Here is a 107,647-nt window from a genome sequence, read left to right on the forward strand (position 1 = left end):
TACAAATTGTCATACAAAGTAATTAAACATAAATCAATTAAAAATCCAAATATAAACATACTGAAATTGAAAATAACATACTAATTTGCATACAACTCTAAAGTAAACGGGGTGAAAGTAGTTGATTAGCAATTTGCTCACGCAAAGCAGCTATGTATTCTACAACTTCTGAACCTCATTCTATGCCTTGTGTGTTTTCGCCCTCAATTCCTTCACCTTGCACATCAGGATTAACCATAATATTCTCTTCAAAATTTGCAAATAATTCATCTTACATATTGTATCTCCGTATAAAATTATGGACCACGACACAAGCAATTGCTATGTCTCCTTGTATCGGAAAGTTGATAAGGAGTCATTTGTTATAAGAATGGAAATCTCACCTTCAATACATCATAAGCACGCTTAATAACATTTCTAAGTTGTGCATGAACCCGCGAACGTTGGGATATGTGGCTAAGATTGGGAATCTCTTCTTTAGTTAAATCCCGCCGTCTTCGAAAACCGGCTAACCAATACCTAGTACCGCGGTACGAAGCCATGAACCCGTGAGTGTTGGTATATGCGGCGTCACAAAGGTAATATTTATCTGTATGCGAGTGACATTTATTATATAAATAATATAGATAATAAAACTTATATAAAAATAATATAGGAAATTGTGATTTTGATATGACATTTATCTGTATGCGAGTGGAACTATATACTATATTTACTAAGCCCACCGCCCCTTCCCTTATACCTTACCTTTCAAAGCGGGTATAAGAATGGGAAGTCGGGATATCGGGATATCCCAAAATCCGAAAGTCGGATTGACTGCAACTTCTTTCAAAACTCTTGAATCATGTGCTATGCTCTCCCATCCAGCCCATACAAAGGTGAATATCATATCAAAATCACAATTTCCTAATACATTTTGATGACATTCACCTTTTCCTCTTCCCTTATACTGCATTTGTTGATCAACGGACACAACTACATGTACAAGAGTTACATCTAGTGCACATATTGCTCCAGAAAATATGGCTTTTAACCGTCTAGGGTGTTCTGAGACATGTCTTGTTGGATTAGGAGTTGTTGGCATTATAATTTCTTTTGCAAAACACATCATTACAGTTAGGACCTCGTGAAAACATTGATGAATGATTTGTGTGGAGTGATTAAATCTTCCTTTAACCGCTCGAAACTGTTTATTATGTCCTATAACATGTAAAAACATAGCCATCTTCTCTTCAATGCTTAATGTCCTACTAGTTTGCAACCAACTTCTTTGCGTAAAGTGGTTGCATAATAATACAAATGCCTATTGTGTAAGATGCATCATATTGTAACATTGAATAGGGCATCAATGTATCAAATCTTGCGTATACGCATACCCGCTCGAATCGTTATCTCTTATTCTACGAATTTTGTCTAGGCTTGGCCGGTTTAACCTCAACCAATACAACATAAGTAAAAGAAAAGCTAAAGCTTCACCATTAGAAATCATACTTGACCTGTAAAAAACAATTACATATAACATGTCAAATGTAAAATAAATAACAACCAAAAATTTTATCCAATAACAAAAGTCATGCACCAAAAATTATCCAATAACAAAAGTCATGCATATAAATGTCATCAAACGTAACATAACAAAAGTCATACAATAAGTCATCAAACCTAGCATCCAAAAGTCATGCAACAAAGAATTAGTAAAAATCATCAAACGTAACATCTAAATGGTCACCAAAGGTAACCAAACTTCATTCTTGCACTCCTCACCCACGAGTCACACATAGTAGGCGTAAGTCGTAACCAAACTTTCCTAACATCGACACTTTCAACAAATAGCGAAAGAGCGGTATTGTGTTTTTCATCTTCTTCTCCCCATTCTATTTTTGCCATTTTATCCATACATGCATCTATGTCCTTATCCATTTTACTTATTTGATTTTGTTCCACCAACGTTTTAGTGCCCTTACGTTTCTCTTGTTTCCACTTACTCCATTATTTTTCGAATGTCCGAAGGATTCTTCACTTGCAGCTACATGTTGGGTTGAGTCGGGGAGGGGGGGGGGGGGCGTTTGGGTGCATTGAACCTCATCATAGTCATGCTCAATATATTCAGGAGTAAGACGAGGAAGCGTAGAAGATGCCCCCCCCCCCAAACTATCAAAGCCGGTAGAGGTGAACCTTCAAATAATTGGGTGTACAGATCAAGGAAAATAAGGGGAACATTTTTCAAAGCTCCAACAAACTTGTTCATCTGTTTAAAAAGATTTGAGAAATAATTTCTAATAACCCATCAATTTCATTAGGAGTGACAAATCGGACCATCGTGTTATGTTTTTGTCTGACACGACACGATACGATAAAATTTTATGTAACATGAACACGACACAATACGTTGTCGTGTTTTTTTAACTAACACGAAAACGAACCAATTAAAAAACGACAAACACGACACGACATGACAAAGATAATATAATATAACAATTAGTTTATTAAATTAATATTTAATCATACATAACACGACAAACACGACAAATAAATGTTAAATCGTGTCAACTTCGTGTCGAATTTTGAACACGAACATGACACGACATAATATCGTGTTTTTTACACTTGACATGAACACAAATTGTTTCGTCTCAATTTCATTTTGTATCGTTTATTTTTGTCGTGTTGCCACCCCTAAACCTCATTATACTCTCACAAATAGATAATTACTAATATAAAGAATAGATCAAGTTAGAGCATCTCCAACCCACTCCCATTTTTTATTTTCCCCCCATTTTTTTTTCATTCTTCTCCGACCCTCCACCATTTATTCACCAATTTTGGGGGATATGAATAGTATTACACAAATTATGGTGTTATATTATTCATTTATTCCAAAATGAGAATGAACTTTGCGTTGTCGTTTTAGTCCACTTGTTTATATATTTTAGTTTAGTTTTACCTACTAATTATAATTTAAATGTAATATTTAATACTTATAATTTTTTTTTATATATTAAGTTATATTAATTATTTATAAATGTTAAAACTTGTTCATCAAATTCATTTAAAAAGTTAAATACATATTGAAATTTTAAAAAACGATAATGTATTTTACAAAATCTTATAAGTGTGTTATAAATATAATCTTATTTATTTAATATTTTTGTAATGAAAACCAAATTAGTAGAAATGGTGTGTTTGACAATTTATGTAAGTTGGAAGAATGAAATATAATTTTTGGGATAAAAAAATAGAGTAGGGCTGGATTATCCCATTTTTACTCCATTTTTTAGGGAAACAATGGAAGTGAGTTGAAGATGGTCTTAGTAAACTATATCAAAATACATATGCAATGCTAAATTTTAATAAACAATTACTAATATAAAGAATAGATCAAGTTATAAACTATATCATGCAATGCTAAATTAAGAGAAAATTCATCAAATGGCCAAAAGAAGGGGTGTGTTTGTAGCAAATGACCATGAAAACACAAAATTATTAAATGACCATGACTTCCGCAAAGAGGGGCTCTCCGAAAGTCCTTACGTTTTGAGAAATGGAAAAATCACTATGAGAAATCGGACACATGGAGAAAAAGACAAAAAAAGTGCTTTTACACAGTTCCACAGAGAGGGCTCTGCGGAAATGAGTACATTTATGCGGAACACATGTACACCTCTGAGAAAATGGTAGCTGAAAGCATTAATTTTTTTTCGACATTTTCCCATAGGTGTACATGCGTTCCACGGAGGCGTATTCATTTCCGCAGAGCCCTCTCTGCGGAACTGTGAAAAACATTTTTTTTTGTCTTTTTCCTCACATGTCTGATTCCTAAGAGCAATTTTCCCATTCCTCAAAGCGTAAGGACTTCCGCAGAGCCCCTATCAGCGGATGTCGTGGTCATTTAATAAAATTGTGTTTTTCATGGTCATTTGTTACAAACACCCCATCAATTTGATAAATTTTCTCCTAAATTAATTCCTAATGGTTCAGTTTGAACCTTTAACATGTCAATGTCGATATATCTAATAATTATAAAAGTCATAAGTCTCAATTATTATTTTTTATATATACACGAGACTTTTTTTTATGGATCAATGTGGCAAGAATGGAACCTCTTATTGGCCCAAAGATCACACAAAAATATGACTGAGGTCTGAGGGCATGAATTGTTATTAATGAGACTTGACAAGGATAATACCGTAATTAAATAACTCCTCTATACCTAAATCTAATAATAGTAAACCAAAAAAAGATGGAGGCTGGCTAGGGCATCACAATATGGAATCCACGGCTGATCCCAAACCCTCACCCGCACAACCGTCAGATCACTTCATCCAACGGCTCTGAAAAAACCCTAATCTCATACCTTCTTTACTCCACTTATAAAAACTCTCTTTGCAGCACACTCCTTCCATTCTTCATTTTCCTCCATCTATCGAGAGAGCTAGTCTGCAAGATAATTCATTAAGGTCAGACCGATTCTTCTGTTTTCTTTCCCTTAAATCTAGTAGATATCGTCTGTATGCTTCTTTGTTTGTTTAGATCTGTTTTGACTCTGATCAGTTAGACCTGGTTCGTTGTCCGATGAGCTTTTTTTCTTTACATGTTTTTGCTCTTAATTATGTGTATACGTTCATGTATTTTAGAAACAAACTCTTTGTTGATTGATTCGCTTGGATCTTGTATTTAAGTTCGAGTTTTCGATTGAGTTAACGCAACTGGTTTTGATTTTACTACAAAACTACTTGAATTTATTAACAAATCCTTTAGTATCTTTTAATTACCGATGAATTTTGTAATCTTTTGATGAATCCTCGTAGATTTATTTTACTTTCCATGTTTTATCTTATTATGGTCTTGAGCTACTCGATTTGAAAAGAATTATAACAGATCTGTGATGTTTAAAGCAGCTAAACATCAAATTTTACTTTCTTTTCTAACCGATGAAGTTGAAATCGTATTTCGATCTTCTTATTACTGTTTTTTGAGTAAATCGTTTTATTTATCTTCAACATAAGTAATTATAGGCTGTTGTTATTCCAATTCATGTTAATAAACGTTTATTGTCACAACTCTATTCGATTTTGTTGTCTGATGAAACATATACAAATTTGTCCATTAAACTCAACTAGTTAGAAACGTTTAATGGTTTAGTCAAATCGATGCGTTGTTTTCCTTGTGTGTTCTTTCTGCTATCTGCTTCTGTTGAATTTCTAATATCGTTTTGAGTTTTCATTAACAGTTTGTTTTGTTGCATCAGGATGGGTAAGGAAAAGATTCATATCAGCATTGTCGTCATCGGACATGTCGACTCCGGAAAGTCTACAACCACTGGTCACTTGATCTACAAGCTTGGAGGAATCGACAAGCGTGTGATCGAGAGGTTCGAGAAGGAAGCTGCTGAGATGAACAAACGTTCTTTCAAATACGCATGGGTGCTCGACAAGCTTAAGGCCGAGCGTGAACGTGGTATCACCATCGATATTGCCCTCTGGAAGTTTGAGACCACCAAGTACTACTGCACAGTCATCGATGCCCCCGGACATCGTGATTTCATCAAGAACATGATTACTGGTACTTCCCAGGCCGATTGCGCCGTTCTCATCATCGACTCCACCACTGGAGGTTTCGAAGCTGGTATTTCCAAGGATGGCCAGACCCGTGAGCACGCTCTTCTCGCTTTCACTCTTGGTGTGAAGCAAATGATTTGCTGCTGTAACAAGGTAAAATGATATATGAACAATTCTCGGTTCTTTTATTGTTTTCCCAAATTGTTTTGTTGATGATACTAACTTGTATGATATTTTTGTAGATGGATGCTACCACCCCAAAATACTCAAAGGGTAGGTACGAGGAAATCGTGAAGGAAGTGTCTTCATACTTGAAGAAGGTCGGATACAACCCAGACAAAATCCCATTCGTCCCAATCTCTGGATTCGAAGGTGACAACATGATTGAGAGGTCAACCAACCTTGACTGGTACAAGGGACCAACCCTTCTTGACGCTCTTGACCAGATCAACGAGCCAAAGAGACCCACAGACAAGCCCCTTCGTCTACCTCTTCAGGATGTTTACAAGATCGGTGGTATTGGAACTGTGCCAGTGGGACGTGTTGAGACAGGTATCATCAAGCCTGGTATGGTTGTGACCTTCGGACCAACAGGGTTGACCACTGAAGTTAAGTCTGTTGAGATGCATCATGAAGCTTTGACCGAAGCTCTTCCTGGTGACAATGTTGGGTTCAATGTTAAGAATGTTGCTGTGAAGGATATCAAGCGTGGGTATGTTGCCTCTAACTCCAAGGATGATCCTGCTAAGGGTGCTGCCAGTTTCACTTCTCAGGTTATCATCATGAACCACCCTGGTCAGATCGGAAATGGTTATGCTCCAGTGTTGGATTGCCACACTTCTCACATTGCTGTTAAGTTCCAAGAGCTGTTGACCAAGATTGACAGACGATCTGGAAAGGAGCTTGAGAAGGAGCCCAAGTTTTTGAAGAATGGTGATGCAGGTATGGTTAAGATGATGCCGACCAAGCCTATGGTGGTGGAGACGTTCGCAGAGTACCCACCTCTTGGGAGGTTTGCTGTGAGGGACATGCGTCAGACTGTTGCTGTTGGTGTGATCAAGAGCGTTGACAAGAAGGACCCGACTGGAGCTAAGGTGACCAAGGCCGCAGCCAAGAAGGGTGTCAAGTGATATGATAGGTGTTGTGTTTTGGTGATCGAGTCTTTTTATTTTCTGTCTGTTTGGATTACTAGTTTTGGACAATCTTATATTTTGTTGAAGAGTTTTTGGTATTGGATCTGGGAAGTTTCGTTATGTTGGAAACTTTCCCAGATTTGAAGACTTTTGTTGTGGTTTAAATCTATAGTGGTCTATGGCATGAGTTGGTTTTAAAAAACATTTAAATCTATTTTCAAAATTTTATCATCTCCTGGATATTTTAATCTTGTTTATTCGTTTGTTACTGTTTGATATTCTGTTTAGAATCTGTTATCTTCTAGAAGGTCTAAGGTTGCCTTTCAAATATTTCATCAAGAAAACAAAAGAATGTGATTGTATATGGGGAAGAGGGAAAGGGATTTTACAATTGCAGCTACGCAGCCTAAATTTTTTGTAGCAAGCGAATACACCCTCCAAGAGGATTAGTCGAAAGTTGATGATGGCGTTATATAGATGAGAATTGATGACTGGATGAGCGGTGTTGGTATCCAGCTGTTAAAAGTGATATTCTCAATTCCATTTAAAAAACCAACAAAGAAGCAAAGTGGGAAGCATTTTCTGTTCTATAATTAAAGTAACATGAATACATAAAACATAAATATAAAATTAAAAATATCAACAATAATCTAACTAATTACAACATATTCATTAAGAAAATAATAATGAATGTGTTATTTTTTTGCTATTTTATCTTATACTATTTTGGTTTTATGTTATTTTCAAAATTTGTTGCTACAATGTATGTGCAAAAGTGATTATGTTGGTAAACTTTTAAGTTGTTAATACATAGGCAAAAGTGCTTATGTTGAGAAAACATCCTAAGTCGTTACACACAACTCACATGTGAAGTTTTTAGCCAAGGACGCAAAGGTTGGTCGAAACCAAATTGGACAATAGATTCCACAGTCAATTAGGTTCTAGGGCATGTTTTCTAAAGCTATACGGAATGTTCCGTGACATGCTCCGTAAGATGAGGTGGCACCCTCATCTTAACCGTGAGCACCATTTCCTATGGCCATTGAGTGTATAGCTGTGTTAGTCGACTTACTCACCATTACAAAGGAGAGAGATGATATTTTGGGTGATGTGGAATGGTATTGGTTGGAGTATGCATAAGTGGGTTTGACTTGAGGGCAGTATCAGTCTCCCAAGATAAGATCATCATAAAAGGCAAAGATTTCCAATCAACTCATTGTTTGTGTTGATACTAGGTTAATATGACATTTAAACACTTGTATTGTATACAGTATGCATGTGGGGTTGCAACCCCAAGATGATACTTGGAATGTGAGATATTAAAGTAACTAATCACCATCTCATTGATACAAAGTACAAACGACGTACACTTAACAAAGACATATGTGATAAACGTGGCCATGCACTTTAATTTGTATTATATATGTCAAGTTCAGTTGTGGAAGAATTTCAATATTTTATTTTAAGGATTTTATGATATAAGGTGAAAGGTATACATGATTTACTTAACAATTTGTTTGATAAATGAAAATCTCAGGTACCATAACGATTCAATTAACTTAAAGTAAATCGACAAATCGATTTATATTATGTGATATAAATTTTGTTATAATCAAATGATATATTTTTGATAACTTTTTTAAACTACACATGATTGAAAATTTATATTCATTTGATCTATTTATATTAAAATTTAATTTGAAGCAAAACATACAAACTTATCTTGTGCACCTTTGCAGTTACTTACTTAATACAAAATATTTGAAAATGACATACTTGTTTGGTCAATCAAACCATTTAATCAAAATTTACAATACAATATATAAACAACTACGTATCTATTATAGCATTTAATATAGGTAGTATCATTAACGAGAGAAACACCTTTAAATAAAGTTAACCTAATTTTTTTTATAAATACTCTTGTCACCTGGGTAGGAATGTGAAAATAAATGTAGAAGTATATTCTCATAATGATAATAATTATTATTATATTAAGGTCCTATTTAATAGATATTTTTTAAGTCTAAAAAGATCTTTCTGGCTGAATGAGGTCATATCAATTTTTCTCTCACATCTCTATTCCATTTTTCCTAACCCACAACACATGAAAATCCTATATTTGCCAATCCACTGCTACATCACTATTTTTAATAATTGAATATATATATATATATATATATATATATATATATATATGAATTGAAAATGATGAGTTTCTTATTAAATCAGAATGAGGTTATCTCAATCTCAATTTCCCTATAACTAAGGAATTTTGATTATTGTTATTTTTTTAAAGAGTAAATTACACGGATGGTCCCTGTGGTTAGGGGTTACTTTCACGTTTGGTCCATATAAAGTTTTTTTTAACTCGGACCATCCTCAAAACTTAAATTTGTTACCCACACAGTCCCTAAATTAACTTTCCGTCTATTTTGCCGTTAAACCATGGTGAAAAGACAAATCTATCATGACTTTTATATTTAATATACATTTATTCTTGAAAATGAAACCTATCCCACCACAAAATATACCCCCATAGGCCCACACTCCATAACCTACAATCGATCAATCTTGGCGTCGTTACGTCGTATCCCCCTCTCAGCAACTCCCTTCCGCCTACTGTTACCGGCCGCCAGAGACACCAACCAAACTCTCCGTAACTGGCCAAATCATCATCACCAAAACCCACTCCCACTGTCCTATCCCCAATATCGTCACCAAAATTACGAATTTTATATTATAAAACATTATCCACAACAATATTATAAACCATAGTGAAAACAAAGTATATCAAATAACATCCAAAAACATCAGTCATGTAAAATGCGGAACAATGTGGTGTGTGCAATGAAGTCATCCCGAGCTCTTCATAAGCACAAAGTTTAGTGAGTTCCCCACAATACCACATACCATACATATTAAACATATAATGGGTCCCGCCCGTCATCGGGCCCCGCTCGGAACAGATATGTCAGTCATCAGGCCCCGCCCGGTATACATACAAACACATAAACACATGCAAGAATCACAAAGATAAATAGCATACAATATAATCATCAGGCCCCGCTCGACATCAAACCCCGCTCGATAAACATATCAGAAAACATACATGAAAAGTAACACAAACAACTAGCATTTTAATCATAATAAACCATGGACTGACATTGGTGCTTTCAACCCGCCAAACACAGTGAGGAAACTCACCTCAAGCTGCTGAATCTCTCAGATAAAGTCTCGGACTGTTGATCCGGAAGGAAATTCTCGCGCTAACACCATCAAATAATATCCAGTTAATGATTGGTCCACAATCCATGATTGGAACCCTGGTCCGATGTCCAACCCTTAGGGTAAAAGTCCATTTTACCCTTTCCTCACTTGGCCCAAAATCCAAGGCCCAATCCAATAGCACCAAAAGCCCAATATCACCCAACTTCTTAATTGGGCCCAAAACCCATCATGGGCCTACTTACAAGAAGGCCCAAAACCTAAGTAGCATCCAAAGCTCCAAATGGGCCCAAGCACAATAAGTCCAAAAGTCAGAAAACTAGTGGCCCAAAAGCCCAAAACAGCGTCTCACGTCGTGATCAGTCCTTGGTCACGTCGTGAGACGTGTCCGTTTCGATTCCGGGATTCACTTCTGACTCAGACGACTTAGCGGGGACGACGACTCATGCTCACGTCGTGAGACCTTATGTCTCACGTCGTGAGGACGGTCTGAAGCAAAACTAACGTTCCAATGATCTTAATCAGTTCAGACCTCAATTTCGACTCCTATAGAGGCTTAAAGGGACCCTAATGCTCCATAAAAATGCTTGCTTTATAGAATTGCATGCACTATGCATGTCCCTTCACCATTTTAGGTTAAAAAGTACAAATGTGGCCTCAAGTTCTCATGCAAGCTCTATTACTCCACCAAATCCCAGATCTGAATGATATAAGACTCAAAATACCATTTGAATCCATAAAGTTGTTAACTTTATGAATCTATGATACATGAAATATATACTAGTTTTAATCCAACTAATCCAGACAAAAACTAACACACGATAGGCAGTGTACCTAATCGAATAGCAGTTTAGTGCAGTTAAGTAAGGTATAGAACACATGGAACAGTAATGATAATTAAAATTACTACTAATTTTAACTAATTTAAACAATGATTAAAAGGGGGGGGGGGGTTTCGCTAGTTTTACAAGATTAGAAACTTAAATAATCACTCAAACACTTAGAAAGGAATCAATTAACAACTAATTAAGGAACATAAGACGATTTGAATCAAGAATATTGAAGAGACTTCCGTTTAGATACGATTCACTTACTCTTATGGTTGATTTCGTGGAAAGTGCAATGGATTAATATATCATCAATTACCGATTTATAATGTGATTAGATTAATGTTCACTAAACTAATCCTTTAGCAAATAAGATAATTCAAACAGTGATCAATTGATTAAACTAACAAGTTGACTAGTATTAAGTTCGAATCATGCAATACTTGTAATGGTGATTAATTCAATTGGTTGATTAAATTAATTTCATATATGGTTGGTCATCATATATAACTTACACATCAATTTACTTATTTTTCTTATTATTCCTAGGTTTTGTTCAAAACACTAGTCTTACAATCTTGATGGTCACAAAACTATTAGATTCAAGCAATCAAGAAAGATATTAATACAATCTCAATTAACTTAGTAATTAATAGAAAAATAACTATCATTAACATATACGATTCAAGCAATCAAGAAAGATATTCATACAATCTCAATTAACTTATAATTAACTATCATTAACATATAAGGTTCTTTTAACAAGCTAACATGATAAATAATCAAATCAACATATTCCAAAACCACAAAATCAACACATAGTTTTAAGATCCTCTACTCTAAACGAATGTAGGATTTTTAGCCCATGACTTCAGCGAATACAAGCATAGAAATGGAATTCACTCTTGCAAACATGATGAAAACAAAGGAATTAAGTAAAGTAGAGATGATTTGCCTTACATCTCTTCAACATCAAGCTTCTATTCGAATTCTACAATCCACAACTCTTAAGGGATGTCTATAGCCTCCAAAAGTCGATAAAAAACTTCCATCATAAGTTAGGGTTGATGAACTTAACGATCTATAAATAGATTATGAAAAACAGCAAAACACGGCGTGGTTAATCACCAACACGCTATGTTCTTCATTAAAAACGCGTATCCGACAAGGAAAGAATCCATCGTGAATCTACAAAACACCACACCGTGTTTGATGCTAACACGTCGTGTTCTTCTTAAATGTCTTCTTCTTCTTGAAAATCCAAGATCCTAGCTTCCATTCACCAATTCCGCTTCCTTTTCTTTCCGAGCATGTCTTAGCTGCTGCAAAATAAATTTTCAACCAATTAAGTACCTTTTGTTCAATAATTGACACAAATGCAACATAAAATATTAATACAATGCATGAATTATATGACTAAATATGCACATATCAATCTACTGCACTCCAATCAAGCCAAAACATAAGAAAACGGGCCAAAAACCTAGATCTAGCCATGAAATGAAATAAAGATTGAGTCTTGACACTTACAATGGTCCAAACAAGACAATAGGTGATGAAGATGGCGATCCCAAACAACTTCCTTCACAATGATGCTTCTTCTTCTCTCATTTTCCTTCTTTTCCACAAGCAAAATACCAAATATCTCAAGGGGAATCGAAATATAAGGTTTCTAGAAGATTAGAGGGTGAGAGAGGCTGAGGATGGGTAACCGTAGCCTCTCATTCCCTTTAATACCCGAAAATTAGGGTTTGTGGTCTTTAAGTTGCGCTCACGTTGTGAGACCTTATGTCTCACGTCGTGAGATTCCAAAACACGGGTAAACAGATCGGGCCCCGCCCATCATACATATAACATATAACATATATCAAGTAAACATATACACATGCAATAATCACTAAGATACATGACATACAAAATGGTCATAGGGCCCTGCGCGGTAAACATTAAAGCACATAACACATGCAAGAGTCACGCAGACAGCTAGCATACTAACATAGCATAATCGTGGGCCGACATTGGTGCCTTCGATACGCTAAACCCAATGAGGAAACTCACATCGCACTTCTGAATCAAACAGATAATCCTTGGTTGCTGGTTCGACAAATTTCCGAGCTATCAATATCAAATAAAATCTAATTAACATTTGGGTTCCAATCATAACCATAAATCCATACTTGGTGTAAAAAGATCATTTTACCCCTAACCTAGATTGATCCAGGACTAAGGCCCAATCTCACAATTTAAAAGGCCCAAAAGTCAAATAATCCACTAAGGCCCAAGTATGGCCCAATTTCCAATTGGGCCCAATCCCTTAATATGGGCCTTAACCCAAGGCCCAATAATGTTCCTGGCCCAAAACTCCCAACCTTCTAAGCCCAAAACATGGCCCAAACTCAAAACCCAAAATCGCAAAGCCACCTGACTGAGTACGCGGGGGGGTACTCAGCTTGTACGCTAAGCGTACTTGTAACGCCTGGTTCCTAGTATGCATTAGATTTTATTATGTATTCATTTTGGAAGGGCTACTCGACGAATTGGTGGCCCTAACTCGTCGAGTAGAAGGCAGAGTAGAAGCGGGTTTTAAGTGAGTGTAACGCCCGCAGATTCGGGCTACTCAATTTAGAGATGATAAGCGTCAAAAAATGACTTTTTAATAGAGGATTATTTATATAACGAGTTATAACGAAGAAGTTATGACCTGTCGAAGTTTCGCGACAAAACCGGCACGACACCGGGAATCGTAAAAAGTGAGTTTATGATAGACTACTTTTTAGCCTTAGTTTTATAAAAGAAATTTGTAGAGTACGTCTCCACCTTCGCGTGGATATAAAGAACGTCGAAAACGGAGCTCGTATGCAAAAGTTTTGGCCTTCCGAAGATGCAGCTGTCTAAGGGCATGACACGTGGCAGAAACCCTAGCCGCCTTAAGTCACGACGTGAACCTATCATGTTCAGGACGTGAATGGGCCCAGAACAGCCTATAAATAGCGATCAAGATCCTTTCATTCCTTACACCTTCTACTTTCTTTCTCTCTCGTTTGCTGAAGCCGTTTCCGCTTCCCGAGCCCGACGATCACGAAGCGCTGACCGTTTCTAGTTAGATTCTATCAACTCATGCTGCTAAGGTGAGTGCATATTAGTTTCATCTTACACATAGATATGAAGTATCTTATATAAATTACGTGTTATGTGTGCATATCATCTGTATACTTGCTATCTATGATGGATGAACAATTTTATACATGTTTTAATTGATTTAAATTGTATATGTATTTTATATCTACAAATATGTTGGGTAAAACATGGGTAGATGAATTAGATGATGTGTGATGAAATAAAAATTGATGAGAGGTATCGATGTTTAAGATGATCTAGTCATCTAGCAGAGAATAGACATAGTTATTTGTTATTAATCCGGGAGTATGGACTAGGTATTTTTGAACTATGTGTTCATCCGATAAGTATCATGTACAAAATTTTTCTTTTTGTCACTATTGTGTGTCGGGGTACGGGAGCGTACAAGAGTACTTTATTAGTATTTTCCCTATACTTTTTATTTTGAAGAGCTTTGGAGTCTTCGTTTCTTTTATGAAGTGATCGGACGAGCTTCATGTGTCAGCGTTTCCGGTCACGATATTCAGACCACTGCTAGGCAAAGTTTGATGCTGGATAGGGCGAGTCTGGGGGTAAAATACCTCACGATATTCAGACCACTGCTAGGCAAAGTTCGATGCTGGATAGGGTGAGTATGGGGGTAAAATACCTCACGATATTCGGACCACGACTAGGCATTGTTATCTAGATAACTACCCCTGACTTAATTGTCTTGTGGTTCTTTCTTTTACGAACGAAGGTTCGTGGTGAAACTTATTCCATTCCCCTCATTTGATGTCTTTATCGATCCTCGTTTGCTGCTAGGGAATTTCCGAAGCAGTCTCGTCAGTTTGTTGTTCATATCGATCCTTTAGGCTAGATCTTGTAAGATCATTGTATAGGATCAGTACGTGGGGATCGACGTTCGTTAGTGCTTGTAGTATAAACCTCGGGCAGCGATGGACTTCGTGCCTATTCCTTAGGATAATCCTTAGGAATGAAGGATAGATGATTCTTAGGGTAGATACATAGAAGGGTAGTTTAGTAATTTTGTAAATCCTTAGGATAATCCTTAGGCGGTTTGATATTGTAAATACAAAGAAGGGTAGTTTAGTAATTTTGTAAATATAAGTTGTAACCACTTGTTTTCTTGTACATATGTTGTAGACGGTTATCATATTCAAGTAATGAGAGTTTTACTTTCTTCTTCTCTCTCTAAACGTAAAATGGTATCAGAGCATATGCTTCTGATTCAAGCCTCGTTCATCTGAATTTCGATTCAGGCTTCATTCATCTTCTAAATCAGTTCCGATTTGAAGATTCTTTTTTAATCTCTTAAAAAAAATCAAGCATGTTGACTTCAAGTGCAAGCAATTCAACTCCGTCTGCAACAGTTTTGTCTCCAATTGACGATCGATTGCATCCATATTATCTTCATCATTCAGATAATCCAGGTTACGTTCTTGTATCTCAGCCTCTTACGGGAGATAATTACTCTTCGTGGTGTAAAGCAATGTTGATTGCATTGTCTGTAAAGAACAAAACTGGTTTTATCAATGGATCTCTGCCTAAACCTTCTATATCAGATTCTCTCATGTATAATTCATGGATGCGTAACAACAATCTGGTGATATCTTGGATTTTAAATTCTGAATCCAAGGAAATCTCTGCAAGTATCATGTTTGCAGATACAAGTTTTGAAATCTGGAATGATTTAAAAGAACGTTTTGAACAATCCAATGGACCTCGTATATTTCAGATTCGTAAGGAATTAGTCAATCTAATTCAAAATCAAGACTCCATTGGAGTGTATTTCATGAAATTGAAGTCCTTATGGGAAGAATTGTCAAATTTCCGACCACATTGTTCAAATTTCCGACCATCTTAATGCCGCTAATCATCTTTTACGATACTTAAAAACTACTCCAGGCCAAGGAGTTTTTTTTTCCAAAAACATCTTCCTTTAGATTGAAGGCATTTTGTGATTCCGACTGGGCTAAATGTTCGGATACCAAGCGATCTACAACTGGATTTTGTAATTTTTTTGGGTAATTCACTCATATCTTGGAGATCTAAAAGGCAACCAACAGTGTCCAGATCATCTGCAGAAGCAGAGTACAGGGCAATGGCTTCAGCATGTTGTGAATTAGTTTGGTTAAAACGACCTCTTATGGATTTTTGTATTAGTCACTCTATGTCAACATTAATGTTTTGTGATAATGAATCGACAGTCAAAATTGCTTCCAATCCAACCTTTCATGAGCGTACAAAACATATTGACATAGATTGTCATTTCATACGAGAAAAAATAGAGGACAACTCAGTCAAACTCATGCCTGTGCGTTCTGATTCACAGCTGGCTGATATGTTTACTAAACCACTACCAACTTCAAAGTTGATACCTTTCATGTCCAAGCTTTCTCTCAAGAACATATATTCTTCAGATAAAGCTTGAGGGGGAATATTAGGCAGTTTGATATTGTAAATACATAAAAGGGTAGTTTAGTAATTTTGTAAATATAAGTTGTAACCACTTGTTTTCTTGTACATAGGGATGTGTGTTTGGACCGAATACCTGGACCGAAACCGAAACCCGGACCGGACCGACCCGAATTAGGACCGAATAAGTTATTTGGGTCGGTTCTTGGGTATCTATTTTTGCCCAATTCGGGTTTCGGGTTATTCGGTCCGGGTTACCCGAATAAATGTTTAATCGGGTCAAAAAGACCGACCCAGAAAGTGAATAGTCACTTGAATCGAATAACCCCAAATAAACCGAAATCACCCGGATAACCCAAATAAACCGAAATGACCCGAATAACCCAAATAAACCGAAATGACCTGAATAACCCAGATAAGGAAATTCTATATCTAGTTCAAGAAAAAAAATATTAAATTAATATTTTTTTTCTTGAACTGGATATAGAATTTCTTTATTTGGGTTATTCGGGTCATTTCGGTTTATTTGGGTTATTCGGTTCTAAAGCATAGTGTAAATGTTTATTTGGGTTATTTCGGTCGTTTTGAGTTAATAACCGAACCGAAACCCGTATTACCCGAACCGAACCGGCCCCGTATTAGTATATTCGGTCCGGATTTTGGTTCCCACTTTTCATCCAATTCGGATTTCCGATTATTTGGTTCGGGTCAGTTCGGCCCGAAGCACATCCGTACTTGTACATATCATACATACTTATAAAGCTAACATTTTTCCTTGAACCTCATGCATTTGAAACCCCTATAAAATTTTGCAAACACCTCATGCATTTGAAACCTTCTATTTTAATGAATACCACTCAAAAGTCTCTTAATAATGATTAACAATTCAAAGGTTTTATAACTTATATAATATATTTAATAAACAATTAATGGATACTCTACTAAAAAAATGTCAATCTTTTTCAATAGACACAAAAATACAAATCACATACAAAATTTATAAAAAAAACAAGTTTAAAGTTTTTTGTGTTGATTTGAGGGTTTTGAAAATTTTTTCATGCCATGTTATTATGTTGAATTTTTTTAATTTGTAAGTTTGTTATATACTAATTCTTTTTTGTATTTTCTTGATTTAAGTATTTTTTTTAAAGAATATCATTGTATGTTGTGGTTGAAATTTTAATATAAATTAGATTAGATTCATGTTATCGATCATATGTTATGGAAGGTGATATATATATATATATATATATATATATATATATATATATATATATATATATATATATATATATATATATATATATAATATTTAATTAACTGTTGTATACATGTTTGTATGTTCATGTTGCTTCAAAACAATAATTAATTAAAAATCATGGATATGTCATATTATCCATATTATCCATGTAAGCTTTTTTTAAAATGCAAATTGTCTATCTTATCACTTTATATTTTAGTATATGTTTAACATTTTAATTATAATAATCAGTGTTTTTTAAAAGTTTCTTTCACTTATTAATAATAACAAGTGGTTTTAAAATTAATAAGCAATAATTATAAATAATAAAATCAAATTACATGGATATGTCATATTATCCATGCAAGTCTCTTTTGAAATGCAAATTGTCTATCTTATCACTTTATTATTTAGTGTATGTTTCACATTTTAATAATAATATTAAGTGTTTTTTAAAAGTCTTCTTTAACTTATTATTAATAATAAGTGGTTTAAAATTAATAAATAACAATTTTAAATGATAATAACATCAAATTATAAATTACATTTAGTTATAAATAAATTGCATTTTAAATGAACATCATTATTGAAATTAGAAAATGATCGCATAAGTAAAAATATAATTAATCAATAATAATAATTGTTAAAAATAATACTAAATAGATAATTATATTTAATTCTATTAATGAAGAATATTGGTTGATGTCAATGAATATTATTGTTCAAAATAATTGAGATTTATATATATATATATATATATATATATATATATATATATATATATATATATATATATCAAAATATTATCTCAAAGTTAATATCAATAACATAACCATTTTAAACATATATATTTTCAATATTTTAACAATATATTTTTAATCTTCGCTGAGAAACGCGCGGAATATATTTTTAATCTTCGCTGAGAAACGCGCGGGAATTGGTCTAGTGTTGTAGACTGTTACGATACTATGAGAGTTTTTCTTTCTTCTTTCACTCTCTAAACGTAAAACCGTTCGCACCTGTAGCAATAACTTGTAGTACTGTACAATACACATTCAATCCCTGTTGTCGGCCCCTCCCATCCGTGCCGCCCCATACCACCACGGCACCACCCCTTCCTCCGTGGCCTCCGTCCCTCGTTTCCGCCGAATACCGTCGTGAAGGAACCCCCCTCGGCGCTCGCCTTCAGCTCGTCAACCCTTGTAATCTGGTTCATTGCTATTTATATTCTAGATACAATGAGTATCGCATTGAAATCCCTACGATGTTTGAAGCAAATCTGCATCAATGTCAAAGCTCCCCAGAACTCTAATTATTTAATCAGCAGATACGTATTAGCTACCCTTTTTTCATCAACATCATACTGGCAGAGAGTCAACAGAAGAAATTTAGCTGCGTCAAAGCTAACCCTAGACGAATTCCAATTTCGTCGAGCCGTTTCACAGCTTCTGCCTCGATTCAAACCTGAAGACCTCCATAACTTAATAAATCTACAAGAAGATCCATTGGTATGTTTGGAGTTGTTCAATTGGGCGTCTCAACAACCTAGATTTACACACGATGTATCCACATTCCATGTTACGATTAAGAAGCTCGGCGCTGCAAAAATGTACGATGAAATGGATCTAATCGTCAACGAGGCGTTGGCGATTCCTTCTTTTGGTTCTGAAGCTCTTTACAACACGATGATATACTTCTTCACAGAAGCAAGGAAGTTGAGTAGAGCTGTTAACGTGTATAAACACATGAGAAGCCTGAAGAAATTGGATTGTAAACCTTCGATCAGAACGTATAATCTTCTATTCACTTCGTTTTTGAGCAGGAGAAGCAATACTTACATAAATCACATGTATATGGATACCATGAGCATGTTGTTCAAGCAGATGGTTGATGATGGGATCGATCCTGACATCTTTGCTTTGAATTCCATGATCAAAGGGTACGTTCTCTCCCTTCATGTCAATGACGCGCTTAGATTATACCATCAGATGGGCGTGGTTTATGATTGTGTACCGAATTCGTTTACTTTTGATTACTTGATCCATGGTTTATGTTCTCAAGGAAGAACATGTAATGCTAGGAAGATTTGTGATGAGATGAAGGCAAAGGGTTTTGTTCCAAGCAGTAAATCGTATAACTCACTTGTGAGTTCGTTTGCACTTGAGGGAGAAATCGATGAATCTGTGAGTTACTTGTGGGAGATGATTGGAAACGAAAGGTTGGGTGATTACATTACGTATAGGACTGTGGTTGATGAGTTATGCAGACAACAGAGGTGTGGAGATGCTGTAAATTTGCTTAAGGAATTGCAGGAGAAAAGGTTGGTGGATCGGTCTGCTTACAGGAAGCTTGAATATGAACTTCAAGTCAATTATAGAAACTTGTATGATGGCAATGGGCCATAAAGATTATGTAGGAATCATGCCAAACCCATGAAGCGCTAAAATTACAGGTTTGTCCTCTTCTAGCTTAAAGCTACTTTGACATTACCATGTTGACTCTTGATTGAAGAAACTTGAGAATGGCTGAGATTATCAGTATCCCAGAACATTTTGAATTCAGCATTAACCATTTGTTGGTGAGGGAGAAGATAAATTGGTATAATCAAAATTGCAAATGCAAGTATGTAACGGAATTCCTTGTTTGGGTTGATGGGTACATCTTAAAATGTGATTAAATAGGGTATGATTTTGGTGCAGTAGGTTGTGTCGATGCCATTGCTAAAAGAGATGGTAGAGTGAGAAGAATAAATAATGAAAAGCTTGGAGAAGCCCATTTTGATCAAAGAACAGATTGTGTTGAAGCTTAAGCTCTTAACTAATTCATGTTGATGTGCGAGAATGCAAAAAAGCTGCTTATAAAAATTAATGTCTCTGGTTGGAGTACAAATTAGTGTCTATGAACTACAAGAGAGTAGTAACCAAGATTAAAGAGGTTCTTCAATAACCATTATTTTCCATCTTTCGATGAGATCATCTACAAACTTAACAACGTAACACTGACACAAAATACCAAAATATTTCAGGCAGTTTTAATTTTAGAATAGGATGATTAAGGGACCGCCTATATCAGTGTACTAGTTTATGTACAGGAGACAGTGACACGTGTTTTTACAGTCTCCCAAGTGTTTTCCACTACCTGTTAGCTTACGGGTTTTTTGTAGTTAACAGTTCATTACATAGTATGATGTAGCTTTTATAAAGAATCAATAATATATACTTTAAGGTTTGTGTTCATAACATATAGATACGAAGTGTAATGAAGAAGTCAAAATCTCAATTTTAACCATGTTTAATGTGGTGTTTTGACATAATAGGAAGAATGACCAAAAATATTTCAGATCGATAGAAAAAGAACCAACTCTACAAAAGCTACGAAAAATAGCTTCTTGAAATGCACACGTTGTTGAAGGATATGTAGTTGATGTTGAAAGGAGATGAACAGAAACAGTAGTTTGGAGTTGGAAAAACAAAAATTTACAATTTTTATCTTACATAAGAATGGTTTTCACATTGTGCATTATAATATTTGATTTACAATTGCTATCTTAAATAAGAATGGTTTTCACATTATGGATTATAATATTTGTTTTATTTGTGAAAAATAGATATACAAAGATCTATCGGTTTATATACTTTTTCTCCGGATTCTATCTTGAGCAACCAATCATAATTAAAATTTCCTGGCTCCCATACCATATATGATCTATCATCCACAACTTGAAATTGGTAAACAAAGAGGTGATCTAATTCGCATAACAGAAAACTATTGCCCCATCACAAAACTCTGCTTGCAAGGTCTACAATGACAACAGTACAAAAAAAAAAAAAAAAAAAATTGGGGGGGAAAGAAAATGCATAATAGTTCATTCCCAAAAAAGTTTCTATCAGAATAAAATATTAGCTGCGTGATCGCCAATAATGTTGTACAACTATAAAATAATGTCATGAAACTAGTGTATGTCTGCTCGGATAATTTTCAGATAGACCTCCTGTTTCATATATTGGCACAAATATAAAAAAATAAAAATAAAAGATATAAAAAAGTTTAATACAAAAGGTATCTGGAAATAATAATAATACCTGAAACTGAAAGTGTAAGGTAGATCATAAATCTTTATCGTCCTCTAGCTGTGCATTCAGTGTTGCTTTTTCTGTCTCTTCTAAAACAAATGTTTTCATCGACTCAACATCCTTTGCACCTAAACATTTCATTTGTGTTCATCACATCACATAGTACATACACAACCAAATTTCTGATAATCAACACTTAATTCACAATCAGGTTGATAATAGTTTACCAAAGGAGGATCCAAACTCTAGTTATTACCTCATGTGAGTGATTTTAAGGTAAATATTGTTGTGTATGTCACAAGTTGAGTGGTAGGAGTAAATGTAACTTCATTTCATGCATGGTATTATATATGATAATACAGTGGGAGTCTTATGCATATATTTTATTAGTAATCTTATAATCTAGGCACATAACAAAATGTGACATGCGTTTTTACTTTTTACAAACAACAAAAGACTGGTTGTGTTTGACAGACTAGCTGAAAAGCTACCTGATAAAGTAATAATGTTTGGTAGAAAACTAGCTGATAAGTTGCATGAAAAATGTAAAATAACAGAAAAAGACATTTAGATATATAATAAAAAACGAACGTTATATTGTAAGAAACATTATTAAAATAAATAACAAATTTCATTTTTCCGCGAACTGAAAATAAGGATGGTTTCCGGGAACAGCACTAATCTTATTTTGGTTGTGGGGCCCATTTGTTTTTATTTTTGATGATTGCAAATTTACAATGGTGTCAAAACCATTTCTAGATGTTTAGGTAAATAAGTTTAGAAACACAATGATTTGATACATAATTTTTAAAATTACAATACTCTTGTACAAAACTACATCTCCATATAAGACGCATGCCAAGAGTAAAAAAATAACAAAATGAATTTTCACCAAGTATATTCCTTCTTTTTTATTTTGAGAAGAACGCAACAAGTAGCTGAAATATAATGTAATACAACTGTTGGTTAAATTGCTATAAATCTAAAATACTATTAATAAAATAAAATATATATTTTCGTTATTATTTAGAAATATACTAATGGTGTATGTAGAAAACTTGTAAAAAAAGCCCCATGAGCTTATCAACAAACTATATCAAATGGCTTTTTAAATAGCTAAGCTTATATGCTCACATAATATAGTTGTTAAAGAAAAAGTATGTTATAAACAATTCTTAATAGAACATACTTCATGATCCACTAATGAATACCCCTCTATGAAGGTTTCTACACTTCACCTTTCTTTTATAGGCTTACTTTACTCATCTTTAAACCTTTGCACCATCTAAAATAGATGATAACATAGCATACAACCCTTTAGATTACAATTTCAACCTTTGAAGGTCATGGTTTGAAGAAGGTTCTTATTCACAGAATTAACTCGATTCATTGTTTCATTGTCTTATTTTGCTAATTAAATTGAAGGCCTTTAGAAAACGAATCTTGGTTCAATGGAACCCCATAAGTTTCATTCAATGAGGTTGCAGAAACTTCTGTGATGTGAAGAAATAGATATCTAATTGCATGTTTAAAAAGGTGGCAGAACTTCGTGTCTAAGAAAAGATTAAAGCAAAAGTGTACCTCGATATCTGGCAACTTCTTCTCCATTATAGAAAAGCTTGAATGAGGGATACGATCCGATTTTAACTTTTGAACAAAGAGGTTTATTAGTACCACAGTCCACTTCACCAACCTCTATTTCATCCTCCCCTTCCATTGTCTTTCCAAGATCCTCCCACAAAGAACCCAACTTCTTACTGTAATGTTGCAGCAAATTACAACAACTCAAATATAAATCTCAAATTAATAACCAAAATGAATTATGTGACACAATGATGGATGGAAATGATTACTCACCAATGCTTGCACCAAGGAACACAGAATTTCACAAACCAAGCAGTGTCTTTCTCTTTTACCTATATGAAGAAGCATAAGAAAAAAGGAAAGAAACTAAGCACACACAAAGCAAAAGAACATGTAGAGATTAAGATGACAAGTCTACAAACTATTGCTAGCTCTACTGTCGATAGAGAGACAGATTTAGGTCAATCCGACTACTTAATTTCATCAATAGTTTATAAGAATCTAGAAATGATATTTGATAAACAAAACGTAGTACAAAGGTTTGGAAATTCAGTTAACATTGCCATTGAAGATTACTACTATGTTTGATCATATTAAAAATACATCCACATTCAAAAATAAAATTTATCCAAACGATAATGAAGTATGCACTAAGGCATTGATACCACAGAAGATACCGGATAATCCGAGATATTCGAGCAAAAAAATCATAATCGAACATCAGAAACTAACAATAGGGGATAAACTAAGAGATCATAAATTACCTTGTCGGAGAAGGTACTTTCAGTTAGGGTTATGACTTCAGCTCTTGTATCGTGTATGAAAGCCGAGAGTAGTAGTGATGAAATTAGGACTGTAGCAAGTAGAAGCGATCGATGATCGCCTTTCATGGCAGCTACTGGATGGCGGATCAAACTGGATGCTCTTCGGGAGATTTTGCTAGCGGCAATCGGTTTCCAATGGATTTAGATAAAAGGGAACTAGGGTCTTCTTCTTCAAAATAAATTATACTTATTATTTTTATTTAAGTAATTTCAAAATAAGTAAAATTTGTCACTTCCAGAATTTTAATCAGATCCATGTAAATTGTATTTAGTATTTACACAACTTCAAATTTTCAGCACAAACGATTATAAATACGAAAAAATAAATATAATATTGTCACTTCTAATAGAACTTTAATTAGATCTTTGTATTTACGTATTTACGACCTCAAATTTTCAGCACAAACAATTATAAATATGAAACAATAATAATAATAAGTATTGTCATTTCTAATAGAACTTTAACTAGATCTATGTATTTACTTTATTAACAACTTTAAATTTTCAGCACAAATAATTAGAGAAAGATAGAACAAAAACAATTTCTAATGTTTTATATTTTTTAAACAATTGGTATAGTTCATCTATAGTAACTCCTTTAATTATAAGATATAGGAATATATGAAAGCACATGAAAATTTCACCATTGGCTTTAAATGACCGTCTAACAATTTTTTGAACATTAAACAATTAAACTTGAAATTTACCTGTCTAATATATCATTTTGTTTAAAGTTAGCAGGTTTACCTGTTACATTGTTTATGTGTACAGTAACTTTTGATAGTAAAAGTTTCCCATATCTATGTGGACATATCCACATGGATCGGTTTTCAGTTGACCGCTGATCTCTTTCCAATTGATCATTTGCTTTTTCCTCTCCCTTATCTCTCTCCTTATCATTCTCAAGTGGCACAAGGCCTCTTAAACTAAGTTCGTCATTTTCATTTGTGTGATGAAGTTGCAGTAGAAGTTTCAACCAGTTCACCATTCTTTCAAATTGAATCAAAAGCTTAGTGCTCCCATCGAAAATTCCATTGTCGTTCCTTATTAATAGCCAATGACGACCCATTTTCGCTCCATCTGCATCACAAAATTAGCGATTAATTAAATGAACCATTCTTCGCCCTCATTCCTTCAAACTAGATCAAGTTACATGATGTTGAAAATATCAACCATTGAAATTCAAATATGCTAAGCTGACATCGAAACCTAGAAATACGATTGAGACCCAGATGCAAAATGGTCAAGAACACCCCAATGAAAGAACATCAATGATCAATTCATTTCACTCCATCTACATTACAAAATTAGCGAAGCATCAAACAAACCATTCTTCACCCTCATTCGTTCAAACCATATCAAGTTATATGATGTTGAAAATATCAACCATTGAAACTCAAATATTTGAAGTTGGCATCAAAACCCAAAAATACGATCGAGACGCATATGCAAAATGGTCAAGAACACCCCAATGAAAGAACATCAACAACCAATTTCCAGAAAATTGGTTCCATAATCGAACTTATTATTAGTGGTGTAACGGGATATCTTCGTGCCATCATGACACCTAGTCACGAAGACATGAGATCAAAACCTCTCCAAGGAGAATAACCACCCCCAGTCTTTACACCCAGTTTCCCTTTGAGGGGCTTCACGCATTAACTGGGATATCCCCCACATGTGCTCCACCCCCGACCTTCATCCACATGGGTATATAATCCTGTACCTCTGCCCGGTTGAACATGTTAAATCACCAATAACAATTGATTAATATATATAACCCATCTAGAGTATGAGATCAAGATGAAGAACACCAAGAAAACCCTAGAATCAGATTCTTCAACTATTTAATCCAAGAAAATCGATGGTGTCTGAAATCGATAATGATATACGAACTTGAAGCACATATCCATGGATGAAATTGATGAGTAATGAAGAGCTCCAAAAGAATATCGAAAAGGGCTTTCACCAAAATGGGTTTGTGCACCAAAATGGGTTTGTGCATTGCGACATCAAGCTTCAAATTTTCTGTTAGTTTGTGATGGTGGTAAAGACACTATGAAGATCGCCGATTTAGAGGAGCATAGAGGCGGTGAAACGGAGAAGGCCGACTGAAGAAGAGGAGGCGACAGGAGGGATGGAAAGGAAATAGAGATTATCTAAGACACGTGGAATTTATTATAAGAGTCAAACAAAGATCAAGGTCTGTGTGACATAAAATATGCCATGTCATCTAACTTTTGGTTGAATTTATATGTTAATCAGGAACAAGAGGTTATATTCCATCTAATAACAGGTCATTTTTGAGTTTATTCCTTTAGAAGGAACAAAAACTAGTTTAAGGACCTTTTATAACAAAACACAAAACCTTGTTGGGTTTTTATGACAATAACCCATAAGATAAGCATTGATTTTCAATTGCCAAAAGCTCAGCAATATGCAAACATTGCACATATGCAGCAGCTCTAAATTTCAACAACAGGCACAACATTTCACCCAAAAGCATAAACAGTAAACAGTAACTTACGGATAATTCCTAAAATTAATGCTTCAACCAACCCCCTCCAAAAAACAAATTTTCACAAAACAAAACACAAATCCACCATCAATTCTTTCTAACCCAGAAACATACTTTGTACACAACGTTGATCATGAAAAAAAAAAAAAAAAAAAAAAAAAAAAAAAAAAAAAAAAAAACTGGATGAGGCAAACGAAAGGTACATTTACCTTTTTGCCCTCTTCCTTGTGCATAAGACAAAAGCCAAGAATGATTTGCCGGTCAGCTTCAAAATAAGCCTTAGATCTCCTGACATCACTTCATGGCAACAGCCCTCTGTGAAGCCTGGTTAGATGATATGCTTATCCACTGCTGGCCTAAAGAACCCCCATCACCTCTATCCGAAGAATGCAAATGATATGTGCTGCGAGCATTCAGTGAACTTACCAATTCGCCCCTTCTCTTTTCATTATGGGCCTCCAAACTTTCATCAGATTCATTTGATCGCACACGCTTCATACCCGTTGAATTCATATTCATATTCACAGACTGGGATGATGACATGCCTGAACCTGAACCTGTTGCATTGTTGTTATTATTATTATTATTATTATTATTATTATTATTATTATTATTATCTTCATCTCCTCCATGCTTTGAAGAAGAGTCAACTTGAGTCTTTTTTGCAAAACGACCACCACTACCCCTCACCCTTCTCATTGCATGCTGATGTCGCGATTCATGAAGATAAGGCTGTAAATTTCCAAATATAACAAATTACTCATCAACCAGATACTACTTTACCCCATCATGCGAGAGGGGTACATCAGTAATTTAACCAAACACATACAAGGCTTGCTTTAAAGACATACGGTTTGTTTCTTCTTTTTTCCTATCAAGTACTGTATGGGTAATGATGTCTGTCTGTATAAACAAGGTTTATTTCATCTGAATCACTATATGACGGACCATTTTACTTTCTACATTCCAAAAAACAAAATTAATCAAGTTGGGAGGAAACAACAAGGGACAATAGGTAAAGGATTAGTGTCTTGATACATTAAGCCAGGTTTTTTAAGTCATTCTCTCCATATTAAGTCAAAAGGAAACAGTCATGTATAGATTTCCAGATTAACTGCTTAACTCATTAAGCCCATTAAAAGTAAATTCCTCTTTTGAACATAATTTACCCAAACAAATTTCTCTGTCATGTTTCATGTGTATTACTGTTATATTTTTTTCATGATTAGCAAGACACAAAAATTAACACATAAATGACCTTTCTGTCCTTTATCAGCTTCTTTTCGAGCTCTGCTTTTGCACGTGATTGTCTTCGCCTCAATATTGCATGGTATTGTTTGGCATTCACATAAACAGGCTCTTGTGCCATTTCAAGGGGTAAAGGCATCCTCGCTTGGTGCATATCAAGAAATTGAGGATGAACCTACAAAACACACATCATTGACTTGGTCAAACCACTTACATACATACATACATACATACATACATACATGAGGGTAACAAAGATATTTGAGATAAGATATCTTACCATAGGCTGACCATAAGCTGCCATCATTCCACTATAGTATGGATCACAATATGGATTTGGAGCACATGCCTGCAAAACACAAACACCAAGAACACATTCATGAATTTGAAAAAAGAATATCACAATATATATATATATATATATATATATATATATATATATATATATATATATATATATAAAGAAGCTGAAGGAAGCTTACAATTGAGTGGCCAACAAGTTCGAGTTGTGGGACTTGCCCTAAGGTTTCTGGATTACTTGGAAGGACATTTGGTACTCCCTGATGAAAATTGTGCTGCTCTTGTCCATAGCTATCTGACCTCAAGAAGTTGATTTCATCATCAGTATTGAAATAAAGTAAAGTTGCCGATAATTATAATTCAATTCAATGGACTGTGATACATTAGCATAGTAAGTTGGATTTTGGAAGCACCTGAAGGAAAAGATTGAGCATTTTGTGTTTCTTTGCTAACATCATCTTCTTCCTCACTTAGAACTTCTTCAGACTGTGATTCCTTGTCTTGTGATTGTTCTTGTGAAGATGAATCAGATGAATTTTCCCGCATGGCAGTATAGGACATGGAGCTTATGCAACACTGTTTATGATGACCATCAATGTAGAACAATATACATTAATCAGTATACAGCCATTGTATCATAGCACGCTAGAAAGAACCCATTCGTGACACTCTGCATAATATACTACTTTTCTCATGCATGAGGTGTACCAATGTCAAACCTCATAAGACAAGCAAAAAAAACCCATACAAATATCAATATTTAGAGCAAGGAATCCATTTTAGAAGCCCATCCTGCCCTCAATTTATTAATAACAGCATATATTAATAGTATGCATAAGGGATATCAATCTCAAAACCTGTGACATGAACATAACCGTTCTGTTTTCTATTTTACAAGCCATCACCAACTCAAAAAATTTAACAGAATGTCTCAAATTCAATGAATTAAGACAATGATTTTCAAGCAAGGAGCAATAGAAATTAGGTAAAATACATAAAACAAACTGTGTACCTCAAATTCATCAAAAGTACCAAATTGGAACCCCAACCTCGAATTAAAATCTCCCACCCCCAATTCAATTATGATTAACAAGATTATAAAAAGAAACTATCACAAAACGGAAATTGCAAATCAAAACGACTGAAAACAATCGACAAATTCAACATGCATATGCGGACGAACAGATATATTGGGAAACAGTAAACGTACAAGTACGATTTAGAAAAAATTACCAGTATCGAGCGCGAAAAGTAAAAACCCTAGAATTGGGGCGATGAATCGGAGAGAATTCAGCTGTAAATCTAGAAGGGAAAAAATGTTTTAGAGAGAGAGGAGTGCGAATTGTAGAGAGAGAGAGAGAGAGACTATGTATGTAATTTGTTTCTCTCTCTTGATTTGAAAACTGGGCTTGACTCAACCTCATTCTATGCTGACGCGTGTAACACATCGCGAATTTTCTTTCTTTATTTTCTCCCACTAATATTTTATGCTCCGTAAATTTACAATCATTACCCTTTGACTTATCTCTTGAACCCTAAAAAAAATTTGACCGTCTCAGTTTTTTAGAATGTCTTTTTTTGACACGTGTCATTTTTCTATGATTTTTATTATTTCTTTTTCTTTTAACAAAGCAAATTCAATTTAAATTTTGAAAATAGAAAATCATATTCTAATAACATTGTTATGTTTATTTTGCTTAACAAATTAATTCATAATTACTTACAATCGAAAATATCTTGGTTTTCTTTACATTTATTATTTTTTATCTATATAGAAATTTTAAATATACCGACCGTGGTTTCCATGATATAACGGGTACGGGGATATTCTTTGGAAATTTTAGGATAATTAAATAATAATTATTTGGAATATCAGAATTATATATATATATATATATATATATATATATATATATATATATATATAAAATTATATTTGAGTAAAATATGATATCGTATTAGATTCAAAGCAATTGGACTTAACTTAGAAATAAATCTAAATACAAATAGTTTGAGAATAAAAATAAAATATATATATTGAATAAAAATTTTGATACAATTTTAACATATATATATATATATATATATATATATATATATATATATATATATATATATATAGAGAGAGAGAGAGAGAGAGAGAAAGAGAGAGGAATTATCATTTGCGAACCTATAGTTTCCCGAGAATCTGATAACTAAAAGTGGAACGTTAGATCAAAACTTTTAATGGCTTAGATCAAAGATGACATATTTGTAAATGTGATCAGCTTAAATGGCATATTAGGTTTTTTGAAAATTATCATGAGGGAAAATCAGGTATATGAGTTATTTATCCCAAAAATCATCTAAAACACACACACACATACACACACACACACTCTCTCTCTCTCACTACACAACCCCTAGATCTGTATATTCTCTACACCGTCGCTTCTCTCTCACATCTTCTAGTCGATTCGTTCCCCCAAACCACCACCGTATGACGGCGTCGCAACATCACCGCCTCAAGAACACCTGTCATCGCAACCGAAGAGTAAGCCGGGAGGTGGAAGACGGTGGTTGTTACGAACACATGACATATTCTGGTAAACCTCTGTTTGCTTTCTCTAGCATCACGACACCATTGTTGATCCAGAAAGAGTTAAATGGTACAATTTCCATATCATAATGTACAACCTCTGCGCATCAACGATTCTGTCTAGATTTGAACTGATCTATCGTTCCTTCATCGATCTAATAGAGGTGAATACATTACACAAAATGTGGGCATTCACTCAGCTTTGGTGGACCTCATAAGCTCGTCTGATGACACTGCCAGGCTTGGGATACTCGCTCTTACCAACATGTTTCTTCCTTCCTGTGTCTCTAACAATTTGATTCCTGATTTTGATGTTTTGAAATACAATTTTTGTCACACCCCGAAACCAGAAAGGCGGAAACGTTCCGGGGCGGAGGACGTCATGCGTAGCATCACAACCAATGAATAACAGCAATCATAGCAACACAACCATTACAGTGAATACTTAAGTAAAAATGTTTACATCAATTCTGAAACTTGTTTGAATTACATCATATAACTTGTATGAATATAAACATTAAACTCTTATTGCTTCAACTCTTCAAAAACCCAGCAGGTACCTGTCTACTAATTTCCTCAGAATACAAGCAGTTTAAAAGAGTATCAGCATAAAGCTGGTGAGTTCATAAGCGAAGGTTTGCAGTGAAAATCGTTGATGAGTTCGGAAAATATTTGTATAGTTACAAGAAAATCCGATATTTTCCTTAGTGAAAATTTAGTGTTATCAGTTCTGTAATAAACCATGAATATTTGTATGTTTCCAAGAAAATCCGATATTTTCTTTAGTGAAAAGGGTAGCGTTATCGATTTCGTATAAAACCAGGAATGTTCGTTACTGAAAACTGTAGTGATATGCGAAAATACTACCTCATGTGACTAGCTAAAACTAATCATGAAGTGTAAGTATTTTATATGTGAACCCATTACATAATCGGTTCTGTTTGAAAAACCCTGGCTTTAGCCAGAATACGTAGTGTGTATCAGTTCTATTTAGTAAAAGTAGGACTGTTGAAGAGTGTTAAGCTGTAAACTAAAGGTGATTTATACATATTGTGAGTCGTATAACCATGCTTGATATGACTAGAGACCTTTCCAACGTTCTTCAAGCGTCGAGTTAAATGACATTTGTACATCTCAGGCGTGCCCGCCTAACTGTAGCTAGCAGTCCAGATGTGGGATTGTCAGTCCCGAATAGATCTATTCACAAATCTCACGCTCTCCCTCCAAGAGACTCTGGTTATACAGTGGTAGGATTTATCCCTGTACACCTAAGGGTACAGTAGTGAAGTAGCACCTCACAGTATCGTACAATCTAGTTTACATGTAGTGTAGTAGCGTTCTACCGTAGTGAAAATCCGTATGTATACCATATATAGTGATAATTTCAGTTATGAATACCATGATAAAGTAGTGATGTAAACTGTAAACGGTTTCTGTTTCAGCACATATGTTTAGTAGTGAAAGTTTCTATACTTGATATGTTTTAGAAAAATCCCAAACTATACCGATTATCGTTTGCATGTATAATGTAGTGAATAGCGAATCCGGAAAACTATGCAATTTTAGTGAAAACGTCCCTTATGCTCAACACAGTACAAAAGGGTTAAAGTATGAGAATTGCATGAGTTTTGAAAACATTTATGTTTAGCTTGTATTCCCCCCCTGAAAACATTAAAAATACGGAAAATGTAGGGGTATGAACTCACAGTTCTTGTTGTGAAATCGTTGACTGAAATGAAGATCCTTGAGTTGTTGCACGTGACACTTAACGAAATCCTATTATCAAATAAATACATATATGTATCTACATTAGCGATTTCGATAGATAAAGTGTCATAAGAACACTTGTATTCGGTTGAGGAAAGTTACCGGGGCTTGATCGAATCGAAGAAAATGAGTTTTCAGCCAAAAGTACCACCAAAAAGGTGTTTACGGTCGAAGAGGGGTTTACGGTTCCTGAAGGCTCGGTGAGTTTACGGCCGTAAACTCAAGAACAGAGTTTACGGTTCTTGAAGGCTCGGACCGTAAACTCAAGAACAGAGTTTACGGTTTCTGAAGGTTGGACCGTAAACTCAAGAACAGGGTTTACGGTTCTTGAAGGTGGACCGTAAACTCAAGAACAGGGTTTACGGTTCTTGAAGGTGGACCGTAAACTCAAGAAAAATGGTTCTGATTGCTGATTTTGATGAGATAATCGTTTCCAGGCGTTCCCTAGTGACTCCAAACGTGGTTTCTTGATGATTTCCGAAGTTTGAAGGCGTTTTGAGTGTTTATGGTTAAGGTTCTTAGAGAGAGAAGGATAGAGTTTTTGGCCAGAAATGTTCTAATGCAGGTGGATGCATCGTATTTATAGGGGTGTTGTGGGGGGGTCCACTCGTTACTGACCGTAAACAGGTTTACGGTCGTAAACACGTTTACGGTCGTAATCCCATTTAGACCGCAAATGCTTGATTTTTCGAAACAATCGGGTTTCCGCGTGATTTTGGTTCCGACTCGTAATAATTTAATTAAATATAACTAGATTATTTTCTAAACCAAAAAGTTTGACGGAAGAGTTAATGAATTCGAAATTTTATTAACACAAACTGTGTAACGGAAACGGAAAAAGTTTCGGGTTGTCACAATTTTATTGTTTGATATATTCTTTTTTGTCTATATGCTAGTGATATGTTTAAATGACTAGGAAAAGAATCGCATATGGAAGTTGTTTTGAAGGTAGTTTATTCCGATATCTTTGTAGTTTTTAGGATTAACGATTGATTTAGTTTTGTTTGGTGAAAATCTAAACTTAATTTAGTTTGACTAGTTGATCTATCTGCTTAGCAGTTAATTTGATTTGATTGTCTAATTAGGAAGTCGCAAGATTTGACCAGTACTTTATCTTCACTTGCACTTATCTTAACCAGGCACTGAAATATGGATTGACTGCCATTCATGTGCCATATTCCTATGGATTTGCAATTATATTGCTGACTGTTCTTGTCAAGGTTGCAACCTTGCCATTGACAAAGCAACAAGTGATCATCCTCTCTCATTCATATATTGATGATGATGATGATATAATGGTCTTCTACTACTATTGTTTGATGAGTTCACTTCTTTAAAAGGTTGAGTCACCTCTGGCAATGCAAAACCTCCAGCCAAAGCTCAAAACAATTTAACAAAGATATGCAGGAAATCAGGTGCAACATTATTCATTAGAGTTTTGTATGTTACACTTATAAGAAAATTCATTTATTATACGTAAATGTGAGCATATCATGTAACAACACTCTTATGTGCATTCGTCACTTCATTGGGAATGGTGTGCATAGCCTGATTGCCCTGTAAAATGTTAGGATTCATGGAGAATTTAGGTTAGAGACTTGATATGGGCCTGATTCATCTAAAATTAATTTGTCCAGCTAAGAGGTGGAAAAATGCCATTGAACCAATAATAACAAACTCAAGCATTCTACTGAGCACTTTTGTTACTTATCATATGGAAATTGTGACATCCCCATTTTCACGGCCAGAAAAAATCGATTTTGTTTATGCTTTATAAAAATCAGAGTACTTCTTTTAATAAAAATGTTGCGGAATTTGTTCCCAGAAAAACATGATAAATACATTATCAAAGCATTTCCGAAGAAATGTATTTTTATTCATTTTAAAACATTTGGGATGTCATCGTCAATACAGAAACATAAGCATAAACAGAACTTACATTTATTTACACTAGTGATCTACATCTCTTTTAAATCTCTCAGTGTAAAGTAGCTTCGTATCGACACCTGTGATACAAATAAGCTTGCGTGGGTCAGGTTGGGAAACCTGGTGAGTACATAGGGGTTTCAACCCACAATAATATAATTATTATGTCTAAACAGTTAAACAATCAACCCAATTACCCATCCCCATTATCTTCTTTACTCTTAAGGATCTACCCTAAGAATCAATTATTCCTCGTTCATTTATTCCTAAGGATTATCCTAAGGAATCGGCACGAAATCCATCGTTGCTAGGGTTTTCTCAACGGGCACTAAATCCATAGTTACCAAGGTTTTCTCAACAGGCGCTAACTCCATAGTCGCCGGGGTTTACTCAACAGGCACTAAATCCATAGCTGTCAGGGCTATTTCGTTTATCAACAGTATCGTTTCTGAGAAATCCACTCGCAATACATGTCAATGGGTTTTTAGAGTACACCGGTGAACACATCGTTCACAACACCTACAGGTTGCGAGCCTGCTAGTGTTCCACTGGACTGTCTAGAATAGTCCATGTTGTCATCCATACTCTGCTAGATGACGGGGCCATCATTTGGGTAAAAGGCTTCTCACATCGTCCACCTATCACCCTCACCTCATGGTATATTTCACCTCTCACCTCATCATCCGACTCATATTTCATCTACCCATGTTTACCCAACATATTTTGTAGATATAAAATACATATACAGTTTACATCATTTAAAACATGTATAAAATTGTTCATCCAGCATAGATAGCAAGTATACAGATAATATTCATACATAGCACGTAGTTTATATTAAAATACTTCATATCTATGTGTAAGATGAAAGTAACTATGCACTCACTTGGTAAGGTGGTGAGTCGGCACTCGGACAGCACTTCGTTACTCTTAAAACAATTTCCCTCGGACAAAACCTAGTATCATTACCACTAGAGTTTAGTCTAACGTTAACCGCGACTAATTAATAGTCTAGATATTATTACTATTATATAAGCGTTAAGAAACACTCTTATATAACTCATAATAATAGCCCAAATACTCATTATAAGTTCCTAATAACGTTACTATATTAAAACATAAGCTATACTAAAGATAGGGTAGACATAGCTCACTTACAGAGAGTTTTTCGCAAAACCGGGTTTCGTTGGCGTAGCGTTTCCGAGCCGAAAGACCATTTTTCTCGGGACTTCGTTTTCGTCTGTCTTTTTACCTTTTAGTTCCTATTAATGAGATCTTCAACTCTCATTTAGGTCGCGTAAGCCAAAAACTGCTCGAACTAAAATTCGAGTTTCGGGCTGTACACTGTTAAGCCGAAACTTTGAAAAATCATAACTTCCTCATACGAAGTCAGATTTGGGCGTTCTTTTTATGGATTTTCTCGGTTTAACATATACTAAAACTTTGGTTTAGATTACTAAGGCCAAAAAGTCCTCTATCTTAAATTCACTATTTACGTCTCCCGGTGCCGTGTCGGTTTTGCCGAAAAACTTCGACGGGCCATAACTTCTTCGTTATAACTCGGATTTCGGTGTTCTTTATATGTACGGAACCCTTGAGACATATTCTACAACTTGGTTAAGATTATTTATTCTAAATAATCTTTTGTCGAAAAGTCGTTTTCGACCCCTATTATTTCTAAATTGACTAGCCCGGATCTGCGGGCGTTACAGAAATATGCCCTAAGGGTTTAAAACAGCAAACATGCATACAAATTCTTCATCCCTAGAAGCATTCTAATGATTTCAGAGCAAACCTGAATATTTGGATGATTAGTGATGCAAACTTAAACAGTTCATTGTAAGATGTAATAATGTTACCTGCAAAGACATTGATGGAAGACTGATGAAGCTTGACCTTTAACATAAGAACCAAATCATCATGATTCATGCATACTAGTACTATAAATTTATGTTAGGGTTTATTTTGGAAATCATACTTTGAAGGATCTATGGTTTCAAAAACACACTTTAGGGCTTAAAAATCAGTAACATGATAAATGCTAATTTGGTGCTAGTGACATGACATTATTTTATCATATAGTTATTTATTGTTATTTTCATATAGTTATTGAATAGTGATATTATTTTATCATATAGTTATTTATTGTTATTTTCATTATTATTATTATAATTATTACAGATAAATACAAAACAAAATATAGCAATGTTTATGTACCTATCAATTATCAATTATCATAGCAATATTTTGAAATACAATTTTACTGTTTGATATATTCTTTTTTGTCTATATGCTAGTAATATTGGTTCTTATTTGATTTTGAAGGTGGTTTATTGTATGTATCTAGGTTTGATTTGAAGCTTTTACCTTGATTTGGTCCTGTATTTGTTTAAATGTTCATTCCTGCTAGAAGAATTACATTAGTGCTTAGTGTTATCATGCTATGGGAAAGTTAACCGTAAGATTGTCTTCATGTTAAGTCATATGAGAGAGATTGGAAGAGAACATTGTATAATGAGTTCAACACTTAAATCTGGACAACTATGGTTGTTTCTTTTTTACTTAGCTAAATTTATAAAAAGTTCAACGTTGTAATTACATGTGATTAACATGTAAATCACATATGAATTACATGTAATTCACATATGAATCACATGTGATTCACATATGAATTACATGTGATTCACATGTAATTCACATATGAATTACATGTGATTCACATGTAAATCATATATGATTCACATTGATACACATGTAAATCACTTGTAATTCACATATGAAATGCATGTGATTCACATGTAAATCACATGTAATTCACATATGAATTACATGTGATTCACATGTAAATCACATGTAAATTTACATATTAATTACATGTGATTCATATGTAATTCACATATGGATTACATATGATTCACATATAAATCACATATGAATTACATGCGATTCACATGTAATTCACATATGAATTACATGTGATTCACATGTAAATCATATATGTATTTTTTTTGTGAGTATTTTTGCATCAATCAATTTCTTTTTAATTTTCTTGGAGATTTGGAAGAAATTGTGTGAATAATGAAGAGCTGAAAAATGATAAATTGAAGAAATATAGAAATATTGACACGAAGACATGAAAACGCTTTGAAATTTGTAGCATTTTTTTTGTTTTTTTTATATTTTATTTTATATCGAATAAAATATTTATTGTATTCGTTTTATAGATTAGTAAATAAAATGAGTTTTTTATGATTTGTTTACAAATACTATATGCATTTGGAAAAATATGCATATATGCACCTAAAATGTTGATTTTTTTGGTTAAAAAAGTTAGAGTTTTTTTTTTAATTTATTGATTTTTAAATATTTACTTTTTAAAAAAATGCAATTTTTTTTTGAAAAAAGTTGCAGTTTTTTCAAAAAAAAAATGCAGTATTTTTTAAAAAAGTTGCAGTTTTTTTTTTAAAAAAAATTGCAGATTTTTTTGGAATAAAATGCAGTTTTTTAAAAAAAATGTTGTTTTTTTAAAAGAATTGCAGTTTTTTTAAAAAATATTTTTTTCAATTTTTTTAAAAAATTCATATTTTCTGAAAAAAGTAAAAAATCTTCATTTTTTTTTAAAAAATTGAAAATTATTTTCAAAAAAATCTGAAATTTGATTTATTATGTTAATTTTTAGAACATTTTTTTAATATTCCAATAACAAAAAAAATTAAACATTAAATTAGATCGGTAAGATGACGATCATGCCCTTAATGAGTTAATTTTGATCTAACGCTTCACCTTTAGTTCTCGGGTTCTCGGGGAACTATGAGTTGTCAACCGATCTCACCCCTATATATATATATATATATATATATATATATATACACACACACACACACGGTTATAACCCGTGGGCACACGGATGAAAATTTAAAAAATAATTTTAATTAAATTATAACTTAATTATTTCGAATTGATAATAAAATATTTACTAATTAATAAATGTATATGTTTTGTTAGTAATATGATAATGACATAATTATTGGTTGAAATTAGTAGTTTAAATATCTAATTGGCCTTTTGTATTTTAGACATGCTACAAAATTATAATTTTAAAGAATGCAATATAAATTTAAATACAACAAATACTGAAAACTATATAAATAATAAAATTGTATAAAGTTTTTATATAAATTAAAGTGACTTATAAAATTGTTGACCATAATATATAAAATGATATTATTAAATTTTAAATGACACATAGTTAAATAAATAAAACACATGAATGTTAAGTTATAACTTATTATTTAAATACTTCATTTCATATCTTTAGGGAAATATATATCTTCCCATTGAATGTAAATTATTAAATAAGACACAATGAACGATTACATGGTCATTGAATGTAAGGTGTAGATTAAATGCTTTTAGCTTTTATATATATATATATATATATATATATATATATATATATATATATATATATTTTAAGCATTGTACCGGTATCCAAAACTATTGTATGCAAACTTAGGTACTTTTTGGTGATTAAAGCTTGTAAATTGAAAACGATTATTCTTTGTTGAAAGGGTTAATGAACTAAAAAGGTAAGGAATTTTGGTCTTTGTTCACATTAAGGTAACCATGTTTTTTTCGTACACATTTGACCATTGAACTTGTTTGACATGTTCAAAATAAGGTGATATGACTGGTAATTAGCGGTAACATTACCCTATTATGAACAGGTCAAACAAGTTTACTGGTCAAATGTGTACGAAAAAACATGGTTACCTAAATATGGACAAAAACCAAAGTTCCTTACCCATTTTGGTAATATTGGGTTCTTTATGTTAAGTGCAAGTAGTCATAAGACCCATTGATGTGACATGAAATTGGGTTGTATGGTCTTTGTGTATGAGGAAATGGTCAGGTCTTGGGCCAATCCAGTTTAGGCTCAACTAGTTAGGGGTTAGGTTGTATACGCTTAAGGGGCTAGGTTGTATGTGCTTTAAATACCTAGCAACACAGCCTAGCCCATGACTAGCCGGGACTGAAGTAGGTTAGACCAAGCCTAACCTAAGTGTTCGTTGTCAGATCCTGATCCCAGGGCACAGTCCCTGAGACGGTTCTTGTCCAATATTACGAAAACGGGTAAGAAACTTTGGGTTTTGTCCATATTTAGGTAATAATGTTTTTTTCGTATACATTTGACCAATAAACTTGTTTTCCCTGTTCATAATAGGGTAATATTACCGTAAATACCAGTCATATTACCCTATTTAGAACACGTCGAACAAGTTTAATGGTCAAATGTGAACGAAAAAAACATGGTTACCTAAATGTGGACAAAGACCAAAGTTCGTTACCTTTTTAGGTCATTAACCCTTGTTGAAATATAAGGTAAGTATAACACGTCAAACAAGTTTAATGATCAAATGTGAACGAAAAAAACATGGTTAGCTAAATGTGGACAAAGACCAAAGTTCGTTACCTTTCTAGGTCATTAACCCTTGTTGAAATATAAGGTAAGTATATAATATTTTATAAGCATTCGTCCCCTAGATATGTTTTTGGTTTTAATCGGTCCGGTTTTCGGTTCCTCCAATTAGTCTTATTCGGTTTTCGGTTTAGGGAATAGCATTTGAATGAATACCCGAACCGGAACATAAACTTGAACCATACCGAACTGAATTAGGACGTAATAAGCTATCCGATTTGGTTCTCAGGTATGTATTTTAGGTTTATTCGGTTATCGGGTATTTCCGTCCAGGTTACCTGAATAACTGTTTAATCGGTTCCAAAGGAACCGGGCCCGAATAAGCTATCCATTTTTTTTTACATTTCAACATGTTTGCATAATTTTAAGGCAACTTTGAATTGTTATAGCGCTTTCGTTATTTGCCCAATTTGCCTGATTTATTTCTAGCTTGTAGTTCACAATTTAACATACTGTTTACACAATTTATATACTATTTTTGGTTATATACTCAACAAGATACATGCCCCTAAACAGGGGATATTGAAGCCGAGTTTTCTATTTCAGCATGTTTACAAAATTTTATGGCAATTTTGAACTGTCATGACGTCTTCGTTATTCGTCCGATTTGCTTGATTTTTTTTTTCTAGATTGTAGCTCACAAATTAAACTATTGTTTACATGTACTTTTTGGTTGTATATTTAATGAGATATAGGCTCCTAAACAATGGGTATTAAAGTTGTTTTTTTTAACATAACATTTACTTTATTCTAATACCTTAAGTAATTACAAAAACAACCCCCCTAAGTTTAAAAAAAAAAGTACCAAACAATACGGTTTATTCGGTTCTTAATCATAATGTAAATGTTATTCGGTTTATTCGAATAATAACCGAACCAGACGATTAATACACGAAACGAATCGGACTCGTATTGGTTTAATGAGTCCGGTTTTCAGTTCCTCCAATTAGTCTTATTCGGTTTTCGGTTTAGGGATGAGCATTTGAACGAATACCCGAACCGGAACATAAACTTGAACCAAACCGAACTGAATTAGGACATAATAAGCTATCCGGTTTGGTTCTCAGGTATGTATATTAGGCTTATTCGGTTATCGGGTATTTCTGTCTGGGTTACCTGAATAACTGCTTAATCGGTTCTAAAGGAACCGGATCCGAATAAGCTATCCTTTTTTTTTTTTACATTTTAACATGTTTGCATAATTTTAAGGCAACTTTGAACTATCATAGCGCCTTCGTTATTTGCCCGATTTGTCTGATTTATTTTTCAGCTTGTAGTTCACAATTTAACACACTGTTTACACAATTTATATGCTATTTTTTGTTATATACTCAATACGATACATGCCCCTAAACAAGGGGTATTGAAGCTGAGTTTTCTATTTCAGCATGTTTACAAAATTTTATGGCAATTTTAAACTGTCATGGCGTCTTCGTTATTCGTCCGATTTGCTTGATTTTTTTCTAGCTTGTAGCTCACAAATTAAACTACTGTTTACATGTACTTTTTGATTGTATATTTAATGAGATATAGACTCCTAAACAAGGTATTAAAGTTGTTTTTTTAACCTAACATTTACTTTATTCTAATACCTTAAGTAATTACAAAAACAATCCCCCTAAGTTTAAAAAAAGTACCAAACAATACGGTTTATTCGGTTCTGTTCAGATCTTAATCATATTGTAAATGTTATTCGATTTATTCGAATAATAACCAAACTAGACGATTAATACACGAACCGAACCGGACCCGTATTGGTTTAATCAGTCTCGTTTTTGGTTCCTCCAATTAGTCTTATTCGGTTTTCGGTTTATTCGGGTCTGGTTTGGTTCGGTCCGGTTCCGGCCCGAATAACATCCCTAGCTAGTTGTGCATTATAATACGTGTAGATAGTTATATAATGATTTACAAATGAAGATGTTTCAAAATCATGTACGTGAGTAGTTGTTTGTTATTCATGGTTGATTTTGATTCATGAACAAAGTCTCAAATCCAGCCATTATATCAAGACATATAGATAGAGAGAATCAATTCCAACCATTACATCATACATTCATACCCTAAATAAATGCATAAATATAAGCAAAACCACACACAATACACTAAATTTCACACACTACTACACAGCAAATAGACGTGAAAAAGACGTCATCTTGCCAATAATTATGGCCATAACATACAAAGAAAGATCAAGGGATTATTGATGATCATACATGCGTATAAATGGTAGAAGCAAAGAAGAGGTCTATATCTGGAGGATTAAAGAAAGATGTGGGTGTTGTATAACTCTGAAACAATCCTTTGTTTCTTTGGAGCCTTGGGACACGTTAGACTCTCTGGTATTCTGTACTTGTTTGCTTTAGGGGTGGTACACTTATCATCCATCTTCTTCTTCACTTTGCAGCTGTTCCCTGTTGAGGAGGGTTGTTGCAGGTTTTGTGAGATGAAGACATGAGCAAAAAGAGGGTTTTAGTTGAGTTGTCTGAAGCTAGAAATGGTTAAAGTAAGAGTCCAACGGAAGTAATAACTGGGAGAAAGAAAGATAACCATTTGTAGAAAAAAAGATGAAGTTCTTTGACTGGTATAAAAGCAGCAGATATGTATGAAGATAAGATCATTGAGTGCTTTTCAAAACCCATAAGAAACGCTTCTAGTGCTGGTTGAAAGTTGAATCCCTTGATCATTGAGAAGAAAATCTTTTATATATTCGATATGAAACTGTAAATAATCTTTTTAGTTTATACAACTTTAAACATTTACTCTTTCAAAAAAAAAACTTTAAACATTTATAATTAAATATCTAAAGAAGATTACTACAAGAATGTATAGTTAGTTTATAAATAATTATATTTAACAAAAATAAGAAGCTAAAAACAACCCACATTTCAATTATTACAAATTACAACAATATCAACCACAAATCAACATACAAATTACAAAAACAATTTCCCGCCAATACTCGAGTAAAACTCAAAACATCAACATTCACTTCACTTCACGTAGAAAAATCCCCAAAAGTCATTGATTGCCCAAGTGCTGTTCTTACACGAAGCTGCAAATCAAAATAGCAACCAATAAACTTATACATTTTTTACAAAAAAAGAAAAAAAAAATAGTTAATTTTTTTTTTACCTTGACATCCAAGCATGGATCATTAACCATGTTCTTTAACTGTGAAACAACACCAGCATTTCTTAATTTGACAACTCTTGTTAATGCACCTGCCCCAGTTGGAATAGAAAGATTTACTACAGTCCATACTACAGCTGTTCTCAAACTTGCCACGTCACTTTGCAATAAAGTCACAATTATTGACTGATTATTATCATCTTCATTCACAAGTTGCTGCATCACTGCTTCCTTCTCAAACTCTTTCCCAGATGCCACATTACACATAACATACATTGCCTGTTACATACAATAAACAAAACCCCAAATTTTGACCAATTTACCCTTTATGCATACAAAAAAAGGGAGCCCGATTTAGGAATAATAAGACTTATTTAACCTGAACCAAAACTTGAGGTTTTGAAGCTCTTCTTAATTCTCTCCCAACAGTGTTTAGCAAAAGACCTTCGGTGAATAGATACATAATAGAGTCTACAGGTCCATTAACAAGATTGCAAACAAGCCCCAAAGCTTGCTCTTGTACACATGCATTAGAATCTGATACACAAAAGATAGCAACGTACTTTCATTTATCTGTTTAATTTCATTAGAGGAATAAAGGAAAGTAGGATGCTTTAATGAAGAAAAGAATGAAAGTAGGTTGCTATTTGTTGCATATTACCAGAGATGAGGCGTGTTAATGGGAATAATTTGAGGTCCATAAAGATTTCTTCTTTACACCTGGAGTCCACAAGAAACATCAAGTTTCTTAAAGCCCAAACAGCATTGAGCCTAACAGTTGAATCCATGGATTTTGATAGCTCCACAAGCTGTTTCACACCTCCACTTTGTATAAAAAGTGACTTGTGTGTTCTAAAATCAACCACCAAGTTACTCACAGTGCACAATGCAGCAACCTGAAAAGTCAAAGTTTCGGTCAAAGTTTCTAGATTCTTTTTTTCTTCTTTGGGGAGGGGAGAGGTGGCCTTACTTGGACAGAAGTAGAAGCATCATATAGAAGCTGAATCACTGGCATGATAACTGCTTCTGTCATAAAATGGCCTGCACTCAAATACTGAATAAATAGTTTTAGCAAAAAAAAAAAATAGGGTTTATAACTTTATAGTTTATACTTTATATAATAATGGTTGTTCAAAAGCACGAACCTTAACTGAGCGGGAAACATTTTTCAAACAGATGCAAGCAGCAACACGGACATCTGTTGTAGTATGAGTCAAAGCATCAGTTATGATGATCAAAGCCTGTAGAAATGAATCAAAAAAAGGAAAATAAGTAGAATGTTAAAAAAATGAAGTAAGAAATTCTATTCTTTATACACAAACCTTGGGTGATTGCAAAACAATAGATCTGCAAGGTTCAAGATTGGAGCAAAGATTACCCAAAGTAGTAAATATTCCCTCAAGGCGTTTGGCTTGTAATGATTCTTTTTGCATTTGGTGACAAAGTTTGTCAACTGTATTCGCCTCAAAAGCTAATTTTTGTAGATCCTCTTCATGTTCTATGAAGCTAGATAATGTAAACAAAGCTTCATCTCCCACTTGACCAAAATCATCAACAAGTTCAAGTAAAACCAGAATCAATTTGGTTCTGATTCCCACTGATTGAAGATATGATGATGATGATGATGATGATGATGATGATGAGGTGGCATTCTTGATTAAAGTCAAGCATATGCATGCTAACAATCTTGTTCTTGGGTACCTATCTTTTGTTAACTCTAGTAAACTACCAAATGTTGTGCTGTTTTCGGGTCCCACAAATTTAGTAATGACTTCGGGGTTTTGTTTGATGATTGTGGCAAATGATTCCAGGCTGGCGTCTCTTTGGGATGTGGTGCCTTGAAGAAGGTTGATGAGTTTTTTTAAGACTCCAGCATCTGCTAATATTTTCTGCTCATTGTTTGTTTCACATGAATGTGTGATGATGCTTGCACCAAGTCCAGTTACATTTTCATTGTTTTTGTCTAGTAAAGATATCAGGAATTCAATGTTTTTGTGTTGGAAGAAGTCGTATTTAGGAGCAGCTTTTGATTGGTATATCATTTTAAGGGCACGAGCACCTGCATCTACAACCTGCAAGATGAATTTAAAGTTTTGAGAGGTGACAAACTTGTTTAGCTCTAAATTTATTGTAACAAAAGCTAGATAATATACAATATAAAGGTCTAGCCACAAACAGTTCATACATCATAATAATGTCTTCATACACTAAACTAGCCTTATATCAACCTGCTGGATTTATAATCAACATATGCATTTAGACACTATGAACCACAGCCAAGCAATCTGATCAGATTAAAAAGTGCAGAAGAATTTTATGATTTTGAAGTCTCAGACTCTCAGTTCATTTAACAAGTTCCAAAGGTAGCAATTTCGAATAGGAGTTACAAAGAGAACTGCAGTTTATGCCTATTAACCTAGCCCTAGTCGATTAGGCACGTTAATTGCTAATGTTGGCACTGTTATGCCAAGTAAAGGAACCTTTATCCATCTTTTATGGTAACGAAAATTCAAAACATCAATGTTAAAGGAAATCATGTCCGTAACAGTTTCATATGAATTGGGTAAAAGATAACCTTTTCGTTCGAATGCGAAAGGAGATTTATAAGGTGAGGAAAAGCTCCGGCATCTAGAACGGCCTTAACACCGGCATCCACCCCGCACGCAAAACTGCCGATGGTTGCGGCACACTGGATGAGGAGGCAATCGACTGAAGAGGAAGCGGATGAGAGAATCGAGACGACGGAGGGGACGGCACCTAGCTTGATGTACGAGAGCTTCTTCGTGCGATTGCCAATTATCTGGTTCTTAAGTTCCCTGAGGACCTTTAATTTGGCTTCTCCGCCGTCTGCAGCGGCGGAGCGAAGCCGCTCAATTAAACCCTCGGGGCGGTGAGTCGTCGACGCTGAGCCTGGCATGGTCGTTGGACGACGGCGAATGTCATACGCGCCGCACCAACGCGTGTCTATAAGCGCGTTAGTGTGATTTAGAAAGAAATGAGAGTTCAATCATCATTTGTCACAAAGACACCGAGCATTTGGTCTCTTTTTGTTATCGGATGAATGTGATCAACCTAAATATTGTTTCGCTAAATTTTACTCCAAAATAGAATCCACAATCATCCAGCTTTTTTATTTTCTATATTAAACAAAAATCCAAGATTTTTTAAGATTTACCTACGAGCTTTTTCTATTTTGCAATATGGGATAGAAAAATCTCATTAAATGGAAATAATGAAATTGTTGTAAGTTTAAAATTGAAAATGTATATCTATCTATTTATTACAAGTTATATAAAGTTTATAAATAATAAACTTAAAAATTGATATATAAACTTTAAATCTAACTGTCTAATATAATTATACATGGCAAATGATGTAGTAGTATTAGAAGGTGCAACGAAAACAAAACATAATACATAAAAAAAACTTATATTTGTCAACAATTATAAAATAAGAGAATAAAAAAATAAAGATTCACGAAGTTGTAAGACTATGTTTCAATGTGTGGCTTTTTGGGATATGTGATGTCTAGTTTCGAACTCAATGAAGAAATTTTAAGCTCGGTTTGGAGTAAGAAATGACAAATTTAAAAGGCTATACGATTGGATAATTGAACTAATATGTGAGATCATTTTCAGTGCTGGGAAAATAAATAGAGCTTACATTTTTAGTCATTATAGACTAAATTAAAAAATTGGATAGATCGGATCGTTGTACTATCTTACAATCGTACAATCATAGATATGATCTCATACCAAAGGACTTCTAGCCTAGGGATATCTAGTGTTGTCATTTTTTCTTGAGGTTGAGAATTCAAGTCTCGTTTGGGATATATGTGACTTTAGAAGTAGTTTAGGAGTAAATTAAAGTTGTCGTACAAAAAAAAAAGATATGATCTCACTATAATGCCACTTTTATCACGATCCAAACCATTTTTGGTTTGTAGGATCCTAGGACAATCCTATGATCAAGAACCCAATCTTGACAACCTTATAAAAACCTATTAGCTTAAAAAAAATCTTATCTTAATTCCAAAGCTTAATTGTTATTGTTTCAAAACCTTCCTCATTTTATAAAAACACGTAGGTGAAAACCTTTTGCGATTTCGAGTCTGGATGCAAAAGTTATGTATATTTTATGAATTTTCAAGGATTTTTAACAGGAGAATGGACACGAGATATGTCATGCTAAACATACCAAAAATGACTTAAACTTCCATTTTAAGTGATGTACTTTGGTCTTAGTGCACTTAAACTTCATATATGATTCCTAATGATTTAAATAAGTTCAAATAACATTATTTTATCTCAATTAAGTTCTATAATCATCATGACGTAATAATTAAGTAAATTCATTAATTCAATGTCACATGAGCTATAAAGAAGCTCATGTAAGCATCAAACACCAATTATGGATCAAAAGCTCTTAATAACTTCTAACTTGGTTCCTATCCATTCTAACCAACTAATAAGTTCTTAATGAACTTCCAAACAATTAATAAACATTTAGTGACTCAATAACACAAGCATCCTAAAGCTTGAAGTTGGTGATTCCATCCTTAATACATGATTTTCATTCCAGTTGTGAATTTATAGAGATTCATTTCTTATAAGCCTTGATCTAAATACATTTTACTCCATTACAATGGAGAATTTCCATTGGAATCACTAATCACTTTACAGTTATTTCACACAAAAAAAAAATAGAATTGTCATAAGGATAAACACTTATCTCATTACATATAGTTTTTTGAACTTATCTTTATAACTAGATGCTAGAATACGACTCATCATAACCAACTCATGAGGTAAAAGCTTGGAATGCCCAGTTCCACCATCAAAACTCCATAAAATAACTAAGTGGACAAGTTGGTGATGAAATGATGTTATAATGAAAACCAAACCACTAAAACATATAGAAATTTGTATTTATGAACCCTAGGGTTAGAAAACCCACAAAACTCGTTCAAAATCTTATTTAAGCGTCTATGGAAAAGATGTTGCTTTGAGATTGAATCTAATTGGAGAGTAGAGCCTAAAAACATGAAGAACTCCATATTAATCAACATTTTCAGATTTGGTGGTCGTGTGTGAAAGAGATATAGTCTTGTATGTTGAGAGATGCATGACATGCAGGATGGTTAAGGCTGAGCATCAGAGGCCGCATGGAAAGCTACAGCCTCTGGAGGTTCCCATCTGGAAATGGGAGCATATTTCGATGGATTTTATCACCAAGTTGCCGAAGATGGCAAAGGGTTTTGATGCTATCTGGGTCATCGTGGATCGATTGACCGAGAGTGCTCACTTCTTGGTTATCCTGAAGAGCTCTTCGGCCGAGAAGTTAGCCGATGTGTATGTTCTCGATAAAGTTGCTCGCCATAGTGTTCTGGTCTACATTGTTTCAGACCATGATGTTCGGTTCATCTGCATACCGACGGCCAGAGTGAGTGGATGATACAGACCCTTGAGGATATGTTGCGAGCCTGTGTTATCGATTTTGGTGGGAGTTGGGACTCCTACTTGCCTCTTGTGGAGTTTTCCTACAACAATAGTTATCACTCCAGTATTGGTGCTCCGCCTTTCGAGCTCTTGTATGGGAGGAGATGTCGTACCCCGGTTTGTTGGGGCGAGGTTGGTCGCAGGGTTATGGGGAGGACCGAAGTGGTCCTTCAAACCACAGAGCTTATTCAGCATATCAACTTATCCGAGTTGGAGTTTCAGGTCGACGACATGGTATTACTGAAGGTCTCACCTTGGAAATATGTGATACGCTTCAGGAAGAGGGGGAAATTGGGCCCCCGATGTATTGGGCCTTTCGGGCGGTTGCCAGGGTTGGCAAGGTTGCTCACATATTGGATCTTCCTGAGGAGCTCAGTCAGATTCACAACACTTTCCATGTTTCGCAGCTGCGAAAGTGAGTATTGGATGAGGATGCAGTGGTTTCCTTGGATGATATTCAAGTCGATGAGCGCCTGGACTATGTCGAGAAGCTAGTGGTTATCCTGGAAATGAAGATGAAGGTTTTGCATAACAAGGAAATACCTTTGGTAAAGGTACGGTGGCAGCACCGGAGGGGCTCCAAGTGGACCTGGGAGCCAGAGTCCGATATGCGGGAACATTATCCAGAGCTATTCGCCGCAGCATACTTCGAGGACGAAGTCTAAATCAAGTGGGGGAGAATTGTAACATCCCGGTGTTCAGGTACTTCTAAAATTAACCTTGGAATATTTTTATATTTCATTTCGGTCCCTAAGTAGAAGGAAGTGCCTATTGGAAGCCCTAGTGGCAAAGTTGTAATTTTTGAGAAATGGGAGTATGCCATGCGTACGCGTACATCAATGTACGCGGGGCGTACTCACCAGGTGTGGAAAACCCTAAATTTTAGGGCTAAGCCCCTATATAATCATCCTTACAGCCTTATTTCCCTCACATTTTCAGCCTCCCTTCTCCTTGAGACGTTTTTGGCAAACCCTAGCCCTTAAGTGTGTGTTTTGAGCTTAAGTGTGTGCTTTTGGTGTGTAGAAGGAATAATAAGATCCATTGAGGAGCATTGGTGTGGAAGCAAGCTTGTAGATCTGAGATCCTTGCCTCCTTGGGAAGCTCCAGAAGGTATAAAGCTCTAACCTTAATTGTATTTCCTTAAGATCTTACCATGGGAAGTTTTATGTGCTTAAGTCCCTTTTCTTGGTCTTGATGATTTTGAGTTACTCTAAGACCAAAGGATGTGTCCTTTCAGAAGACTTGAGGTGCTTTAGGTTGTAAAAATGCTATCTTGGCCCATTTAGTGGTTGCATGCTTGATATAAAGGTCTTAAGTCGTTAAGACAAACTAGGGTTTTGGGTTTGAGGACTAATTAAGGCATGCATGACCACAAAGTTGGAAACTTTATGGTTTGGGACACCTTTTTAGGCTTAGATCTGAATTTGGACATTTGGACTCATTGTATTAAGAGCTTAACGTAGGTTTGCATGGCCACAGTGTACGCTGTGCGTACCAAGGCGTACGTTGAGCGTAGGAGGTCATCTGCCCGCTTTTGGTCAAGGGTGGAGTACGCGGGGCGTAACGGCTGAGTAAGTTGGGTGTACTTAGTTGGGTTGACTTTTCGTTGACCGTTGACTTTCCATTGACTTTTGACCTTGGTTGACCCTAAGGGTAATTTGGGTATTTGTTGTGAAGCCTAAGGTTGGGTCTTTCCATGTGTATTGGTGTGACATCCCCATTTTCACGGCCAGAAAAGACCGATTTGTTTATGCTTTATTTTGAAAATCAAAGTATCTTTTAAAGAAATGTGTTGTGGAATTTGTTCCCAGAAAAACATGATAAATACGTTATCAAATCATTTCCGAGGAAATGTATCTTTATTCATTTTCAAAACATTGGGATGTCATTGTCAATACAGAAACATAAGCATAAACAGAACTTACATTATTTACACTAGTGATCTACATCTCTTTTAAATCTCTCAGTGTAAAGTAGCTTCGTATCGACACCTGTGATACAAATAAGCTTGAGTGGGTCAGGTTGGGAAACCTGGTGAGTACATAGGGTTTTCAACCCACAATAATATAATTATTATGTTTAAACAACAAACAATCAACCCCATTTACCCATCCCCATTATCTTCCTTACTCTCAAGGATCTACCCTAAGAGTCATCTATTCGTTTATTCTGAAGTCCCTTGCTTCCAGGGTTATAAGGCCGGCACTAAATCCATAGCTGCCAATGCACTAATTCCATAGCTGCAAAAGTTCCTTCATCGGGTACTAAATCCATAGCTACCAGTGTAGGTACTAAGTCCATAGCTACCAACGTTTATCTAACAGGTACTAAGTCCATAGCTACCAGGTACTAAGTCCATAGCTACCAACACCTAACAAGTACTAAGTCCATAGCTACATATGTTATCTAATAGGTACTAAGTCCATATATACCATCGATTGTCCAATAGGCACTAAGATTATAGCTGCCAATGTTTACTCACGTCATCTTTTATCTCTCATCATTCATCTACCCATGTTATACCCAACATATTTGTAGATATAAAATACATATACAGTTTAAACCATTTAAAACATGTATAAAATCGTTCATCCAGCATAGATAGCAAGTATACAGTTAATATGCACACACAACACGTAATTTATATAAAATACTTCATATCTATGTGTAAGCTGAAAGTAACTATGCACTCACTCGATAAGGTGGTGATTCTGAATTCGGACGGCGTTTCGTTACTTCTTAAAACAATTTCCCTCGACAAAACCTAGTATCATTACCACTAGGGTTTAGCTCAATATTCACCGAGACTAATTAATAGTCTAGCTATTATTATTATTATATAAGCGTTAAACAACACTGTATAACTCATAATAATAGCCCAAATAATTATTACAAGGTCCTAATAACATTACTATATTAAAACATAAGCTATACTAAAGATAGGGTAGACATAGCTCACTTACAGCGGGTTTTCTCGAAAACCGGGCTTCGCTGGAGCAGCGTTTCCGAGCCGAAAAGCTCTTTTCTCGAGGCTTTAGGAGCCTCGGGGCTTCCTTCGGGTGCTAGGGGGTTTACCTAGACTTTAGGGGGGGGGGGGGTTTGGGGCTAGAGAGAGAGTCTAGAGAGAGAAAAAATGGTTTGGAAAGGTGTGAAGAATGAGGGAACCCGACACCTCTATTTATAGGCTGGAAAACAGCTCTACTCATCGAGTAGGTCCTCATACTCGTCGAGTCCATGCCACATGTCACCTTCTGGTGGCTTGCCTTGGGGAGAAAGCCTTGACCCATAATCAGCCACGTCACCCCTTTTGCAGCAGCACCCTGCTGACTTCTAAACCCCGTAACTTTCGCATACAAGATCCGTTTTCGACGTTCTTTTTTCCATGCGTAGGTAAAAACAAGATCTACAACTTTCATTTAGACTCCATTAGCTAATTCTCAACCAATCTTAAATTCAACAATAGGAGGAGATTAGACTATTAAATGACCACGAAGAATTCGTAACTCCTTCATACGGACTCCGTTTTCGTCTGTCTTTTTACCGTTGAGTTCCTATTAATGAGATATTCAACTCTCATTAAGGTTGCATAAGCCAAAAACCGCTCGAACTAAAATTCGAGTTTCGGGTCGTGCACTGCTATGCCAAATCTTAGAAAAATCATAACTTCCTCATACGAAGTCAGATTTGGGCGTTCTTTTTTTGTATTTTCTCGGTTTAACATATACTACAACTTTTATTTAGATCACTAAGGCTAAAAAGTCATCTATCGTAAATTCACTATTTACGTCTCCCGGTGTCGTGCCGGTTTTGCAGCGAAACTTCGACGGACCATAACTTCTTCGTTATAACTCGGATTTCCGCGTTCTTTATATGTACGAAACCCTTGAGAAATATTCTAAAACTTGGTTAAGATTATTTATTCTAAATAATCTTTTGTCGAAAAGTCATTTTCGACCCCTATTATCTCTAAATTGACTAGCCCGGATCTACGGGCGTTACAATTGGTGATCTATAGAGTGGACTCGTGGAACAATATTCTTCTCTGCTACCTGTTCGGATTTACGAGGTGAGTATTCCTCACTGCACTTACGGGTCGAAGGCACCAAGGCCGGCCCTTTGGATTGTTATCCTGGTTATCATATGATTGTGTACTGTAGTGATCTATTAGATTTGTATCTTGGTAGATAGGATGATAGCATGCGGTAGTGATCTGTAAATCTCCCCGTTTGTCTGATGCCTGGTTATATGTTTATTAGTTATGTGTATGTCGACATATTATGATTGGTTGGGTTGAGGCGGTCCTGCTTTGTGCTGAAGGCTAAGACACCCAAGGCGGACCGAATAGAATGTAGGCCCTGCGAGGCGGTCCAATCAGGCCAAAGGCCCGGATGACGGTCCAGATAGGCTGAAGCCCCGGTGCGGCGGTACAGTAATGTTGAAGGTCCTGTGAGCAGTCTATATAGGCTGAAGGCATGCGAGACAGTTCAGTCATGCTGAAGGCTCTGTATGCATGTTGTTTGTTATTGTTATATGTATTGTGTGTTGGTAATTTGGGGGAAAGCTCACTAAGCGTTGGTTTACAGTTTTGGGTTATGTTTCAGGTAGTTCATAGGATCGCAGGAAGGCGAATGCGTGACCGTACACATCCTCATGTTTTGGACTTATGATTTTGGAAAAACTCTGATATGGAACATGTTTTGAAAACTATGCTGTAAACTATTTATGTTTTTGGGTTGGTTTTAAAAGTTTAAAATTTTCATGAATTTTATGGTTGTTACATACTAAGTATTTACTTAAGTTACTACATAAACTCTAGAAGATATATTTGACCCAATTAAATATTTATTTACTTTAATTATATTTAAAGCTTTTTAAAGCAACACATACTTATTTTAAATTTATTTGAATTATTTGATTTTGTTATTATTTATTTTATTATTAATTTATTTATTTTCTCAAAATTTTATTTCTCCATTAAAAATGGTTAAAACTTTTAAACCCTAATCCAGGATGTTATATATATATATATATATATATATATATATATATATATATATATATATATATATATGCACATAACTACTATATCAATTTATACTCAAATATAATATACTCATAAACTACTCATTAATTCCACTTATATCCACGATATGACATTAACCATCAACCTCAAGGAGGGAGGACAACACCTGATACCGTTGGGCTAGAAGTCATTTGGTTGTTTTGTGTAAATTTTATTTCATGAGTACACAACCTTGTTTTGTTTTGTGTAAACGTTATTTCATGAGTTCAAGCTTCAAATTTTAACAACTTAATATTTTGATCCATATAATAAATACAACTCTAAAAACACATTGTCCACCGCCATGCACCCAATTCCTCTTGGTAATTGGAACCGACACCCACCATGTTGTCTTTCTCAATTAGTGAAAGAAGAAAATTACATGGAAATTTGTATTTCTCTCATAGAAAAAAACCACTATTATTATTTTATCAAATATAATTATTAAATTTTAACAAAATGACATAACAGTTCAGTAGAATCACACCACACTCAAGACGACTCAATAGTGATTATTAAGATGTAAACACTTTAAAATGAAATGAGTTTTAGGTTAGAATCATACAAACTTTAATATTGGGGGTCGTATGTAGATAAAAAAAAATCACTAAAAATCCTATAAACATGTGAGCGGCTTATTATTATTCTTTTTAAATATTATGAAATGATACATTGACAAAACCTAATAATAGTATAAGTTTTATATCGACATAGTGGGTAAATAAAAAACAAGTTGCATCGCTAACTCTTTATGGATGACAAAATTATTTATTTAAAAAACATCATCCATAGATCTTGGGTCATAACATTATTATCCACGACCCGTTGGACTCAATTGAGGAGTTTCACGCTATCTGTGGCAAGGAAACTAAAAGTATCGAATGTGAAAGGTATAAACATGTGTTGATTTTTCATGCATGTTTACTCATGTTTCATTACTGTGATGACCCAAACTTTCTATTATCTAATTTATCGGATTTATCAGATTTTTATCTAACAAGTTCGAAATTTTATACAAATTAAAACATTTACATCCCAGACAATAGCCACGAGTTTGCAATAAAAATCTTAGATACCTAAAAGAACAACAAGTATTTACAATAAATAACATCCTACTATCTAAGTCTTAGCCTTTTGCTCCTGTAACATATCGGTTTCTAGCTAATTACACTTTTGACCCTTATTATGAAAATTATTTGCAAAATGGTCCCATGTGGCACTTATATAAAACGTGTGGGTTGATGACGTAAGTTGGGCGTACGTTTGGTACGTTGGGCGTACGTAGCTGAAGGCCATAACCTAATTTTTAGGGTTTGAACACTATTTAAACATCCTTAACGCTTAAGTCCTTCTTCATTCACCAGCCTCCATCCTTATTTTCGTACCTAGAAAACCCTAATCCATTTTGCGAGCTTCCTTGAGCCATTAGTGTGTGTTTTGGTGATCTTATAGGAAGGAGAAGGAAATAAGAACATCTTGGGAGCTTGAAGCAACCTTGGATCTGGAAGTTTTGCACCCTTCTCCATATCCAAAAGGTATAAAGTTTATACCTTGATGCTTATTTTGTTAGATTTAGCTTGTATGATGCTATTATGTGCTTTTTGTCCCCAAATTATGGTGTTCTTGAGTATGACATGCTCTAGAACGAATGGGTTGTCCTTTTGGACATGTTGTAGTGTCTAGAGTCATAAAAGTGTAACCTTGGTCCCTTATTCCCTTCCATGCAAATGCTAGAGAGCTTAAGACAAGTTAGGGTTTTGGTGTTGGGCATTTTCTAGACATGCAAACTAATAAAGATGGAAACTTTATTGTTTGGAACGATATTTGGGGGCTAGATCTGCATTTGGACGAAAGGACTTAATGAAATAAGCACTTAATGGGAAAGTCACCATTTGGCCGAGTACGCTCGGCGTACTTCTAAGCATGTCGCGCGTACTCCTTTGGGAACCCGGTTTGGATCTTGAGTATGCTAAGTACATGTTGAGTACGTTGGGCGTACTCAACCCGAGTCAACTTGGTTAACCTTTTAACATTTGACCTTGACCATATTTTGACCAAGTTTGACCTAGGGGTATTTCGGGTATTTTGAGTTGTGATTGATTTTCGTCACTATTCGACGTATAAGTGACTGGTAAAGCTAATTTTCGGAGCAGTGTTCTGCTCAGCTATCTTTTCAGACTAAGAGGTGAGCTTTCCTCATTGTACTTATGGGTCGAAGGCACCAATGTCGGCCCACTAGACTATGTATTTGGTATATAGGATGTTGATGAAGTAGTGACATGTTGATTTGTATCCTGGTATTTAGGATGTTGTGATGCGGTAGTGATCTGTAGATCTTCCTGTTAGTCGGTTGACTGGTTATATGATTATTTGGTTGCTGAATTCATGTTATTTGTTATGTATATGTTGACCTAGTGTGGTTGGGTTGAGATTGCACTGCTTTGTGCGGTCAGTCAACAAACCCAGGGCAATCCAACCGGGAGGTTGTGGGCCAGGGTAATCCAATCGGGAAGTTGTGGGCCAGGGTAGTCCAACCGGGAGGTGGAGGACCGAATATGCAATACGTATGGAAAGCCAATCGGGAGGTTGTGGGCCAAGGCAATCCAATCGGGAGGCTGTAGGCCAGGGTAGTCCAACCGGGAGGTTGAGGACCCAATATGCAATACGTATAGAAAGGCAACCGGGAGGTTTTGGGCCAGGGCAATCCAACCAGGAGGTTGTGTGCTAGGGTAATCTAATCGGTAGGTTGTGGAACCAGCATGCAATATTTATATGTTACGTTATATCTGTTTGGTTGTGTGTGGTACTTTGGGGGAACTCACTATGGTTTGGCTTACAGTTTCAGTTTATTGTTTCAGGTACTTCATACGATCGTGGGAAAGCAAAGTCATGATCGTGCACATCCTCTTGATTTTATGATTTTGGATTTTGGGATACTCTGATTTTGATTATTACTCTTGGAAACAATGTTTTGTAAACAATTATGGTCTTTGGATTGGTTTTGAAAAATTGAGAATTTTACTCTGACTTTTGGATGTTACCACCCAAATCTTATAAAGTAGCTTTTACTCACTATAATCAACTCATGGGACCAAAATATGCCCAACAAACCTAACTAACCCAGATCTAAGCAAGGAATCAACAAGGTTAAGACTTTATACCTCCTTAAGGCTGATAAAGATGATTAGAGCTTGGATCCACAAGCTTCAAGCCAAGCAATGCCTCTTACAAGATCTCCTTCTTTTCCAAAGCACACTAAAAATCACACCAAGGCTTGAAATTCACACAAGAGGCTAAGGTTTCAAATTTAGGGTTAGAGGGGATGGTGGCTGAAGATAAGAGGGGTTGGAAATGAGTTAAGGCCTTTAAATAGGGTCCAATACCCTAAGTTAGGTTTAAGTCCGGGTCGCGTACGTCCAACGTACATCTGGTACGCCCAACGTATGCGAAAGAGTCTTCACGATCAGCACAACCTGTTGGATTAATGTCTAAGTCCATAACTATATTTGGTATGTACTTGACCCGACCCGGCATGGTCCATTTGGGTTGCACTTCACCGGTATAATTTATATGGATAGTCTTTTGAGAATAGTATATTTATGATTTATATTAATATATTATAAGTTCTAATATATTAATATGGAATCATATTATTTAATTAGTATTGATCAAGAATTAATTTAGAATTAATTAAGTGATCAAAAAGAACTAATTAAATATGGACTCTTATATATATGGAATGGGCCAAGTTCATTTAGGTTGGGCTAAGCTTTCATGGATGGTCCATGGAGCTTTTAACCCATGGATCCTATGTAAATGAAAGGTCATGGGTATTAGGGTTTACATGGATGTAACCCTAATCCTCCATAATATATAAAGGGGTCCTTGGCTCACAAAATTGGCACTAATGTGTGAATATGAGGGCTAGACGATTTCAAGGAGTGTTCCATTTCTCTCAAGTCATTCCATGTGCATTTGGTGTTGTGTGAACCATTTGAGGTGTCACACTTGGGGCACTAGGCACTCAAGCTTCATGGAGACAAGCTACATCAAACAAAGGTATGTATTCTATCCATTTGATTACCCAAGTATCAAGTATTGTATGCTAGATAGGGTAATACCTTGGAAAGTTCATAATTGCATGTATCATAGAGAAAACATAGATCCAAGGTATTTAGGGTTGCATGTACACTTAGGAGTGTTAGAATGCGCAAAACCCATCAGTGGTATCAGAGCCAAGGCTTGTTTTCTTGTTATACTTGCAAAATTAGCTGAAAAATCGAATTGTATTAGTTTAAAAGTTATGCTAATTACTTGAAAAAAAAATTTGATGTGAATTATCTTTGTTCATATGATTTTATTAGATTAATAGAAAAGTTAATTAATTATGTGTTTTCAATCCATTTTAATCTAAGAGTTGATTCTAAAATGTGTTTTTGTAACTTGTCCTCAAGTTATATGAAAAGTCACATTTAAGTTTCATAAAACTCATAAAAAGTTGGCAATGGTTACAAAAATGAAGAGTCTTGTCCTCATTAAATGGTTTTATGACTCCATAACTTGTCCTTAAGTTATGGAGGTTCAAGAGTCACTTCATTAAATGATAAAATGTGTAACCTTAATTAGTTCCATAAGTTACAAAAATAAAGAAAAGTTACATTCTTTTATTAGTTTAAAGTCTTCCATAACTTGTCCTCAAGTTATGGAACTTGAAGAGTTTTTTTTTTTAATTAAAACTACTTTAAACACATAAGTTATGGAATTAATTAGTTTTGAATATTTTCAAAACTTGCCCTCAAGTTTTGGAATTTGTAAAGTTTTCCCCATGAATACTTTAATTCCAAGTTAGCCCTTAGAATTTTAAAAGTTAAAATTCAACCCTTATACTTTATAGTATTATAAGTTAATAATAAATATATGTATAAGAGCAAGTCAGTCTTACCGTTAGTAGGCCTCATTCACGAAGCCGGTCTATAAGGGGGGTATAAGGTTACTGCCTATAAAATGGCAGTTTAATGGGTGTCCACTCTCATCCACCGCTTCCTTGACTGGTGGAGGGTCGTTAGCCGAACGGGTAGGACAAGGACTATAATTCTCCCTTCATTAAAAGTATTAATGATAAATACTAAGTAACTAAACACTTATAAATTCCCAATCTTAGTTACTTAGGAAAATGTGAATAAGGTGCTAATCCATGAAATTACACTTTGCACTTTGTTTAAACCGTTAGTGGAGCGTGTGTGGTTAACCGGCACACTAACCTGGATTTAACAAAGTAGGCAAAGGGTAACTTAATATTTATCATAGTAGCGGTGGAGCTCGTGTGGTTAACCGGCACATCGATCGAGGGGTAAATATTAAGGGTACCAAGTATATTTGCATGGTTACTTCACACCTTGTTTTGTGATCCTCGGCATCCCAGTCACAAAACCTGAAGGGCACACTCGAGATTGAAACATGCCATTGAAAAGTTCAATGAATCTCAAAAGATCTAGCAGTTTCAAATCCAATTAAAAACCTAATTACATTATTTCGTTTTTCATGGTGGAAATTGGTAAATCGTCATTTACCTACCTTCAACTATTTTATAACTCGGATTACGGCATCCCTCTTCCAGTTATAAATAGGTTGTTGGATCCTAGCCTTAATATTTCATATTGGGTGTTATATTAAGGACTTTAGATCAACTATCTTGAATATCTCCTAAAAGATGTCTAGTTCAGACATCTATGATCTTCCCAAATCTCTTGGAACTTTACTTCCTCCACCTCCTCCCATTATTCTCCCTAACCCACAAGTTCAAGGTCACTCAAGCCCTAATGGCAAGCAAGGTCTATGTGTGATCACATCTTAGAGATGAAGTCACATATTGACAAGCCGGGAGAGTTGGGTTTCAAAGTCTTGAGAAAGTTGGATGTTCAATCACTTTCTAAGTCACATAGTGAGTTCCTTTGGGACTACTATGATACAGACTATGACATGAACCTTAATGATCATATCTATTTGCTTGGTGTTGCTGAATCAGCAATGATTTGGAACGATAGTGAAGCAAATTTGATTAGAAGATCAACTTCCCAAAAACTTTATGGACAGTGACAATGGTGACACTGGAAATCCAGAAAAAAGCATTCTCTTCCCAATGGAAAGGGATTGGCCATAGTCAACCCGGTTGACCAAATGGTAAAGAGAAAGGCTAAGTCTGAGATAGTCCCATTACCAAAGGGTCCATATGTTTATTTTGCCAAAGGAAGGGGCGTTGATTGCAAAGCTGCCAAATTTACCTAAGGATGTTAAAGTCAATAAGTTTGACTCTACATCAGGTAGAGCCCATTATCTAACTCTGTTAAGTTCTATTCTGAGATCCTCATTACATGATGTGACTGGGTCACATGTTGATGTTTTAAGAATCAAAGAATAGAGAGAAATCTTAAAGGAAGTATATGCTGATTCTGATCGCGAAGGTGGATTTCAATCGCATCAGAATTTTGAGCAGTTGCTTAAGAAGTTATGAAATATTGCTAAGGAATAGATAACAACAATTTTCCATGTGGATTGTAAGGATAAGTTTTTCCGCAAAGTTTTAAAATAAAAGAAAATTGTTTAATTTTGTTTATTTGAAGTATCCTTACAATGGCATTTGTGGAAAATTGTTGCTTATATGATTCCACTGACAACAATATTGGAAAATGGATTTGATTCTTTCATTTGTGGTAGTGTCTAAATTTACCAAATCAGGAAAGTTCCTCATCACCCAAGTTTCAATTGGACCGAAACTTGGAATCATGCAAGTTGAATAGTATGATGAATGAGAACTTTCAAGCATTGGAAAATCAAGACTAATTACTTGTTCACATGGATGTGTTAGTCAAGTGATGGACTAAAGGGATCGAGTACTCATTCTTGTGCACTGGTCATGTCCACCACAAAGCTCGTTAAGACTATTTGATTTACTAAAGTTTAGTAAATATGGTTATACTTACAAGTTTAAGTATAATTCTGAAACATTGGAAAAGTCTCAATGTATGGCAGAACGAATGGGAAGAATCAAATTAGGCAGAAAGATAAAAGTTTCTCAAATCTGAAAAGATGGGAGAGTACTTTAGTATCATGTTTGTGATCATCTTAATGATTTAGAAATCATATCACAATTAGTCCACTAAAGGTCATCTTAGTGCATTCTTATGACTAAGAAGAGGAGTCATGAATTGTTGAAATGGTTAGATCAGGAAGATGAGTCATACTTCGTTCCAAAACAATTCTTAGAGTCATACTCCAAGTTTGTAACTTGAGTGACATATCTTAAAGAAAGGTTTAAAACACTTGTCAAATGTAAGAGTAAAAGTGTCCTACTCTTGTACATTTGAAATTGGTAAGTTGTGATGTTTTGGATAAAACAAAGACCAACTAAGGCCAATTGTGTGAAGTGTTTGTCTTGATAAAGAATCCGCACTATCTCTTGAATATTTGGCAAGATAGTCTTATATGTCAAGAGGATAGTGGGAGTCTTAAAGATCCTAAAAAGAATTTCAAGAACTAATCAAGAATAAAACCTGAGGTTTTTCACTAGCTCACGACTTGAGGTTTATAACCTATCGTGTTGACATATTCTGTGCCCATTCCAGTTAAAGTTGGCTTTGCATAGGAGTTCTGAAAGTTCTCAATTGGTTGCATAACAACTTGGAAGCAATGGCAGGCCCTGTACTACCAGGTGGCAAGAAGTTAAGATTGCATAAGTTCGGTCCATATGAGTTTGGATTTGTCATTATCCTTGTCTTGTGACTATGGTTTTGACGATTCACATGGATAAGAACAAATACACCATAAAATCTAAGGGTTATAAGGTGTCTCTCCGATTCATGAAAATGATGGTGAGGAAACACTTCCACCAAGTAGATTTGAAGCAGATGGCAAAAGGTCTAAACGATTGAGACCATGATTACGACATCCCTTTTCATAGTTCTGAAACGGTTTAGACACACATGCATGCTATCTAAGGAAAGGTGTATGATTTTGATAAAGTTTTATCAAAGCATCTCGTATCAGAAATCTGAACTTTGGTAAGAAAGTCAATAAAGTATTGATTTCTAGAAGTCCACCTGATTTCTGAGTACATGTCAAAGCTAGTGGGAGCATAAGTGTTATGCTAATAATCATCATGTTAGTGGGAGCATGATAATTATTGTTAGGATTGCAAGTTAGCAATGTTAATTATAGAAAACAAAAGTTTCAATTCGTGAGGCTGCAGGGATTGAAAAAGTTGTTTTGCTATAATTAAGGGAGAGGATATACTTCATTTCAGTTCTAAAGGCTTAGATTGAGACCTTAATCATCTTTAGTCAAGAATATATATATGAATTTCATGTTGGATTGGTTCAACTTAAGGAAATTCTATATATTGAGTTCTCAAAATTCGATTATGATTACGGCATCCCTCTTCATAGTCAAATTTTGAAAACATGGCAAATAAAAATATTGTAGCAAAAGACTGGTCTAGAATCATGTCTTTATGTGAGACATCATGAATCGTGTACCATTTGCTTTGGGTACAGGATTGATTGCATGTGCTATAATATTTGTCATTTCTAAATTTTTCCAAATGCCCAGAGGCATTAAGAAGGGAAAAAGGTCTAGAATTGGATATGACTAAAATGATTAAGCAATTGCCGAGGACAATCTGAGGTTTACCAAAGATTGGTTGCTCAGGGACAGTTGGAAGTATAATGCTAATTTTGGAAGGACCATATTGACATATTCTGAAAAGAGGCATCTCTTATTCAGAAGTGATAGTCAAAATGAGAATATGGAGTTGTCTCCATAGGTGGAAGTTATCTGTGTAAGATTAGAAAACTTAATGCAAGAAGCATGTCCAAAGCAATGTACTTTGAATATGAGACTTAGTTTCCATGGAGTTGATCTCCATTGGAATACCTTATAATGACTGTTGACAAGTCTTTGTGATTTTGTACATATTCATTACAGGAGAGTCAGTGCATATAAGTTTAAAATCTAAACAGATTTCGATAAATGATAGGAATTTGAAATTCTCACATTTTTCGATAAGGATTTGGGAGTGTGAAATTAGAATCATTGAAATTATGTTAAATTGGTTTATTTCACAAAGTAAGGATCATAGACAAACATAGAGTGCATACTTGGTGTATGGCAAAGCTATTGTTTAAGAAAAACATAGTGTACATGCTTGGAGCATGGGACAACTAGTGTTTTTAATTCAAGTATAAAGTTGATAAAACCGAAACAATGAATAATGAGTAATCAGTATGGTGATAAATAAAAGTGTTTATTTATATTCATAGGGTTTGATACCATATTTGATTCATTTATTCTTGTGTTTCACTTTGCATGTTTTGACTTCCAGAATAACTAAGTCGCTCTTCCTGAATGATTAAGTTATTCAAACCATCCACAGTCGGTCATATGTTGGAAGTAGATATGAATCAAGACTGTCATGGGTTGGTTTGTAGAGGTCCAAGTTGGTGGACAAAGTGGTGCTACAACACACATGAGTGCTCATAAGTTATGAGTATTGGATTCAACCCGCGCTCATTTGAATCACTTCATGGATTTTATCACGAGTGATCATGAGACGATAATATCTTATATTCTTCAAACCTAGAGATATGAGTTGTTACTATGAGTTGGTTATACATTGATTGCACGAAAACGCATTTGGTAACTCGATGTTATAAAACGTGCCTTTGTGTATGATTCAACAAGTAGTAGAACAAGCCATATGAGTCGAAGTTTATCCATTCCTTTTACCTTCGGGATAAAAGCGATATCTGTGGGCCCCTCGATGATTTAGCGATGACACATGTGAGTGCTTGGCCAAGCCAGGACTGATTTGATTTGTTCAATCAGTCAGTCATCATAAATCGAAAATCGGGAAACAACAAATGGACAGAGAGAATGATTATAATCCATGTCTCAGTCCATATGATATCTAGAATGGAGGAATATATGATCCCTTATCTAATGGACAAGTCATTGACAAGGTCAGAGTTCGACAGCGGCTTTAAGAGCTACGATTGCCAGTTAGGTTTTGAAGTCATACTCAATAATAGTTTTAGACTTATCCAAGTGGGAGACTGTTGGATTAATGTCTAAGTCCATAACTATATTTGGTATGTACTTGACCCGACCCGGCATGGTCCATTTGGGTTGCACTTCACCGGCACAATTTATATGGATAGTCTTTTGAGAATAGTATATTTATGATTTATATTAATATATTATAAGTTCTAATATATTAATATGGAATCATATTATTTAATTAGTATTGATCAAGAATTAATTTAGAATTAATTAAGTGATCAAAAAGAACTAATTAAATATGGACTCTTATATATATGGAATGGGCCAAGTTCATTTAGGTTGGGCTAAGCTTTCATGGATGGTCCATGGAGCTTTTAACCCATGGATCCTATGTAAATGAAAGGTCATGGGTATTAGGGTTTACATGGATGTAACCCTAATCCTCCATAATATATAAAGGGGTCATTGGCTCACAAAATTGGCACTAATGTGTGAATATGAGGGCTAGACGATTTCAAGGAGTGTTCCATTTCTCTCAAGTCATTCCATGTGCATTTGGTGTTGTGTGAACCATTTGAGGTGTCACACCTGGGGCACTAGGCACTCAAGCTTCATGGAGACAAGCTACATCAAACAAAGGTATGTATTCTATCCATTTGATTACCCAAGAATCAAGTATTGTATGCTAGATAGGGTAATACCTTGGAAAGTTCATAATTGCATGTATAATAGAGAAAACATAGATCCAAGGTATTTAGGGTTGCATGTACACTTAGGAGTGTTAGAATGCGCAAAACCCATCACAACCAAGTACGCCCAACGTACTCGACAAGCCCTTAACCATTCTAACTTACGAAGGCCATAACTTCTTCGTTATAACTTCGATTTTGATGATCCTTATATTCACGGAAAGGTAACGAGAAGCTCTATACTCATTTAAATTCCCCTTCACCTTAAAACCTTCTGAACTTAAATCCTAAATTCATGAAAGGCCCGAACCATCGCCTTTTTACCATTATACCCTTGGGCTCCAAAGCACAAACCGAACTCTTAGGTCACATAATCTACATTACCCTCAACCAAAAAGGGTAATCCTCTATTTTCCTAAATCCCGAAGCCTTATGATAATTGATCTTCAGGTCACGACCCCGAATTATGAAACGACTTGGAACATGGTGTTACACTAGACCTATAAGATATAATGATCTTGGGACTTAGATAAATCATAAAGTTGCAAACTTTATCTCTTAGCTTCACTCGAAATCCACCAAAGGGTTCTAACATGCAAAATAACCTTAGATTCACCAAGAAGAAATTAAAATATTAGATCAAGAAACCTTATAAATGGTTTAGCAAGGTGCTTTCAAAGATTGGGGAGTGTAGCTTGCTGACTTCTTGCTCCAAACCTTCCTCTACTTCCTTCAAAATGCACCGAAACACCAAAAAGAGCTTAAGAATCACCCATAGGAACTCAAAGATCACCAAAAGGAATTAGGGGTTAGGATTATGAGGTTTGAGAGTGATGGATGCTGAGGGTAAACAAGCCTTAGCCCATATTTCCCTTTAAATAGTTGAGAATTAGGGTTTTCTCATCAGATGGTCGCCACGTCGTGGCCAACATGTTGCCACGCCGTGGGAACCAACTTAATACCCGCAAACATTCCAGATATGCCACACCGTGGCAACTCAGACTCAACAATTTAAATTACATAAATAAAATAAAAATACCTCAAGGAATCCGAATGTTACAAGTGTGATGAAGAAATAAGGGATGAAGCCTATTTGACATGGGAGAATCTTGGAGTAGTTGTTTCAAACTCGAATGGAAATGTTGACAAAGATGGATGAAAACTTATACTTACCAATGCCAATGGTTATGCTAAACCAACATAAATTATTGTCATCAAGGTTTTGTCTAAGACTTTACAGTGATGGGGCAAAAATGAGGCCAATTAATCTTTTAAGATATTCTTTGTGTTCAAACACAGGGCGGTTGTCTTCAAACACAAGACATACTGGACGAGTTTTAATAAATGCTCGTAACATAAGACACCGTCTCCGTCCACCAACCAACAACCACCGATTTACCTCGCTAGGGAATCCCACTACTCACCAGAGAAAAAGCCTTTTATCTCGTATTTGCACCATCAGTGGACTGATGACGCAATTTTTTGGTTATAAAGATGCAAAAGTTAGGTTGTTGCTCCATCGATGGAGTAGCTTTTGCTTTAAGAGACGAGATTATGATGGAGATGATGAAATTTAGAGATAATAATAAATTATAGCTTATATATAATGAATTCTACTTGAAATACAGTGAAATGGTGATAGGTTTGTTCTTTATGTATGTGTCATTGTGGAGAGAGAGAGAGAGAGAGAGAGAGAGAGAGAGAGAGAGAGAGAGAGAGAGAGAGAGAGAGAGAGAGAGAGCACTTTCTATATTTAATTATGATAAAATAGTTAAAAAAAAGGAAAAATAAATATATTAAAGGCATAATAGTCATTTTATTTTTGGAAGGGACCAAATCCAAAATAAAAAATATACTCAAAACTAAAATTTAGGAAAATAAAACTGCAAACTGTAGGGATTTATCTGAAAATAACAAACATGCAAACGTTTCTCTTCTTTTGGGTCTTAAACATCTATTACAAGTTTACAACAACTCCAAAGGTCTCATTTGGAAGTTAAATAGGGGTTTAAATTGTAAACGCTGTTAAAAGCCGGATAGGATTTCACTTTCCTTCAACGAAACAGAACTCCATAAAGAAAGCAAGGAAACGAAGAAGACGCTCCCGCGGGTCCACCGGTTTTCCCGGTCACCATAACCCACCTACTCCACACAATACTGTACCCCCGCCACCATCTCCGCCGTCTGCCGCCTCTTAACTTTCCCTTCAAACTCTACTCCGACCATTTCCCGACCAAAATTTAACAAGAAAATGGTAAGAAAATTCTCAAAACGTACAAAACTTACGCTCATTTAACAGTAGAAACCGATTTATTTCATCATTCAAATCAGTGATTGGGTTTCCATTTTCTCGAGCGATTTCTTCTTCTTCTTTTTTCTTTTTAGTTTTTGGTAAAGTTGGAAAAACTATATACGGTTGCTTCGGAATTTTGTCTCTAGTTTCACCTTTCTACTGTGGTGTTTCTGTTTTTGAGATCTTATGTGAAGATGAAGGTATTTCTGTCTTACCTTTTTAGGGCATGAGGTTTTAACCAAAGAGTAACGTCTAGAACATTCCACATTAATTTAATAATTTCATATCTGGGATATGTCAGGGAGGCGATTGTATTGGAAAATCTTTGAAAATTTTATTTTCTTGATTTCTAATACCATATCTGTGTAGAATTTGTTGTTATCGTTTCTTTATAAATACCCATGATTTGCATACATTTCATTGATCTTCCAAACCCCATATACATATTTCTGGTGAGCTATTCTTGTAGTTTGTATTCTTTATTCTAATTAAACAATACAGCTGTTCATTCCTTGATTTTACTTTTAAAAGTTTGATTTGTTTTGCCAAATGCCATGATAGAATTCTCTTTCTAATCGGGGTACAGATGCAGGGAATAACAACTATATAAGATAAAAAAATTATATAGCATTTTTTTTAGATTAAGACCCTTTAAAGTTTATGATTCTAATTCGATTATGATTTATGAACTCAGATTGTTTTCTACGATTCTTGAAGAAGCATGTCGATCAGTTAACCTTCAAAACTCCATCTGCTTCCCTGTTCGAAGATATGAATGATTCAATAAAAATTATCCGACCCGATTCATCTTTCTCCAATTTGCTCGAGCTAGCCGCTAATAATGACGTAGACGGATTTAAGCAATCAATCACTCGTATTCCTTCCGCCATTAACGAAGTGGGATTCTGGTATGGGCGTCAAAGAAGCTCAAAACGTATGTTAATGGAGCACAGAACTCCATTGATGATCGCTGCAACTTATGGTAGTCTTGATGTTGTAAAGTTAATACTTTCTTTTACAGAGGTCGATGTAAATAGTTCTTGTGGCCTCGATAAAACAACCGCTCTTCACTGTGCTGTTTCCGGTGGTTCTTCTAACGCTTTTGACGTCATCAAGATTTTGTTAATTTCCGGCGCCGACCCTGAATTAGTCGACGCCGATGGTCGTCGTCCTGTTGACGTTCTTCTCGTTCCTCCAAATCTACCAAACCTGAAGATTTCACTTGAAAAATTGCTTAAAAATGATGGATTTTGTGTTGAACAAGAAGATGATTTGACTTGTTTCAAATCAAATGAGAAAAAGGAATACCCAATTGACCCGTTTTTTCCTGATTTAAAAAGCGATGCTTATTCAACCGACGAGTTTCGAATGTTTGCGTTCAAGATTCGGCCATGTTCACGAGCTTATTCGCATGATTGGACTGAATGCCCGTTTATTCATCCGGGTGAAAGTGCAAGAAGACGTGACCCGAGAAAAATCCATTACAGCTGTGTTCCATGCCCTGATTTCAAGAAAGGACAGTGTCGACGTGGCGATCTCTGTGAGTTCGCTCATGGAGTTTTTGAATGCTGGCTTCACCCTGCTCAATACAGAACTCGTCTCTGTAAAGATGGAACCTTTTGTGCTCGAAGGGTCTGTTTTTTTGCTCATACGCCTGAAGAACTCCGTCCGCTGTATGTTTCTACAGGTTCCGCCATGCCCTCACCACGAAGTTCTCCGGCTGCCGCCTCCACCATGTCACCGCCGTTTTCTCCACCACCTATGTTGCAGCTGCACGGTGGCAATCTTCAGGCAAGCCGACTGAGATTGTCATTTAACGCTAGAGATGTTCACGCGGAGGAGCTTAAGCTGCTTCTTGACCTTGAAATGCATCAGCGGCAGCAGGCGGCGGTGAACCTTTTCTCGCCGGTGAACACGTTTTCGCCAAAGGGTTATGAGTATTGGGGTTCGCCTAGGGGAATGGAGCAACAGCAACCTCACTTGCCCCCTTTTAGCCCACAGTTTTCGAAATGGGATTATGCGAAAAAGGTGGACTGGTCGGTGAACGGAGGTGAACAAGCTCCGGCGAGAAGGTTGCAGGTCACTGAGCCTGATGTTTCATGGGTCCAGTCTCTGGTGAAGGAACCACCACCGCCGGTTGCTGCGGTGGAACCACCGGAGACTGAAAAGAACGATCATACAGCTTTGGGAGCATGGCTTGAAAACATGCAGCTTGATCAGATTGTTGCCTAGCATGCATCGGTCAAAGTCAAACTGGAGCAAGCCAAGGAGTGAAAGGTAATTTCATTTATCTATTTATTATTAACTTTTTTGTTGTTCCACATGAAAAAAAAAAAAAAAAAATCAAGAGTTTGGAAATTCTTTTCTCAAAGATTTGACTTTTGCTTTCAAAGACCCAAGATTTCATGGAATTCAGTTGAATTCTTTGTATTGTTACACATATTTTTAAACATAAACATAAATACAAATTGATCGTCTTTTAAGTTTACACTTTGTTTCGTTGCACTTCGTTTCGTTGTCAAAGGGCATGTATGTAGTGAACTAATTTTTCAATGAAATAATTGTACTTTGTGCCTTATAACATATATAATAGACGATTAATGTTGGAATTCATTGTATTTTATCTTGTTTATCGGGATCTATTTTTTATAGTTCTACTAAAGTGGCGTCGTTTTCGTGATGGTAGGATAGGGTTGATGATGTGTTCCATTTGGTTAAAAGAAAAGAAATTATTGTTGGGACAGAAAGTGATTGAATTTGGTAGTTTGGTTGTTTTTGATGATGTACAATCACAAATCAACAGATCAACATCAATCTTCCAATACCTTCATATCTCGTAATTTAATATTCTTACTTTTAATTTATTGGCATTATTTTTGTCACAAATAAAGAATTGAAAAACTTTAGCATCTAAATAGTTAACCTACATTATAAATATAACTTAAAATAAATAGCACATTATTATTCCTTTAATTTTGACTTCAAATTAAATAACATCGTTCAATAGTTAATTTTTTCTATAGTTTTTTTTTTTAATTTTTTTTAATTTTTAATTAATTTAACTAATTTATCCCAACTATTAAAATATTTTATAAAACCCCCTCATATATATATATATATATATATATATATATATATATTAAAATTTACTATAAGTATTAATGTATTTGCTATGATTTGTATTAAAATTAATTATGATTTGTAATATATGTGTATTATATTTGTCATGTATGATATTTAATAGAATAACTAAATATAAGAAAAATAAAATATATTCCAAAATTTTAATATAATTGAAAGGGTGATATGACATTATTAAAGACAAAGGTTAGATATTCAAACCAACATAATATATTGATCATTCAATATAAAAAAAACAAAAAAAACTAAATAAATTATACACTCCAATGGGTTGATCACTTATTAAAAAAAATAGTAATAAGTCATAAAAAATGCACTAAAAAAACTAAATAACTTATACACTCTAATGAGTTGAGCGCTTATTAAAAAAATAGTAATAAGTTATAAAAAAATACAGTCATGAATGACACAATTTTGGATAAACAATGTTGAGCATTTTTAGTTATATTTCTTTATCTTGCGTTAAACAATTTAAATTAAAAAATATATATAGGTAAAAAGAAAATGACAAATGGGTCGATATCGTTCAAAGTGTATTTTGAATTTATAATACCTTCATATGTTTTATTATGATAATATAAAATTTATAATTACATTTGACTTATTAATTTATAATAAAGTTTTGAATAAAAAGTATTTTAGGTCAATCCATTAAGCTTTACAAAATATTATCCTCTTTGGTAAAACTAATTGATAAATTTAAAACAACGTACTTCACTTTCGTGCATGAACTATAAGTTATTATTCGTTATTTTACTGGTCTTGGAAGGATTTGCCTTTATTTATAATTATTTCTTATTTCAGTCTTATCTCATTTATCTTTTAATATGTGTATAAAAGAAGTATTAAAATATTAAGTTTTGTGCTGCATACTGCTTTATTATTATATAGTGCAATTTGTTTGCTTTTGTATAATGGGAATCTGGTTGATGAGGTGGATGCCAAAACAAGAGTTGGTGGGATTATTTTGGAGATGTCTTTGGTTTTGTGTCTTTATCAGCTTTATTTATTGAGAACAATATATCGTACTTTTTTTTCTCTCTTCGAAGAAATATGAAATGCATATTGACAAGGCCACAAAGCTGTATACTATATAGATTAACATAATAAATTTAAAATAATGGTAAGCAATGCGTGAGTTGATAATTTACACGTAATCTGTGACCTAATTTTGTGGGTTGTTCATAAATTACATTTGTAAGAAATATATTTATCTTAGGTTATGATATCTTATTGAATGTGAGAGGTGATGGCAGCCTTGATGCATCATGGTGCCTACTTTTCATGCTCTCACTATTTTATATAAAAGTTAACACCGCAAAACAAAAAATACTAATCATATATAACCACGCACGCTATCAAAACTATGTTGAATTTAAAGTATAAAAGTTTTGAAAATATATGTTTGTAACATCTGTTATTTGAGGCTAAGATATTTGACATGTAAGTATGAAGATGCCATCAAAGGATGTTCATTTGTGACCTTGAATTGTGTAACCGGAGGTTACTGAATCACTAAGGAAACCTTCCAAAACAAAGAACTAAGGCATATGTAAGTTGAAGTACGTTGCTATTTTAGCGTGTTGCATGTATCTAAGTGTTGGAAAGTGTTGGGTATATCTAAGGTAGTGTTTGTTTTTTGTTTGCAGATCTGCGTGACCTCTTCTGTCTGCGCCGCGCAGACCACGCGCAGACATTAGCCTTTGCAGACTGTTTGTTTTTTTGAAGACTGCAGACCTAAAAATGTCTGCGCGCCCTCTTCTTGGCGCAGATGTGGACCAGAGTCTTCTAACATCTTCCGACCTCTTCTAGCCTAAAAAAACATATATATCTTTATTTTTAAATTTTTTTTTTAATTTAAATTTTTTCCAACTTTATTAATGATAAACAATTTGAAAAAAAAAATTACAAAACTTAAAAAAAACGTTCGACAATACAAACATGATATTTTTGACAAATTTATAAATAAAGATTTATTACAATAATAGTCGTTCAAGTTGTTTATATAAATATGAAAAAAAAATCATAATATATTCTTATATTTTTTTTGCCAAATTTTGTAAAACATTATTTAATACAGTATCGTCAATTTCTCGAGAAAATATTTATGGTACGTTTTAATGGATTTAATAAATCGAAGTTTATTTCCATCCATTTATTTATCAAATTCTTTGATCACTAATTATAATGTTTAGTTATAACTTTGCAACCAGAGTTGTTGGTTTTTATCAAATATATACGTTAATTCATACCATTTTTATTTTTATTTTTTATACAATAATACATAAAAGTTGATCTAGATTCGTTAATTATTTATAACAAAGTCATAAAAATATTAAAAAATCACTTTGAAGTTTAAAAAAATCAGTTTATTTAGATTTCAGTTTATTTTAGTAGCCCGCAGATGTTAAAAAAACAGTCTTCTTTTTTCAGACTGCAGACGTTTGGTCCACCTCTTCTACTGCAGATGTCTACAGATGTGATCCGCAAACTGTAGACATTTTGCTTCAGAAAAAACAAACAGCACCTAAGTGTCAAGCCTATCTAAGTGCGGAGTTTATCCAGGTTTTGAGCCTCTTAAAGGTAAATTTCACACCATGATTATAAGAGAATGGATGTTGAAGAAATATTCCTTCATAGTTCAGTTCCACTATAGAATAAAACTCACTAGTGTTCAAGGTTACATTGCTACTGTTTAGCTGCTTCTTGAGTTTGTTCGATAAAGAACTTCAAAATTTTAGTTATTCTCGTAGCCTTTGGTTAATGGAATGAGAACGAAGAAGACAACCTTTTTAACGCGGATATATCACATTTAATGATACATGGAATTACTTACGTGACTTTTAAATTTTTTTTGTCTAATTTATTTAAATTTCAATTCAGCTAAGAAACCGGTCCAACCCGTTAATGTCTATAAGTGATGTAATTGAAATCAGTTAGTTAATATTAATGACCAACTGTACAAAAAAAAAGTTAGATGACCAAATCAAAACAAAACATAACGTTAACGACTTAAAATGTATCATACTTTGTTTTATGTTCATATTTGAGCATAACTGTTTTTTGTTCATATTTGACCATTGAAATTATTTCACGTATTCAAAAAAGATAATATTAGTATATTACCGGTTGTTACAGGTTATATATATATATATATATATATATATATATATATATATATATATATATATATATATATATTCCGCTGAGATAAAAAGTAAAATAGAGATCTTGAGATTCAACATAAGCCACATATTTCAAGACTGCCGCTCTAACCCTCCGGTATACCGGCGCGACATGCATGTTATAATCATAAATGATTATATAGCATCGTCCGTTTATTTCTCCTCCGCCACCATCCCCACCACCACAACCGCCACCACCACCACCACCTCTGACACCAGCCGACCCCACCACTGTCACATCCGTCACTTCTGTCTCCACCACCTTTTCTGCCACCAACTGTCATAATCATGCTGCTGCCGGTACGCTGGAGCGTTAGAGTGACAAATGAAAAATATATTGTTCAAGTTGAATCTCAAGATCTCTACTTTTTTTTTAATCTCAAGTGAACCGTCCTCTCTCTCTATCTCTCTATCTCTCTCTCTCTCTCTCTCTCTCTCTCTCTATATATATATATATATATATATATATATATATATATATATATATATATATATATATTGAACAGAAAACAAAAATATTACCTTTTAAATCATTAACCCTTATTTGTCATACCTAAATGTCTTATTTAATTAGGATCGTTTATTATACTATACTAACGATTCAATATATTTAAGAAAAGAATATGGTATAATTATAACATCCTATAGTTGTTGTAGTTCATTATGAATGTAAGCCGTGTAGGTGTGTTCCTCAAATGTGTGTTTGCTTTGTTGTTTACTATTTTTGGAAATTAATATTTGATGGTGCATCTTTAACTTTTGTTTAATCTTGTCGGGCATACTCTTACGAGGAAAACATATAAAAAATACAACTATTTTGTTAATGATAAATGATTATGTGTATTATTGGATAAAAAGCATATAACAAATTTAAAAATAAAAAATAAAAGGGTTAAAGTTCAAAAGTAGCATAATATCTCTAATTGATTTAAAATGTATCATTATTTCTTGAAAAGTTTATAATACGACTTTAAATGAAATTTTTTCATTAAACATGTTTTGCATTATACTATTAAATTAAGCAACTGAGTTGATTTCATACAAGAAAAGATGAAGAAGTAGAGTATGGGCTTGGGCTTTCTATTGGGTTAGTAGTAGTGTTTAACTGTTTATGTCTAATGTAAAAGTGACAGGAAATTTAAAGTATAGGGGTGAAAATGTAAATAGTTCATTCTAATTTATTATTTTCACGCGCACAACGTCATCCAACTATGCGCAAACGCTCGATGAAACGATGCTCAGAACAACAATGGTCGCTCTGTTTCACCCCACCACCAAGCTGTACTCTTTACCCTTCAAGGCTTTCGTCTCACACACGATTCACAAACCCCTGCGGTTAATAATTCGACAAAGCTACCCTCGAGCTGTTAGAACGATCTTATCCATCAACACACCTCGTTCTCTATCATCTACAGCAGTTCCCCGAATTTCGAACGACACAATTTCTGATTTGGACAACAGTTACTTGTCTTGCTCAATGCCCAATAGCAAACGCCCTCTCAAAATTGCTGTTCTTCTCAGTGGTGGCGTTGATAGCAGTGTCGCACTTCGCCTCCTACACGCAGCCGGACACTCCTGCACCGCTTTCTACCTTAAAATCTGGTTCCAAGTGCGTAAGCTTTTCTTTTGATTGCACATTACATTGCATATACGAATAAACCCATTCAGGTTTATGACCATAATGTCTGGTTTCGAATATAAACCTAATTTTGTTGGCTATCTTCAACTTCAAACTGTAAGTATTTGCAAGTTTGCTATCTCTTTTCGAATGGTAAAGATGCTCCAATTCAATAATTTGACATCGAAAATGAACAAAAATCCCCTCTCTTATCGGTTTCTTACTTTCGTATTTCCGTTTTACTTTTAGCTTTCTGTTTGTCTTTTGGCATTTTTGAAGTTTGAGACCTATAATACCTTAGCTAGTTCTGGTACTGAATTCGTTCTTAGGAAGATTTCGAGAACTTTTGGTCTGAATGCCCATGGGAAGAAGATTTGAAGTACGCAAAAGCTGTTTGCAATCAGGTTGCTTTCTTCACCTTCATATTATCGATCTCATTTTATCTTCAGATTTCTGTTAGTGCTTAACTGGATTTGAAGGCTCAAAAACACTTCCCTGCTTTAACAAATGAAGTTCTCGGTGCTATCACTCAAATCCCTGATTATGTGATCTTTTTCTTTGTTTCTTCCAAGTTTGATTAATCGTATAAATTAGTATTGAAGGAAACATATCAACATTTTTTTTTACAAATCTGCTTCAGGTTGATGTACCACTGGAAATTGTACATCTGACAGATGAATATTGGGACAAAGTGGTAAGTCACACCCCTCTTAATGCATTTTCTCACATTCATCATCATCAGTGGAACTTATTGCTTATAATGCTGCATGTATCTTACCTTATTGATGAGTATAAATGTGGTCGTACGCCTAACCCTGATGTTCTTTGCAATACAAGAATCAAATTCGGTGCGTTCATGGATGCCATCAGTAACATGGATTTTGACTTTGTTGCTTCTGGACATTATGCAAAAGTTATTCACCCCATTACAGATGAAACCAATGAGCTTTCATTTCTTCAGCTCTCAAAGGATATGGTAAAGATTTGCTACTTATTTACTTTTCCCTTTTTTCGTTACTCACTGTCACTCAGCGATAGATAAATCTTGGATTTTCAGCTGAAGGATCAGACCTACTTTCTTTCATATCTCTCACAAGCTCAGCTTAAAAGACTAGTGCTTCCTCTTGGATGTATTCCAAAAGTAAGTTTGCTCTATAAAAAACAGAATTTATGAATTTACTATTTCAATATCGATTAATTTTCCTATTAAATCATCAGGATGAATTCCGAAGGCTTGCCCGAAAATTTGATTTGCCTAACCAAGATAGAAAGGATTCACAGGGAATATGCTTTCTTGGGAAGGTATGTTTGCTAACAAAAATCCCAACTTTGGAGATGATATAATTATATATATATATATATATATATATATATATATATATATATATATATATATATATTCAAGTGGGGATTTATGTAATTATACAGATTAAGTTCAGTGAATTTGTTGGAAGACATATTGGTGAAAAAGAAGGTATACTATTGGAAGCTGAAACAGGGGATTTTGTAGGAAGCCATAGGGGCTTTTGGTTTTACACAATTGGTCAACGCCAAGGTTTGGGTCTTGCAGGAGGACCATGGTAATTTCCTACTCCAATTCTTTCACCCTTTTTATTATGTAAAAATCTGTAAAGATTTATAAAAATACATGTTTCCATGCAGGTATGTTGTTGAGAAAGATGTAAAAAACAACGTGGTTTTTGTATCAAGAAATTATTATTCCGTTGATAAAAGAAGGCGATCATTTCGTGTTGGATCCTTTAGATGGATCAGTGGATCTCTTCCTCACAACCTGAACCACTTAAGATGCAAGGTAAACCTTGATAGACTGATTCTTTTTTAGACATGACTTAATGCAGAAAGAAAGACTTAATAGAAAAAGTGACATTTACAAGTTTTTTATAGGTTCGACATGGCCCGGTTTTCTATGATTGCAGTTTGCATATAGAAAAAGATGGTGTTGAAAACATTGGCACTGTTCAATTACCCGAAGATGATCAGGGTCTGGCAGCTGGCCAATTTGCAGCTTTTTATGAAGAAGAGGTTTGTGTGGGGTCAGGGGTAATTTTGGAATCATGGGATGATAAGGGATTTCCTGTTTGTGACAAGGCTCGTGATATTGCAAAAATGGAAGATAAGTCTAAGCTTGGTAAACCTGTTAAGATCAAACCAAAACCTGAAGATTGTTTGAGGGATTCGGTTGTAAGATTAGTTTAGGTCCTATAAATTTGTATGTTAAATAGGAACAAATTAATTTACGAAAGGGCAGCATTTTTATTAGATGATTGATAAATCTTGAAGGCAGTGGTTTTGTTGTATATGTATTTGTTAATGAGTAACCATATAATGTTTTTAAGAAATGCAAGTTTTACACATCTTATTAAAAATCAGGCTTTATATATGTAATGTCACATCTTTTTGTTTGGTGAAGATGAATAGATAAAAAGGAAAAAAAACATGAAGATGATGTGATTCCTCTTGTAATAGTTTGATTGGATATATATGTTAATATATTTATTTGATATTATAGAAAACTTGAGTATCAATTAATTGTTGGGAAAATCACCTATAAGGGTAACATAGTTTTCAATTTGTACATGTTTAGTTTTTTTTTTTTTTAAATAAGTCTTTTAACTTGTTTTTGTTGCAAAATAACTTGTTTATGTATACATTCAGTCTTTATGACCTTTTTTTTAGGTTTTGCTCATGTGATATCTTACGTAGGACAATAACTAATAATGTGTTCTCATAAATGATTATTCCTTCACTTATATCAATAACTTAATTCACGAATCAGTCAAATAATGGTGATGCCTTAGTTTTCTCCAAGAAGAAGATGTTTTCGGCTTCAGTTTCATCTATCTCAATAGCAGACAATTAGATTCTTTGTGATTGCTTTCTCCAAACTCAAATTCGGACATCCAAAACAAAAACACCCTGACAAAAGTTTAGAGTCTTCCCTAATTCCTTGGTATGTCGATTTTGACGATTTTTTTTGCAAATGGTTTATTTTATTCTTTTCAAATTGATCCTGAATTTTAAAGATGAGTTTGCAGTTGTTAAAGAGGATATTTTCTGTCATTGCATATAACCCAAAATGACTACTATTATTATTAATAGTATAACTGTTATGAATGTGGACACTATTTCCAAAAATTGAAATCATTATTGGCTAATATTCACCTGATGTAATGTTAGTTTTTTTTTTTTGACAGAGGTCTGATGTAATGCAGTTGGTATTGATATTAAATGAAATTTGTATTGGTATTAAATAAATATAGTTGGTATTGTATTATCATAATTTCTAATATCAATCCTACAATGTTATTATCAAAACCAAGACAAGTAACACATGATTTAGAAGAGCTACATATGAGAATACTCGGTGTTGCAAAACTCGTTAGTCGTTCCCACGGGGGCCGACTAGCGCCTAGCAAGTATTCGGTCTAGACGGAGAGTACTCAGATTGAATAAATTACATGAAATTATATATATATATATATATATATATATATATATATATATATATATATATATAACAAGTTTATTAAAAATTAGAACAAAATAGATTAATATCAATAGAAATTATAGATTTTTTCTAAAAAAAAAAGTCAAAATTTTCGTGTTTTTCCGATTTGTATAGATTTTGACCGATTCCAAGTTTTTTGGCCGATTCCTAACTAGGCGTCTCGACCCCTACCCGATTCGGATTACAACCACCTATAAACACTTGCAGATGTCACAATCAAATAATCTTTGCAAAAACTCATCACAGTTGATTTTTCACTTCCACTTGGAACAAAATTCATGTCTTCTGTGAGTGTTTATATGTGGTAAGAATGAATCAGTACAACTTACAAGCATGTAATGTTACAATTATGTTTCATATCATTCTTACACCACCCACCTCTAATGCCACTATCTTTAGATAAAATTTTCTCATGGTGGTTAATATCATTCTTACTTTCACCATCACCATCATCGTCATCTTCTTTCATCGTGTGGTATAATTGTTTTGTTTAAGTTTTCTAATCTCTAAACAGTTGGGGTAAGCCTTTTGATACAAACATTAAATACATACGACAAGGGAAAGAACTAAAGAATGATTACAGAGAACTGACAAAAAGGGAGACAATATTTGATTTATAGAAATTATCAAACCTGAAACAAAAGTTACAAAGATGTATAAGTTTCAATCGAACTCAAAATTGAATCCAAAGTTTAAAAGAACTTCAATCACTAAAAATTTCGATCAAATTGCCACAACTGACGAGTCTGAACCAATCCATTACAAAACTGATACAGAGAGAAACGTGAGAATTAAATCTATTCAATGTAAGAACAAAAAAAAACTTAAAATCAGATAGTGAGAAAAATGGGAATAAGAGAAACCTTGTGTGTGTGTGCGCCCATTAAGAAAGAAAGGATGAAAGAGTGTATGTATGGTTAGGTAGGTTATCATCATGAAAATTAAAACCCTTTCTCCAAGGATACATTCTTTCTTTAGCCGCCCTCATTTTCCTTCTATCCATAACAAAAAAAACAAAATTTCCGATGTGTAACGCCCGGTGGTTACTGGTACGTATTTTAAATAAGAATTATGCATTTTTACAAAGGCACTCGACAAGTTGGAGGCCCCAAACTCGTCGAGTAGGAATGGGATATGTGGACGCGGGACTTGAAGTCTACTCGACGAGTCGAGGAGCCTCGACTCGACGAGTAGGCCTGACAGAGTGAAACCCTAATTTTCAGGGTTTGCACCCTATTTAAACACCTTAACACTCCCATTGTGGCCTCCCTCATCGCCTCCCTTAGTCCATAAAACCTTAATTCGAAACCCTAACCCATTTTGAGTGTTCTTAAGCCATTGTTGTGTGTTTGTGGCGGTTTTGAAGCTTGAGAAGGAAGAGGAAGCTTGGGAGTTCAAGAGGAAGTAAGTAGATCCAGAGGTTGTGTTCCATTTCCAGCTCATTCGAGGTATAAAGTTTATACCTTGACCATTCATCTATTAGATTTCTTCTTGGAGTAGTTTAGGGCTTTAAGGAGCCATTTTTGGAACCATTCATGGATGCAAGCATGTTTTGGGGTATTGACTTCAGATCCAGAGCCCTTGAGGGACTCCATGGCATAAAGGTGCCAACTTTACGTCCATGGGAGTCCCATGCATCCTAAGGACCACTTTTTAGGGCTTTTTGAGCTAAATAACCAATGCATGAACGTAAACTTTGTAACTTTACGTGTTATATCGACCCTAGGAGGCCAGATCTATGTTTTGGATGCATTAAGCCCGAATGAAATCGACTGTATGGATTTGGGTCATGGGGACTCGGCGAGTCGGGTCATGGTTCCCCAACCTTTTCTGTTACGTAGCAAACTTGTCGAGTCTAGAAGATGACTCAGCCAATTAGACGTGTTTTGGACTTAAAGGTCAAGAACTCGACAAGTCCAAGAATGAACTCGGCGAGTCAGTGAACGAATGTCCCGACTGTATGAGGGAGAACTCGACGAGTCCAAGGAAGGACTCGACGAGTTCAAATGGAAAGTCCCGATTCTATCATAAGGAGAAACTCGGCGAGTTAGAAGGTAACTCGATGAGTCAGATCGCGAATTCGAGATTCTCTGAATTATGGAACACGACGAGTTGATGGACCAACTCGACGAGTTGAGTCAACCAGGATGTTGACTTTCACCAGACCATTGACTTTGACTTTGACTTTGCCATTATCCAAGATTGACCCTTAAAGGGGTTATGAATATGAAAGAGTAACCAAGGAAGACTGTTATGTGTAGGAGTTTGAGGAGGGTTGATCCCAGCACCGAGGACAGTTCAGTTACTGCACGATACTGAGGTGAGTTACCTTCCAGTAGAAGTGGGTCTAAGGCCACAATGTCGGCCCACTAGTAGGAGTTGTTTGTTAGATGATTGTCTTTGTGATAATTATCTGGTATGCCATTATATGTTATGTTTGTGTGCTAGGATGCTCTGTGATACATGTTAGTAGTAGTAGGGGTGAAATAGTCTCCGGGTACCGGTTGAAAGATACCGAAGGGGTCGTCAGAACTCATGCATGCCTAACAGTGTGTACATGTTACGTTATTATGTGGTAGTGGTAGAGGTGAAACAGTCCCCGGCTACCGGTTGAAAGATACCGAAGGGGAGGTCAGCTCCCGGTTTCCGGTTGAAAGATACCGAAGGGAAGCCTAACTTCCAGTTATGCCAGTAGGATACCGGTTGAAAGATACCGAGGGATAGGCATGATGTGTTTATGGTATGTGGTATGATGGGGGAACTCACTAAGCTTTGTGCTTACGGTTTTTAGTTTTGGTTTCAGGTACTTCCTTTTCGAAGGGAAAGGAGCCGACTCGGTAGCAGCGCATCACACCATTATTTTCCGCACTATGATGTTCTTGGGATTGTACTTTGACATTATTATTCAATGACATGTTTTATGACATTTGACTTATGGGTTTATGTGTTTGATATGATATTGATGATGTTTTCAGTAAACTGTTTTATAAATTGCTTAATTAAAAACAAAATTTTTGGTCTTGAAATTTGGGATGTTACACGACGAGAACTAGACTCACGAGAATACCGGCGACAGAGATGAGTTGGAGGCGCAGAATGTCGGCGACGACGATGAGCCGTTGCAAGCGCCACCAACGCTAAGAAACAACATTATCCGGAATATTGTCTTCCGAGTTCTGGGTGTAGAGTTAGCATCGTTGTTAACGAATGTAGATCAATTTTGGGAGGCCAAAATCAGTAACAAGCTACAACATCTCAGAGGGTTGATAGTGCAAATTAAGCATAGGTAACACGGTTCCTAACGTTTGATATTATGTCGTTTATTCAACACGACGCAGCTTCGCCGCGTGACACACTACTTGATTTTGGTGATTACAGTAAGTACAGGTCGAAAACTACATCAAAATGGCTTAATACTCGTGGACTAATCCTCCTAGTAATACTCTTTTTTTTTTAATCCATATAATTTTATATTCAATGAGGTTTTTCCATTTGAGAGGTCGTTAGGCAGGGGTGACATTGGTTTATAACTTGTGATAGTGTCCAGGAGACACTACCAAATAATGCATGTTTACATGAATTTGGTCCTAATAAGATACATATATTTAGCGTTCATTGGTCGAGGCGGAGAGGCTGAGTTGCAACCACACATATGTTTAATGAACCAAAAGACTCACCGTGGTTAGATTTTGAAAAAGGCTTACACTGCAATCATAATGTTTATTGGGTCAAACGATAACCCTAGAAACACTTGTTTATCTAGATCTACTAAATAATGAAGTTGTTGAGATAGATCTCCCCTAAGGTATAATGTACGGATGAGCATTTGGACCGGGGAACCGGTCGGAACCGGAACCGGTACCGGTACCGGAACTGGAACCCGATGGAACCGGTCGGGCCGAGACCGGGACAATATTTTTGTGGATTTTTGGAACCAGAACCGGTAGAACCGGACCCGATAGAACCGACAAAAACCGATAGAACCGGCAAAAACCGGAACCGTATGTTGCTATTTCTCGATGACCGGTTCCAACATTGAAGACACGGCAAGAACCGGTAGAACCGGCGGTCCGGTTCGGTTCTTAATTTCAGCCGACTTCGTTTCCCGGGCCGGGTCCAGCCGGTCGGTTCCTTTGCTCATTCCTAGTATAATGCTCATCATCAGGATCACAAGGATTACACAAGTTTGTTTTTAGTTGATACGTGGGGATAGTTTCAATTTGCTTTTAAAATCTATAGACTCAACTAAAAACAAACTCCCCCTTACTCAAAAATTGCATATCTGTGGGGATAGTTTCACTGTGATCCTGATGATGAGCGTTATACCTTAGGGGGAGATCCATCTCGCAGCTTCATCATTTAGTAGATCTAGATAAACAAGTATTCCTTGTCGACGTTGGACCCAATAAACTATATTGATTGCAGTGTAAGTCTTCTTCAAAATCCAACCGCAGTAAGCCTTTTAGTTCATAAAACATATGCGTGGTTGCCACTCGGCCTCTCTACTCCTACTCCTTCGAGCGATGGACACTAAACATATGTGTTTTATTAGAGACCAGATTCACGTAAGCATGCACTATTTGGTGTCGTCTCCTGAACACTAACGGGTTATAAATCAATGTCGCCCCTCCTAAAAACATACCTAACGACCTCCCAAATCAAGGAACCTAATGAAATACATAATCATATGGATTAAAAAGATAGAATTACTAAGAAGATTAGTCCACAAGTATTAAGCCATTACTGTAGGTTTCAACATGTATCTTTCTATAATCACCAAAATTAACTAGTGTGTCACGTGTGGAATAAACGGCACAAAATCAAACGCTAGAAACCATGTTACCCTTCGCTTAATTTCCACTATCGTCCCTCTAGGATGTAGCTCGTTCCCAAAATCGATCTATGTTCGTTAACAAGGATGCTAACTCTACACCGGGAAGTCAGGAGACAATAATCCAAATAATGTTGTTGCTTAGCGTCGGTGGTGCCCACAATGGGTCATCGTCGTCGCCGGCATTCTCGACATTCTGGTTTTTGTCGGACATTTTTTTTCTTTTGGTTTTGGACAAAAAGAACAACCTTGAAGAAAGGCTTTTTAATTTTGATGATGATAACCCTAGCTAACCATACAAACACTCTCTCATCTATTTTCTTTCTTAATGCGCGCGCACATATATATATATATATATATATATATATATATATATATATATATATATATATATATATATACTAGCTAGCTAGCTAGGAGTACCTACTCTGTTTATCATCATAAAGAAGGAAAAAAAATTAGACAAACACCAGAATACATTTGAAAAAAGATAACACTTTACACATCTTCCATGGAATGATCTTTCTAACCTGTGACATTCGTTCTTGCTCTATCCACCTCAATCATGCATTGATGCACCGCGATATCAACTAACCTGAAAAGAATTGACAAAAATTAAAACAATACTTAATAAGTTAATAGCTTGAAAAGAACTCAAATTGTATGCCACCAGCCCACCAATCATTTGAAAAACAAAACCCCAACAACAAATTTTGTGAATTGATTCATATAGGGTCAGAAAGAGATATATAATGAGATACAAAGTATGGGCTAAAGGGGAGCAATTTTTTCTCTATGGCTATCTAATCTAAAATTATACAACCAGATTGAACATAATTAAAACCCACCAATCAATTCAGATCAGATACCAGAAAACAGGTCCCAAAAAATCCACAACTTTTTGAGTTCCAATTCAAATCAGTATACATATCGATGGAAACTTCAGAGAACCAAAAAATTAATCTAACAGATACCAGAAAACAGGGAAAAGAAGAAGATCGACAGCAGCACAAAAAAATCGACCGCAAGGAAAAAAAAAGACGAATGAAAGCAGACAGCAGGAACAAACACGGACCTTAGCTGTGGGGTCGAAGGTCGAAGGTGTTGTTGTGGGCTGCGACGATCTCCGGCCGGTGGGGAGGAAATGGCTAACGGCGGCGAGCAGGGGAGGGTTCGCTTGAGGAGGCAACGACAGGATTAGCAGCGGTCTCTTAAAGGGATTGTCACAAAATTCCAGAAAGAAAAGACTTCATAAATGGTTTCTACTATTTTCCAAAAGTTTAGTGTTTAATTTCAAAAAACCTATTTAGGGGTGTTTGGGATTACTTTTAACTGCTCAAAAGTCATTTTTGTAAAAATCCTTTTTGGTTTTAATTTTTGGAGTAGCAAAAGCCAAAAGTTGGTTTTAAAAAGTGTTTGTCTTAGTTTTTTTGACTTTTGAATCTAATTTACCCTTTAGGCTAAAAGTCACAAAAAGATAAGATTTTCTAACTTTTGAAAACCCACCATTTTGTTATTGGCAAAAAGTTATTTTCAAAATGACATTTTTATTTCTCAAACATCTTTTTGAATTTTTTGACTTTTTGAAAAAGCCAAAAGTCAAAAAGTCAATTAAAAAGCAATCCCAAACACCCTATTATTGTTTCAAAACTTTTAACAATCAATCCCTTATAGACTTATATACCCTTTATATTTTTTTAGAATTAATTTACTTAATCTATTTAAAAAAATAGAAAAACAAAATAAATAATTCATTGGGCTCTCTCTCTCTCTCTCTCCTTTTATTCTTCAATCGATCATTTTATTCCTCAAAAAAACACACTCACTCAAATTTGTACCTGGCATTACCCATTAATGCAAGAATATGAAGTTTATAAACACCAATTTCAGACTTTAGATAACATTAGTCGTGTAAGAAGCAAGAAGCAATTTGTACGAAGATTTGGTTGGAAATGGTGGAATCGAGCTTTCAAACATGGAAATCTGGAAACAAATGGCGGAGTGTGTTTCAAAACGTGACCTGAAAAAGGTTCTAATAGCATTGCAAATGTAAATCGATTTCAGAGATGAACACCTATATGCTCTCTCTGACAATGGAGGTTCACCACTAGAGGTGGTGCCACCTAAAGCCATGGAAGTCTCAGAAATGAATACCTACTCGATCCTCCGACGAACTTGATGAAACCATCATCGATACAGCATGCACTTGATCACTATCAACACACCTCCTACACCTACCTCCGACAAAGACATGTCTGGATCGATCAGATCAAAAGATGGCGTTGGCAGTGGTTAAATCGACTCACAAGCCCTACTTTAAATCTACTTCAACCATTTCTATTATGCATCAACCATGTCTGCATTTTCTGGTTCTAATTTTCCCCCACTCTTTTTTTATTCTCACATGAATTGCATTTGTATTCATAAGAGTACTGAAAATGGATCTAAGAATGGGATGCACAGATATGAAACCTAGATAAAGATCTGTAAACTCATAACAAAGAAAATGGAAAACAAAAATAGAAGAAACCCAGATCATAAAATACCTAAAATCCTCAAATTTGGAATCAGAGGCTACAAAATTACTACTAAAATTATTGAATTTAAGCAATGTTCTTCACACAACTACTTGCTTCCCCATTACTGTTGGTGTTAATCCAAACTAAGTCAATCATGTGATCAGCCTTAGGGGTATTTTAGTCCTTTTTGTAGAGTTTGAATAAGTAAAAGCCATGTAGGCCACGTTTATTTTGTATATTTTTAGAATAGTTTAGATAGGGTTAGTTAGCTCCTGATTTGTTGCTTTGACTAGGTAGGCATGTTTTTAAATCCTATATATATTCTATGCTATTGTATTGAATGAGAAGGCAAGAGGTTAGAAATATGTAGCCCTACGTATGTTTGGGTCTGTTCACAGGGGGATGTTCCAACAATTGGTATCAGAGCCCTAAGATTGTGGGATCATGAAGAGGTTCTATGTGAACCATTGTAACATCCCGTTATTTTCTACATTGTAAAACTCAACAAAAATCAACTCAAGTCAAATCCGTCAAATAAAAGTCAAACTTAATGATTTATTATTTTAATAAAGTTAAAATAAATATGTTTGATACATTTAAACACTTGGTAAAGTATTGTTTAAATAAGAAGTGAAAAATTAGAAGGAACCGAGAAGCCTCGCTTTTTCCTTCTTTCCTCGGACCGCAAACGGCTCGCAGCCGCAAATGGTTCGCAACCGCAAACGGTTCGCAGCCGCAAACCTTCAGACCGCAAACTATGAGGTGGTTTCTAGAAGGCATATCTCATCGGTTTCAACAGCCTTATCCTTCTCGGGATGAGTTCACAGCCGAGAACCGTTTACAGCCGAAAACCCATCCCATATATATATATATATATATATATATATATATATATATATATATATATATATATATATATATATATATATATATATATATATATGAGAAGTCCGAATTTTTCCCTCATTCTTACATTTCCAGCCGAAAACACACACTTTTCTCTCAAGATCATCAACCAAGAACACCGAGTGTTCTTCGTTTCTCCAAGCAAACATCTTCCAATCTTCATACCTTTGGGCCGTAAACCCTTGAATCTTCTTGGTTTCACCAAGAACACACACTTGAAGGTGGCCGAAAACTCAAGATCTTCTTGAGCCGTGAACTCCTTGGGCTAGCCGTAAACTCATAGCAACCTTTCATTTTGCTTCTAACACTCACCAAAAAGATATGAACAAATACGATTAGTATATAGTTAATTAAACCAAAGAGTACGAATACAAAGTACTGGTTTTACAATAATACGATTTACAATATTACTTTACAATTACAACTGGTGGAGCCAGGCATATTCATTTTTACACGATTTTCATAGAGTACAATTATAAAACTTGGAAAAACATAAAAAATACAGAAAACATTCTTTTTACGGTTTTATGGTATTAAAACTACTTTTCAGTTATATTAGAAAATATTGGATTTTCTGATACAATAACATTATTACTATTTCAAGAAACAAACAACAAACTTCTAAACATAAATATTTATGCACTCACTTAACTTAAATGTTGATACTCTTTTTTTTCAAAATACTTGTATTCTCAGGGAACCAGTAGACAGGTACATCCCCTGGATTTTGAGATCACGGAGCTGTATGGAGTCATGTCTTCTCTCTTTTGTTATAATACTTTTGATGTCATATATACAATGACTTGAAAACATATGTAAAACTTATACATTATTAATGCAATGTTTGTTGTACTTTGATTACTATGATGCATGTGTTGTGATACTTAACATGAAGTCATCCACCCCCGGACGTTTCCGCCGCTCCGGTTTGGGGGTGTGACAGATTGGTATCAGAGCATTGTTTATAGTGAACTGAGTATATCAATACATAAAAGATATACAACTATAAATACATTGGGACTAAAGAGCTCTGACTACAAGTATACTTTTAAAATCTAAGTATTTTATAAGAAGTATACTAACATTCATACATACAAGAACAACATCACAGTCATGATAACATAAAAGTATTTGGATGTTGGACACTGCAGTTAAAACTGGACAGTTATGTAATCATATCTAGGATAAATATAGCCTGATCAACTATATTTATTTGAGATACGACCAACATGTGTTTGGGAGTGATAGTGGTGTAGCAACAAGTCTAAAACTTACCAACTCTGCATATACAGAAGAATTCTAGAACAGAACATAAAGTTAAAATACTATAGTAGTATTTTAGGCACTATAGTACTAAGAACCAACTATGTTAAAAACAAAGGACTCCTGCAGGTAGATCTATAAGTACTAAGTGTATATATTACGATTATATATAATTAAGGTTAAATATATAGACTTAGAATGTGTGATTTAGCTTAACTTCCTTTTCCTTGTTTGGATGTGGGGGTAGAGTGAATCATTTATTCGAAGGTCTATTCAACCCAAGTTATATATAATTGGTATATACTTTGTAGTTATAGATGGACCAAGTATGAGTTACACCATACAGAATACATTAACTGTTAACTGTAAGTTATCTTATATAAAAATATGAAAGTATTTACTCGTCTTAAATAAATCTATTAGATGCTTCTTACATTCCTATTTCTCGCATAGATCATATGGCTGGATTTCATCCACCGGAAGACCCGTTCCCTCCTAACCAAGGAAACAATGGTTGGATTGTAGAAGACTTTGAAGAAGATTCTTCAGAAGATTCTGACTCGGATTCTGAAGTCTATAATCCACCTCAAATTGCTCAACATCCCAATCCCCGACAAAACTTCCAAGGTCCGACACCGCAGTGGGCATTAAACTTAGATAGGTGGAGTCATGAGCAGGGTCAGGACCGTCCTTACAATGGAGACCGAATCTTCTACAACCTTGACGAAGGAGGCTCAGCAACAGAGCCCTTCCAGTGTTAGTTCGTCGTGTTGCGCGTAACGATGAACAAGGAAGAACTGCCATCGACCGAGTCATACAGATTGATGCTACCACTAGAGTCAACACAGTTCGCCTTCACCATGTGATTGAAAACCATGAAACAACTATGAATCATATTGAAGCCTTGCGAAGGGAACTAGCTGCAAACCGAACTGAAATTGGAGAACTTCGAGAACGTCAAGCGACATTAGAAAGGTGTATGTTTGCAACAGAACGCCAGTTGGCTAAATCCAAGGCTGAATCTAGTAGGAAATCAAACAACACTCCTCGTGAGTAGAGCATACTCTACTCACTCTTTTGTATATAGTTTAAGTCTATGTATACATACTAGTGATGTTTTCATGTACATATTATGACCTCGAAATTTCACTTTTCGATAGGCCGGTATGCTGTCAAGTTTTTCGTTAAGTTGGTATATTGTAGACCTGCTTCAAGGTCAAATTTTCCGAACTCTATGTATCTAATATACCAATGAAAATTGACAGGCATCTTATTTCCTTTGAAAAATCATTATCCAAATTCATGTTATCTCTTTGCAAGTTATTCCTTGTGATAGACTTCTATATAAATTCCTTTTAGAATACATACTGAACTAATGTAATTAGTTCATAGACATCTGATTTATAATCATTATTGATGTCTTACTATCTTTTTATATTTTGACTCTTAAAGCAAAAAGATGCCTCCAAGGAGAAATCCAAGGCGTATCAATGTCAATGTAGCACCAACACCACCTCCGCCTCCTCCGCCGCCACCTCCACAGTTTGACGCTGCTATGTTTCAGGCAGTGGTCACTGCAGCTGTGGCAGTCGCCATGTCACAGATAAATACAATCGGTGCCAGCGGATCTGGGAATGGTGCTCATCTCTCCAATCATGGTGAAAGTCATGGACACCCACGGGAGTGTACATATAAGGACTTCATAAATGCCAAACCTAGGACCTTTAATGGGACCGAGGGAGTTATGGCTCTAACTCAATGGATTGAGAAAATAGAAACAGTCTTTGAAATCTGCTCGTGCCCTGAAGGTAGCAAAGTAAAATTTGCTGCCTGTACTTTTTCTGATCGAGCTCTCACATGGTGGAACGGCCATGTTAAGTCGCTGACTCTTGCAGTGGCTAATTCAATGAGCTGGGAACATCTAAAATCATTGATGATGCAAGAGTACTGCCCGAGAGGTGAAGTACAAAAGCTCGAGCAAGAGCTTTGGGGTCTTACCATGATTGGTACAGACATAGTAACTTACACTAATAGGTTCAGCGATCTAGCGATCCTATGTCCTGGAATGGTTCCTCTGGAGAGCAAGAAAATCGAAAGGTATACCTGGGGGTTATAACCCCAGATTCAAGGAAGTGTGTTAGCTTCTAAGCCTGTTACTTTCGATAGTGCCAAACAATTGGCACATTCCCTAATAGATCATAGAGTTCGACATGGCTTCATGAATGCTGATCCAGAACAACCCAAAGCAAACAACAACAACAACAACAACAACAATAACAACAACAACAACAACAACAACAACAACAACAAGAAAAGCCATGGAACAAAAGGAAGGCTCAATCTTCCCAAGAGCCTTCCAAGAAACAACAGATAGTGGCAGTTCATGCTACTACTGTTCCTGCTGTCATTCCTGCTACTCCTACACCAGCAAAGCAGTATGCTGGTAAATTGCCGAAGTGCAACAAGTGTAATTTCATCACAATGGAAATTGTCGTGAGATGCAATGTAGAAACTGCAACAGAAAAGGACACACTGCCCAATTTTTTAGGTCACCTCCGCAACCGATCTCTCAAGTTCCTGGCATTGGGGTAAGTCGGGCATGTTATGAATGCGGTGAAACTGGGCATTTCAAAAAGGATTGTCCAAAGCTGAAGAATGCCGGTGGTGTGGGAAGGATACTAGCTATTGGTCACGAGGAAGCCGTGGCAGATCCAACTGTAGTCACGGGTATGTTTCTTCTCAACAATTCATACGCATGCATTCTATTTGATAGTGGTGCAGAGAAGAGCTTCGTGAGTCACAAATTCAAACACTTACTTAAACAAAATTCTCAACCACTAAAAGATACCTTCACTGTTGAAATGGCCAAAGGGAAAACCGAGAGCACTAACAATATATACATAGGATGTACCCTTACTCTAAATAAGTTTTCCTTCCCAATCGACCTGATGCCGGTATCCGTAAAAAGTTTCGACGTCATCATTGGTATGGATTGGTTAAGTCCTAATCGTGCCGACATCCTTGATGGGTTATGAGCACTACAACATTCCTATGGTGTACATGCAAACCCTAAAGCTTTGGATCTAGTTTGTCTAATGAACATGCAATAATCATCCAAAGCCATAAACCCTAGATCTAGCATGTGATAATCGATATTAACATAAGAATAGGGTTTAGATCTTACCTTTGATTGTTATGTAGTAATAACAATATATTCCTTCTTGTAATTGACTTCTGAAGGCTTAGAGTCACAAGTGTCACTCCTCTAATGGCTCACAAACACCAAGAGCAAGAGGATGAAGAAGGAGAAGAGGAGAGACACTCAAAAACGTCTAGAAACCCTAAGGAAACTCTTAGCCACGTTTTTGGTGCCCTAGGGGTCCTTAAATAGTGAGGCTATTAGGGTTATCTAACAAGGAAACCCTAATTTGACTGCTTAGGCCCTAAGCAGCCCATGGACTCCCTCCTTGGAGGCCTTGGATGATTTCTAATATGTTTCCCCATAGAATTCGTCCACCCCTCTAATATGGAGTCCATTAGCCCAATATTCAACTATCACACAATTGATAGTTCTAGTCCCCTAAGTTTAATTAATCTCTTTTAGCCACAAAATTAATTCTTAATTAATTATTGACTAATATTAATTAAACAATATGATTTCTCCTTTAATATATTATTCTCATAATATATTAATAAATCATAATTAATCATTTTTCTCCATAATTCATCCTATCAAGTTGCTTTGGTGAAGGCAACCCAAAAGGACCATGCACCATCGGGTCAAGTACATACCAAAATAGTTATGGACTTAGACACTAATCCAACAGTCTCCCACTTGGATAAGTCTAATAACTATTCTGCGTAAGACTTCAGATCCTGATCCGCAATCGTAGCTTTCAAAAGCCACTGTCAACTCTGATCTTATCAGAAGCGTGTCCTTTAGATAAGGGATCATATATTCCTCCATTCTTGATATCGTATAGACTGAGACATGGATTTAAATCATTCTCTCTGTCTATATATTGTTTCCCGACTTCCGATTTAGGACGACTGACAACAGACTACAACTGAACACATCAACTTAGTCTCGGCTTGGCCAAGCGCTTATGGTGTCATCACTAAATCATCGAGGGCCCCCATATATCGCTTTTATCCCACTTTGGGTAAAAGGAACGGATAAACTTTGACTCAATGCTCGCTTGCACTCACTCACCGAATCACACACAACAATATGTTTTATAACACCAAGTTACTGGTGCGTTTACATATTATCAATGTGTAACCAACTCGCAAGATACAACTCACACATCTCGGTTTCAAGAATATAAGATATTATCGTCTCACAAATCACTCGTGATAAAATCCATGAAGCGATCCAAGTGAGCGTGGGTTTAATCCAATGCTCAAATCATATTCGTAAGCACTCATGAACGTTGTAGCAAACTTTTGCTATGTCTAATACACTTTAGACAATCTGCACACCAATTCATGACAATCTTCTTTCATACCTACTCCCAAAGTATGAGCGACTGTGGAACGTTCGAATAATCTTATTATTCAGGAAGTCAAAACATGCAAATTGAAACACAAAAATAATATTAATCTTATATGGCCCCAAACTTTTGAGTATAAATAAAACACCTTTTATTTATCACCATATTGATTACTCATTATTTGTTGTTTCAGGTAATCAACTTACTACTTGAATTATAACTATAGTTGTCCCATGCTCTTAGCATGCACACTATGTTTACTTATGGTCCTTACTCTGTGAAATAGTATAATTGAATAACATTTTCAATCACACTCATTTTACAATTCCCAATCCTTACCACAAGTGTAATAATACCAAATTCTTGCCACTTATAGAATATGTTAGATTCTAACATTTTATGCAACGATCCTTTCGTAATGTCACGGCATAAAAGTCACCAAGACTCGACCAATGAAATTAGAAAATGTTCTATTGGAGATTGTTACAAGATAATTCCATAGATGTGAAGTCTCACATTCAAAGTACATTCCTTTGAACATCCTTCTTGCAAAAAAGTTTTTCTAGACATTTATTCTCGATATCCAACTCCCAATATGGAAATATTTCCATATTTTCTATATGACAACTTATTCTAAATAGAATCTTATCTATTCATAATAATGTCAATATGGTCCATCCATGACTATACTTTTAACTGTCCACAAGCGACCAATCCTTGGCGAACCTTAGATTGTCCTTGGCAGTTGTTTAATTATTTTAGTCAAAAATGGTTCTATTTCCTTTTTCCCTCTAAATGCCCTAGGCATTTGGAAAATTTTTAGAACGGTCGAGTATTACAGCATATGCAATCGATCCTATACCCGAAGCGTATGGGATACAATTCATAATGAAAAACTTGATACTTTACCAGTTTCTTACTATAATATCGTCATAATATTTCTATTTGCCGTGTTCTCAAAATTCAAACTATGAAGAGGGATGCCGTAATCATAATCGTATTTTGAGAATGTAAATAATAAATATACCCTTGACTAAATACAATTAAAATTCCTCAATCTAAGCTTTTAGATTGGAAACGAAGTATAACATTCTCTCCCTTAATTATAGCAAAAACAACTTTTCTACCCCTGCAACTTTGCAAAGTGAAACTTTTGTTTTTCTATAATTAATATTGCCAACTTGCAATACTTAAATAATAATCATGCTCCCACTAACATGATGATTATATCCATTCCAGCATAACATTTATGCTCCCACTAGCTTTGACACGTATTCAGAAAACAGTTGGACTTCTAAAAGACAATACTTATTGACTTCCAAAGTTCAAATTTCCAATACGATGTGCTTTGATAAGCCTTTATCTAAGCTTCTCAAAAATCACACACCTTTCCTTAGACAGCTCACATGTGTGTCTAAACTAATTCAAAACTTATTTTACTAAGTCCCAAATGTTCAGACTAATTGCCAATCTCACAATTCAAACTATGAAGAGCGATGCCGTAATCATAATCGAATTCGAGAATGCAATTTACATAATCGTTATCTCCTTAAAATCTTTCTTAGTGAAAGCGTTTCCTCACAATCATTTTCATGAAGGAGAGAAACCTTATGACACTTAGATTTTATGGTGCATGTGTTCTATCCATGTGATTTTGTCATAACCACAATAATAAGATAATGTTTGTGACAAATCCAAACTCTTACGGATAGAACTTGTTCATTATTAATTTCTTGTCATCAAGGGTTCCACCATTTTTTCCCAGTTATTTAGCAGCTCACCTATGCCAATCAATGTACTTTCATTGATCAAGGTGTTTGCCCTTATGCATTCAATTGAGAACTCGTAGAACTAATATGCATAATCACTCAACTGGATTGGCACAGAAATAAAATTTTGTCAACACGATAGATTACAATCCTCAAGTCGTGTGCTAGTGTTTAATAGGTTTACTTCTTGATTTGTTCTTGAAAATTTTCAAGATCTTTAGACTCCCACTGACCTCTCGACATATAAGATTCTTTTATCAAAAACATTTCTTGACAAAACAAATATTCAAGAGTCAGTGTGTGTCTTTATCAAGACAAACCTACACACAATTTGGTACTAGTTGGTCTTTGTCTTATCCAAGACATCACAACTTACCAAAATGTGCTAGTGTAAGAACATTCCTACTTAAGTTTATGTCACTCAATTCACAATCTTGGAGTATGACTCTAAGAATTGATTTTGGAACGAAGTATGATTCATCTTATTGACTTAACCCATTTTGACAATTCTCGACTCCTCTTCTTATCCATACTAGTGCACTAAGGTGTCCTTAGAGGATGAATTGTAATATGGTTCTTAAGACGATCATAAAACATGATACAAAAGTACTCTCCCTTCTTCTTAGATTAGAGAAACTTTTTATCTTTCTTGCCTAATTGATTCTTCTTATTCGTTCTGCCATTCATTGAAATCTTTCAATGATTCAGAATCATACTTAATCTTTTAAGTATAATCATATTTACTAATCTTTTAGCAAATCATGACGAACATTTTATCGTTCTTTGTGGTGGACTTGACTAGTGCACAACATTGTGTACCAGATCTCATTATCCTTCACTTGACTCGCATACTTATGTGAACAAGGAATTAGTCTCAATTTTCCAAATACGAATATTCTCATTCGTCACACAATACCAGTTGCATGATTCCAAGTTTCTGTCCAATTGAAACTTGGGCGATGAGAATCTTTCCTCATTTGGTAAATTTCTGACATTACCACAAAGAACACAACTAAGAATCAAATCCATCCTCAATATTGCTAACAAAAGAACCATTCAAACACCAATTTTCATAAAATCCATCGCAAGGAAACATTAATAAGATAAATCAAAATTTATTTTATTGCGGAAAAATATTGTCCTTACAATGCGATTACAAATGAAAACTATGTAAATATTACTTAGCAATCTATCCTAACTCTAAAGCAGTAGCTTAAATATCTGATCCTTGGATCATGCGATCGAAATCCATTTCTTCGCGATCAGACTGAGCTTGCTCCTTCCTTTAAGCTTTCTTTCCTTTCTTCGATCCTTCAAAACATCGAAATGTAATCTTATCACATCATGTATTAAGAATCTCCAAATAGGAACTTAATAGAGTTAGATAGTGGATTTTACCTGAAGCAGAGTCATACATCTTGACTCTCCCATATCTTAGATCTCTCAGGTAGTCAGGGCAACTTCGTAACCAATGCCCCTTATTTTGGCAGTAGAAACACATTGATTCTTATGGAATGGCACACGGGACTATCTCAGACTCAGCCTTTCTCTTGCGTAAAGAAAACTTTTCTGGACTTCCAATGTTACCATTGCCCATAGAGGGTTGGGATATTGATTTACCAGACAAATTTGCTGACCAGTGCGCCAAATCATTTCTGATTCAGCAGCAATAAGCAAATAAGTCAAATCAATAAGGGTCATGTCGTGGTCCATCATATATTACTCTCTAAAGAACTTACCATATGATTCCGGAAGTTATTGAAAAACCAAGTCAACAACCAACTTCCTTGAGACATCGACACCCAACATCCTTAACCTGTCAATGTGTGACATCATCTTTAAGATGTGTGCACACACAGACTTTCCATCTTTATGTCTTATTCCAATAGGGCTTGAGTGACTTTGAACTTTTCAAATCTTTGAACACGTGGGTCAGGGAGAATTATTGGAGGAGGTAGAGGAAATGAAGCATGATTTCCATTTCCACAATACAATCGTGGAACATCATCTTCACGTGGAAAACTTTTTCCAACGGATTTAGGAAGACCATAGTTGTTAGATTTTGACATCTACAAAACGGGAGAAAATTCAAGTTAGTTGATTGAGTCCTTAATAAAACACCCAAATAAGATATTAAGGCTAGGACCCAACACAATATCCTACAAATTGGAAGAGGGATGCCGTAATCAAACTCGCAGAACAGTTGAAGGTAGGTAAATGACGATTTACCAATTTCCACCATGAAAAAGGAAAAGAAGGTTAAGTTTTAAATGAATTGAAACTCCTAGATCTTTTGAGATTCATTGAACTTTTCAATGTCATGTTTAATCTCGATTATGCTCTTCATTTGTGACTGGGATGCCGAGGATCACAAATAAGGTGTGAATAACCATGCGAATGTACGTGGTGCCCTCAATGTTACAGTCACTTAATCGACGTGCCGGTTAACCACACACGCTCCATCGATCTATGACAAACATCGAGTCACCCCTCGCTACCAATGCCAAACCCAACTTAGTGTGCCGGTTAACCACACACGCTCTACTAATTGTCTCGACAAGGGTACAAAGTGTAATTCCATGGAATTGCATCGATTTCACTTTTTCCTAAAGTAACTAAGATTGGGATTTTTTTTGTAAAAAACATTTAGTTACTTTATTCATTATACTTTTAATGAGGAGAGGGTTTTCCCTATCCTACCCGTTCGGCTAACGACCCTCCACCAATCAAGGAAGCAGTGGGTGAGAGTGGACACCCATTAAACGGCCATTTTATAGGCCATAACCTTATACCCCCCTTATAGATTGGCTTCGTGAATGAGACCTACTAACGGTAAGACTAGCAGTTTAAGTTATACATATATATATATATATATATATATATATATATATATATATATATATATATATATATAATATTAGACTTTTAATGTTATATAGTATAAGGGTGTATTTTACACTTTTAAAATACTAGGTGGTTTAATTTTATAAATTACACTTTTAATTAAATTAAATAAAAACCATATCATTATGGATTTATTAACTCTCTTTTAATTATACCTTTAATTAACTTAATAAAACCATAAGGGTGTAATTTGAACTTTTTCAAAACTAGGGTTTTAGAATTTAAAATTTCAAAAATTAAACTTTTACTCAAAAATTTAAATTCCAAAACTTGAGGGCAAGTTTTGAAACATTTCAAAAAACATTAGGGTTTAGAATTTAAATATTTCAAAGTTAAACTTCTAATCAAAAATTTAAATTCCAAAACTTGAGGACAAATTTTGAAACCTTTCAAAACATTAGGGTTTAACTATTTAAATTTCAAAACTAAAACTTTTAAAGTTCAAATTTAAACTATAAAACCTAAGGGGTGTAAATTGAAACTTTTCAAACTTACTAGGTCAAATATTTGACTAATAATAATCCTATATTATCCATATTTAACCAAATCCATCAATTTTGATGAGGATAATCATTCCAAACTTAAAAAATCGGATTTTGGCAAGAAAAACGAGTTTTGGCAATTATCCACAACAAAATCTGGCAAAAAATTCGAAAATCCCGGCACCAGAGCCCTGGACTCGTCGAGTCCACAATGGAACTCGTCGAGTAGGACCTACTCGTCGAGTCCATTCATGGACTCGGCGAGTCTGCCAGTCAGAACCCAAAAAATTTCGATTTTCAAGCAATAAACGATCAAATATGCATCAATTCATCAACAAACAACCCTAGTCTTTGATACCACTGATGGGTTATGAGCACTACAACATTCCTATGGTGTACATGCAAACCCTAAAGCTTTGGATCTAGTTTGTCTAATGAACATGCAATAATCATCCAAAGCCATAAACCCTAGATCTAGCATGTGATAATCGATATTAACATAAGAATAGGGTTTAGATCTTACCTTTGATTGTTATGTAGTAATAACAATCTATTCCTTCTTGTAATTGACTTTTGAAGGCTTAGAGTCACAAGTGTCACTCCTCTAATGGCTCACAAACACCAAGAGCAAGAAGATGAAGAAGGAGAAGAGGAGAGGCACTCAAAAACGTCTAGAAACCCTAAGGAAACTCTTAGCCACGTTTTTGGTGCCCTATGGGTCCTTAAATAGTGAGGCTATTAGGGTTATCTAACAAGGAAACCCTAATTTGACTGCTTAGGCCCTAAGCAGCCCATGGACTCCCTCATTGGAGGCCTTGGACGATTTCTAATGGGTTTCCCCATAGAATTCGTCCACCCCTCTAATATGGAGTCCATTAGCCCAATATTCAACTATCACACAATTGATAATTCTAGTCCCCTAAGTTTAATTAATCGCTTTTAGCCACAAAATTAATTCTTAATTAATTATTGACTAATATTAATTAAACAATATGATTTCTCCTTTAATATATTATTCTCATAATATATTAATAAATCATAATTAATCCTCTTTCTCCATAATTCATCCTATCAAGTTGCTTTGGTGAAGGCAACCCAAAAGGACCATGCACCATCGGGTCAAGTACATACCAAAATAGTTATGGACTTAGACACTAATCCAACAATCCTATGTTATGAGAAAGCCATTCGCCTTAATCTACCCAGTAACGAAACTTTTATCATATTCGGCGACAAATCTGGCGCGAACCTACAAATCATCTCCTGTATAAAGGCGCAAAAGTATCTTCTCAAGGAGTATTGTGCTTTTCTAGCTCATGTGGTATTCAAGAAACAAGAAGTGAAAGACTTCGAGAGCATTCCCAAAGTCTGTAATTTCCCCGATATTTTTCCCGATGATCTTCCAGGTGTTCCACCTGAAAGACAAGTCGAATTCAGAATCGGCTTAATTCCTGGAGCTACCCCCGTAGCCAAATAACCTTATCGTCTTGCACCATCAGAAATGCAGGAACTATCCAGTCAACTGAACGAACTTCTTAGCAAAGGTTTTATTAGACCAAGCTTCTCACATTGGGGAGCACCGGTTTTGTTCGTGAAGAATAAGGATGGATATTTCCGCATGTGCATAGACTATCGCGAGCTAAATAAACTTACCATCAAAAACCGATACCCTTTACCTCGTATTGATGATATGTTCGACCAACTACAATGTGCCAGTTTCTTTTCAAAAATCGACTTAAGATCCGGGTATCACCAGTTACGAGTTTTAGAGGAAGATATTCCCAAAACAGCCTTCCGAACTCGTTATGGTCATTACGAATTTGTAGTGATGCCTTTCGGATTAACTAATGCACCTGCAGTGTTCATGGACTTGATGAACAGAGTGTGTCATCCTTACCTGGACAAATTCGTAATAGTCTTCATTGACGATATCCTTATCTACTCACGAAGTGAGGAGGAGCATAGCCAACATCTCCGACAAGTCTTGCAAACATTGAGAGCAGAGAAGTTATATGCGAAGTTCTCAAAATGTGAATTTTGGATTAGGAAAGTAAGTTTCCTGGGTCACGTGGTCAGTGAAGAGGGAATACATGTGGACCCTTCCAAAATAAAGGCAATTGAGAACTGGTCAGCACCCAAAATGCCTACAGAAATCCGTCAATTCTTAGGCCTTGCTGGCTACTATCGCAGATTCATTCAGAATTTCTCCCGAGTTGCTAAGCCACTTACTACCCTGACACAAAAGGGTGTAACTTTCAACTGGGGAGAGAAACAAGAAACAACGTTCCAAACGCTAAAGTGAACCCTGTGTAGCGCACCTATTTTTTCTCTACCAGAAGGGACAAAAGACTTCGTAGTGTACTGCGATGCGTCTAACCAAGGGCTTGGTTGTGTTCTTATGCAGTAAGGAAAGGTCATATCCTATGCCTCGAGACAACTTAAGACACACGAGGTCAACTATACAACACACGACCTTGAACTGGGAGCAATGATATTTGCTCTGAAGATTTGGAGACATTACCTATATGGCACGAAATGCACAATATTCACGGACCATAAAAGTCTTCAACATATCTTCGACCAGAAAGATCTGAACATGAGACAATGACGTTGGGTGGAGCTACTAAATGATTACGAATGCGAAATTCGTTATCACCCTGGTAAAGCCAATGTAGTAGCTAATGCCCTCAGCAGAAAGGAATAATCGGGACGTCGAGTAAAGTCGTTGACCATGACTATCCATTCACATCTGTCCACACAGATCAAAGAGGATCAACTTGAGGCCTTGAAACCCGAAAATGCGACAGGTGAAACTTTAAGAAGAATGGACAAAAACTTCAACATTAAAGGTGATGGAGCCCGATACTTCATGAACCGGATCTGGACACCAAAGTTCGGTGGTTACAGAGAGGTGTCATGAACGAAGCACATAAGACGCGATACTCCATTCACCCATGTTCAGACAAGATATATCTGGACCTTAAGAAACTTTATTGGTGGCCAAAAATGAAGGTTGAGATTGCTACTTTTGTGGGCAAGTGTCTTACTTGTGCTAAAGTCAAGGTAGAGTACCAAAAGCCTTCAGGTCTATTACAACAACCGGAAATCCCTGAATGGAAGTGGGAGCAGATTACGATGGATTTCATAACTAAGTTACCCAAGACAAGGGTGGTCATGATACCATTTGGGTAATCGTCGATAGATTAACCAAGTCCGCACACTTCTTACCAATAAAGGAAACAGACAAGATGGAGAAGTTAACTATAACATACATCAGAGAGATAGTTAGATTGCACGGTGTTCCAATATCTATGATCTCTGACCGAGATAGTAGATTCACTTCTCATTTCTGGCAGTCACTACAGAAATCTCTGGGAACTAGGTTGGACATGAGTACAGCCTACCATCCACAGACCGACGGACAGAGTGAGAGAACGATTCAAACGTTAGAAGACATGCTTAGAGCATGTGTGATCGACTTTAGTAAAGCATGGGATACCCATTTATCACTAGTCGAGTTCTTGTACAATAACAGTTACCATTCTAGCATTAAGGTTGCTCCATTCGAAGCTCTCTACGGTCGCAAGTGCAGATGACCTCTGTGTTGGGCTGAAGTGGGTGACACGCAACTGGCTAGAGGTCAAATTCCTGACAATACTCTCACTGGTCCGGAGATCATTCGAGAAACTACTAAGAAGATAGTACAAATCAGAGAACGACTTAAAGCTTCCAGAGACCGACAGAAAAGCTACGCTGACAAGAGAAGAAAACCCTTGGAATTCCAGATAGGTGACCGCGTCATGTTGAAGGTCTCACCCTGGAAGGGAATGATACACTTTGGAAAGTGTGGAAAACTCAATCCAAGGTACATTGGACCATTCGAGATTCTTGCTAGAATCGGTCCAGTAGCTTACAAACTCAAACTACCTCAAGAACTCTATAACATACATCCTATCTTTCACGTGTCTAACCTAAAGAAGTGCTTATCCGACGAGACTCTTGTTATCCCACTCGATGAAATCAAGATAAAAGAGAGCCTTAATTTTGTGGAACAACCAGTAGAAATTCTAGACAGGGAAGTAAAGAGAACCAAACAAAGTCGTATCCCGATAGTGAAGGTTCGCTGGAACGCAAAACGGGGACCTGGATTCACTTGGGATCGGGAGGATCAAATGAAACAGAAGTATCCACATCTCTTTCCCTAGTCTTACTGTATCTGTATAGTCTTAATTTCGGGACGAAATTCCCTCTAACAGGGGGATAATGTAACATCCCGTTATTTTCTACATTGTAAAAGTCAACAAAAGTCAATTCAAGTCAAACCCGTCAAATAAAAGTCAAACTTAATGATTTATTATTTTAATAAAGTTAAAATAAATATGTTTGATACATTTAAACATTTGGTAAAGTATTGTTTAAATAAGAAGTGAAAAACTAGAAGGAACCGAGAAGCCTCTCTTTTTCCTTCTTTCCTCGGACCGCAAATGGCTCGCAGCCGCAAACGGTTCGCCACCGCAAACGGTTCGCAGCCGCAAACCTTCGGACCGCAAACTATGAGGCTAGAAGGCTTATCTCCTCGGTTTCAGCAGACTTATCCTTCTCGGGATGAGTTCACAGCCAAGAACCGTTTACAGCCGAAAACCCATCCCATATATATATACGAGAAGTCCGAATTTTTCCCTCATTCTTACATATCCAGCCGAAAACACACACTTTTCTCTCAAGATCATCAACCGAAAACCCTTTGTTCTCTCTCAAGTATCATCCAAATTCCTTTGAATCTCCTTTGGATCTTGCCAAGAACACCGAGTGTTCTTCGTTTCTCCAAGAAAACATCTTCCAATCTTCATACCTTTGGGCCGTAAACCCTTGAATCTTCTTGGTTTCACCAAGAAAACCAAGAACACACACTTGAACGTGCCCAAAAACTCAAGATCTTCTTGAGCCGTGAACTCCTTGGGCTAGCCGTAAACTCATAGTAGCCTTTCATTTTGCTTCTAACACTCTTATTTGTAAGTTAAACTTACAAATTAGTCCAAATTCCTTATCATTGTTATGTTTATATACACTAATTGTATACATATATATATATATATTACATAAAATGCTAAATAGGACGCGATTTTGCTACGGGACTACACTCGTGGAAATTAACCTCCTATATCGAATATTCAAACGAATCACTCACGAAAGGTGAGTTCATACCCCTGCATTTTACTGCTACTCGACGCGAGGGTATTCCATCCTAGGGACGAGTTGGTTGCCTGACTCGTCGAGTAGCAGCGGGTTTAGGCCACGTGTTTAAGTGACCAACTCGCCGAGTCGGAAGAGTGACTCGACGAGTTGGAGCTGGAGGGTGAAACCCTAATTTACGGGGTTTGGCACCCTATTTAAGGTATCATTAGCCTCCCTTAGTCCCTTTGCAGCCTCTTGAGAGTCCAGAAACCGTAGTTCGTGTGTGTGCTCCATATTAGTGTAAATTTCATAATTGGAAAGAAGACATTGATGCAAGAAGCTTGAAGATCAACAAGTTGGAGGCAAGAATGTTGTGGGTCTGAAGTTTATCTCATCTAGCTTCATTTGAGGTATCAATTCATGATCTTGGCCTCATTCCTTTCTAGATCTCTTTGGATGAAATTAGGGCTTCTTGGCTTAGTTATGAAGCTATTCTTGGGTATGAGCTCAGATCTGAAGTTGTAACTTCAGATCTGAACTCTCTTTGATTTGTAAGTCCATAAAGCTAGCAGCTTTGGCAAGCATGAACCACTCCTTAAGTGTAAAACCCCATTTCAAGCTTGGTTTTGGCATTTTGAGTCATTAGAGCCTTGCATGCACGTAAAGTTTGCAACTTTACGTGATAAGCATGCCTTGGGAACTTGGATCTGCAGTATGGAGCCTTGACATGGCTTAAAAAGCATCTGTATGGATGAAGGACTGAAGGGACTCGACGAGTCGCATGGTAGACTCGGCGAGTCATATGAAGATGGTCATGAACTCGAGGGTTGGATGAACAACTCGGCGAGTCCGATGAAGATTGCCTTGGACTCGGCGCGTGGTATGGTGACTCGGCGAGTTGGCAAGTTATGCAAGGAACTTAGCGAGTAGCTGAGGGTACTCGACGAGTTGAGGTCAACATGGACTGTATGATTGGTATCCTGGTAGATAGGATGGTTATATGCTAGTATGATCGGTTAGATCGGTATCCTGGTAGATCGGATGTGGTTATGCTTAGTGACCTATAGTTTGGTCTGACTGTCTGTATGCTAGTAGGAGGTTACATGTTATATGTGCACATGATTGAGCAGTAGTGGAGGGTATCCCATCCCGAGGATGATAGGTCCCTAGTATGTTGTCTTGTAGACTGTTATATGATTATCTGATATAGGTGCACATGTTTGATTGATAATATGTGAGCAATCCAACCCGATGGTTGTGGGCCGAGCGTATTCCATGCCGAGGATGATTGGACTCATCGTATGTGGGCAATCCAACCCGAGGGTTGTGGGCCGAGAGTATTCCATCCCGAGGATGATTAGACTTATCGTATGTGGGCAATCCAACCCGATGGTTGTGGGCCGAGAGTATTCCATCCCGAGGATGATTGGACTCATAGTAGTTTGGCATTCCAACCCGATGGTTGAGGGCCTGGGGTATTCCATCCCGATGGTTGATTGGACCCATAGTAGTTGTTGTATGTGTAGGTGTGTGGGCATTCCAACCCGAAGGTTGTGGGCCGAGAGTATTCCATCCCGAGGATGATTGGACTCGTAGTATGTTGGCATTCCAACCCGATGGTTGAGGGCCAGGGGTATCCCAACCCGATGGTTGATTGAACCCATAGTATGTTGTTCATTGGTGTATGTGTATGGTTGTGTGTATGGGTATTTTGGGGGTAATTCACTAAGCTTTCGGGCTTACGGTTTCAGTTTATTGTTTCAGGTTCAGCGGATGGTCGCAAGTAGGCGAAGGCGTGACCGTATACTTCCTCGATTGACGATTATGATTTCTGGGAACTCTGATGTATAACTATTTTGAAAACAAATTGTAATAATTGAATGGTTTCAAATGGTTTAAAAAGTTTTAAATTGGCTCGAATTTTGTGGGTGTTACAATATATATATATATATATATATATATATATATATATATATATATATATATATATATGAATATAAAAGTTATTTCAATCAGATTCATATTCCCTGTGTAACATGTCGAGCAAAAGGGATACTTTCGTGAATATTACATATCAAACAGAAAACACATATAAATTATAATAGGTATTAATTTAAGGAACTTTCAAACTATTATCACGAACCAGTATACAAAGTTTAACAGATTACTCTTATACAAATACTTTACATTCAAGAATACTAGAGAAAGATCATATTATCAATTTATCAATTGTTTAAAAACGACTTTTAATCGTTTGTTATATATGTAATCGTCAATATGCTTTTTGTGAGACAATGTTTAGTTGCTTATTTATTTAGGCAATATAGTTAAAGTCCTGATATTATAACCAGAATCTCCGGATAGAGAGCGAGACAAATGTGTATAGATCTATACGGGATTGACAATCCCACACTCAGACTGTTAGCTACAGCCGGGCAGGCATGCCTATGAGTGAAAAATGTCATCAACAGTTACGACGCCTACAAAGCGTCATAGCAGGCCAGCTAGTCATAATATGATTATAATAACTCACCAAAAAGATATGAACAAATACGATTAGTATATAGTTAATTAAACCAAAGAGTACGAATACAAAGTACTGGTTTTACAATAATACGATTTACAATATTACTTTACAATTACAACTGGTGGAGCCAGGCATATTCATTTTTACACGATTTTCATAGAGTACAATTATAAAACTTGGAAAAACATAAAAAATACAGAAAACATTCTTTTTACGGTTTTATGGTATTAAAACTACTTTTCAGTTATATTAGAAAATATTGGATTTTCTGATACAATAACATTATTACTATTTCAAGAAACAAACAACAAACTTCTAAACATAAATATTTATGCACTCACTTAACTTAAATGTTGATACTCTCTTTTTCAAAATACTTGTATTCTCAGAGAACCAGTAGACAGGTACATCCCCTGGATTTTGAGAGCACGGAGCTGTATGGAGTCATGTCTTCTATCTTTTGTTATAATACTTTTGATGTCATATATACAATGACTTGAAAACATATGTAAAACTTATACATTATTAATGCAATGTTTGTTGTACTTTGATTACTATGATGCATGTGTTGTGATACTTAACATGAAGTCATCCACCCCGGACGTTTCCGCCGCTCCGGTTTGGGGGTATGACAACCATAGAGTCCAGTGAAAGCCAATCTCTGTGTGAGCCGAACAAAGCTCTGTGTGAGCCAAGTTCAAAACCAGAATCTGTGTGATTAAATTTGCATCTGTGTGATAAGTGATTGAATGCTGGAGATTGATCTGTGAGAGTTTAAGGAGTTGAAAGAATTTGTGTGCGGAATCCAATTTTTGGGTGAACCAAGAAGAAAGTAACCTGTGTGGTGAAGATAATATGTATGGAAAAGCAACTCAACATGAAAAAAACGGATATGTGTGATCAGAAGACGAGAACATTGTTCGCCTGCAAGTATGTGTGGGTGGGTTGAAGGAAATAAGAAAGAAAAAGGAGGATCAAACCAGAGTGGTGCTTGGTTGTGATGTGTTCCGGTTCTGCTGTGACATTAAAGGCTCACAGTGTGTCGACATATGAAGGTCCGCCTATGGTGGTTCAATCCCGGAGATGGCAGCAGACGACTGTTGAGGAAGGAAACAAGCAGGCATGTTGAGAGGAATGAAAGCAAGCAACCGTCCGATCGCTTTAATTTGGTGATCAGAAGGAAGAATGAAAGAAAGAAGCAAGACCGAATGAGGAGCTTCAGGACCGGGTGGCAACTAAACTGATGACCACCGAAGACTGAAAGAGGTAAACGAGACCGATGGTTTACCTTAGAAAGAAAGAAGTTTCGCAGGAATAGTTTGGATTAAAGGGGAGAGTGTTGGTGTTAATCCAAACTGAGTCAATCATGTGATTACCCTTAGGGGTATTTTAGTCCTTCTTGTTGAGTTTGAATAAGTAACGGCCATGTAGGTCACGTTTATTTTGCAAATTTTTAGAATAGTTTAGATAGGGTTAGTTAGCTCCTGATTTGTTGCTTTGACTAGGTAGACGTGTTTTTAAATCCTCTATATATTGTATGCTATTGTATTGAATGAGAAGGCAAGAGGTTAGAAAGATGTAGCCCTACGTATGTTTGGGTCTCTTCACAGGGGATGTTTCAATAATTACAAGATTATAGATAAATGTAAAAATCAGAAAATTGAAGAAACCTGTAAGTCGGAAGAGATCTATACAGCGATGGATACATATGACATATGTTTGTATGTTTAGAGAGAGAAACTAGAAAGCACCTAGATTTTTTCTGAGACAAAGAAAGAGAGAGAGAGAGAGAGAGAGAGAGATAGGCCCTATGAATTATTTACTTTACTTTTCAAATTTATAAATAGGATTAGATAAAATTAATCGTAAAAAGAAATAAAAATGACATAATTATTTATATGTGGGTAAGAGACTGTTTGATAAAAGTTTTGAAACCAGAATGACTATCTATGTGATTTTTTGAACTTAGGGACTAAACTTCAGATTTCGACATACCACATGGTCCATTTATGAAGTTTTTTCTTACAGAAATGGTTCATGTGGTTTGTCGATTGTTTAGGTAAGGTCCAAAAAAATATATTAGCAAAAAAGATTCTTATTTAGTGGTTTTGTTGTGCTTTTGGTCCCGATGTCGTTAAGTTTAACATCTTTACTGTAATTTTTTTGAAAATGGCAGTTTTATCCTCAGGGATCATTTCTTGGTTGTATCTTTCTACCAAATTATAGGACCAATTTTGCAATTTTTATTTTTTTATTTTATTGAATTGTTGTACACTAGTCTTTTAATTAATTATTTTTTAATTTCTTTCTTATTGTATTATTTTTTATTGGATTACTATATACTAATAAATATTATTTTTAATATATTATATTTATATATTATTAAATATTATTTTATTATATTATAATTTTTTTAATTAATTCTTTTGTAATTTCTTCTTTATTGGATTAATTCTTTTTATTGGATTACTATATATTAATAAATATTATTTTTAACATATAATATTTATCTATTAATAAATATTATTTTATTGGATTATTAATTTCTTTTATATAAATTTTTTTTTATTTTTTTATTGGATTTTACTTTGAATTTTTTATTTTTTATATATAATAAATATTATTTTACGGATTAATAATTTATAATGTTCAATATTAATTCTTTTTAATTTTATTGGTTCCACCACAAAGTCGTCAGAATACGCAAAAGCACCGCTTCCCATCGTCGATAATCGACGGGACAACACCAATCACCTTCATCGA

General features: G+C 35.3%; 7 protein-coding genes and 1 pseudogene across 14 annotated transcripts; 5 read left to right on the plus strand and 3 right to left on the minus strand.

The window, feature by feature from the left end:
• Positions 1-4,319: 4,319 nt before the first annotated feature.
• LOC145160765 (elongation factor 1-alpha-like) lies at positions 4,320-6,922 on the plus strand. Its single transcript, XM_079080085.1, has 3 exons — positions 4,320-4,457; positions 5,249-5,711; positions 5,801-6,922. The coding sequence occupies exons 2-3, from the start codon at positions 5,250-5,252 to the stop codon at positions 6,686-6,688; spliced, it is 1,350 nt and encodes a 449-aa protein (XP_078936211.1). The 5' UTR covers positions 4,320-4,457; position 5,249; the 3' UTR covers positions 6,689-6,922.
• Positions 6,923-15,193: 8,271 nt separating this feature from the next.
• Positions 15,194-15,730, plus strand: LOC145158404 (uncharacterized). Its single transcript, XM_079077309.1, has one exon. It carries the CDS (start codon positions 15,194-15,196, stop codon positions 15,728-15,730), a length of 537 nt encoding a protein of 178 aa, XP_078933435.1.
• A 2,775-nt stretch (positions 15,731-18,505) lies between these two features.
• On the plus strand, positions 18,506-20,766 carry LOC145160766 (pentatricopeptide repeat-containing protein At2g27800, mitochondrial-like). Of its 4 annotated transcripts, none has more exons than XR_013738227.1 (2): positions 18,506-20,143; positions 20,221-20,766. XR_013738227.1 is itself a non-coding variant. In XM_079080086.1 (2 exons), exon 1 carries the CDS (start codon positions 18,760-18,762, stop codon positions 19,924-19,926), a length of 1,167 nt encoding a protein of 388 aa, XP_078936212.1. In that variant the 5' UTR covers positions 18,506-18,759; the 3' UTR covers positions 19,927-19,973; positions 20,221-20,766. The 4 variants fall into 4 exon arrangements, 2 of the variants coding, with proteins under 2 accessions (XP_078936212.1, XP_078936213.1); XR_013738228.1 differs by having other exon boundaries at positions 20,224-20,766; XM_079080086.1 differs by having other exon boundaries at positions 18,506-19,973.
• Positions 20,767-21,246: 480 nt separating this feature from the next.
• On the minus strand, positions 21,247-24,178 carry PDIL5-1 (PDI-like 5-1). Its single transcript, XM_079080088.1, has 5 exons — positions 23,943-24,178; positions 23,452-23,510; positions 23,176-23,351; positions 21,604-21,722; positions 21,247-21,512 (listed from the first exon to the last, which is right to left on the minus strand). Exons 1-4 carry the CDS (start codon positions 24,066-24,068, stop codon positions 21,628-21,630), a joined length of 456 nt encoding a protein of 151 aa, XP_078936214.1. The 5' UTR covers positions 24,069-24,178; the 3' UTR covers positions 21,247-21,512; positions 21,604-21,627.
• A 2,323-nt stretch (positions 24,179-26,501) lies between these two features.
• Positions 26,502-29,468, minus strand: LOC145160768 (nuclear transcription factor Y subunit A-1-like). Its single transcript, XM_079080090.1, has 6 exons — positions 29,302-29,468; positions 28,482-28,644; positions 28,251-28,363; positions 28,049-28,117; positions 27,779-27,943; positions 26,502-27,252 (listed from the first exon to the last, which is right to left on the minus strand). Exons 2-6 carry the CDS (start codon positions 28,627-28,629, stop codon positions 26,815-26,817), a joined length of 933 nt encoding a protein of 310 aa, XP_078936216.1. The 5' UTR covers positions 28,630-28,644; positions 29,302-29,468; the 3' UTR covers positions 26,502-26,814.
• A 13,160-nt stretch (positions 29,469-42,628) lies between these two features.
• LOC145160769 (ARM repeat superfamily protein) lies at positions 42,629-46,027 on the minus strand. The gene is made up of 8 exons (XM_079080091.1): positions 45,523-46,027; positions 44,270-45,019; positions 44,093-44,188; positions 43,918-44,001; positions 43,609-43,843; positions 43,327-43,484; positions 42,951-43,226; positions 42,629-42,870 (listed from the first exon to the last, which is right to left on the minus strand). The coding sequence occupies exons 1-8, from the start codon at positions 45,862-45,864 to the stop codon at positions 42,814-42,816; spliced, it is 1,998 nt and encodes a 665-aa protein (XP_078936217.1). The 5' UTR covers positions 45,865-46,027; the 3' UTR covers positions 42,629-42,813.
• Positions 46,028-66,213: 20,186 nt separating this feature from the next.
• Positions 66,214-72,531, plus strand: LOC145160770 (zinc finger CCCH domain-containing protein 30 pseudogene; annotated as a pseudogene). Of its 4 annotated transcripts, none has more exons than XR_013738230.1 (3): positions 66,214-66,503; positions 67,237-68,819; positions 72,117-72,531. The product of XR_013738230.1 is annotated as a zinc finger CCCH domain-containing protein 30 pseudogene, transcript variant X2 (transcript). The 4 variants fall into 4 exon arrangements; XR_013738231.1 differs by lacking the exon at positions 72,117-72,531 and adding an exon at positions 71,333-71,623; XR_013738229.1 differs by lacking the exon at positions 72,117-72,531 and having other exon boundaries at positions 66,215-66,503; positions 67,237-69,172.
• An 885-nt stretch (positions 72,532-73,416) lies between these two features.
• LOC145160771 (tRNA (5-methylaminomethyl-2-thiouridylate)-methyltransferase) lies at positions 73,417-76,846 on the plus strand. Its single transcript, XM_079080092.1, has 9 exons — positions 73,417-74,477; positions 74,816-74,890; positions 75,127-75,180; positions 75,229-75,462; positions 75,544-75,627; positions 75,705-75,788; positions 75,915-76,066; positions 76,149-76,299; positions 76,392-76,846. The coding sequence occupies exons 1-9, from the start codon at positions 74,103-74,105 to the stop codon at positions 76,701-76,703; spliced, it is 1,521 nt and encodes a 506-aa protein (XP_078936218.1). The 5' UTR covers positions 73,417-74,102; the 3' UTR covers positions 76,704-76,846.
• Positions 76,847-107,647: the final 30,801 nt, after the last annotated feature.

The sequence above is a fragment of the Lactuca virosa genome, chromosome 2 (genome assembly GCF_052849685.1).
Source record: "Lactuca virosa cultivar CGN04683 chromosome 2, Lactuca_virosa_CGN04683_v6, whole genome shotgun sequence".
In the NCBI taxonomy this organism is placed as follows: Eukaryota; Viridiplantae; Streptophyta; class Magnoliopsida; order Asterales; family Asteraceae; genus Lactuca; species Lactuca virosa.

Bases quoted from the DNA above. Each gene is read 5' to 3' on its own strand.
- LOC145160765 (XM_079080085.1), top strand. From the start codon at position 5,250: ATGGGTAAGGAAAAGATTCATATCAGCATTGTCGTCATCGGACATGTC. The intron at 5,712-5,800 runs GTAAAATGATAT...ATATTTTTGTAG, and splicing joins TGATTTGCTGCTGTAACAAG to ATGGATGCTACCACCCCAAA.
- LOC145158404 (XM_079077309.1), top strand. From the start codon at position 15,194: ATGTTGACTTCAAGTGCAAGCAATTCAACTCCGTCTGCAACAGTTTTG.
- LOC145160766 (XM_079080086.1), top strand. From the start codon at position 18,760: ATGAGTATCGCATTGAAATCCCTACGATGTTTGAAGCAAATCTGCATC.
- PDIL5-1 (XM_079080088.1), bottom strand. From the start codon at position 24,068: ATGAAAGGCGATCATCGATCGCTTCTACTTGCTACAGTCCTAATTTCA. The intron at 23,511-23,942 runs GTAATTTATGAT...TTCTTCATATAG, and splicing joins AAAGTACCTTCTCCGACAAG to GTAAAAGAGAAAGACACTGC. The intron at 21,723-23,175 runs GTACACTTTTGC...TGAAATGTTTAG, and splicing joins AGAAGTTGCCAGATATCGAG to GTGCAAAGGATGTTGAGTCG.
- LOC145160768 (XM_079080090.1), bottom strand. From the start codon at position 28,629: ATGTCCTATACTGCCATGCGGGAAAATTCATCTGATTCATCTTCACAA. The intron at 27,944-28,048 runs GTAAGATATCTT...TGTGTTTTGTAG, and splicing joins CAGCTTATGGTCAGCCTATG to GTTCATCCTCAATTTCTTGA. The intron at 27,253-27,778 runs GTCATTTATGTG...GGAAATTTACAG, and splicing joins AGCTGATAAAGGACAGAAAG to CCTTATCTTCATGAATCGCG.
- LOC145160769 (XM_079080091.1), bottom strand. From the start codon at position 45,864: ATGCCAGGCTCAGCGTCGACGACTCACCGCCCCGAGGGTTTAATTGAG. The intron at 44,189-44,269 runs GTTTGTGTATAA...TCATTTCTACAG, and splicing joins TTGTTTTGCAATCACCCAAG to GCTTTGATCATCATAACTGA. The intron at 42,871-42,950 runs GTAAAAAAAAAA...TTTGATTTGCAG, and splicing joins ATCCATGCTTGGATGTCAAG to CTTCGTGTAAGAACAGCACT.
- LOC145160771 (XM_079080092.1), top strand. From the start codon at position 74,103: ATGCTCAGAACAACAATGGTCGCTCTGTTTCACCCCACCACCAAGCTG. The intron at 74,478-74,815 runs GTGCGTAAGCTT...ATTCGTTCTTAG, and splicing joins ACCTTAAAATCTGGTTCCAA to GAAGATTTCGAGAACTTTTG. The intron at 75,181-75,228 runs GTAAGTCACACC...CATCATCATCAG, and splicing joins ATGAATATTGGGACAAAGTG to TGGAACTTATTGCTTATAAT.